This window comes from Crinia signifera, chromosome 4 (assembly GCF_055691185.1).
Source record: "Crinia signifera chromosome 4, ASM5569118v1, whole genome shotgun sequence".
Lineage (NCBI taxonomy): Eukaryota > Metazoa > Chordata > Amphibia > Anura > Myobatrachidae > Crinia > Crinia signifera.
Genome location: NC_139220.1, coordinates 304,984,709 through 305,128,887, shown reverse-complemented (window position 1 = coordinate 305,128,887; position 144,179 = coordinate 304,984,709). Strand labels below are relative to the sequence as shown.

The 144,179-nt window shown below is 44.4% G+C and overlaps 2 protein-coding genes across 4 annotated transcripts; one reads left to right on the top strand and one right to left on the bottom strand.

Annotated features, from left to right (window-relative positions):
- Nucleotides 1-46,587: 46,587 nt before the first annotated feature.
- Nucleotides 46,588-62,537, bottom strand: LOC146075780 (uncharacterized). Its single transcript, XM_083185368.1, has 2 exons — nt 62,156-62,537; nt 46,588-51,357 (listed from the first exon to the last, which is right to left on the bottom strand). Exon 2 carries the CDS (start codon nt 51,191-51,193, stop codon nt 50,408-50,410), a length of 786 nt encoding a protein of 261 aa, XP_083041494.1. The 5' UTR covers nt 51,194-51,357; nt 62,156-62,537; the 3' UTR covers nt 46,588-50,407.
- A 179-nt stretch (nt 62,538-62,716) lies between these two features.
- On the top strand, nt 62,717-125,803 carry LOC146075779 (uncharacterized). Of its 3 annotated transcripts, none has more exons than XM_083185366.1 (3): nt 62,717-63,016; nt 66,326-66,426; nt 122,301-125,803. In XM_083185366.1, exon 3 carries the CDS (start codon nt 122,474-122,476, stop codon nt 123,524-123,526), a length of 1,053 nt encoding a protein of 350 aa, XP_083041492.1. In that variant the 5' UTR covers nt 62,717-63,016; nt 66,326-66,426; nt 122,301-122,473; the 3' UTR covers nt 123,527-125,803. The 3 variants fall into 3 exon arrangements, 2 of the variants coding, with proteins under 2 accessions (XP_083041492.1, XP_083041493.1); XR_014473631.1 differs by lacking the exon at nt 122,301-125,803 and adding an exon at nt 107,536-110,016 and having other exon boundaries at nt 62,719-63,016; XM_083185367.1 differs by lacking the exon at nt 66,326-66,426.
- Nucleotides 125,804-144,179: the final 18,376 nt, after the last annotated feature.

Sequence of the window (144,179 nt, the reverse complement as noted above, 5' to 3'; positions counted from 1 at the left end):
TCTTCCCTTCCTCTACTTTATCTTCGGTCTCCTTGACTATTTTGACACCTACTTCTGAACTGATGCTGATTTTAGTTCTACCAGCTATACCCCTATTTATACTGTATCTTTCTACACACCCTGTACGTTACCTTGTAATTTTTTTTTTATTTTTTTTGCTATGTACGGCGCTGCGGACACTTTGTGGCGCCTTATAAATAAACGTACTACTACTACTACTACGAAGCTCATAAAGGTTTCTCATAAAGGGGTATCGGTCACAATTTTGGGTATTGTAAGAAAATACAGCACTTGGAATAAAATACAAAATTAAATTAGATAAATGGATAAATTGGCATTTCTTTGTGCAAACTTTCAGAATTGGATAATAACCCCGAAGGAAAAAAATTAATTAGCTCCTTTTCTTATAGTATTAGTAGCAAAGAAAATAATACTCAATCATTGGATATTTTCGACATCACCTACCGTATCAGAAGTACATAAATTACCTTTGAAAACAGTTTACTTTGATAGAGTCTCTTCGTTTCCAGTAACTGAAATAAGTGTTATCAAATTTTACAAGAAATGGGGGGTACATATTTATAGAATCGCTAACACAAACTCAATAATCAGACATTTTTAGAGTATTTGAAAAAACTGAGTGGTCTCTAGTGGGACAAATAGATACGACAGTAAATTGAATCAATTAGATAAGAGGTCTCGGAATATCGAAGTAAACTGAGATGCAGAAAATAACATGAAAAATTCCAATGGAAAATAAACCATGGTTAAGATAGAGTTTAGGAAAAAATGTAACAAATATACTACTACCCCCCTCCCCTCCCACATTGTTCACCACTATGTATGTTTAGTCTTAGTCATGTTTACGTTTGTTCATTCTGTGGTTAATGTAATGAATGTATAAAATGAAATAATTTTCTCTGTTATCAATATTTATATAATCCACAAATATATATTTTAAATGGAAAATAATAAAAAGGTACTTGTGTAGTTTCACGGCGCCACTGCGTGCACAGTCTGTTTCAGAAACTTGGCAGCCTGCCAGAGTCTCTGTTTAACTGTGCGCGTGCCGCTCTAGCTGTTATCCTAGCTGTTTCTCAGCGCTACGTTACCAGCGTAGCGTGTGCGCGTACCACTCTAGCTGTTCTCATTGCAGCGCTACGCTATCAGCGTAGCATAATGTACACGTTACAATTGAGATGCTTTAGTGTCTGAATCCCGAGTCCTTGCAACCCGCTAAGAAGGGGGTTATCTGGATTCAGATGGTAATGCGTCTGAATTTGGTAGGGTGTAGGGGTACATAGGGGTGCACTGTTCAAAACACTCCTATACCTGTTCACAATGACACTAGTCGACATAACAGCTGTCGACCTTGTTAATTCCACTATCCACGCCAACCCGAAGCGTGGCGAGGGGCAACGGTACGCGTCCTACGACCTTTTCATACCCCCACTATCTACGTCGGCGTGGAGTTGAGAATAGAAAATGTGGCGAGCGCAGCGAGCTTCCGAGCCCGAAGCGTGGCGAGCCCCGCGTGGGGACGCGGATACCTTCACAGGTATCCACGTCCCCTCGCGGGCTTCACAGGTGTCCGCGTCCGCTCGCCACGCTTCGGGCTCGGTGGCTCGCCACACTTTCTATTCTCAACTCCATGCCGACGTGGATAGTGGGGTTATGAAAAGGTCGTAGGACACGTACCGCCGCCGCTCGCCACGCTTCGGGTTGACATGGATAGTGTATTTAACAAGGTCGACAGCTGCTATGTCGACTAGTGTCAACTAGTGTCATTGTGAACAGGTTTAGGAGTGTTTTGCACAGTGCACCCCTAGGTACCCCTACACCCTACCAAATTCAGACGCATTACCGTCTGAATCCAGATAACCCCCTTCTTAGCGGCTTGCAAGGACTCGGGATTCAGATGCTAAAGCGTCTCAATTGTAGCGTGTACATTCCGCTATGCTGATAGCATAGCGATGCAATGAGAACAGCTAGAGTGGCACTCGCACACGCTACGCTGGTAACGTAGCGCTGAGAACAGCTAGGTTAACAGCTAGAGCGGCGGGTGCAGAGTCTGGCAAGCTGCCAAGTTTCTAACAGACTGTGCGCGCGGTGGCGCCGTGAAACTACACAAGTACCAATAAAAATACTTCTAAATACAGTGAAAACTGTTTATATGGACATTGTGGCTCAACAATTCCTAACTTTTTCTGTTTTTTTTTATGGTTCTGTGTATATGGAAGCCACCCCTTTCTCTGCCCATGAGGTTGCTACTGCCCTCGTGGAATGTGCTTTCAGATCTTCTGGAGGCACCTGATTGCTTGCTTTGTATGCTTCTGTAATGCAGCTTTTTATCCATCTTGCGATTGTTATTTTGGAAGCTGCCTCCCCCTTGTTCTTCCCCTCCGTTAGTACGAACAGATTTTTTGTCTTCCTAACCTTTTTTGACCTTTCTAAATAAACTTTTAATACTCTGACTACGTCTAGTTTGTTCAGCCTGTCTTCTTTCGCATTTGCGGGCTTCGCGCAAAACGATGGCAATATAATCTCTTGATTTACATGGAAATCTGAAACTACCTTAGGTAAGAACCTGGGGTTTGTCCTCATTACAACCTTGTCTTCGAACATATTCATGAATGGTTCTTCCGCCCAGAGGGCTTGTAACTCTGAAACCCTCCTGGCGGACGTTATGGCTACCAGGAATGCCACTTTCCACGACAGAATTCTCAATGAAATTTCTTGAATGGGCTCGAAAGGATCTTGTGTAAGAGCATTGAGAACTAGGTTTAGATCCCATGGAGCTATAGGTTGATGAAAACGTGGCCTTATTTTCTTGGCCGCTTGTATAAATCTTTAAATATATTTGTTGCTAGCGATATTGCTGTCCAACATGGCTGATAGTGCTGATATTTGCACTTTCAAAGTGCTAACTGCTAGTTGTTTTTCCAACCCTTTTTGTAAAAACTCAAGAATAGTCGGTATCTGCTCCGGTACCCTCTTATTTTCCTTACACCAGTGTGTATACTTCAGCCAGACTTTGTAATAAGATTTGGAGGTGGATGTCTTCTTGGCTTTCAGTAAGGAATTCACCACCTGCTCCGAAAACCCTTGGCCTAGCAGGGCCCTGGTTTCAGTAGCCACGCCATCAAGTTCCAATCCTCCGGTTGGTGTCTCTTTACTTTGCCTTGAACCAGCAGGTCTGGTCTTTTTGGGAGTTTCCACGGTCCGTCTACTGCCAGACGTAGAAGCTGCGCAAACCATGCCCTTCTGGGCCAGTACGGCAGGATCGCAATCACGGTTGCCCCTTCCTTTCGTACCTTCCTCAGAAACTTTGGTATTATCGGGAATGGAGGAAACGCATACCCCAGTTCCTTCGGCCAATCTGCCGTCAAAGCGTCCCACTGCTCCGCTTGTGGGTCCCGGAACCTGGAAATATATCTGCTGACCTTCCTGTTCTGGTATGTTGCCATGAGGTCTATCTTTGGATTGCCCCACATCCTCGTTAGTGTCCTGAACACCTCTGTGTTTAGGCCCCATTCGCCCGGTAGACACATTGTCCTGCTCAAGCCGTCTGCTACTACATTTTCCTCGCCTGCCAGATATACCGCCCGTATATCCTCCACGTTGCTTTCCGCCCAGGCAAACAGTTCTTCTGCTTCCATCATCATGTGCAGGCTGTGAGTGCCCCCTTGTTTGTTTATATAGGACACCACGACCTGGTTGTCTGACCTGACTACTACTTCTTTGCTGACCAGCTGGTTCTGAAAACTCTTGCATGCACATAGGACCGCTCTCATTTCTCTGAGGTTGGAGTGTTTCCTCTTTTCCTCGTGTGTCCATGCTCCTTGAGCTGTCTGGTCTTGACACACTGCTCCCCATCCTATCATACTCGCGTCCGTGGTAATCACCACCTGAGTCGTCTTGGCGAAGGACCTTCCTTTTTCTAGTCTGCGTCCGCATGACCACCACCTTATGTCCTCCTTCGCCCTTTTTGTTAATACTATCCTTTGTGTTAGGTTTTTGCTGATTCCATTCCACTGTGATAGGAAGCATCTTTGAAGCTTTCTGGTATGAAACCTCGCCCATTGTACCGTCTCCAGAGCCGACGCCATGAGCCCTAGCATTTTCATGCACCACTCCGCCGATACGACAGACTTCCCTAGTGTAGATCTCATTGTCTGCACCATGTTTCGCTGCCTTTCTGGGCTTAAACTCACTCTCATGTCTTGCGTATCCAGTATCACCCCCAGATATTTTATCTGGTTTGTAGGTTCCAGCTGGCTCTTTTTCTGATTTATCAACCAGCCGTGTTCTGTCAGGTACTGTATTGTCCTGCTGGTGTGTTTTATAACTAAGACCCTTGTTTCCGCCATTATCAATAGGTCGTCTAGATATGGCCAGACTACTATCCCCTCTCTTCTGAGGTTTGCAATTACCACAATCAGTACCTTGGTAAACGTCCTGGGGGATGTGGCTAACCCAAACGGAAGTGCCGTGAACTGGTAACTTACTCCTTCGATGTAAAACCTCAAATACTTCTGATGTCCCTTGAATATGGGTACATGCAGGTACGCATCTTTGAGGTCTATAGAGGTCATGTATGAACCTCTTTTTAAGTCTGGGAGTATACTCTTCACTGACTCCATTTTGAACGACCTCACTTTTAGAAATTGATTCAGTTTCCTTAAGTCCAGAATCGTCCTGTAACCTCCGGACGCTTTTTGGACCACAAAAAAGCGGGAATGCCAACCTATCCCCACTTGATCTCGGGGAGTTCTTATCACTACCCCTTGATCTATCATCTCCTTTAGACTTGACAACAAGGCTTCTTTTTCTGACGAGTCTTTTGGTATGGGGGATTCTGTAAAAAAATTTCCTGGAATCTTCCCGAACTCCAGTTTGTATCCTGTCCTTATTATTTCGAGGACCCATTTGTCCGTTGTGGACCTCTCCCAGGTGCTTATATATCTCAGCAGCCTGGCTCCTACCTCCTGAAACTTGGCGTCATTGTGAGCTTTGTCCTGAGGCAAATCTATTTTCTCTTCCCCTTTGGGAGCGAAAATTTGCCCTTGACGACCAATTACTCCTGCGAAATCCCCTACCTGGTCGGTAGCTTCTCGCCTCTTTATATTCTTGTGGTTGGTATTTAACCGACCTATTCACTGCCGTTCTCTTGATCACTTTCTCTTGCGGGAGCCAAACAGATTTCCCTCCGGATATCTTCGTTATGATTTGGTCTAGCTGTGCCCCAAATAAATAATCTCCTTGGAAAGGAAGTGACAATAACTTCATTTTGGATTGCACGTCTGCCGCCCACGGTTTGAGCCAGAGTGCTCTCCTAACTACTGTTGCTGTAGCATTTGCCCTTGCTGTCAGCCTCATTGTATCTAAAGATGCTTCACACAAAAATTCGACGGCAAGCTGTATATTTTGCACTGTTTTCAGCATGTCTGATCTTCTTAGACCGTCCATCATATCTGCTTCCAGTTGCTGGCACCATTCTCGTAATACCCTGGATGTGGTAGCCATAGAGGCCGCAGGCTTCATAGCCGCCCCTAAAGTCAGGTGCTGTTTCCTCAGCCCCAGCTCTACTCTCCTCTCCATAGGATCTTTAAATATGTTTGCGTCCTCGAGAGGCAAGGTCGTCTTTTTTGATATCCTTGCTATCGCTGCGTCGACTTTAGGAACTTCATCCCAAGTGGACGTCTGATCTTTAGGGAATGGATACATTTTCCCTATCTTTGCAGGCACAGTGATCTTTTTATCCGGATGCTTCCACCATATCCTTTAATGTCTGAGATAAAGGGAAAGTTTTCCCTTTCTTTCTCTTATCTCGGAACAGAAGCTCTTGGAGTTTCACCTCCTCCTGCGCGTCTTCTATATTCAGGGATTTGTGTATCAATGTTAGGAGGTTTTCCACCATATCAGCATTGAAGTCACTTTCCGATTTATCTACCACCGGATCTTCAGCCTCATCTGCTGCTGTATCTGCTATCTCATCTCCAGACTCTGCCGACGCTTCGCTCACTCTGGAGCGACTTCTCTTCCCTGTACTTTTTTCCATATCTTTCTTGGTCACAAAAGTGTCGGCAAGAGCCGTCTTCAACATGTCGACCAATCCAGACATCTGTGATAGGGGTAACAACTGTGGGGTTTTGCATTTCTCACATACACTCCCCATGTATTTATCCGGCAATGATAAGTTGCACATAAGGCATTTAGCCTTGTGCATTTTCTTGTGTCTGGATTTCTCCCCTTTATCCTTGCTGTTATCAGATCTGTATAACAAATATATAACCATCAGCAGGATTTGCACCTTCCTACCATGCTCCAAAAAATAGGAGTATTTGCGCAGTATAACCAAACAATCCCAAATTCAGTAGTGGAGTCAGATGGTACTCACCACCTCTTGAATAACACTGCTATGTATCCGTGGAGCTGCTGCCTTCGTTGGTGGTACAGCGATTCCCCCACGCTTCCTCCTTTTATAGGAAGCGCCTTCCGCGTGTCACAGGCAACTGCGTCATCCGAGGGCGCCGCGTCCTGACGTCACCGCGTCAGACGCCGACGCCAGCGATACCCGCGTCAGACGCCTACCGCGTCACACGCCGGCGCCAGTGCCTGCCGCGTCAGACGCCGCGTCACCTCCTGCGCCTATAAGGACGCGGTGTCCGGCCGCGCCGCGGCCTGTTTGTTCGCTTGTCACCCGCAGTCTGCCGCGGGTGACGACGTCCGCCCGGTCTCACCTGGATTCCGGGCAGGAGACCTCCACCTTGCCTCCTTGGACACCACCGCTTGTTAGCCGCCAAAACCTGAGGACGGCATGCGGCTTCCTGAGGATTTCACCAGCCGCCTGGTTACTTCGTTTCCACCTGAAAGCTCAAGGCGACGGTGGAAACCAGATCTACTTCACAGGGTAAGCCACTAGCTAAAAAACCACATGCTACCCTCCTGGGAAAGGAAAAAAAAAGACACAGAGAGAAGGAGGAGGAGCCTTTTATGGAGAAGGGGCGTCTTTTTTTCCTTTCCAAAAGCTACCCAATAGGGGAAGAACCCATAAGTGATGGCTGCCATGGGGGAGGTAGAGGAAAAATAGTTAAATAAAACACACTGACACCCTGAAAAATAAAAGTTTAATACATACATAACACACACATACTGATACTTACCTACCTTGAGCCCGTACGTCGGTCCCTGGATCCTGGGTCCGGGGCTCCAGGACAGAAGAGTCCGGTTCCGGGGCCTTGGTCCTGGTTCCGGGGCTGGTCCGGGGTCCTGGGCTCCAGGGCTGATGTCTCCAGGGTCCAGGATCCGAAGTAGTCCAAAAGGGGTTACTAAGGACGGAAATCCTACTCACCTGGTCCCCGGCGACGACCTCGGCATCCTCTCCGGCAGACGCGCTGCTCCCAGCTGGTACCCGCTCACGGACTGGAGAGGCGCGGAAGATGAAACATCTCTTTCCTCAGAATGATTCTATTGGCCGCCTAGCGGCCAATCAGGAGCCGGGAACCCCTTTTGGACTACTATATATATATATATATATATATATATATATATATATATATATATATATATAACAAACCAGGTTTTGTTCATGCTTTCCATGAGTTTAGTTATGAAGTTGCAGACAGAGTTTCTCATTCTGTAATGGTGTACACATGTCCTGTTGTAGTCATTGGGTCTACTGTTGTCAGTATATCACAAAGATGAACTAGAAGAATGTCAAGTTTCCCTGGGTATTTGTATGATGGGGATGGTCCTTGTGGGTGGAGAAAGACGATCTTTACTAATTTGTACATTTCATCTATGTCAAGAACATTGCTAACCACCACTCTGCATCATACACACAAGTGACAAATCCTTTAGGGTGAGATGTACTAAGCTTGAAAAGTGATAAAAAGGAGAGTGATAAACCACCAACCAATCAGCTCCTTCCTGTCATTTTTCAAACCCAGCCTGTATCATGACAGTTAGGAACAGATTGGCTGATGGTTTCTCACTTTCCATTTTAGCACTTTTGAAGCTTAGTACAAGTGGCCTATAATGTCTTTAAATTCTACTTCATCCTCCAGTAAACAAACTCATTCCACTGTCGAAGATGTAGATGTAATTTTCTTAAGAAAAAAAATTCCAATTCTTTTTGAAGATGTTCTCAATCTCTTTATGCTGATAATTAAATTTAGTAATGAAGGACCATTGATGGTTAAAATCATTATTTTTCGGTTCTTCGTTATCTCTTCATATTTGAAAGGAAGAGATCAGCATAATCTTATCAGCATAAAGAGATTGAGAACATCTTCAAAAAGAATTGGAAAATTCTAAGGAATGATCCTATTCTAAAGGCCCCCATACATTAGGCCGACTTGTCCTTGTCCCATACATTAGGTCGACTTGTCATTATCTCATCCTTATTTCAGAGCTCCTTAATTGCATTCCATTCATCTCCAGATAGATTGGAGGGTACTTGTGTATTTTAGCGGCGCCCCCGATGTTGGTCGCGCGATGTTTTAATCGCATTGCATCGCATGCCATGTACCAGATGGCATGCGATGCGACGCGATTTTGGCCCCCTATACGATTAAAAATTGTATAAGCACCCTAAAGGGTGCTTTTAAGCACCCAAATGGATGCTTAGGATTTTAAATGCAGCCCCACGCCAACCCCCCACTATAAACGTGAACCCGGATTTTGGCCCCCTATACGATTAAAAATTGTATAAGCACCCTAAAGGGTGCTTTTAAGCACCCAAATGGGTGCTTACTATGTTAAATGCAGCCCCACGCCAACCCCCCACTATAAACGTGAACCCGAAGCGTGGCAAGCGCAGCGAGCCCGCAAGGGGCGGTGGTACGCGTCCTACGACCTTTTCATACCCCCACTATCCACGTCGGCCCGGAGCTTAGAATATAAAGTGTGGCGAGCGTAGCGAGCCACCGAGCTAAAAGCGTGGCGAGCGCAGCGTGCCCCGCGAGGGGACGCGGATACCTTCACAGGTATCCGCGTCCCCTCGCGGGCTTCACAGGTATCCGCGTCCCCTCGCGGGCTCGCTGCGCTCGTCACGATTCGGGTTCACGTTTATAGTGGGGGGGTGGCGTGGGGGTGCATTTAACATTGTAAGCACCCATTTGGGTGCTTATACAATGTTTAATCGCATCGCATTGTATGGCATTGTATGCCATATACAATGTCATACAATTTTAAAATTGTATGACATTGTACAACATCGCGCGATATCGCATACCATCGCATGCCTTTTGCGATGCGATGGGCGCCGCTAAAATATACAAGTACCGATTGGAGAATTTGGAATTGGAGGCTTTCTGTTCACTTGGAATTCCAAGGTTTTTATGAAGCTTTGAATGGACATATTAGATGAGAAGGGTTCAAATTTAGATTTGTTTTTGAATTTGGAGTATTTTTTTTCAACCGTGGTTGTCTCTATGTGATCTTTAAAATAGTCATGTAATTTCAGTTGGCGTGTAGTCGTGAGTTCTCCAGTTTCCATTGAAACTCGTCAAAGCTGCAGGTGGGTATGAATGAAAGTACTCTGTTTAATACTTAGATTTTTGGGGACTGCACCGCTTGTATTGGCTGCCTCTTCTGGTGGGTCTGGATCTGCCCTGCGCTCTGTGCGGGTCTTCACCCCTAAAGGGGGCTTCTCTGTGGCTTTAGATTTATTCTTGCTCCTGCCTTTGTTGGTAGATACCAACACCTCCCCGCAGAGGAGACACTGGCAGAATCATACTCTCTAGGTTTGTGATTATAGAATCTCCTTGTGATTGGCTAAAATTGAAGCAGCGAGAACTTGATTTCCACCTACATGCGGTCACTTTGAGTGACTATTACAAACAAAAGATGATTCCCCGTGGGTTCCGGGTAAAAAACTGTCCAACCATCGGCTGTTTTAACACTAACTTCTGCAAAAAATGGATCGCCATGCTCAACAAATATAGCTATGACCTAATGCTGCTTGTGATCAAGGAGGCTACCAGGGAGCTGGTGGTCGTCCGTGAAAAGATTGCAGCGTTGGGGTCTGAGCACAAACCGGCATTCATACAGGATGAGACCGTTGATTGGCAAGCCCGGCTTAATAAGCAGGTCACCGCATATCGCCAAGAGCTCCTGGTATTTAAAAAGAAAAAAAATCTAAAGTGCACACGGACTATGAGCGTAACCAGGTGTATGTATGGATTAGAGGTAGTAAAAATTAATCTACAAGGGGATCATCACAGCGTACTGGCACACGTTCCCGAAGATATGACCGGGACAATTACAACTCTCGCTATGCAACTTCTATGAGTGACTCTGATTATAATAACTCTTCTTCAATACATGTCAGTGTGTCCAATACGTGTCAGTGTCTCGTCCCCGTACACGACGGTGCATCGCCATTGGCGACACACGCGAAGAGGTTGTCAGTGTTTGCAGTCGTGGCAGACGGGGGAGGCCACCCCTACCCAGGAACCGATAATTAATTTATCGTCTAGGGTTCTTACAACAGATGAATCCAAGGTTTTGGGTCATGGACTCTCGTTTGTACCAACCTGCTACTTTAAACCATTTGAGTGGGAAGTGGGAAAATATCGCCTCAACCGCCAACTACATCTATATGAACACTTCCATCGGACTCCTTCCAACAAACAGGACAGTGTTATTCCACAACAGCTGCATAAGTTGCAATGCCGTTCTACATTTGAACCGGTTTCGAATAATATTTCCATTAAGACCTTTTCACGTATGTTGGATAGTGAGGTCCGTAAAAAAGTCTAGTAAGTCTTACTCTAATATATCTAATAAAGAATTTGCAGCATTACGTTCTCTGTCCAAGAAAGAAAACCAACCTAGGTTGGTATGGAGCGCTTACCAAGGGTGGTTTTATCAAAACAGCAGCTGCTTAAGGGAGTAGTCAGCTCCCAATTGAAAAAAACAGATAAATAAAATAGTAAAGCAGCGCTGAAATTTACAATGTAACAAAATTTATTTTGTACAATAAAAATAACAATTTAAAAACACATTAAAAATGAACCAATTAATATGGATTAGAACTTGAATGGACCCAATGTTATAGTCACCAATATTGTATAGTAGTGGAACCTGCTCTGATCCAGTGCAATGTGAAGGAGTCTTTGTATGCCACTTGATGGTATCCTGAAGTTGTGATATAGGACTACAACCGATGGCAGAGGATGGAATTCGCCTGATCGGGAGTCCCACTGCTGTGAGTGGTCAGGTGTCCAAACAAGGAATCTTGGCTTGAGACTTCCAAAGTGATGGGTAATCGATCAGATGTTATTAGGCAGGTAGGACAGTCCTTGATGAAAAGGCAAACGTCCTGAAGACAATAAGGGGGAAATTTACTAAAGAAAATTTGTAAAAAATAGGTGTAAAAATAGGTGTATTTGTATCCAGAAATACACTTATATTTGACATTTACTATCCCGAAAATACGGCAATTTGTATTCGTATTGATGTGCTATCAATACGAATAGCCATATTTTCGGTATAGTAAATGTAAAAAATAAGTGTATTTCTGGATACAATTACACCTATTTTTTACACATTTCCTTTAGTAAATTTCCCCCTAAGGGTCCAAACAGTGGTGTCACCACTGTTTGGACCCTTATTGTCTTCAGGACGTTTGCCTTTTCATCAAGGACTGTCCTACCTGCCTAATAACATCTGATCGATTTCCACCTGATCACTCGCAGCAGTGGGACTCCCGATCAGGCTAATTCCATCCTCTGCCATCGGTTGTAGTCCTATATCACAACTTAAGGATACCATCAAGTGGCATACAAAGACTCCTCCACATTGCACTGGATCAGAGCAGGTTCCACTACTATACAATATTGGTGACTATAACATTGGGTCCATTCAAGTTCTAATCCATATTAATTGGTTCATTTTTAATGTGTTTTTAAATTGTTATTTTTATTGTACAAAATAAATTTTGTTACATTGTAAATTTCAGCGCTGCTTTACTTTTTTATTTACGTTCTCTGTCCACTTATGAAGATGTTGTTATTCGCCCCGCCGATAAAGGTGGGGCAATAGTCATTCAGGATGTGGGGGATTATAGGGCTGAGTTATTGCGCCAATTGTCCGATGTTTCTGTTTATTAAAAATTATGTCATGATTCTACTGCATCTTTTAGAAAAGCATTGGTACAGAGACTCACAGCAACAGTGATTGCGGGTCATATCCAACAAGACCTGGCTGATGCTCTGGCACCTGAGTGTCCGGTGGTGCCACTTATTTATATGCTACCTAAGGTTCACAAAAATTTGGAGCATCCACTTGGGTGCCCAGTTATTGCTGCTAGGGGGTCTCTGTTTCAAAATTGTGCCATTTATATCGACACATTGTTGCAACCATGTATAGTTGACCACCAGCATCACTTGATTGACACTACAACATTCCTTATTAAATTATCTGCATTTAGGGATGTACCATCGGATTGCTTGCCTTGTAGCGTTGATATTAGCAGTTTGTATACTGTGATACCAAATGATGATGGGATTAATGCTGTGGAGGACCTGATCTCATGGCACCCTGCATACTCAGGTCCTGATGTGTCCCTAATTAGTGATATATTGCGTATGATCCTTATGTGTAATTATTTTATTTTTGATAAGTGTTTTTACCTGCAGGTGTCTGGCTGTGGGATGGGGTCCAATGTGGCCCCATCATACGCCAATGCCTACATGATGCGCACTGAATATGAGATTTATTTCAAAAATCCATTAGCAGTTGGACATGTAAAATTTTTTGTTCGATACATCGATGATGTATTCCTGCTCTGGACTGGGGGCAGGGATTCATTTGAGAGGTTCATCGATGGTCACAATAATTTAAACAAAAATGAAAAACGGTTTTTAAGCAGCACTAGCAGTGAGAGACAGTCAGAAATGTCATAAAATAAAATAACAATTTATTACACAATTAAAAATTGTTTTGTAAATAGAAACAGATCAACTTGATTAAAGAGTATTGGGCGAATATATGGGCAAAGTGTTTGATTGGACCAAGCTGGTGGGGGTACCAAAAGTTATATAACCTGCAGTGATCCGTTGGAGTAAGTCCCGATGGATCTCCTTATCTTCTGGGGGATGTTGATACATCAGGATGTAATGGGTGCCCGCTTCTCCTCGCCCATTACTTTTAAACCGTTATGGCCGCAATAGTACATCTGACCCAGTGGGTGCCTATCTGAAGTATACAATGTCAATCATAGATAATGAATTCTACCAGGATCACATTTTCTCATTAGTAATAATATACTGTTTCAATGAAAATAATATATACAGCGTACTGTCATTATAAAGGGTTAAATGATGAATTTACTAGTTATAGTTTCACAGTAACATGTCTCCAATTAAACTTTGAGGACAGTAGTCATTAAGAAACATTAGAGCATAAGGGACCTGCACAAAGTACACTGCCGCCAGCCTGCTCTCCCCACACACTATACCTAACCAGCACCAGGTGCCCCGCACACACTATACTGCCCCAAGGCCTCCCTATGCAGCACCAGGTCCCCCGCACACACTATACGGCCCGAGGCTGCCACAGGTGCCCCACACACACTATACTGCCCCCAACACCTGGTACCCCGCACACAATACACTGCCCCTAGCCTGCCCTGCCCAGCACAAGGTACCCCGCACACAATACACTGCCGCCAGCCTGCCTTGCTAGGTACGGGGGACAGGGAGCACTCACCTAACTCCCTGCACTCACCGCGAGGAGTTTCTCTGTCTGTCTCCGTTTCCTGTGTACGGGGCGGGCACTGCAAGAAAGAATGTCAGTCAGTCAGAGCGAACATCCGGTGGAAAGCGAGCGGACGGATACAGTGAGGAGGAGTCTGAGAACAGAGAAGAGACTGGACGGGGACACGGAGGGAGGGGGAGGAGACTGGATGGGGACAACGGTAAAATAGATGGTTTCCGGCCGCAGTCATCGCGCACTTTTCCTGACGTCACCAGGCCAGGTCATGTGATAGCTCAGCGCGGTAATGGCAGTGGTGGTGATATTAATCCTCTAGTACTCTGCTCACACAGCGTCTACCTCAGGCTCAAAGCGCCGCCTTCTGCCGAACAGCTGCTTCTCCAGGGATGTACTAAAAGGATGATTGCAGAAAGGGATGATCGGGATGATTGAGTGCAGTTCACCTCCAATACACTAGATGTCACAATTTTTACTGATTTCAACCTTTACAAACTAAAAAAAAAAGTCTAAACATCAAATTATATGTCAGTCAGACCACCTAAGTGTCTTTTATCCTTATAATTTGCAGTAAAAAGTGCATTATCCCATTTTTATTGTATATTACAATACATGTACCTATATTGTTTATTTCCAGGGGGATGATGGCTATATATTTTCTATTTAAATGGGATGATCAAGTTTTTTTTGCAGATAACTATACCTGGGGCCGTTTTCTATGTGTTTGCAGTGGGATGATGGCTATATCTTTTTTATATACGTGGGATGATCACGTTTTAATCGCAGATAATTATACCTGGGACTGTTTTTCTCTGCGTTTCCAGGGAGATGATGGCTATATCTTTTATATTTACGTGGGATGATCACGTTTTTATCGCAGATAATTATACCGGGAACTGTTTTATATGCGTTTCCATGGGGATGATGGCTATATATTTTCTATTTTTATGGGATGATCACGTTTTTTTCGCAGATAATTATACCTGGGACCGTTTTCTATGTGTTTGCAGTGGGATGATGGCTATATCTTTTTTATTTACGTGGGATGATCACGTTTTTATCTCAGATAATTACACCTGGGGCAGTTTTCTATGCGTTTCAAGGGGGGTGATGGCTATATCTTTTCTATTTAAATGGGATGATCAAGTTTTTATCGCAGATAATTATACCGGGGACTGTTTTCCATGCATTTCCAGGGAGATGATGACTCTATCTTTTCTATTTACATGGGATGATCACGTTTTTATCGCAGATAATTATACCTCGGACTGTTTTATATGCGTTTCCAGGGGGATGATGGCTATATCTTTTATATTTACGTGGGATGATCAAGCTTTTATTGCAGATAATCACACCTGGGAACGTTTTATATGTGTTTCAAGGGAGATGATGGCTCTATCTTTTCTATTTAAATGGGATGATCAAGTTTTTATCGCAGATAATTATACCTGGGACCATTTTATATGCATATCAAGGGGAATGATGGCTATATCTTTTCTATTTACGTTGGATGATCACATTTTTCTCAGAGATACTGTATGTATACCTGGGACTGCTTTCTATGCATTTCCATGGGGATGATGGCTCTATCTTTTTTTTTATTAACGTGGGATGATCATGTTTTTAATGCAGATATGTATACCTGGGACTGTTTTTTGTGTGTTTCCAGGGGGATGATGGCTATAACTATTTTATTTACGTGGGATGATCACGTTTTCATCTCAGATAATTAAACCTGGGGCAGTTTTCTATGCGTTTCAAGGGGGGTGATGGCTATATCTTTTCTATTTAAATGGGATGATCAAGTTTTTATCGCAGATAATTATACCTGGGACTGTTTTTTTATGTGTTTCCAGGGGGATGATGGCGATAACTATTTTATTTACGTGGGATGATCACATTTTTATCTCAGATAATTATACCTGGGACCGTTTTATATGCGTTTCCAGGGGGATGGTGGCTCTATCTTTTCTATTTACATGGGATGAACACGTTTTTATCGCAGATAATTATACCTGGGACTGTTTTTCTCTGCGTTTCCAGGGGGATGATGGCTATATCTTTTATATTTACGTGGGATGATCAAGCTTTTATTGCAGATAATCACACCTGGGAACGTTTTACATGTGTTTCAAGGGAGATGATGGCTCTATCTTTTCTATTTAAATGGGATGATCAAGTTTTTATCGCAGATAATTATACCTGGGACCATTTTATATGCATATCAAGGGGAATGATGGCTATATCTTTTCTATTTACGTTGGATGATCACATATTTCTCAGAGATACTGTATGTATACCTGGGACTGCTTTCTATGCATTTCCATGGGGATGATGGCTATATCTTTTTTTATTAACGTGAGATGATCATGTTTTTAATGCAGATATGTATACCTGGGACTGTTTTTTGTGTGTTTCCAGGGGGATGATGGCTAAAACTATTTTATTTACTTGGGATGATCACGTTTTTATCTCAGATAATTACACCTGGGGCAGTTTTCTATGCGTTTCAAGGGGGGTGATGGCTCTATCTTTTCTATTTTTGTGGGATGATCACGTTTTTATCACAGATAATTATTCCTGGGACCATTTTATATGTGTTTCCAGGGGGATGATGGCTATAACTATTTTATTAACGTGGGATGATCACGTTTTTATCTCAGATAATTACACCTGGGGCAGTTTTATATTCGTTTCCAGGGGGATGATGGCTCTATCTTTTCTATATTTGTGGGATGATCACGTTTTTATCGTAGATAATTATACCTGGGACCGTTTTCTATGCCTTTCCGGGGATGATGGCTATATCTTTTATATTTACGTGGGATGATCACGTTTTTATCGCAGATAATTATACCTGGGATCGTTTTCTATGCGTTTCCAGGGAGATGATGGCTCTATCTTTTCTATTTTTGTGGGATGATCACGTTTTTATCGCAGATAATTATACCTGGGACCGTTTTCTATGCGTTTCCAGGGGGATGATGGCTATATCTTTTATATTTAAGTGGGATGATCACGTTTTTATCGCAGATAATTATACCTGGGACCGTTTTATATGCGTTTCCATGGGGATAATGGCTATATCTTTTCTATTTTTATGGGATGATCACGTTTTAATCGCAGATAATTATACCTGGGACTGTTTTATATGCATTTCCATGGGGATGATGGCTATATAATTTATATTTACGTGGGATGATCAAGCTTTTATCACAGATAATCACACCTGGGAACGTTTTATATGTGTTTCAAGGGAGATGATGGCTCTATCTTTTCTATTTAAATGGGATGATCAAGTTTTTATCGCAGATAATTATACCTGGGACTGTTTTTTATGTGTTTCCAGGGGGATGATGGCTATAACTATTTTATTTACGTGGGATGATCACGTTTTTATCTCAGATAATTACACCTGGGGCAGTTTTATATTCGTTTCCAGGGGGATGATGGCTCCAAAGGCGTAACTACCATTGGTGCAAGGGGTGCAACTGCTATGGGGCCCAGAGCTGAAGGGGGCCCATCTTTACAGTCTAAGGTATATGTGCTATATTCATTTATTACCAACAGTTGCTAAATAGGGGGCCCATACAAACTTTTGCTATGGGGCCCATGAATGTCTAGTTACGGCTCTGGATGGCTCTATCTTTTCTATTTTTGTGGGATGATCACGTTTTTATCGTAGATACCTGGGACCGTTTTCTATGCCTTTCCGGGGATGATGGCTATATCTTTTCTATTTTTGTGGAATGATCAGGTTTTTATCGCAGATAATTATACCTGGGACCGTTTTCTATGCGTTTCCAGGGGGATGATGGCTATATCTTTTATATTTACGTGGGATGATCACGTTTTTATCGCAGATAATTATACCTGGGATCGTTTTCTATGCGTTTCCAGGGAGATGATGGCTCTATCTTTTCTATTTTTGTGGGATGATCACGTTTTTATCGCAGATAATTATACCTGGGACCGTTTTCTATGCGTTTCCAGGGGGGTGATGGCTATATCTTTTATATTTAAGTGGGATGATCACGTTTTTATCACAGATAATTATTCCTGGGACCATTTTATATGCGTTTCCATGGGGATAATGGCTATATCTTTTCTATTTTTATGGGATGATCACGTTTTTATCGCAGATAATTATACCGGGGACTGTTTTATATGCATTTCCATGGGGATGATGGCTATATAATTTATATTTACGTGGGATGATCAAGCTTTTATCACAGATAATCACACCTGGGAACGTTTTATATGTGTTTCAAGGGAGATGATGGCTCTATCTTTTCTATTTAAATGGGATGATCAAGTTTTTATCGCAGATAATTATACCTGGGACCGTTTTTTATGTGTTTCCAGGGGGATGATGGCTATAACTATTTTATTTACGTGGGATGATCACGTTTTTATCTCAGATAATTACACCTGGGGCAGTTTTATATTCGTTTCCAGGGGGATGATGGCTCTATCTTTTCTATTTTTGTGGGATGATCACGTTTTTATCGTAGATAATTATACCTGGGACCCTTTTCTATGCCTTTCCGGGGATGATGGCTCTATCTTTTCTATTTTTGTGGGATGATCACGTTTTTATCGCAGATAATTATACCTGGGACCGTTTTCTATGCGTTTCCAGGGGGATGATGGCTATATCTTTTATATTTACGTGGGATGATCACGTTTTTATCGCAGATAATTATACCTGGGATCGTTTTCTATGCGTTTCCAGGGTGATGATGGCTCTATCTTTTCTATTTTTGTGGGATGATCACGTTTTTATCGCAGATAATTATACCTGGGACCGTTTTCTAAGCGTTTCCAGGGGGATGATGGCTATATCTTTTATATTTAAGTGGGATGATCACGTTTTTATCGCAGATAATTATACCTGGGACCGTTTTCTATGCGTTTCCAGGGAGATGATGGCTCTATCTTTTCTATTTACATGGGATGATCATGTTTTTATCGCAGATAATTATACCTGGGACCGTTTTATATGCGTTTCCATGGGGATAATGGCTATATCTTTTCTATTTTTATGGGATGATTACGTTTTTATCGTAGATAATTATACCTGGGACTGTTTTCTCTGCGTTTCCAGGGGAATGATGCTATATCTTTTTTATTTACGTGGAATGATCACGTTTTTAGCGCAGATAATTACACCTGGGACAGTTTTATATGCGTTTCAAGGGGGATGATGGCTCTATCTTTTCTATTTAAATGGGATGATCAAGTTTTTATTGCAGATAATTATACCTGGGACTGTTTTCTATGCGTTTCCAGGGGGATGATGGTGATATATTTTCTATTTATGTGGGATGATCACGTTTTTATTGCAGATAATTATACCTGGGAACGTTTTCTATGCGTTTCCATTGGGATGATGGCTATACAGTAGCTTTGGTACTTATGTAATATCTGGGCTCCCGTTTTTCTTATGATACCGCGTCCGCTCGCCACGCTTCGGGCACGGTGGCTCGCTGCGCTCGCTACACTATATAAAATCAACTCCATGCGCAGTTGCATAGTAGGGGTATGAAAAAATGGGGTGCATTTAACATGGGAGCCCAGATAATACATAAGTACCGTATCTTTTCTATTTAAATGGGATGATCAAGTTTTAATCGCAGATAATTATACCTGGGACCATTTTATATGCATTTCAAGGGGAATGATGGCTTTATCTTGCAATTTACGTTGGATGATCACGTTTTAATCGCAGATAATTATACCTGGGACTGTTTTATATGCATTTCCATTGGGATGATGGCTATATAATTTATATTTACGTGGAATGATCACGTTTTTATCGCAGATAATTATACCGGGGACTGTTTTCTATGCGTTTCCAGGGAGATGACGGTTTTATTTTTTTTATTTACATGGGATGATCACGTTTTTATCGCAGATAATTATACCTGGGACTGTTTTATATGCGTTTCCATGGGGATAATGCCTATATCTTTTTTATTTAGGTGGGATGATCAGTTTTTTCTTGCAGAGATGTATACCTGGGATTGTTTTCTATGCGTTTCAATGGGGAAGATGGCTATATCTTTTTTATTTAGGTGGGATGATCACGTTTTTAATGCAGATGGAAGCATGCAGTGAGTACAGCCCTGTGGCGCCCCATCCCCCACACGCACTGCCGCTCACAACAGCCAGGCCCCCCCGGCCCCACAAACACCATGACTGGGTAGAATCCTCAAGGGATGAGGCGACCAGTTCCCCTGCGCAGAGACCCCAGCAGCCATGGAAGGTGACAGCCGAGGCCTGCTTTCCGCAAATCATGGCACCAAGGCGCACAGGCACTCAGACTCAAACACTGCAACCCAGATGTCCAGGCCCCCAGCACGTCACTCCTCAGCCCAGATGCCCAGGCTCACAGCCCACCATGCAGCCCAGAAGCCCAGGCCCTCAGCACCTCACAAAACAGACCAGACCTTTAGACTCACAGCCACCCACCCAGCCCAGAGGTCCAGGCCTAAAGCCCCTCACTCTGCAGCCGAGACGTCCAGGCCCCCATCACCCCACACCACAGCCCGGTTGTCCAGGCTCACATCACAACACACCACAGCCCAGGTGCCCAAACTCACGGCACCCCCACACGCAGCTCAGATGTCCTGGCTCACAACACGCTGTGACGCAACAACAGCATCCTCAAGCGCCCCCAGCGGCCTGTCCATTGAAGCCCCCGATGCTGCCCTGGCAGGCCTGGCCTCTAGCATTGGCTGATCGCCCCTACTCGCAGGTCCCGGGCCTCACTAGCCCCCCACTGGAGCCGGCTCAGTCACGGCATACAGCTGACCCACCCAAGGTATCCAGCCTCAGTGAGTAAGATGCCTCCAAAACCAAACTCCCCAGCAGATTCAGACAGTGGCATGTCCACAAGTTCAACAGTAGTAGTAGTAGTAGTAGTAGTACGTTTATTTATAAGGCGCCGCAAAGTGTCCGCAGCGCCGTACATAGCAAACAAATGACAAGGTAACGTACAGGGTGTGTTGAAAAATACAGTATAAATAGGGGTATAGCTGGTAGAAATAAAATCAGCATCAGTTCAGAAGTAGGTGTCAAAATTGTCGAGGAGACTGAAGAAGAAGTAGAGGAAGGGAAGAACAGGACAGGAGGACAGGTGAGGTAAAGAGGTAGGGTGAGTACGTGAGGCAGGAGGGCCCTACTCATAAGAGTTAACATACTAAAAATAGGTGGGTGGACGAACGAAAAACAACAGGATAAGTAGGAACGGAGGGGAACAGAGGCAGGATAGGAGGATCAAAAGAGGTTAGGAGGAGGGATAGGCTAGTCAAAAAAAGTGGGTTTTGAGGGAGCGCTTGAAGGAGGTAAGGGAATCAGAAAGCCTGATGGGTGGCGGGAGGTTGTTCCAGTGCAGGGGGGCAGCGCGAGAGAAGTCTTGGACACGGGAGTGGGAGGAGGTGATTAGGTGAGAGGTCAGTTGGCGGTCAGCGATGGAGCGAAGAGGACGGGAGGGAGTGTGGATAGAGATCAGTGAAGAGAGGTAAGGAGCGGTGGAGGAGGAGAGAGCCTTGTAGGTGGTGGTGAGGAGTTTAAAGAGAACTCGTAAAGGAATGGGGAGCCAGTGAAGAGATAGACAGAGGGGGGCGGCGGAGGTAGAGCGGCGGGAGTGGAAGATGAGCCTAGCGGCAGCATTAAGAATGGTTTGGAGAGGTGCGAGGCGGGTGAGAGGTAGCCCAGAGAGAAGGATGTTGCAGTAGTCAAGACGGGAGATGACAAGAGAGTGAATGAGAATTTTGGTCACATCAGTGGAGAGGAATGGTCTGATGCGTGAGATGTTGCGTAGGTGAAAGCGGCAAGACTGTGAGAGAGCATGAATGTGGGGGGTGAAAGAGAGGGAGGAGTCAATGATGACACCGAGGCAGCGCGTTTGGTCGGTGGAGGTGATCTCGGTTTCACCAATGCTGATGGAGATAGTGGGAGAAAAGGGGATGTTCGGGGGATGGAAGATTAGAAGTTCAGTTTTAGCCATGTTTAGTTTCAGGAAGCGTTGGGTCATCCAGGCTGAGATGGCCGTGAGGCATTCGGAGACCTTGGACAGGAGTTATGGGGATAGGTGAGAGGTGAACAGGAGAGGGACGCAAAGGAGGGGTTGCCGTGCTGGAGTTCTAGCAAGGTGGAGACAGAGAGGCCACAGATAGGCACTCCCAGCTATCATACTGTCAAACACCAGATCGCTCGTCAACAAGATGGAAGAGCTGTCCTTGCTCACAAGCGACGCAAGGTCAGGCACTGTCGGGACTTCCATCCCATGCTTCACGGAAACGTGGCTGGACGACCATATCACGGACTCCTCAGTAACCCTGCCGGGCTACGGCCGACTCAGGGCGGACAGGGACAAGTAGCTCTCCGGCAAAACTAAAGGTGGAGGAATCTGCATCTACATAAACGAGAAGTGGTGCACCAACACAAAGACCTTAAGCAAATCATGCAGCCCCCTACTGGAGACTCTCATTATCGAATGCAGACCGTTCTACTCCCCTCGGGAATTTGCCTCAACTGTCCTGGTGGGAGAATATATCCCCTCCCTAGCCAGCAACAAGGAATCCCAACTCCAGCTAGCCACCCAGATAACCAACACAGAACTGAAGCACCCGACTCGCTGCTCATTGTGATGGGAGACTTCAACGGAGCCGACCTAAGCAAGGAACTCCCGAAGTATAGACAGCAGGTCAAATGCCACACAAGGGAAGGCCGAACACTAGACCTCTGCTACACCACCATAAAGTCTGCCTACCGGTTCACCCCGCGAGCAGCCCTGGGGCTCTCTGACCACTGCGTTGTCCACCTTCTGCCAACGTACACCCAGAAGCTTAAAACATCAAAACCAGTGAGCAGATCCATCAAAAGCTGGTCAGACGAGGCCAAACTGGAACTTCAGGCCTGCTTTGAATGTACAGACTGGGGAGTCTTCGAAGATTCCACTGCCGACCTCGACGAGCTGACTGATGTAGTTACATCCTACATAAAGTTCTGTGAGGACAAGTGTATACCAACCAAAACAGTCCGCACCTACAATAACAAAAAGCCTTGGTTCGATAACCATCTCAGGACACTCCGCAGGGCCAAGGAGGAAGCCTACAGCAGTGGGGACAGGGGCCACTACAAACAAGCCAGAAACTCCCTGACTCAGGAAATTAAGCAGGCGAAAAGAGATTCTCCGACAAGCTGATGAACAACCTTTCGGCCGGTGACCCTGCGTCAGTGTGGAAGGGGCTGCAGACCATACTGTAACTAGCTACAAGAAACCACAAAGTCAAACTGCCATGAACCAGGAACTAGCAGAAGAACTGAACACCTTCTACTGCAGGTTCGAAAAGGAATCCCCTTCCCAAGTCCAGAACAATGCAGGAACCACACACCTCTACCCTGGAAGCCACTCCCAGGCACTACAGGTCGACCAAGAAGCAGTCGAGGCCACGTTCAGAAGGGTTAAACACAGAAAAGCAGCAGGTACAGACGGAGTGTCACCATCCACCTTAAAGGCTTGCGCGACGCAGCTGATGCCAATATTCACCAAGATCTACAACACCTCCCTGAATACCTGCAAGGTCCCCTCCTGCTTTAAAAGCTCGACCATCATCCCAGTCCCCAAAAGCCCAACAGCAAAGGAACCAAATGACTACAGGTCAACCGCTCTCACATCTGTGGCCATGAAGTCATTTGAAAGGCTGGTGCTCAACCACCTGAGAAAAAATAACAAACAACAGCCTTGACCTCCAGCAGTTCGCATACAGAGCAAACAGGAGCATAGAGGATGCAGTCAACCTTAGGCTGCACTACATCTTGCAGCACCTGGACCGGCCAAGCACCTATGCAAGGGTCTTATTCGTGGACTTCAACTCGGCCTTTAATACGATCGTACCCCACATCCTGCAGCCTAAACTTCTATCCCTGGATAACCGACTTCCTAACAGACAGGAAGCAGGTGGTGAAAGCGGCCTCTTTCACATCTAGCATGCGCACGATCAGCACCGGTGCCCCGCAAGGATGTGTCCTCTCCCCCCTGCTCTTCTCCCTATACACCAATGATTGCACCTCAGCCGAGCACTCGGTAAAAACCATAAAATTTGCAGATGACACCACCATAATTGGCCTTATCAGGGATGGAGATGAGTCTGCGTACAGACGAGAAGTGGAACGGCTTACACAGTGGTGTGACACAAATAACCTCGACCTCAACCCCACCAAAACAGAAGAGATGATGGTAGACTTCAGGAGGAAAGAAAATGCCACCCTGCTGCTGGAAATAGCCAACAGAGCGTTGTCAATGGTCGACTCCTTTAAATTCCTGGGGACCAAAATCTCCCAAGACCTGAAATGGGGGCCCAACATAACTACAACCGTGAAAAAGGGCCAACAGCGGCTGTTCTTCTTAAAGGCAACTCAAGAAGTTCAACATCCCACCACAGCTACTGCGTATCTTCTACACGGCTATAGTGGAGTCTGTTCTCTTTACATCAATCATAGTCTGGTACGGAGGGGCGAGCGAAACCGACAGACTTAGACTACAGAGGGTGGTGAAGACCACGAAAAAGATCGTTGGGGCCAACCTCACCCCGGTCCAGGAACTGTACCTAGCCAGGACAAATAAACGCGCGTCAAAAATTGTAAAAGACATCCTTCACCCCGGCCACAAACGCTGTGAAATGCTCCCATCGGGCAAACGGTACAGGTCAATCCCGACCAAAGCAACCAGAACCACCAAGAGCTTCTTCCCGATAGCAGTCCAACAACTGAAGAAGCGCAGTACGCGCCCGGCCCCCCACCGAACGGAATACTCATGTATGTGATGCCATGAAATGTAAAGCTATGCAATGCAATGTAATAATATGAATGTAACGCCCCAATGTATTTAAATGCAATCACCTCTCCCATGACCCCCATGTGTAAGCTGCACTGTTACCAAAAGAAATTCCTAGTACACGTGTGTACATGGCCAATAAAGTCGATTCTGATTCTGATATACCTGGGACTGTTTTATATACATTTCCAGTGGGATGATGGCTATTTCTTTTTTATTTAGGTGGGATGATCAGGTTTTTCTCACAGATATGTATAACTGGGACTGTTTTCTATGTGTGTCCATGGGGAAGATGGCTATATCTTTTTTATTTACGTGGGATGATCATGTTTTTATCGCATATATGTATCCCTGGGACTGTTTTCTATGCGTTTCCAGGGGGATGATTAGTGTACCTTCAAGGAATTTGGGTGGGCAGTGCAAGGCGAGCAGACCGGGCCCGCCGACGTCACAGTTGTGGGTATTGCGGGGCATTGCTAGAGGGGCAGGGTGCATTTTGTCCTTTAAAAATCGGGCAGGGCGCAGTGCCCCGCTAAAACAGCCTAGCGGGAACACTAGATGATGGTTTTATCTTTTTTATTTACATCCCTACACTACATTTCCCTATGGGCTTCACTATATTCCCCAATACGCTGTGTACATCACTACAATACATTCTGCACTACCTCACCCAAAATAAGCTGCACTACATCAATATACTAAATCGCCCTAAACACTGCAGTACATCACTAACACCCTCCCCTCGAATACGCTGCACTATATCACTAAACACCCTCCTCCCAAATACGCAGCACTACATCACTAAGCTACATCCCTTTATAACCTGCACTACATCACTACGCTACATCCCCCAATAAACTGAATTACATCTGTACACTAAATGCCCACGGAATACACTGCACTAAATTCCACAATACGCTGCACTACATCATTACACTACATCCAATATGCTGCACTACATCACATATCCCCAAATACACTGCACTACATCACTACACTACACCCCCCAAATACACTGCACTAGAACACTACAATACATCACTACACTGTTCCCCAATATGCTGCATACATCATTACACTACACTGCGGTGGGGACACCATCGCTAGGACAAAGGGTAGAGAGGAAGGATGGGGCTGGTATAAGGGAAGATAGGGATGGGTCTAGTGCAGTGATCTCCAACCTGTTTTGGCTTGTGAGCTACTCAAGAAAAAAATAAACCACCTGAAGAGCTACTAAATAAAAAAAAAAAAGAAATGTGCATAATATCCGAAAAATTCCCTTTACACATTATGCCACATACAACAATGCCCCAGACACAATATGCCACACACTGCAATGTCGAATATGCCACATGCATACCTCCCAAGGTTGGAGGCAGAGGAGAAGGGACACCTCCTCTGCCTCCAGTGTTGGGAGGCATGTATGCGGCATATTGGCATTGTAGTGTTGCCCGAAATTAGGGGGCATGACATACTATCGTGGTACTCCAGCGAGGTCACGTCCCACGTTTTTTTCTGCTATGGGGCATGGCCAGCGCTCTGAGTGCTGCTGGCCATGCCCCCAGCCTCTCTGAATAGACGCTGTGTGCATGTGACACTGTCTATTCACTGTCTATTCACCGCAGGACACTGCCGGCCCCAGGTGGGCAGCCCCCCAAAAATGGGACTCGCCAGTGAAAATGAGGACAGTTGGGAGGTATTGCACACACTGTGTCCCATAACACTTCTAATTAATCTTAAAGTACCTGCTTGTTGCTGGGGTTAATGATTGTTACTGGGGGTTAATGCTTGTTGCCACGGGTTAATGATCTCCACCCGCCTTCCTGCCCGCTGCTGCAGAGCCACAGTGGCCTGCACTGTAACAGAGGGAATGCAGGTAGCAGGCCTGGTGCTGCAAAAACTTTGGTACTTGTGTAGTTTCACGGTGCCAGCATGGCGCCGTGCTACTTCCGGGTTCTACGCTCGCCACGAAATATGTCAAAAAAAGTTCATACCCCCACTATCCATGTTGGCATGGAGTTGACTTTAAATAGCGTGTCGAGCCACCGAGCCCGCAGCGCGGGCGAGCGAAGCGAGCCCCGCAAGGGGACTCAGACGCACGGTGCCATACTGGTGCCGTGAAACTACACAAGTACCAAAACTTTACCATAAGGGACAGCCTTAATTGCCCCCTCCTTAGTACAGGCCTGCGATGATGGGCAGGCTGCTGTACTCAAAGGAGTCAATCAGACTCATTATTTGTCCTCTCAGGGGCATAACCAGAACTTTGTTGGCCCAGCAGCAACATGGTGGTCCCCTCTTCTGCAAAGAGGGGATGTATAGTGTGACACAGACAGTAGTGTGGGGATAAATATAATATAATATGGGATGGGATCCCATATTATTGATTGGTCCTTACAAGAATGTATTTAAAAAACGGTAAATAAATTATATGAAAACACATTGGGACGTAGAGCACACTTTAGTAATTATTACTAATTTAGTGCTGCAGTGCATCATAGCAGACACTGATGCTGTGTGCTGCTGCAGTGTTGCTTACTGCCAAACTATAGGGCCATACTGACCCCAGGTACCGAGTCACAGCACCAACTTAAGCCTAGTACCGGGCATAAGGAGACCACATCTGGCCCTTCCTGAGGGCACCATATTCCCCTCGCCCCACATCTGACCTAGGTAGCCCCCCTGCACCTCCCCCCCCACTAATATCGACCATACTCATGGCCAAACTCCTGCAGAGACTCACGGGTATCACCAGCAAATCTCTACGGGGGCCAGAGCACAGTCCATTGCATCAGGGGACTGGGCAGGGGGTGACAATCAAGCTCCATTAAGCCCATCCGAGCAAGAAAAGATCAGCAGCAGATGTAGGAGGACCGACAGAGCTAGTCTGAGATTACTGAGGCAGCCCCGTGTGACGCATCTGCACTGAACATCGGGCGCCCCCCTAATCTGATCTGGAGACTTTTAGTCCCCCAGCAGAGGGGCTCCCGGGGACTCTGCAATGGTGGTCCTGGTGCCTGCTCTCTGTGCCCCCCTGAAGAGGTGAGCGGCCTGTCAGCATGACGGGAGGTTCCTGGAAGAGCTTACACACTGCTCCAAGTTTGGCAGCGTGTCAGCTCTTCCAGCCGCATCCCGCCCCCCAGCACGCTGACAGGCTGCTCAACGCTGATCTCCTTTAATGAGAGTGGCTGTCAGCACAGATCCCGCCCCTCCGCCACTTACACTCAGTGATGGCACAAGGGCACAGAGTAATGCATCTAAAGCAGAGCATGAGAATGATTAAAAAAATGGGCAGGGTGCAGCACCCTGCAAAATATACCTAGCAGGAACACTGACACTTATACCCCTTTTCTATCTGCAAGCCGGCACGCACCAGGGATTGCAAACCCGTTCAAACTAGAGTCCCCACCCGGCATAATGCTGGGCGAGTGACGTCACCGGGAGGCGCTGGGAGATGAAAGCATCTCCCAGCGCTGGCTTTTGAACTGTAGTGAACGGGACCCAGGTCGCATCTACCCCGGTCACCCATTTACACTACACAGTGATCAAGGTTGAATCAGTGTTCAACCCTGGTCGCTACCTGGGTAGAAATGCCGGGTCTCACAAACCGGGTTGATTCTGCAGGGAGCGTTTCCATCTACGTAAAATCCCTGGTTTTGCGCGCTCACGTGCAAAAAGCTTGGTTATTTAGGCTAGTGGAAAAGGGGTATTAGATATAGAAATCATCCCACTGGAATGCATAGAAAACAGTCCCAGGTGTACATATCTGTGATTAAAAACCTGATCATCCCACCCAAATACAAAAGATATAGCAATAATCCTACTGGAAACGCATAGAAAACAGTCCCAGGTGTACATATCTGTGATAAAAACCTGATCATCCCACCTAAATAAAAAAGGTATCGCCATCGTCCCACTGGAAACGCATAGAAAACAGTCCCAGGTATATATATCTGCGATAAAAACCTGATCATCCCACCTAAATATAAAAGATATAGCAATAATCCCACTGGAAATGCATAGAAAACAGTCCCAGGTATACAGATCTGTGATAAAAACCTGATCATCCCACGTAAATAAAAAAGATATCGCAATCGTTCCACTGGAAATTCATAGAAAACAGTCCCAGGTATACATATCTGCGATAAAAACCTGATCATCCCACCTAAATATAGAAGATATAGCAATAATCCCACTGGAAATGCATAGAAAACAGTCCCAGGTATACATATCTGCGATAAAAACCTGATCATCCCACCTAAATAAAAAAGATATCGCCATCATCCCACTGGAAACGCATAGAAAACAGTCCCAGGTATACAAATCTACGATAAAAAGCTGATCATCCCACCTAAATATAAAATATATAGCAATAATCCCACTGGAAATGCATAGAAAACAGTCCCAGGTGTACAAACCTGTGATAAAAACCTGATCATCCCACCTAAATAAAAAAGGTATCGCCATCGTACCACTGGAAACGCATAGAAAACCGTCCCAGGTATATATATCTGCGATAAAAACCTGATCATCCCACCTAAATATAAAAGATATAGCAATAATCCCACTGGAAATGCATAGAAAACAGTCCCAGGTATACATATCTGTGATAAAAACCTGATCATCCCACGTAAATAAAAAAGATATCGCAATCGTTCCACTGGAAATGCATAGAAAACAGTCCCAGGTATACATATCTGCGATAAAAACCTGATCATCCCACCTAAATATAGAAGATATAGCAATAATCCCACTGGAAATGCATAGAAAACAGTCCCAGGTATACATATCTGCGATAAAAACCTGATCATCCCACCTAAATATAAAAGATATAGCAATAATCCCACTGGAAATGCATAGAAAACAGTCCCAGGTATACATATCTGCGATAAAAACCTGATCATCCCACCTAAATAAAAAAGATATCGCCATCATCCCACTGGAAACGCATAGAAAACAGTCCCAGGTATACAAATCTACCAAAAAAAGCTGATCATCCCACCTAAATATAAAATATATAGCAATAATCCCACTGGAAATGCATAGAAAACAGTCCCAGGTGTACAAACCTGTGATAAAAACCTGATCATCCTACCTAAATAAAAAAGGTATCGCCATCGTACCACTGGAAACGCATAGAAAACAGTCCCAGGTATATATATCTGCGATAAAAACCTGATCATCCCACCTAAATAAAAAAGATATCGCAATCGTCCCACTGGAATGCATAGAAAACAGTCCCAGGTATACATATCTGCGATAAAAACCTGATCATCCCACGTAAATAAAAAAGATATCGCAATCGTTCCACTGGAAATGCATAGAAAACAGTCCCAGGTATACATATCTGCGATAAAAAGCTGATCATCCCACCTAAATATAAAATATATAGCAATAATCCCACTGGAAATGCATAGAAAACAGTCCCAGGTGTACAAACCTGTGATAAAAACCTGATCATCCCACCTAAATAAAAAAGGTATCGCCATCGTACCACTGGAAACACATAGAAAACAGTCCCAGGTATACATATCTGCGATAAAAACCTGATCATCCCACCTAAATAAAAAAGATATCGCCATCGTCCCACTGGAAACGCATAGAAAACAGTCCCAGGTATACATATCTGCGATAAAAACCTGATCATCCCACCTAAATATAAAAGATATAGCAATAATCCCACTGGAAATGCATAGAAAACAGTCCCAGGTATACATATCTGCAATAAAAACCTGATCATCCCACCTAAATAAAAAAGGTATCGCCATCGTGCCACTGGAAACGCATAGAAAACAGTCCCAGGTATATATATCTGCGATAAAAACCTGATCATCCCACCTAAATAAAAAAGATATCGCCATCGTCCCACTGGAAACGCATAGAAAACAGTCCCAGGTATGCATATCTGTGATAAAAACCTGATCATCCCACCTAAATAAAAAAGATATCGTAATTGTCCCACTGGAAATGCATAGAAAACAGTCCCAGGTATACATATCTGTGATAAAAACCTGGTCATCCCACGTAAATAAAAAAGATATCGCAATCGTTCCACTGGAAATGCATAGAAAACAGTCCCAGGCATACATATCTGCGATAAAAACCTGATCATCCCACCTAAATATAGAAGATATAGCAATTATCCCACTGGAAATGCAAAGAAAACAGTCCCAGGTATACATATCTGCGATAAAAACCTGATCATCCCACCTAAATAAAAAAAGATATCGCCATCGTCCCACTGGAAACGAATAGAAAACAGTCCCAAGTATATATATCTGAGATAAAAACCTGATCATCCCACCTAAATATAGAAGATATAGCAATAATCCCACTGGAAATGCAAAGAAAACAGTCCCAGGCATACATATCTGCGATAAAAACCTGATCATCCCACCTAAATATAGAAGATATAGCAATAATCCCACTGGAAATGCAAAGAAAACAGTCCCAGGTATACATATCTGCGATAAAAACCTGATCATCCCACCTAAATAAAAAAGATATCGCCATCGTCCCACTGGAAACGCATAGAAAACAGTCCCAAGTATATATATCTGAGATAAAAACCTGATCATCCCACCTAAATATAGAAGATATAGCAATAATCCCACTGGAAATGCATAGAAAACAGTCCCAGGTATACATATCTGTGATAAAAACCTGATCATCCCACCTAAATAAAAAAGATATCGCCATCATCCCACTGGAAACGGATAGAAAACAGTCCCAGGTGTACAAACCTGTGATAAAAACCTGATCATCCCACGTAAATAAAAAAGATATCGCCATCATCCCACTGGAAACGCATAGAAAACAGTCCCAGGTGTACAAACCTGTGATAAAAACCTGATCATCCCACCTAAATAAAAAAGGTATCGCCATCGTACCACTGGAAACACATAGAAAACAGTCCCAGGTATACATATCTGCGATAAAAACCTGATCATCCCACGTAAATATAAAAGATATAGCAATAATCCCACTGGAAATGCATAGAAAACAGTCCCAGGTGTACATTTCTGGGATAAAAACCTGATCATCCCACCTAAATAAAAAAGATATAGCAATAATCCCACTGGAAATGCATAGAAAACAGTCCCAGGTGTACATTTCTGGGATAAAAACCTGATCATCCCACCTAAATAAAAAAGATATAGCAATAATCCCACTGGAAATGCATAGAAAACAGTCCCAGGTATACATTTCTGGGATAAAAACCTGATCATCCCACGTCAATACGAAAGATATCGCTATAATCCCACTGAAAACATAACGAAAATAGTCCCAGGTATACATATCTGCGATAAAAAGCTGATCATCCCACCTAAATAACAAAGATATCGCTATCGCCCCACTGGAAACGTATAGAAAACGGGACCAGGACTCAATATTGATATTCAAATGCTAGTTTCCTTATTTAATTATATGGCCTTGTTGTTATAAACCAATGCATATGCTATATAAATGCTGTATCTTTTTTCTTTATATAAATATATAATTTAAAAGCTTAATGTGCTTGCTGTGTTTTGTAAATTCTCAGTTGAAGTAAAAAAAATTGTGACATCTAGAGGTGCGAATAGGAACTGATCATCCCTTTTTGTGATCATCCTTTTAGTACATCCCTGCTTCTCCATCCCCCCCTCCTGGTGCCCGTGCCCAGTTTAGCAGCAGAGTCTGTACTGCGCCATATACCCCCCCTGTGCAGCATCTACACCTATTAGCATACTTTCCAAAAATTGGACAATGCTCTACTCCTAGACTTCCCTCTCAATTTATGATTACCCTTACCTGTAGTGAAACTCCTTTCTTATTACTCAACCTGTTTAAAGCAGGTGATGACAATTGCACATTAAGAGGGAAGTCCAGAAACAGAACTGTGGGGCAGATTTATACCTTTTTACACCGCTGAAAAATCTGGGCCTGCAACGGGTCAGACCCGGATCTGCGGCAGTGTAAATTAGGTCAAGCCGTGTACTGACCTGGGTAGAACACGGTTAGGACCCATGTAGAGGCCAGTGTAAATGGTCCCATTGCAGGTTGAGGCAGCAGCGGGGTCCGTGCACTGCGTCCCCCCTCAGCAGCCGCAGACACCCCCTCTCCCCGCAGCAGCCAGGGACAGCTTTCCCCCTCTGCAGCAGGAGACTTCCGGGTCACATTAATTCCATGAAAAAAGCTATAAGATGGTAGTCTGGCGTCCACATATGATCTTTTTTTTCCCATCATGCTGAAATGGCGCACACTTAGGGTGTGCCATGTGAAAAATGACTGGTTTATATATACACTGTACAATGTTAAGTTTGCCGCCGTGGAACACATATTATACTTCCGGGCTGTGGAACGCACAACCGGAAGTAAGGTAATTGCTTCTTCCTAATGCATTTAAGCGCTTCTGCATGCTGTCACCTCCATGACACGCACCTAGAATGCCCCGCTTCCGGACTGTGGAACGCACAGCCGGAAGTCGGGTGACGGCAATAATAACACTAAGATGCATTGCAGTCACCCGACTTCCAGCTGTGCATTCCACAGTCCGGAAGCGGGGCATTCTAGGTGCGTGTCATGGAGGTGACAGCACGCCGCAGCGCCTGGACGCATTAGGAAGAAGCTATTACCTTACTTCCGGCTGTGCGTTCCACATTGTTTAACATTGTAAGCACCCATTAGGGTGCTTATACAATTAAAAATCATATAGGGGGGCTATTTACCATTGAAAAAACCCATTAGGGTGCTTATACAATTTAAAATCGCATCGTATACGGGTACATGGCATGCGATGCGATACAATGCATAAGATGCCATACGACTGAATATCGTGGGCGCCGTGCTAGGAAACAAGTACCACACCTCTTTATATGAGGTTGCGAGCTCCATTGGAGAAAGGGAGACCTGTTCTTTAAAGAAACCGATACGTGTTTATCCTACCTATACCTTCAGTGAGTACGGTAGGCATCAATATTTTGACTATTGGATACAGTTATTTCTGGGCAAAGATACCTTTACATGTGTTAAAGCTCCTGTCCATACAGTGAGTACGGTACGCATTCTGGATATTGCCTTCCATCATTGGTATTGTGCTTCTTGCTGTTTGCACAGGTGGACCCATTAAGATACCGTTACACACCTATAATACATCATTACGATTTAGTGAGTTTTGGTACGAGTCCTCCCATAGAGTGTCCTTTCCCTGAAAAGCACTCGTCTTTACACCAACTTACACTTTGTTTATTATTATTATTTTGCATATCTCCACATCACGAGAATCATATTCCGTGGACACACAAGTTCAGCGCTATCAGACCTTCATTTGTTCCGAAATGTATTACTTATAATTCGAATTATGTGATTTAAACTATCCGTTGCCTATGTAATAAACCATATGTTGGTAAGACAACTAGGAGCCTGAAAGTACGTCTTTTAGAGCACGTCAGAAACATAAAAAAGGGGTATACCGATCACCCTTTCTCTCTGCATTTTAGAGATCATCACAGTAGCTCTTGTAATCTTGTAAATATTTAACAGGTTTATGGGCATTGGAATGGATTGAAACTAACTGGAGGTGCAAAAATAAAGATGGATCTATGATCTGAACGCATTAACACCAAATTGACGCAATCATGAGTTCGAGCTCAAATGGTTTCTGATGTAAGATAATAAATGATCATTTCTGGTTTTAATTGCTGTAATAAAAATATTGTTTATGGAACTTTATACCCTGCTGGTTGGTATTTTATATATAATTTTAAGTTTTGCCCCTATAATATAAATACATTAGTATTGAATTCATTAGCTGTTGCGCTTTATATACTTAATAATCATGACCTTCATTTGGTTTTTATTATTCAAAGTAGTCAGACCCACTGTGCGTTCCACCCGTAGCGGACCCTCACTTCCGTGAGTCTCACGCACAGGAAGTGAGAAGTGATACAACGCTGCTCTTTCTGCGCCTTACCCTTTGGCTGGAAGTGGTCATCAATAGAGATGGCCAAACGAGCGTTGTGTTCCATAGTCAGAAGAAACGTCACTTCCGTGCGGCTCACATGCCGGAAGTCAACGGCTGGGACCACCGTTTATGTTACGGATCTGGGTGTGAACTCACCATTGGAGTACCTGGACAGACACGTGTGGACGATGGTGGTGGGCTGAGCCCTCAGCCGGGACCGCTGTTTAGAACGGCCATGGCAAAACCCTACTCTGACTCTATTGGCCTTCCCGGGCAGGTGACCTTAGGTTTCGAGGTGCTATGCTTCTTCCTTAGTCGCCGCGTTTGAAGGAGCGAGTTAAGCCCACTCCGACACCGATGCAGGGTTTAGGATGGTACAAACCTACGGCGACCATCAGCGACAGGACCAAGAGGGCGATCTAACTAGCAGGGCCTATCTGGACTAAACACCCTGGCTAACGGCACCAGGCCAAGGAGTGTGTGACAGAGTCACAAGAACCGGACCAAGTAATAACGGGGTGCCACCAAACATAAAATAGAACACTTAAAGTGACGTTACCCCAAAATAGCCATGGACCCACAGCCATGGGCCTCTCCAAATCACGGTGAGCTGAACCAGGACAATAATAATAATAATAACTTAAACGGTAGCTTGCCCACAGAAATAATGAATAAGGAACCAGGCTCCACTGGAGCACTTCCGTGACCGGACTGAACCCTCCGCCAGCACAGCATCGTAACGTGCACGCTGGGAGCGACTTGGCAGGACTGGATGGTGCCGCGCAGACCAAGACGGAACTGGATCAAGACTGGACCAAGACCGGACCAAGACGAGACCGTGACCGGACCAGGACTGGACGTAGACCACAGCAAGATGGCAACAGCTGAACCATGGCTGGACAATGACTGAACCACAACCGGACTGAGACGGGACCAAGACAGGACCGGATCAGGATTGAATAGGATGAGGACGGGGACAGGACAGAGACTGGACCAAGGCAGGACTGTGACTGGACGATAACTGGACCCAGACTGTAACAAGACGAGACTCCGACAGGACCAGGACTGACAGGACCGAGACAGACCAAGACAGCACTGGACAGATCATATGACACTCTGTACAAAGCAATATCACCGGCGGGGCTAAGCTGGGCCAGATCCCTTAAAAGGGACTGCTCAGCTATTTAGCCCCCACCGTGCGCCCAGCCCACTCGGCGTCGCCTGGTTGCTAGTCAACCGCCGGGCGACGCATCCTGTGTGCCCCTTATTGGTGTCCCCCGGCCAGGCAGTAAAACTGTGTCCCGGCCAGGTGGAAGTGACGCCGCGGGACCAGGCGCTGCTGAGCAGAAGTACCCAGGACGCCCTTCTCAGGGCACTTGAGAACCCTGCAGCATCCAACAAGTCAGCGCTGCTGACAGGCAGAGCCTGCGGGACCCACACATGTCAGGGCTGCTGACAGTTTAGCTACTTTCTATTTACTTTTTCAATAGCGCACATCCTTAGCATTCACTATCGGTTCCCAACACATTAATACAACTTAAAGGGACCACCACTATGATGTGGGTTGATAGATAACTCCACTCTTGTTACATAAACAGGAAGTGATTGTGTTAACCCGGAAATGATTCACCCAGCAGGGTATAAAGACAGCTACAGTGTCAATCACTGTAGACTTGAAAAAGACTGTAGCTGTCGAAAACACGTTGGCAGATAGAGTGACTGAAAATCCATTATAGGAGTCCCTCCACATATCATATTGTAAGTACGGTACACATCACTCCAGAATAGAATCTTTTCACGTATGGTGGCATCCCTAAAGACACCTTGAGAAACACAGCTATATACGTTTCCCTGTGAGTCGGCCACATGACAATGGAGTTATGAACAGGGGGAAGGGGGCATCTGTAAAGAAACTGTTACAGGAGTCTACACATGTTTTCTCCTGTGAGTACAGTGTCAACCTCAACAAGGGTTGAGCTTTAACACCCCTTGTTGAGGTTGACACTGAAGGCGTTCCCATATAAGAAACCTTTACAACAAGATTCCACCTTTTTTGGTGTGCGTTTGTTGCGAGTCCAATCATCTTCCTTCACTCCCCATCCTTTTCACATTTTTGTTAAATTGTGGAAACTTAGAGTATGTTAAAAAAAAAAAAATTCTCACATCGATTCAAGCGCCATCAATATTGTTCTTTCTTCCCGTTCTACATCGGGAGAGTGCCAGGCCACACAACCTCCTATACAAAGAACCTCCACAGGAGCCGTGGCACCCCGACATATCATTTTTGCTACAACCATCAAAGTAAGGTGAGTCATCCATCACAACCACTGCACGTGTAGGTTCCACTGCTGTCGCTACCAAGAGGTTACCCTGTTACCCTGTGACCCTGTGACCCGTGGACCACACACTATAATTAATGAGTAGGAAAGTGCTAGCTCCTCCCAGCATACAGCCATGCCAGGGTATCATGGCATCACAGTTGATAAGGGAGGAAGGAAGACACAGACAGAGTACTGTTCAAACAAAGTTTTTCCAGCATAGAGAACAAACCCAGCCTGGAGGTGTTATACAGACAGTTTTACAGGAAGAAGAAAAAGTATGTCTCTGTGTCATGCACAGATTATCAAAGGAGTAAAATGTAACTTTTATGGGATAGGTTTTAAAAGATTGTTGTGAAATATAGACAGACAGTGATAAATAAAGACACAGACAGTGTTTGTTTAAAAAGGATAAAAATCCTCACTGTGTGATCCAACTCAATATCCTCCTTAAGATTAGTTAGATTCTTTGTATTAGCAACACTTTCAATTATTTATTGTGCATATCTCATCATTAATTTCACAATAGAGGTTTGTGCATTGAGTCGCCTAATAATAAATGCCGGTGTAGGAGCATGGACTGATCTGCTGGTGACAGTAATCAGGGCCTATACTTCCCTGTAATATTATTGTCACCGATCAAAGTGCTTCAATTACCAGTTTAACAGGAAGTGTGGTGCCCCGCGGGTCACCCCTCAGACGGTGCGTGTCTGGTGAGATCTGCCACCTCTACACCAGCACTGCGCGCCGCAAGTATGAGGGAGAGCTATGTCAGTGAAGGTCTCATCCACCCTGCAAGGAAGCTCTGGTGTGTGTGAGTCAGCGCCGGAGACCTCCGTCTGCTAGGAGTCAGATGTGGGCGCTGCGGACGTCACCTCTGACTGAGAGGTCCAGTGAGGACTGGAGTACCGCTCAGACTCAGATATTTTTACGCTAATACAGATCAAAATGCATTCAATTGGGGAAGGGGAGAGGAGGAGAGCACACTGTGTTTGGGTCAGCGTACGCTTCGCATAGGAGCCTCGTCAGGACCAACCTGACAACCTACCAGAAGCTCCTTAAGTACCTGTCATCTCATCAATATTCATGAGGAGTTTCATACGTGGGTGTGTGTATTTTAATTCATCGGGTCATTCATTGGTTCTTCTATCAGACCCTGGGTGTGGTTTATTCTATGTTGGAATGTGGCTCACACACTGGGTGATTTGAGCTCCAATTTGAGCTCAGAGGCAAGTTAACCCTATGCGTGCAGACTTAAAACCCATTGTATCTTTTCCTGTACCTATCATATCACGTTACCAGTGTTTAGTTTGCGGATCACCACCTCAGGGAATATGTCACCACTTTGCCCTCCCATGTGCGAGATACCATGGATGTCTTGAACAAAATTCAGGGTATCATCCTCAACAAAGACTGGTTAATCACGTGTGACGTTGAAAGCCTGTACACCAGTATTATCCACCCTTACGGTATACAGGTTGCCAGGTATTTCCTTAGCATGGACAGAGACATACCCTTCCATGAGTTCCTCATCAAGCTACTTGGATTTGTCCTGTCAAAAAATTACTTCGTCTGTGAGGAACAATTCTACCTCCAGGTACAGGGGACCACTATGGGGAGCACTTGTGCTCCGACGTACGCAAACCTGTACCTGGGGTGGTGGGAACGCGAGTGCGTTTTTAATGAGGACAACGAGGTCTATACCGAACATTTATTGTTGTGGTTGTGATACATCGATGACCTGCTGATAGTGTGGGAAGGTGACATTGAGTTTCCCGATAAACTCAGTGAAAAGGTCAATGACAACCAAATGAACCTGAAACTCGCCTACCACACGAGTCAAAGAGAGGTTGAGTACCTAGACCTCCGTATTATCATTGAAGAGGATGGGACAGTAACCACTGACATATTTCGGAAAAGCACGGCAACCAATTCGTTACTTCACAGTAGCAGTGCGCATTTCCCACCGGTCATCAAGGGTCTCCCAAAGGGAGAATATTTAAGAACTAAACGCAATTGTTCCAGACAATCTGTATATGAGGAAAGGGCCAACCAGCTTGACAGGAGACTGACCCACAGAGGGTACAGCAAGAGAGCCATCCGTAGGGCAAGGAAGGAGGTCCAGGGTCTCAACAGGGATCAACTTCTTGTCCCAGGCAATAGAAAGAAAAAATCAGGCTGAAGAGAAAATACGTTTTATTGGAACGTACTGCCAGGAGTGGCGGGAAGTAACAAACGTGTTAAATCAACATCTTCACGTCTTAAAAACTGATAGAGACCTGGATAACATCCTGGGGAGTAAAGTGGACGTCAGCTGGAGACGTAGTGATAACCTCAAAGATGTACTGGTCCACAGCCATCTCGAAAAAGAAAACAAGACCATCATCCTAAAAAAAGGCTCCTTCAAGTGTGGTGCCTGCAAAAACTGCCTATTGATGATCCCACAAGACTCATATCATGACAAATATGGGAGAAAGTGGAGAATAGACCAATATATCACGTGTGATACCGCAGGGGTGATCTATAATCTGGAATGCCCCTGCGGGAAACACTACATTGGCAAAACACGTCGCCCATTGAAGAAAAGGCTTGCAGAACATCATCTCAGCATCCGCAATGCTAAAAGGGATCAGTCCCAGTTCAAAGCCCTAACACCCGTCGCAAGACACTTTTTCAAGTATCATGACAGCAATCCCAATGACCTCAAAGCATTTGGGATGATGAAAGTTGAAATGGGCATATGCAGAGGAGATTGGGACCGGAAACTCCTCCAGCAGGAAACCCGTCTAATTTTTCTGATGGGTACTATGTCACCAGGAGTTTTGAATGAGGAAAACAACTACATGGTGTTCCTCTAGTTGACATATCTTCCCTCCAGGGATTTAACTAAGTCCCAACTCTAGACAAACCAGGAGTAGCTCATAAGTTAGATATGATATGCTATTATTACATATGCCACACATTACTAACGTAGCAGCCTTTAGGACTCCAACAAATGGAAATATCACAACCATACATACAAGTTGCCCAACTAAGAATAGGGGTACCAAAGGGACCTAGCGATCACTAAATAGCATAACAACACGTACAAGCATGAAATCACCAATATATGGTCAGATCAAACAACCAAGACACAATATCACAACTCACCCAGGTGTCAACCAAGCCCTCACGTTATGGGCCTATCCTTTATTGTTCACCATACATTACTTCCCTCATGCACAGAGTTACATAACTCCCATCACGTGTAAGTAACCACGGAATATTGAGGGTTACATTTTCCTTTTTTACCCACTCACCTTTTTTCGAATAAACTAGCACATCCAACTGGCATCCTTAGGATCACCACTATAGTTTACGTTTTGGTTTTTCACGTTTTTTTGTAGTTCATCGCACCCTCTCTTTAACCTAACTGTCAGCACGCTGCACCAAGCACAAAACACACAATGGATCACTATAATAAATTGTCACCTCATATGTGTCCTAGCCTCTAACACCAAGAGGACATCCATTATATTCCTCCCTTCCAACCGAAATAACGATCATTCTAATACTGGGAAAAGATAGAGGACCTTCTGCGGCAATATGAATCGCACTGCATCACATGACACGGACAACTATCAGCGGATACCCTAATAAAAACTCTCGGGTGTATTGCTTATTTACAAACAAATCCAGCACTGGCAACTCGTTATCATGCTAACAACAAATAATGGATAAACTAGGAAAGATTGCCATCTGATAGGTGTCCCAATTCCTACACAAAGAGGATATTTCATTATATCCCTCTTCCCCTACCAAGTTACTGACCAGGTCAGATATGGGAAAGGGTAGGAGATGGCTGCTGTAAAACAAATCATATTGAACCACGTGATATAGATCTCAGTAAATGGAACTATGCCCTGAATCAAATGTACCACTTACGTAACAATAAGCCATAATAGGCTGAATACTGGCAACTTGGTATAATAAGTGCAGGAAAAGACACGATGTGTTTCAAGTTAAATCTACTTTTGAGCTCAAATCACCCAGTGTGTAAGCCACATCCCAACATCAACAAACCACGATGTGAAACAAATCATATTGAACTACATAACATAGATCTCAATGAATGGAACTATGCCCCAAATCAAGTGTACCGCTTACATAACAATAAGCCAAAGCAAACTAAACACTGGTAACGTGATATGATAGGTACAGGAAAAGATACGATGTGTTTTAAGTCTGCACGCATAGGGTTACCTTGCCTCTGAGCTCAAATTGGAGCTCAAATCACCCAGTGTGTGAGCCACATTCCAACATAGAATAAACCACACCCAGGGTCTGATAGAAGAACCAATGAATGACCCAATGAATTAAAATACACACACCCACGTATGAAACTCCTCATGAATATTGATGAGATGACAGGTACTTAAGGAGCTTCCGGTAGGTTGTCAGGTTGGTCCTGACGAAGCTCCTATGCGAAGCGTACGCTGACCCAAACAGTGTGCTCTCCCCTTCCCCAATTGAATGCATTTTGATCTGTATTAGCGTAAAAATATCCGTCGGAGCGGTACGCCAGTCCTCACTGGACCGCTCAGTCAGAGGCACGACGTCTGCAGCGCCCACATCTGAATCCTAGCAGACGGAGGTCTCCGGAGCTGACTCACACACGCCAGAGCTTCCTTGCAGGGTGGACGAGACCTTCACTGACGCGGCTCTCCCTCATACTTGCGGCGCGCAGTGCTGGTGTAGAGGTGGCAGATCTCACCAGACACGCACCGTCTGAGGGGCACCACACTGCCGGTAAACTGGTAATTGAAGCCCTTTGATCAGTGACAATAATATTACAGGGAAGTATAGGCCCTGATTACTGTCACCAGCAGATCAGTCCATGCTCCTACACCGGCATTTATTATTAGGCGACTCAATGCACAAACCTCTATTGTGAAATTAATGATGAGATATGCACAATAAATAATTGAAAGTGTTGCTAATACAAAGAATCTAACTAATCTTAAGGAGGATATTGAGTTGGATCACACAGTGAGGATTTTTATCCTTTTTAAACAAACACTGTCTGTGTCTTTATGTATCACTGTCTGTCTATATTTCACAAAAATCTTTTAAAACATATCCAATAAAAGTTACATTTTACTCCTTTGATAATCTGTGCACCACACAGAGACATACTTTTTCTTCTTCCTGTAAAATTGTCCAGTGGTAGCACACCCTCCCTATTTACGGTCAATCAACCAATGTATAAACATACTGAGGGTAAACTAAATAATAGTGCTTGGATAATCCTGTGCAACTGATCTTCCCACTTCCATTTTTCCCACAATTTCTTTGTTATACAGACAGTGGTATGAGCTACGCAAGTGCAAAGTGGATTTCCTGCTCCATGGGGAATCAATTTGTCTGATTACCACTGCAACAAGGGATACCCCAGGGGTTCAGGGTTAGAAACTTGCCCACAATAGGCCGCCATAACCCTGACTTCTGCTGGAAATGGCTGGGGGTCCTCAAAAAATGCAGCCACAATCTCATGCTGTTGGTCATAGAGGAGTCTGGCAGAGAATTAATAGTGTCAAAGGAGAATATAATCAAGTTCGAAAAAGCACACAAAAATGTATTTGTGCAGGATACTAGCCAGGATTGGCTGACCAAACTTCAACACCAGATAGATGCCTACCAGAAAGACTTACTAAAGCTCAAATGCAACAAATTCTATACTGTTAAAGAGGACTTCAACAATAACGTAGTGTATTGCTGGCTAGCAGGAGGGACGGACCAGGAAAGTTCACAGACAAGAGCACAACGATTTAGACCTTTTAGGAGGGCACGTAGTGCAACCCCAAGGAAACAGAATGAGTCATATGACAGTGACTTCTAAGTGGATTCAGAGGCCCCTGAAAGCAGCATTACTTTAGGACTCATGACAGGCAACACCAAAAAAGGGGGTTCCATAAAAGGAAGCAGCCATCCACCCGTAGGGGTGGCCAACACACACGGCTCAGTGAAATCCAAAACTGCGCAGAATCAATAGTATACAATTTGTCCACAAGGACTTTCAGTAAAAAGGAGCTGAAAATACTGGAGCACGGCTTGTCCTTCGTACACACTACTCGATTTTGGTGAACAACGTGCTCTAAAACAACTAGGCGGGTACAAAGCGGTGGTATTCAGAACAGTCGACAAATGAGGTGGAGTGGTCATTCAGAACCTAAGAGACTATGTGAATGAGATTGACCGGCAACCTTCAGATTGCACAGTATATGAACTCCTAAAATCGGATCCTACGATCCAGTACAAAAATGAGCTGGACAATCTACTGCAAAGAGCACACAATGATAAACTAATTTCTACCAAATTGATAATGGTATTAACATGTGACTATCTGATAGTACCAGTGTTCTTTGTGATATCGAAAATCTATAAGAGTCTGAGTTGCCCTCCTGGTCACCCAATTATCAGCGCCAGGGATTCTATTTATGAACTGGTCTACAGACTACTGGATAGTAACGTACAACCCTTGATCTCTGCACAGAAAAACTACACCAGAGACACAAGAGCATTCTGGAATACTCTGTCTAACTTTCAAAGTGTTCCGAAAGAAATGATGCTGGTGACCATGAATGTCACCAGCTTATATATATGTATACCCCAGAACATGGGCGTATTTAAGGGGGGGGGGGGACCGGGCACATGTCCCCCTGTCATTTCAACGTGCTTCAATATGATACTGGTCTCATGTAAAATGGGGCAGTTGGTTCCGAAGATATAGCCGGTTAATGGTCATTATGGTGTCAATTTTTAATGTGTGCCTTAGGAACGCAATGTCCCTCTTTATGAAGCATATTGTGAATTTTGGCTCAATCCGTGTGGCATTATGTGAATTTTGGCTCAATCCGTGTGGCATTCCGTTATGAATTTTGGCTCAATCCGTGTGGCATTATATGAATTTTGACTCTATCCGTATAGCATTGTGAATTTTGGCTCAATCTGTGTGGCATTATGTGAATTTTGGCTCATTCCATTTGGCATCATGTGTAAGGGGCAAGTATAATGGGGTCTAGTATTTTGTTGCATGTGTAGAAGTTGTATATGGTGTGGTACAATAACACTCAAGGACATGCCCTTTTGAGTGGCCACAGCACCTTTTCCGGAGCGCACAACTACATCCTTTACTTTTGTCGCCAAGGTGGGCCTTTTTTAAACTAGCTACGATGCAATCTAAATAAAAATGCACAGTATGCATCACAATGTGTATGGGCACCTTTAGTATGGTTGGCTCCTACACTTTCATCCTGGCTCCTAGATTAAAAAAAAAAAATTGTCAAACCCTGTACTATACCATGAACCACAGGTATTACAATTGAGCGAGTCCCCCCCCCCCCATGGTCTCTGTGTCAAGGGTGGAAGAGGAAGGTATAACTGCTGTCCCAAACCTCCGGGGCAGCTGTCCTGTTAGTTGTAACCAGTGCAGGGTGTCTTGCCAAGGGGTAGGACTGAGTGCCTACCTGTGTAGGTGTGAGTGAAGCCTATGAACAGTAGGCAATGCGCTGCTGCTCGCCACTTGCTGGAGGTAGAGGTGGGCAGTGAGCAGCATGTCGATGAAAACGGGAACCTCCAAGGGTGAGGAGGTATGAGACAAGGTGGGGGACAAGAATCTGCTAGATATGGTCCTGCAGCGCAGAGAACCCAGGAGAGGGAGGCGGCAATACAGGGAAAATACCTGACAGTGTCCAGTTGCACGATGTAATGTATAGCTATGCTCCGTGTGCCATAACCAGTGAAGTGTATGTGTACTTCTGCATGGAGATAGGTTCTCTGCCTGCTGTTGGAGAGTCAAGCTCAGCTGGGTAACAGTGCTGCAGTGAGGATCATGCTGTCAGCAGCAAGTAGTCTGAGCTCTGCCTGTGACAGTGGGGTAAAAGGTCAAACAGCCGTTTGGAAAATCTTGCTTGGTCAGTGCTCACTTCACCAAGTGACCGAACCCCGCATAGAACTTACAGAGTGACCTTAAGGGACCTACTGCTCTTTATAATTTGTGCACATTTAATGTATTGACATTTTTTTCCATGTGTTCCTCTTTTTACAGCACCTGATCACGTTACTTTCCCCCACACACATCAATAGGCAGTCTGGCTTCCGTTCCAAACATAAGAAAATTAGGGGAATATCCCCTAGCCTTATTCCTAGTACAATTATAAGCATGGACTAAATTAGATATATTTGCTCCATTGATTTTTCTGTTTGTGGTCTAACGGTCCTAATGTATTCAGTAATGTCCAAAAAAATAAAAATTAACAGGTTATCTTTTTTCTCTAAGGGATGACCAACCCTCTTTTGAAATAGACTTTAGTTGATTTGATTGATTCCTGATAGAGCACTCCCCCAAGTCTTTTGAAGGAGGCATCCGCATATACTTCATAAGGGAGTCCTGGGTTCGCATAAGCCAATACTGGTGAATTGGTCAAATGCTTCAATTTTTGGAAAGCCTTCTCACACTGATGATCTCATCTTTTCCCAAAAGGATCTTGAGGTCTGTAATAGATAACCTCTTCTTTCCTCCAGTGATTGCCCTTCAGATTGTGTGGTGGATACCCTTTAGTTAGATCAAACAAACATGACATTTTAGAGTACTGGGAGACACATTTTCAGGAAAAACCATAATTATGGGAACATAATTCCTTAAGGTTTTAAGGGTTGAGGCCAGTTCGTTACAGCTTCCAATTTATCAAGGTCTGTAGACATCCCTTCCTGACTGACAATACGCCCGAGGAATTTGACAACCGGCTGACAACTTATCTGTACACTTTTGTACAGATAATTTCAATCCTAGGGCCTGCAACCTATCAAGTACTTTAAGTAGCCGTACACTATGTTCCTCCCAAACACAATGATGTCAAGGAATACCAGTACCTCCCTATAGCACAGGGCTGGGCAACACCGGCCCTCCAGATGTTAATGTACTACACATCCCAGCATGCCTTGCATTAGTTTCAGCATGGCGACATAGCAAAACTAATGCAAAGCATCCTGGGATGTGTAGTTCATTAACATCTGGAGGGCCGGTTGTCCCAGCCCTGCTATAGCACATACCTCCCAGTCTTTTCCATAGGAAAGTAGCAGGGGCTCCTTTTATCCCTTGAGGCAGCTTAAGAAATTCATAGAAACCAATGGGGCAGATGAAAGCAGTTTTCTGCTGATCTTCAGCACTCTGGTAGTATTCAGTTCTTAAATCTAGAACAGAAAAACCACTGATTGTCATGAAGACAATCAAGTGCTTCGTCTATATTGATCTGGAATTGTAAGATTATTTCTCAATTTTTTTACAGAGAGCTACCACAATCAGTGAAGCATGGGGCTCTCTGAAATAGCAATCACATTATTTTTTAACAGATGGTGAAGAGGTTGTTTGACATCTTCAAAATCATCTGGTGATAATCGCCTTGATCTTTCCATAAATGGAGTGTCATTATTTAGTTTGATGTGAAGCTCAAAACGCTTAGCAGTTCCTAGATCCCAGTCTCCATGTGGAAAAAACTTCAGCTGCTATGTAATTGGTCCAGTAATTGTTCTTTCTGTTCAAAGTCAAAAACACTTCCTCTGAAACACAGCTTTAAATCATGGCTTCTGACTGAATTTCACTCAATGAATTGGAGCTGGAACCAACAGTGAGGCAGTCTACCCGAACACATGAATAGCCCCTTTTATTTATCTTTCTAGATGCTATATTTTTATATCTTTATCTAGTGTTTGACAACACTTCATCAAGGTTTTTTTTTTTGCATCGTTTTTATTGAAAATTGTGTTTCGTTAACCACGGAAGGGGAAAGGGTACAGAAAAGAAAATGGGAAACATGGGTGGAGAAGAGTTCAAGCATAATATATAAAATAACAGTATACAATTTAGTCAATCATACACAATACAGATAGTTGAACCTTGTATTACAACAGTAAAGATATATATGTACAGTCGATGAAACAAGCATCACTTCACAGTCAACATGGTTAGTCTGATCTAAGCATAATATAAAGGCCTTCCCCAGAAATTGAGTATTCCTGCCAGCTAATCAATTTAAATGTGGGTGACTTGGGCTTGGAAGGGTGTGGTAAACCTATAGATTCCATTTGGTATGCATAATGAATTTTTCAGATAATCTTTGCAAGGCGTGGGGAGGTCCGGGTTTTTCCAGCTTTGTGCTTATGCTGCTCTAGTAGCTATTAGTATATGTCCAAGGACATATCAGGCTGTGGTAGGCATAGCCTCCGGATAGGTGTAAAGTAGGGCTAGTGAAGGCGACGCTGGGATAGGTGTTCATAGGACCTTAGCGGCTAATGCAAATACGTCTCTCCACAACTGACAAATTTTGGGGCATGACCAGAATACATGAAAGCTATCCCCTACTTCCATGCAGTCTCGCCAGCAGTACTTGGAAACTGATGGCCATATCTTGTGCAGCTTGGCAGGAGTGAAGTAGAGACCATGTATCAGTTTAAAATGCATCTCTACATGGTTGCTACATTTAGACATAGAGTGAGACAACAGACAAATTAGTTCTGGGGTTTCTGAGGCCGCACTTATGGTGTAAAAGCAGCCCAAAGATGATGGCTCTCCTGTACGGGCCGTGTCTCCTTGAGTTGCTTCTGCCTCCTAACCATATATTTAATATAGGTGCTGTACTCCATCCTATGTTAAGGAGGTGGAGGACACGCTTTCTGTGGGTCTCTTTAGTACATATGAAGGAAACGTATGCTATTTTCAATAGTTTTTTTTTTTAAAACTTGGTTTGTACAGATAAATTACACTGGTCTACTACAAACATAGGAATACATAGGGTATCAATCTAAAGAATCAAACCATATATGATATATGGGGGTACTGTGGGCTTAAGTATTCGTCAGTAGTCCATAACTAATGAGTGTCTTCGTTAGTTTGTCCAGTAAGGGGGCCCTGGTTCACAGCCTGGGTAGCTGAAATGGAAAAAATGACTGCGGCGTCCCGGACATGCGAGAGTCTCTGGGTGTACTTTGAGAACTCCAATGAAAGTGTGGCAATAATTCCATCTAACCATTGTCATCATTAAGCCACTGAATCTGTGAAAGCTTGTATGGGAGTCAGATGCTGATACCCAACAGCCAGCCAGGAAATCAAACTATCCATCTATAGCACAGGTACCTCATGCTCAGCTACAGCTCCAAACAGCTGCAGTCGATGCCAATCGGTCTCCAAGATGTGATGTCCCTCAGGGGAACTGTAGTCTCTCCAAATGACACAGGGCAGTGCAACCCCCCCCCCCCCCATGTGCGTGAGGAAGCTATGAACCCTCACAGTCCTTTTAACTGCCAGACTGTACAATAAAAGGCAGATAAACTACTATTACATTAAAGTACTCCTTACACACTACCTTGTTACAGATTTATACAGTTGCATATGAATTTACTTTTCATTCAGATTATTGTACAATATATGCATTTATTTTTACATATCTTTTGCCAGCATAAATTGCGATACTTATATTTGGACCAATCTTGTTTATAATCATAGCCCTATTTACTAATGATGTATAGGGCCTTGCAGGCCAATTTAACCTTTTATTTATATAAATATGGCCATGGTTATACTATACACTGGTTTATACACATGCAGTACAGATAAAATGCAACACAAAACAACAGATAAACTACTTGTGGGTCATAACCTTAGAAATATATCACAACCTTGACTTACTATCAATTCATAATACGTAGCAACATCCATGATAAAAGTATAAAATGTATGATAGTAACTCACATGAAACTGGGTAACTTGGGCACTAGTAGTGTTTAAAAAGTCCTGAGCTCAGAAGAGCCACTTTAAAAGTCCAATGGTAGTGATGGATAAGAACCAATAGAAGCACTACACCAAGAAACTTGCTATACTATCTCATTCGTAGTGTATTAGGGGTCAGTACCAGCAGCTACTCTTATACCAGGAGAGCAACAAATTATATTTACAAATAATCATTTCAGGACTTTCCGAGGGTTTCACCACACATACACATGAAGTATTATGTTCCACTGGTGCAGAGGAATTATAGTGGGTTATCTTCTGTATTGTAATCAGACGGATTTACATTAAACAGGTCATTCAGAAAATAAATGTCCTCACTTGTAATTATATTGAAGTGATATAAGTTGGGATTCAGTTTATAGGTCAACAATGTGTAGGCATGAGAGACGCAAGCCTATGCAAGGTGACGCGTTACACTAATCGGGTGTCCATGTCGTTCTTATTCATATAGACTTTTTTTTGCTGTCAATCAAAAACGCTTATTAAAGTTAAAAACAATCTAAACACATTTAGGGGCATATCCTACAGCACTAGCAGCAGGCTTTACCCTAACACTAATTACCTCTGCTGGCTGAGACAAGTATCCAGATGGGCGACAGAAAACATCCAGGCTGACATTCAACAGGTCAACACCAAATGTTTGACATGAAAGTGTCAAAATGAGTCTTCACAATTTTATTCCTTTTTTTTTTTTACTTTTTAATACTTTACCATCCATGCGGGATACTTGCTTGTATCAACCTCTTGTCAATGTCAATCTTCCACATTTAGACTTTCTGCTATTAACCTTATTACTGTCGGCATAGACATTGTCTGTGAGCTATAACACATCCATTTTTTATATTTGTAAATAGTTTTTTTCCCCTGAACACCAGAAACCATTGAGAATTATCTGAAGGGGCTTGGGGGGGGGGGGGGGGGGGGGGGGGAGAGACCTCTCTTCTAGCAGTAATCGGCAGAACAGCAGGTTCCCCTGTGATTGGCAGCTGCTAGCTCAGGGAAGGGTAACCTTCGTCCATCCAGCTTTTGGAAGAACTTCACATCCCAGCATGCCCTGCTACAGTTTTGCTAAAAAGCCCATGCTAAATATGTTGCAGGGCATGCTGGTATGTGTAGTTCAACAACAGCTGGAGGGCCAAAGGTTCCCCTTCCCTGTGCTAGATTATCATTTGGTAGCTTTCCACTATAAGATTGGAATATATATCCTCTTTAGTAAGAGTACCGGCTGATAGGACATACCATATGACCTGGAAGGCAAGGGGAGCATGACAGCCAACACAAATGTACACTTGCCATGCTTCGGGCATCGCTCATCACCTGTTTACTAAAGTAAACTGGTTGCGGTGTGGATAGTAAAATTTGTGTTCCAGTTGACAGGCTGCTGCCACTGCCATTCTGGTCATATATGTTATGTTGCATGGGTCACTTACAGCCTAGGAACCAGCTGCTACCCACAAATTTTTCACGTTGTTTGCAAACATATCAGATAACTCTGGTGTGGTCATCAGTAATACAACCATGTCAGGTAAGTATAATGTGTAGGAAAACCCATACACTTTATGCAGATTGTATAGGTTATTGTGCTTTAATGACACGCAGGAAATATCACGCAGGAAATATCAATAAATAACCAAGTCATTCTGAGTGTTTGACCCAAAGCCTTAATCTAATTGGATATGCCCCTTATTAATAACGAGTTACGATGAGATCCTATGTGTGATCTTACTAGTATACCACTTGCAGCATTCAGGTATTTAAGTGAATAGTCTCTTGTGACTCATATGATGTCTATCAAGATGGCACTTTTTGGTGAAACACTTGCCACATTCCAAGCATTTATATGGTTTCTCTCCTGTGTGAGTCATCTGATGACAGGTAAGATGCGACTGTTGGGCGAAACACTTGCTGCATTCAGAACATTTATATGGTTTCTCTCCTGTGTGACTCCTCTGGTGATTGCCAAGTTGTTGCTTATTTTTAAAACATTTGTCACATTCAGAACATTTGAACGGCATCTCCCCGGTGTGGTCCCTATGATGTACAACAAGGTGGTGCTTGTGGGCATAACACTTGCTGCACTCAGAACATTTATATGGTCTCTCTCCTGTGTGGGTCCTCTGGTGTATAATAAGTGGTTTCTTCTTAGCAAAACGCTTGTTACATTCAGAGCATTCATATGGCTTCACGCCTGTGTGATACATCTCATGTCTAGCTAGTTGTTTTCTATCAGAAAAACATTTGTTGCATTCAGAGCATTTAAATGGTTTCTCTCCTGTGTGAACCCTCTGATGTGTAACAAGATATGACTTCTCCCGAAAACACTTACTGCACTCCGAACATATGAATGGTTTCTCCCCTGTGTGACTCCTCTGGTGTATAACAAGATAATTCTTATCACTAAACCACTTGCTACACTCAGGACACATGAATGGCTTCTCTCCTGTGTGACGCCTCATATGTGAGTCAAGATATGACTTACAATTAAAGTGTTGGTCACACTCAGAACACACATGATTTTTCTCCTTTGTCAGACTCATCATGTATTAAATGAGAGAAAAAAAAATCTGTAAAAGCTTTCGCCTATCCAGAAAAGAAAATAGTTTTTATGAATGTTTCAGAGGTGTAATAAAAAAAGATGTTTGTAGGTGGCTCAAAGAACTTTCCGCAGCGTCTTCTAATCTTTTTTGGAATCCTGATCCTTATTCTGCAAAAAACAAAGTTTATATTTAAATGCATAAAAGGTTATCAGGGTTAATCTACTTTTGCAAAAAAAAAAAAATATAATTTATAGGGAACATGAATATTCATATACACAATGACTCAGCCATTTAACGTGATTAGATTTGTGTATGTTGACAAATGACTATCCTATTTCCATTCAAACATGCAGCAGAGACCACTATCCTCCTGCGGCAAATACCATATTTAAAAGAATTTGATGGAGCTTTAAATATATTAACTTAACTCAGGGTATTGTGTTAGATTAGGTGGCCTGTGAGAAAATGTTTGTAGTAGGATGAAAGAACCGGTTCATTTGTAGCCATTTCAAGTAGCTGAGCAAAACTGATCTAATATTTAAAATAGTACATTTATGGTATGAACGGAGAAAAGGGAATTGTCTTTTTCACACGAGACACCTATTAAGTTTTATGGCTTTCTCCTCAAATTTCCTACATAGGTCAAGAATCTCTTCCCCTTATTATAGAAGAAGGATCCAGGTCTCTGGGTGACCTATCTGCAGAGACAGGGAAGGATATACCGTAGCCTGTGTATAGAGGCCTCTGCTGCAATCTCCACTACTGGCTGCATCGGAAGTCTGGAAGGTAAGCAGCCTTCGCACTGCCAATGTATGCCCTAACTCTTAAGGTGCCCATACACTCACCGATTTTGCTGTGCGTTTTTTGTGCTAAATCGCATAAATGGATGAAAAGACAGTACAAAAAGTATGTGCAGCAAATACTTTTTGTACTGTGCGATGAGATGCAGCGGGAGTGTGTGTGTGGGCACAAGCTGCTGCTTTGCAACCAGGGATTTGGTGCAGACAGTTCTCAAACTTTTACTGAGGTCTGCGTGCACTCATACTGCTGCAGATGCATTGAGCTCCACTGCCCGATGGGGCGCAATGTCAGCAGCCGGCCTCTGACTGGGGCCACGTGTCACACGTCCTATAGTGAGGCTGACCTGCAGGAGCTCTAAGTAGCTGAGCAGGTTCTGTTTTAATTGTAGCAAGATATAAGCGCTAGGGACAGATGTAGTGTGCTATGAACAAATGGCTGCCTTCTGGTAGAGGGATGCCGCCCTCAATTGGAAGAAATACAAGAGAAAAAAAACCAGTAGGCGCCTTCTGTACACTAAAAAACAATTAATAAATAAATAACATAAAACAGTAGATTGCATGCATGCCATAACACAATTAAATAAAGTTACAAAAACCACATCAATACAATTGTGTATTTGTGTAAATGGAACCTATAGTTACCAAGTCTTGATTGGACAATTGGATTGAGCAGATATTCCAGTCACACGATGAGGGATAAATTCCCAAAGCACAATATGGGGGATGGTGATGAATAATAAGTCCTCCCAAATGAAACAGATAGTGAGCGGGTGGGTTCCTTACTCACTCCTGGGTCTCAGATGTAAGATGACCAGTGATTGTTGGTAACATTTGGATGGTTAAAGAATAATTGGCACCGTTTCTGCGGCGTGTACCTGGTTGGTTGGTGTGTACACACTCCGCCAATCGCCTTGCGGCGTCAAGTGCTCATCCAGCTGCTGCACCGGCCAGCAAGCCAAATGCAGGCTTAAGTGCACTGTCTCCGGCAGGTGTAAACTCCGTTGATGTACGGGTACACGCTGCTCCTTGTTGAGATCAAGCTTATCACAGTCCTCCGTGTGTGTGTGGCGGCTGTCAGGGTCCTCCTGCAATCGGCACAGAGCGCTCCAGACCATGTGATAGTTCTTAAAATAAACCAGTTTGCGAGCCTGCAACATTGTCCCAACCACAACCTTTGAGAAACCGCTCTTCCTTAGCAAGGTTTAAAAAGACATGTCGTCAGAGCCAACCGAGCTAGGTCCTGATGGACCAATGAGACCTGTTGCAACAAGTCCAGACACCAACCGAGATCAAGTACCTGGCCCTCTGCATGTAATCCGGAGCAACTAGGATAACCATAACCTTCTGAGCCTTTACGCTCTTCAGCACTCACGCAAACATAGGAAATGAGTCATGCTGCCTCCACACCTCCACTTTACAGATCCTCAGAATAAAGACTGCAGATAGAGCTTGAACATAAGTTTCTGCCCAAACCAGGATCTCCGTCACCTCGAGCATAGCTGCCCAGCTGTAAGTGCCTCTCTGGCTGTTCACGTAAGACACTGATGTCAAACGGATTCTGAAATGGCAAGCTGTCCAAAACCACCTAAATTGCCTGGAGAGCCCAAGCTCCAGCACATTTATTGGGAGAATAGACTCCACAGAAGATCAGAGACCTTGTAAACCGAGGTGCAATATCACCACACCCCAACCCCTGAAGACTGGCATCTGTGGTCAGTCACCCATGACCAAGCCAACAGCGACTGCCCCTTCAAAAGGTTGTCTGAGACCAACCACCACTGAAAGGACAGACGAGTCTCCTGAGACAAAACCAGACACTCCTGTGTTAAGGACTTCGGATCGCCAAAGCAACTCCTGAGAATGTTGGATTGAAACCTCATGGGAGTGGAACGGAGCAAACTGCAAAGTCTTGAAAGTGGCCGCCATCTTCCCCAGTAACTGGAGGCACGACCAGATGGAAGGGTGACGGGACTGCAAGATGCAGTGAACCGAACCCTGAAGATCCCTGGCCTTCTCTTCCGGAAGAAACTCTTGAAGTGTCAAAAGGTACCCCCAGAAACTGTGACGGCAGTAACTGGGACATCCTCATGTTCAGGATCCAGCAAAAATGTAACCGCTACCCCCAGGTTCTCCTGAAGCATCTGTTCTGACTCTGCATTTATCAGCAAGTCATCCAAATATGGAATGATAACCATGCCCCAAACATGAAGCAGAGCCGTCATCACAGCCATAATCTTCATAAAGACCCTGGCAATACTAAAGGGAAGAGCCTGAAACTAAGGGCCTTATTCTGGTCTGTGCGGCCGGAGCCGAATATGCGGCCGGGACCGTGCGTCCTAAACCCTGCCTTCCGTACGGATCGCTCACTCCGTCCGAATGCAGTAAGCCGCTGACCGCACGGAGCACGAGTGGATTTCTCATGTATACACCTCCTCCATCTCTGGGGCGTATGCATATGTTAATGAGGCCAAACAGCCCTTCACGCCCCTCTCCTCCCCCTGTTCGTAGTGTAAACAATTCATGCGGAATTTGGACGTATGTCCCCTTCGCACATGCGCAGATATGCCTCTGCTCATGCGCAGACACAAAACATCGGCGGAACGAACGCACGCGGACATATCCGCACCAACCAGAATAAGGGCCTAAGTGCCTTAACCCTATGGAAAACCATAGCAAAGACTGATTCCCCTTTCAAAAGGGAATGTGAAAATAGGAATTTTAAAAGGCTACAGCAGTGGTCTCCAACCTTTTTGAGGGCGTGAGCTACTTGAGATGATAAAAAAAAAAAAAAAAAAAGCAGAATAACTGAAAAATGTCCATTACACATTATGCCACACTGCAATGTCCAATATGCCGCATCCATTACTCCCAACACTAAAAGTAGAGGAGGGACATCTGCGTGTGACCTACTATTGTGGCACTCCTGCGAGGCCACGTCCACCATTTTATTCGCTATGGGGCCATGCCCCCAGCCTCTCTGAATAGACGCAGTGTGTCATATCTTCCATCTTGCTTGTGTGAAAACTGTGTTGGCCAGGTCATGATCTCTCCTCCCATCTCCAACCAATCAGTCAATGGTAGCCACCCTCTAGCTATATAGGGGATCTGCCTAGGCTATTCTGGGTCAGTACTAAGTCTCATGAGCAGTGCACATCCTTGGGGAGATTCCTGACTAATACTAGTGCCTTGTGCTCACGCTACCCTGCCTGCCAGTGTATTCTAGCTGGACCCTGACCTCATCGCATTCTCTACAGGATGCCATTCCCGTTGGTCCACATCCAACCCCTGGGTATTTACAATATCCTCCGGTTCCAGTTCCCGGTCATGTCCGCATCCACCCTCTGGGCCTTTGCAGTATCATCCAGTTCCTGGTCCAGTTCCAAGTACTACCAGTTCCAGTATACCAAAGTCTTTCAGCTCTTCTCATTGGATCCAATAGTCTTTATCAGCTATCAGCTTCACTCTTCTTTCTGGATATAATCACAATCTCTGTTATCCTCTCAAATCATCATCCCCAGCTTCCAGCACAGTTCTTCTTAACTACCCTTGGAAAATCCAAGTTTCCCCACAAGGACTTGCTTATTTGTTTTGTCTTAGACTTCTTTTGTCAAAAGATGTATTTAAGGTTGTTATAGTTTTCCCCTATATGAAATCCTTCATTAATCCTGCCTGTTTCAACACGTTATCTTCTGGTTAGTCTCCAGTTCCTGAGCACCACATGATACCATCTAATCCCCTTGACAAAGCCCTACCTGGAGAAACTATCATTGGTTGTGGAACCCTTCAGACGCTGCTTCCCAGTGACTCCCGCAGCATCACCCGGCTATTACGTACAGGTACCTCCCGTCTCCTCCCCCGCACCCATTTCCTCTTGTCTCCGCTCAACCTCCTTCATAGTACAGACATATCCTGCACCCCTGTCCTAACCTCCTTCCTAACAGACTGAATGCCTAACAGGTGCCGCTCATCCCCCACCACTGTGACCATACACAAGTGGGAGAAAGCAGCACACCTTGGGAGGCCCTAAACTGATTACCTCTCCTTACTTTATCACATATTTAAGTGGACACTCTCATCCACTGACAGCATAGGAACTCACCCTGCAATGGAGTTATTCTAACCAGGGGGGTTTCTGGGCTACTCAGGGACAGCAGATGTCCACTCTTTATATACCCAATACTTTCCCTATACATGAGAGAGCATGCTCACCATATATACCTAACCAAAGCCCATCACAAATATCTTAATGGAAGCTGGGAAATTCTGGAGTATACATGCATAAGAGAAGGGAGACCTCTCTGATACTCATATATAATACCTCCATCTCCCACTACAGGTTTATACTTGGTCAGCAGCAGCCGTTAAAAGGACAGTACAGGAGATCCTGTTAAAGAGTGTGATTTCCCACAATACATAGGAGGACCACTGTTACCACCAAGTGGCAGCTGGCAGAACTCAGGGATCCTGACAAATGGGAAAGGAGACTTCCCCCTAATACATCAGGTATCCTGGTCCTGCTACAGGTATATAAAGTCGGTTTGGAATCACATTTCTGGGATCAAAAGGGAGACTTCAACCTATAATTTCTCTCTCTCCTACACCGTTCCTTCTTTCTCTTTTTCCTACCTACATTTCCCCCTTCTCTCCCTCTCCTTACTTCTCCCTGTTCCCTCTTCCTTCCTGCCCTTGACCACTTCTTCCTTCACCCTTTGTATACTAAAGTATTTTGAACCAAAATTAATATTCCTTTGTAGTGCATCCTGCTCCGACCTATTTACTGGCAATTACTTAAATTGCCATTTTTTTACATTTAGTCATCCATTATCATAACTTATATTTCACGGGTTACATCTTAATCATATATACTCGTTGTACACAACGCACATTGGCACTTAGGCCCTTATTCTAGTTCAATCGGTCGGATGCGTATTTTCGGACAGGAACCGAGTGTTCTTAGCCCCGCCTTCCATATGGACCGCTCACACCGTTCGAATGTGGTAAGATGCCGACCGAACGGTCCGCAAGTGGATTTTTCATGTGAACACCTCCCCCATCTACGGGAATCTCCCCTATCCTCCGATGTTCGCCGACCATCGAATGCTGGACCGAGTGGTCAGGTAGCACCGAGTGCTCCAGACCACTCGGGCATTTCTCTGTGCAAAAGCAGGGATATGCCCAGCCCCCACACGTACGACAAGGCTGCATTACCATACGTACGCCCAGCATTTTCATGGGAACGCCCATGAAAAGCAGAGCGTACGCATATGGTAATGAGCCTAAACACTCCTTCACGCCCCTCTCCGCCCCCTGTTCATATTATTCCAACCGATCATTTTCTGTAAAGAATTCACGCTGTATTCGGACATGCGCGGCATTCACACATGCGCAGATACGCCTCTGCACATGCGCAAACATCAACCATCGGCTGTCCGTCCGCATTCAAAGCCATCCGACTTAACAAGAATAAGGTCCTTAGTGACAAACTTTCTCAGTGATTGCTACTCCATATTCAGAGACCACATCTTTAGTATTAGGCAACTTTTTGCAGTCAGCTAATAAACATTGTTTATTTAAAACAAGGACCAACATATTGTCTCAAAAACCGGCTTCCACACTGTTTATACAAATGAAACAAATTTACTAACTTAGTCTTAGCTACACATTTATATCGGTTGCCTACAACTAGAGATTACATATTTGCATGTGTAAGGCATCTTCAGACCTTACAGCTGTCAAAAACAGTACATGTGCTGCACCGCTGCAACGAGTACTACCCATCATTGTTGGGTGTTGAATTTTTTCATGTATGTCTATATGTTTGTCTAGTGTATATTTTAAAATGTTTAATTAAAAGTTAAAGTTTTAACACATTTCATTTCTCACCAGGGCACTTACCTAGTCCCTACAGAACCGTAACACTAGCACTCCATTTACAGATGGAGTGGGAGACATCTTTGCAGGGGATGGCGGAAGAGTCGCCATTCGCCATCCCCGCCAGCCGCTGTAAGGGGACGCGCGCGCACGAGATGGACGCGCGTCGCCTTACAACAGGGCTCTCCCCCGGGTCCCTGCAGCCTCACAGACGGTCGCCCCGGGTCCTCGCCGCACCCCCCTTAACCCTGTCTGTCTCCCTGAAGACAGGGTTCCCGTCCCCCCGCTGACGGGAAACTGGGACGCACATGCGTCCCAGTCTCTATCGCCGGCGCTCGCCAGTGCAAGGGATCTGGCGGGCGCCAGCCAAAGAGGTCTCCCGCTCCATCTGTAACTCTGGAGAGGCCTTTATTAAGTTGTTTTTTTTGTGTTTTCTCTTATTCCATCTTCAAATTGCAACATACCCTACACACAATCAATTTTACATTCGTAAATTTCCATATAAGAGTGCCCCAACAAAGGAGTCTTCTTTCTCTTCAAATACCATCTAATCCCCTGCAAACTACAGCTGTTTATATGTGCTATTCACTGCTGCTCCACCGCACGTCGAGGCCGGACAACTCAGTCACCCCATCCCCCCTGCACCCCACTGTCACCTCTCTGTACTCCAATCACCCTTGCACATCTCTGTCCACCCTGCACTTCTCCAACCCCCATTCCTCTTAAACATCTCTTTCCACCCTAGCATCTGACAGGGAGCACAGTGCCGCAACGTTACCTGGAAGCGCTTAGCGATGTGCTCCGTCAGACGCAAGAGGTGAAATATGACCTCTAGCGTCTGTCTCGGGAAGGCAGCGGCAGGTGATGGAGGCAAGGGCGGGCGCACAGTGGTCAAGCCACCTGGATCACTACCGAGAGAGGGGTTGTCGACACCTGGTATAGAGAAACCACATACTCTCACTGTTCCATGCTCTGGATAACGGACCATAGAGACTCAATCCTGAAGTGATCCACCCAAAAATGCTTGTTGAGAGACTTCGGGTTTGAGGATGGGATGGAAGGACGCTTCCAGTTTAGGGACCAAAAAAAAAAGAGAAGTAGAACCCTCTTTTCCGTTCCTTTGCGGGAACCGGAACAATCACACTGTTGCGTAGTGTCTACTGCTCCATAAATGGCGCGCCTCTGCAGAGGATCTTATGGTAGAATAGTGGAGAGAAAATGACGCAGGACCAAGCCCCGCAGGTTTATCATGTAACCCTCAGACCAAACTCCAAATCCAAAGGTCCTGAGTACACAAAGACCATCTGGCCTGAAAACTCAAATGACAAACCTCCACTCTGATCCCAGAATTAGGGAGACCCACCCCATCATGCAGAGGAATTGTCTTTAGACTTAAAGGAGGGTTTCTAATCAAAGCCCCTGAATCTGGCCATAGAGGGCCGACTGTGAAATGCTGAGGATAAACGTCTGACTGACTTATGCCAGTGGGGGGGTGGGGGGTATGAAAAGGCCAAAACTTAGCAGACCCCTGTTTTGAAGTAGACTTGGAAAGAAACAAGCTCTTACCACATGTAGCCTGTTTAATCAGAGACTTAAGTTCTGAACCAAATAAGACCCAGCATTGGAAAGCCAGAGCCTCAAGTGACTTCTTAGATTCCATGTCTGCGTCCCAAGCCTCACAATGCCCTCCTAGCAGCAACAGTGGCAGCAGAAACAAGAGATACCTGCATGGCCTCACAAACATACTCAGACGCTCTCTGTAGCTGTTCAGCCAGCAAACGCAACTTGGCCTCAGACTGAAGAACCTCAATTAAAGCAGTTGTCCACATCCCCTTAACTGGAGACCCAGGCCGAAGCTAGTAAGAGCCAAAGGGATATGCCCAACCCCTCAAGGGTCGACTTAAAGCACCCTTCCAATCTCTTGTCTCCTTAAAGACAGCACCACTCTGTACCAGGAGGGCCATAGACAGACAAGTAAGCAACTGCGGCATCCACCACAGGAACTTTTTCCCAAATCTTAACATGTTCCTCAGGCAAGGGGTAAAGATTCTCATATCTCCTGGTAACAACAACCTTTTTATCAGGTGTCTTCCATGCCTCCACAATAAACTCTGACAACTCAGGGAAATGTAACCAAGGATTTACGCTTTTGCTTAAAATGACCATCTGTCTGTGAAAGACCCTCATCATCCGCAACAGTCAATGTATGGCGCCCAGTCAATCAAATCCTCCACTCCTGGAGCGGAGGTGTCAACCTCCTACTTTTGTACCTAGGAATCATCCTCAGGTAAAATCCCCTCCTCTTCATCCAAGTCAGGCCTCAGGAGGGAACCCTGGGATCCTTAAAAACTGTTAAATATAGGAACTGATCTTATGCTATAGGTGCCCTGGCTCCTCGGAACCCACTACATCATATGGTTAGCAGTTCCACTAGGATGGACTAAAAATAAATAATAAATCTATGATGGAGCTGCCACCTAGATCAGGGCTCGAGAAAGCTTGTGCTGCACTGTCCCTGATTCCACGTGTTATTGAGGGTCCTGCGGTTGCTTATCTGGTATTGTGCTTGGCATGCTGCATAATACCCGATAACAGCAGGAATCGTTGGAAAAGTATGCAGGCATTGGAGCTAATAGGATAGCACCTGGGAAACTTATTAGCAGCAATGTGTCGCTACTGCTAATAGGATAACCCCCACTAAGTCTGGTGACACTCAAAGATGAGGAAATACCAAAATATGAACCTTTCTTCAATTTCTAGGGCGAATGGGGATTCCTCCTCCATAATTGGGAGGGGGGCAATTTTTTGCCCAGATTGAACAATTCAGAAGTGCCATAAAACAACTGGATAGGACCGCTGATCCACGTTTTCGCCACTTTGCAGACATTTTCAACACTTTGAGGCATTTTTTCGCTTGAAAAGAAAGTGACAAAACATTGGCGAAAATGACTTCAATAGCGGCAAAAACAGCTGCAATTGACTAGTGAAGGATTTAATTACTTCCTAGTTTCCCAGAGCATAGATCTGAATTTGGGACACATACTCTGGGTACACATTAGGCCTACCCCCAGCATGCCTTGCCATATACACAGCATGCTGGATATATCTGCATAAACAGCGTCTGTACGATACGATGTGTTTGTGAATGACAGCATTCTCAGACATACCGCTGCTATGCGCAAGTCAACGCACCTACGATGTATCCGCTACTCCACTGTATCCAGCGTCATCTCCCCATATCTAACTGAAAGGACGATATATGGGACAGTGTGTTCCTAGCTTTAGTATAAGCTGTAAATCATTAAATGATGAGGTTTTAATTAATCTGCACATCACTATTTGCAATTTCAGTCTCAAAAGAAACCTTGATGACAGTTGTCTTTAATGCTGTGTACACACGGGGGCGATAGGGGCTATAATCACTGGAAATATGGTCGCAGGCGACCATATTGCCAGTGATTGGAGTGCGCACCAGCGATAAATCGCCGGGTGCGTGCTCCCGTTTTCTGCCCCATTGTAATCGCTGGTCGCAGGAGCTTGCTCCTGCGACCAGCTAATTACCTCTGCAGCTCCCCCAGCAGAGGTCCTTTTCATCAGCTACCATCTCTGGTCGCTGATGCAAAGGAGACACTGGGCAATATATCTCCCCCCGTGTGTACGGGGCTTAAGAAACAAGGGACCTGTACACACTATACTGCCCCAGGTGCCCAGCGCACACTATACTGCCCCCAGCCTGCCCTCTCTAAACACCACACACAATACACTGCCCCCAGCCGGTCCCGCTGAGCACCAGGTGCCCCTCCCACATTTTACTGCCCCCAGCCTGCCCCAGGTGCCACACACAATACACTGCCCACAGCCTGCCCCGCTGAGCACAGGTGCCCCACCCACACTATACTGCTCCCAGCCTGCCCTACCGAGCACCAGGTGCCCCACCCACACTATACTGCCCCCAGCCTGCCCCAGGTGCAACACACAATACACTGCCCGCAGCCTGCCCCGCTGAGCACAGGTGCCCCACCCACACTATACTGCCCCCAGCCTGCCCCAGGTGCAACACACAATACATTGCCCGCAGCCTGCCCCGCTGAGCACCAGGTGCCCCACCCACACTATACTGCCCCCAGCCTGCCCTACCCAGCACCAGGTGCTATGCCCACACTATATTGCCCTCTGCCAGGTGCCCCACACACACTATACTGCCCCCTGCCTGCCCTTGGTGCCCCGCACACACTATACTTCCCCAAGCATGCACAGCAGAGCACCAGGGGCCAGACACACACACTGCACTCACCTGAATCCCTGCAGGATACACACACTGACCGCGATGTTGCTCCCTCACTGCAGCAAGAACAGTCAGTCAGTCAGTCAAGGATATCATCCGGGGCAAGTCACCGGGCGGATACAGTGAGGAGGAGTCTGAGAATAAGGCGGACAGACCAGGAGCCTTGGCTGAGACACGGAGTAAGGGGGGAGGAGGGGGAGCGGCTGGGCGGTACGGAGGCGGGACGACGACTGGGCGGGGAAACGGTTGGTTTCTCCGCCTCAGTCCCCGCGCGCTTCTCGTGGTGTCACTCACTAGGTCATATGACTGTAAAGCCGTAATGGTGGCGGTGATGTCCCATAATCCTCTGCTCACGCACACAGCTTCTCCCTCACAGCGCAGGGATGGCCATCGTTGCCATTGCCATCGATGTTTGCCATCGATGGCAATTGTGCAACTGGCCATCGATAGTGCTAAACTATGCAATGGATAACCATCGATATTTTTACATATCGATGGTCATCCATTGGGTTTGATTGATTGGCCTGTGGTCCAATCAAAACACGGGGGCGAGGCTTTGCGGGTGTCGGGGGGGCGGAGCTATGCACCGTGTCCCGGCACTTAAGAAAAGAAAAAAAAGAAAACATCGTTTTACTGCTCCATCGATGGAGGGAAACCATCTGGTTCTCCCCTATCGATGCCAAAGTATTTGACATGATCGGCCATGAACCATCGATGGTTTTGAATCATCGATGGTCGATAGCCACCCCACCCTCCTGCCAACCACATGCTTCTCTCTCCGTCCTTCCTTCCTCCTGTTGCCGGATCCCTGTGCCCGGGATTCGGGACAAGTGCAGCAACAGCCCATATACCCTCCTGGTGCACTGTGTGGTGAGTGGTATATTTCTATAATTGTATGTTTATTGTACATGTCATTGATGTATGATTTATCCAATGGTCTCGAATTGTGGCGTTGTTGAATTGCATGCTGTTATTCATGAACATGGAATAGTGGGTGTCAGTATTTTTTTAAAATAGAATTCTCCTGCAAATAGTTTCTTCATTATCTCTCTACAAAGACAGAATAAATCTATAACCAAGGCGCACAAGGTAATCCTCTGGACCAACAAACTTACCTGAGGGGTGCACTACACAAGCGCTTATGTGGGTCTTCTGAATTGTTTTTGTATATTAGCAAATAATAACTATGGGTACATACTAATTGAGTGTTGTTTTGATGCACCTTTTGTATCAGGACCATATTATGAAGAAAAGGAAAGCACACCAATAAAAGGCTTTCAATCTCTGCCCCAATAATTCCCTCTGTGTACATTTTAAAAAGATGGAGATGGGACTTTATGTAGCTGGTGGGAGTTCATGCACTTTGTGGTGTCAAAAATGAATAATCACTAGTTAAGTTAGCCGCGTTCAATGCTGCTGGCAAGGGGGTTTGTACGGCGAGGATGGCTTTTTCTTGCTGAAAATAAGCCATCCTCGCCGTGACTTCCCCTCACCGTATTCAATGTTGGGGCCGGATCCCCTGGGACTATGTAAAAACCGGACCGGACTAGACTCCGGACCGCCGGACAGGACATCAAAATCTGGAGTCCGGAGCTTATAGGGTCCGGTCCGGGGGGGTGTCCTGTTGGGGGGTGTCTTGTCCAGGGGGGTCCCTGTGATAGCTATCATCAGGGACATGGGGAAGGGGAGATTACAGCATCCCCCTGTGGTCCGGACCGTCCGGTTTTTGCTACATGCCCGGACCATACAGGGAGACTTTATTCTACCCCTCCTCCTCTACCTGGTGACAGGTGTCACAGGCAGACCCCCGGACAGGACACCCCCCGGACCGGACGCTACAAGCTCCAAAATGCAGAGTTTGATGTCTGGTCCGGCGGTCAGGGGGTTTTGTCCTGGTCCGGTTTTTACCCATACCCCGGATCCCCTTACATGGTAAGGTTCGCCATTTTTAAGCAACGCTCAGGGACAGATTTATTAAGCTTTGTGAAGTGATAAATTGTTTGGCTTTTATCACTGACCAATCAGCTCCTAACTGTGAAGTTACAGGCTTGGTTTGAAAAATGACAGGTAGGAGCTGATTGGCTGGTGATAAAAACCAGACACTTTATCACTTCACCGAGCTTAATATATCTACCCTTCACTCCTGCCACCTTGCCTCAGGGAACAGGCTGAGGAAGCATTGAATACCCTGATGAGTTATCGGTACTCCTGTTTGCTGATAACTGCTAAGCTTCTTTTGCAGGGTGCCATGCCCTGCCCATTTTTTTGAACTTCTAAATGAGCCCTGCACCCTTCCGTGTTGACATGTCACTCTTTTAACTTCCCCCACCACTCTGGCTCACTGCTGAACAACTCTGCTCGGTGGAGGGTTGCTGGAAGAGCTGACATGCCGTTCTCAGCAGATGAGTTCAGCGGCGTGCCAGCTCTTTCATCTGCAACCCGCACTCCCTGTGCTGACATCCCACTGAAGTCCACTGCTGAGAACGGCATGTTAGCACGGCAGGGGAGACTACATGGTGGGCATTGCGGTGAGTCCCAGGTCGCGATGATGTACCGACTTCCTGGGCTTACTGTGTCAGTGGCTAGTGTTCATTCTAGCACCCACTATCTTTAAAAACCCATGCAGTTCCTCTTCCCTGCCTGGAGTGTCACTGTCTGCTGTAGTGCTTCTAGCACAGTGTGGAATGTATTTTAGCACTGATATGCAAACCAGAACTGTGCTAGAAACACCACAGCAGAAAGCGACTCCCCAGGCAGGGAAGAGGCACTGCATGGGTTTTTAAAGATAGCGGGTGCTAGAATGAACACTAAGGGCTATTTCACACGCTCCGGCTCCTGCCGGGTGGCGAAACCCAGCACAGGCAGGAAGCCGTGCCGCCCACAGCAGTTTACAATGGTGGGGATGGCCACAGCCCAGCAGCCGTCCCTTCCAGTGGTGGGGTCGAGCCGTGGCCCTCCCATGTGAATGGTCACATTTATGTCCATTATTACTTCTGTGTGCGGCGCGGCTTCCTGCCCATGCAGGGTTTCACTGCCCGGCAGGAGCCGGAGCGTGTGAATTAGCCCTAAGTGGCCACAACCTGATCGCTGAGGTCGGGTTGTCGCCGCACTGGGGCAGAGGCAGGCACTGGAAGTCAAGGTGTGTGCTGTTGGGGAGGTAGCACATTATTCCCTGCCAGACTGTAATTACCCTTCTGTGTTTCCCAACTGCCCTTAAGCAGTTGCAGAGGGGCCCAAGGATTCTAGGGGCCCACCCCAATGCAGAGGGGCCCAAGGATTCTAGGGGCCCACCCCAATGGGGAAGATGGCACTGCCCCGGGGTAATGCCGTGGTGGGTGGGAGGGTGGCAGGGTCCGGGCTGCAGTGGCTGGAGGCTTGTAGCGCAGCTCTTTTTGCCAGGTGCTGGCCGAACGCTGATTGGCTGAATTCTTTCAGCCAATCAGCGTCCCGCCAGTCTTTTCAAAATCAGCAGCGCTACCCCGCCGCCTGGCAAATATTGCAGCGCTGCAAGCTCCCAGGCTCTGCTGCCCAGACCCTGCCGCACATAGGTATGTGGGGGGCACGCTAATGGGGACTTGTGTATTATCACGGCGCCCACTACGCATAATGTGTAGAGGGCTATTCTGCGTAAAAAATTCACATCGCATGGGCGCATTGTAGGCCCATGCGATGCGTTTTTGTTTTTTTTTAGTTAATTTATTCACTGCTCATGTCCCCAGGCCATCTGATCGCATGGCATCGCACCTCCCAAAAAATCCCCATGGCAATGAACATTTACCCCTGGCAGTCCATGGTAACCCCATAGCAACAAGCATTTACCTCTAGCAGAGCATGTTAACCTCATTGCCAATGAGCATATTAACCCCTTTCAAGCATGAAACCCTTAGCAACGAGTATGTAGGTAAGCAGAACTTATGTGGCATAATATGTCATTACAGCATATGGTATATGTAATAGGCCTTACAGTGTGTGGCATAATGTGTAATGGACATTACGGCGTGTGGTATATGTATTGGCCAATATGGCGCGTGTACATTTTTGCACTGTCTCTATTATTAGTTTATCTGGCTCCTAGATTTTAAAGAAATTTGTCGAGCCCTGCTTTAGGTAATGAGATAAAAATACACAACAATCCAATAGATTTACTAAGAATAATATTTTTACCCTACCATTATTCAGAATAAAGAATTTACCTGTTCTGAAGTCTACAGACAGTTCCCCCTAACCCAACGTCTACATATCTGAATGTAAGGTTTTACTGGATGAGGCTCTACTTAAGGGTAAGTACAAGGACAAAGTTTGTTATTGGGTATAATGCACAGCCTGTTATTCTCACTTATTTTCAAATTCACAAGTCCCTAAAGGTGCGCACACACTGGGGAGATATATTGCTCAGTGTCTCCTGTTCATCAGCGACCAGAGACGGTCGCTGATTAACAGGAGACTCTGCCGGGGGGGAAGAGGCAGGGAAACAGCTGATTGCAGGAGCTGCACACGGGAGCGCGTACCTGGAGATTTATCACCGACAGCACAAACAAATCACTGGCAATATGGTCGCTCGGTGATATGTGCTGAAATCGCCCCCGTGTGTACGCACCATAACTGTCCACTCTATCATTTCTGGTGTAGGGTTCCTTACCACTAATTTCTCAGTGTTTCTTTTCCTCCTCCTGCCTCATCAGAGACACATCACATTTAAGTATGTACTGAAAGGAAAGTCATGTTCTATTAATGTGTAACGTGGAGTCACTTTATACTAATACTCCCCATGAGGATGGAGTGACCGCTCTAGGATACGTTTTACACTCTGATGCTGGTCCAGTATAAATACATGGGGGACTTTTTCTGGATTATTTAGAATGTATTCATTCTCATAATTTCCCCTTGGTCACATAGGGGGTCATTCTAGTTTGCTTGCATTTCTAAGAGTCCGTCCCCGTCCCCTTTGTGGCACTGTGCATGCACGTGGTCTATTATGTGCATGTGATGTTCCCCTTTGCGAAAGGCTTTTCAAGGGACAGGGTGGGCCTGGGGTGGTCGCCTATGGATACGCCCAGCATTTTATGCTTATCCCTATGAAAACGCTGGGCATTCCTATGGATACACGGGTGGGCCGATGTGTGCCACAGGACGTCAGCCACTTACCATGTCTTTGTCCAGGCACTCACAAATAAGTCAGTTCTCAATGACTTTTATTTGCAAAGCCTGGGGAAATCATTTGATGGTCTTCCAATGGAGGCATGTGAGGGGATGTGTCCTAGTTACACATCTCCTTGCATGGTAGTGAGGGGGGGGAACGTATTCGGTGGGGCGGTGTCTCTGGTGCTCAGTAAGCTGCGATCTTAACATGGGACAGCCATGGGCACAAAAGTTTGCTGCAAGGGGTGCAAATTTGTGTAGCGGTTTCTTTAAGGCAGGGGTGGGGAACCTTTTGTGTGGCAAGGGCCATTTCTATGGGGAAAAAAATCCTTCGGGGGCCATATGTAAAAATGTATCTTACAAATTGTCCTGCTGCAGCCGTGCCACGCTCTGGCGGCTGCCGCTGAATAGGACTGACAGTCTCCGGCTGCTGCTGCTTATGAGGAATCTCATGAGAACTACCGACCTCTCACGAGATTTCCCCTGTACTTGACTCCCGGCAAAGCCACCGGGCGGGTGGGAGGGCCACTCAGACCGGCTACGGAGGCCGTATCCGGCCCGCGGGCCTGAGGATCCCCTGCCCTGCTTTAAGGGCACCCAAGCTGCTTTATTGCAAGTTTGTTTTTGTTTATTTATTTATTTTTTCTTTCATTATTTGGGTTGCTAACTAGACATTATTAGCACTTTTTCTTGCATATCTTATTTCTTTTGGTTTACATTTCACAAGCACTGGTCACCTTACTCCTATTCCTTTCTGAGATATTACCTTCCAAATAAGAAAAGACAAAATCCTAACTACGACCATTGAAAAACAGGAAGGATGTAATGGTTTCGTAACAACTCAAGTTGTCATTGACCTTGGTTAGCAAATATCGCTTATGGGCAATGTTTAAGACTTATACACATGGGCTGCAGGTTGGGTGATGTTTGACTAAACGATTTTGCTTCGTCAAAATTGGCCAGTTTCTGCCGGAGATAAGTCCGTGGCCATCCCCACCAGCAGCCAAATAGAAACTGAAGGTCTAGACAAAATACTCTTGCCCGCAGTGTCTATTTGGCCAGGCGATAGCGTTGCTGCGTGGCCACTATCGCCCGCTGTGTACACACTGGGCGATTCATTCTAAGCAAAATTGCTTCGAATAATCGCCCCATGTGTACACGGCTTTAGGTGCAATTATACTGAAGATACTCAATTACTTTGACAGGCACAGGAATAAAATGACGCATACAGGACACAAGGTTATCATAATAGAATAATGAATGAGGAATTCAATGAAGCCTTCTACTGAGACAGAGGAACTCTATTAACTCCTTTAAAATCAGATGTAAACCAAGTTAAATTAAGAGTCTCTTCTCATTTCCACAAATTATACGTCTAAAGAAATAAATGTATCTTTTAGAATGTCCATATTTTAAAACTGGATAGAACCTTATCTGCATCCTTACTAATGAGACTAAGATGATTAAAAAAAAAGAATTAAGAACCTTCTATCTCAAAACTATTTTAAATTGAATAAGCAGCTATGTATATCCGAAGTAAAACAAATATATTATAGATCCACCGGCACTTCACATATAGGGGCAGATTTATTAAGCTTGGAGAAGAGAGAAAGCGGAGAAAACGTAAAAGGAGATAAAGCGCCAGCCAATCAGCTGTGTTTGAATAAGACAGTTGGGAGCTGATTGGCTGGTGCTTTATTTCCTTTTACCTTTTCTCAGCTTTATCTCCAGTTTCTCTCTTCTCCAAGCTTAATAAATCTGCCCCATAATGAGGCAGCAAACGTATACAGATATAAGTGACTATCACAACTTACCAAATGTATATGCAAAGAAAAAAATAGAAATAACTGCGCCAACATTTATCTCACAAAGAGACCATATGTATTGGACAAAGTCCTTTCAAACTTTTGTCCCTTGATCTCCTATATGAATAAAGGTCCATACACACTTAGTGTTCCCGCTAGGCTGTTTTAGCGGGGTGCTGCGCCCTGCCTGATTTTTAAAGGCCAAAATGCGCCCTGCCCGTCTCGCAGCGCCCCGCTAAAACAGCCTCACGGGGAAGCCCATCGTCGCCGTTGACGGCGATGCCTGGCGCTTCCCCGGCAGCACAGTGGATTCGGAGGGGCCGGGCCTTCCCCCTTTGATGACAATGGTGGCCCGGGCACGCCCCTTTCATGACGTCGGCGGCCCGGGCACGCCCCCAGCTGTGACGTCGGTGTGCCCGGTCCGCCCCCCAGCGCCTTGCCCGGTGTCACTCCTAGAGTGAACACTACACACTAGGCAACTTTTCCCAGCGTGTATGGACAGCAAAGAACGCTTTCACCACACGGGGGGGAAAGACGCTCATTGCATACACATTGAGCGGCTTTCCCCCTGCTCAGCGCTGTCAGCGGGGGGAGGACGGCTTTGCGTAGCACAGTGCTATGCAAAGCTGTCCTCAATGCTGCATATCTGCTGGTAATACCAGCAGATGAACGGCTTTCCTGGCAATGATGCAGGAGCGTGCAGCAGCGATCACCGCCAGGCCATACACACTGGGCGGCTTTGAGCTGAAAGCCGCTCAAACTTGCGACTTTAAGGTCAAAGTCGCCCCGAGTGTATGGGCCACTCTCCAAGTGGGTGTAGTGGTTCCCTTCTCCGTGTCAATATCTAAAATAACATATAAAAAAAATCAGGCACAGATTTTTATGAGTTGAAATTACATGTAGGGGATCCCCAAATATCCACAAAGGGCTTACACAAGCAGTTGTGAGTGAATTGTAACGGTATCTTTACTTGTCACCACAGTGATAAAAGACCATTTGGGAACAGTACTTTGCACTTTTCATGTCATTTAAATGCCTCAAGTATCCCCCCGCCCCCTCACAGCAAATATTCCCGCATGGGGACAAAATCATTCGATGGTCACGACCATGATTTTGCAAGCGCTCGCAGATCTCTCTGGTGTCTTAGATCTGTGGGCTACCTGTACGCAAAGTGGGTGGGTAGCTGACATCAGCTGCCCATCACCCACATCACGGGCACATTTACATTGTCACATGGGTGTGACACTTCGCCGCCAGCACTGCGAGGTGTGAACGGAACGGCGAACTAGCAATTTGCCATGACCGCTCGCAGCAAGCGGCTGCACATGCGCATAAATGTTTTATGTGCAGTCTCAAAACATCACTCACCACTGCGAATTTCACAACGGTGCATGATAACCAGAATGACCTCCCTTGTTAAATCTTTTAGAAAATGCACTGAAATCACCCCATGTGTAGGCTCCCGATTACAGCAATGGGGGAACCCAACATCCGGCCATCAGCATCCTGCAATCAGTATGGAAGTTGGGCGGGGGTCGCACACAGCCTCTGCTGCTGTCTGCTGTACTGTAGAAGTACCAATGGCTTTTAAATTCAGTACCACTGGACTTAAGCAGCAATATCACTGGATTGCACTTTAACGGCAGTATTACTGTACTTATACAGCAGTATCAATGGACTTCAATGTCACTGCCACTGGACTGGGCTGGCCTATAGAGCCCTGTCACTGGGCTGGCCTATAGAGCCCTGTCACTGGGCTGGCCTAACACAACAGCTGCAGAGAGTACTACTCTCTCTATTACTAGTATACTAGTATTGGCCTGGGACAGCTGGTGGGCGGGCAAGCAGGCGTGCATGCAGGCAGGCAGCCAGGACACACGCTGTCTTCACTCTCTTAGACTGGAGTGAAGATGGCTCCCAGCTGCAAAATCCCCATAGGGTCTTGACCTCACGATAACCGTTGGCAGGATCTTGCCAGCTCCAGAGACCCTCGTTCCGAGTCTGGGGCGAATACCGAACAGGCTCGGAGAGCGGGTTCAGATTGATGGTTTTCATTGGTGTCTGGATTTCCCCAATCTTAACCTCCACATCCCTAATATTAACATGTCAAAATGACACTGTAGCCAGGTGAGATGGGCAATCTGGAGGCATTGGCAGATAATTTAATCTCCTGATATAGATGGTATTTTAAAGCATTGCTTTTTAATCTCAAAGGTTAAATCAAGAGATTATTTATATTGCAGGGAAAAAGTTATTTAGCTACAATACCACTCTGTACTAACACTGCCAAGCGGTGCAAACACTAGTACAGCCGTTGCATTGCCCAGTGAATACATCCCCACTGGGTGTGCGGTGCCGACCACACTGGGGGCAAGCCCAGCACCAAGGTAAACTGCTGGGCTGCCCCCAGCCTCTGTGCACCCCCCAAGCCTCCATCCGCGATGAGAATGGATGCCGCACACAGGCATCCATTCCTCTCCTTCCCCAGCTCTGCTGCTGTCTGCAGAGTACAGTAGAGGAGACTGTGTGCTTCCCACCCAACCTCCATACTGAATGCAGGTCGCTGCCTTCTGGTGGTTGGGCTTCCCCATAGCTGTAAACGGGAGCCAGATCGGATGACCCGGCATACCCGTTTACACTGCCACCCACCATTTTATTCAGCTTCCTCATTTACACCGACGCTGACCCGGGTCCTCCAGGAAAAATCCCGGGGTTTTGCCTTGGTGTAAAAGGGGTATAAATTATATGCAACTGCCTCAATATTGCCCAGCTCACCTTGCTACAGTGTCATTAAGAAATTCACTGAACGCCATAGTGGAAATTTTTGATTACAGTTTCTTATAGAAGCTACCTAGGACCGAATGGGATTCTATAGAACACACGTACTGTGCATTACATTTTAATTACTTTTTTTTTCACTTTTTCTTAATACTTTTTTCACAATTTTTGATTTTGTTCAGATACTGTTTAAAACTCGCTGGATTTCAGAAACTTGAATAAAACACTAGTAAAAGTTACATTTTATATCTTTTTAGTCTGTGATTATTCCCTGTAAGTTAACCCTTTGAAATAATAATAGTTACATTCATCCAGTGAGTGCCCCAAGTAGGAATACTTTTCTCTTCTGTTTTTGCACCAATATCTAATATTCCTGGGAGCACCTCCAAAGATATCGATTGATATCGCTGTACAAATTTGATTTACATAAATAGGATACCAGTAGGAATGGACTAAAAAATATTAAATAATAACAGTGGTCGTCTATGTGGACACCCCTAAAACCCGCCTACAATATTTTAAAGGTTATAAATAAATACATTTGTCTTTGGAAGTGCAGCAGTAGAGAGACAATGATTTGCTGTCTTTTAGTTATTAGATTACATATATTACATCTGGCAGCACCTCTGCTTGGCTTATTGGACATGAGATTTGTTATTGGGGATCTTGTATATTAATTAGAATACCTGCTGGGGCAGAAGTGTTGTCCCATTTTCCCTCCAGTTATGTTCTCATGTTATTATACCCTCACTTACATGTCACCTCTCAGGGGGGGGGGGGTTATTTAATTTTTTTAATTTATATTTGTCTTCATAGCACATTCTGTTTTCAGATCATGATGCAATGATGTTTTGTTATTTACAGGGAATGTTTTAATGGTCTGCCCAGACAATAGGTGACACCTAAACAAAAGGTCCCATTGGTGACCTAACCGGAGGCGGAGGCTGCTGTGATCTAATTAGAATACCAGGTGTTACCCTGCCAGGGTGTAATTAGCATTTCCCATTGTAGTAAGTGGCTTTAGGAATATTTACACCTCATTTACAAGACAAGGAGCTGGGCAGGAGGAGCTGCTGTGGTGAATGGGTGTGGTACAGGGGTCCGACAGTCGGGATCCCAACAGTCATTAGCCCGACATTGGGATCCCGACTGGCCGGACCCAGACAGCATAACGAGGGCAACTAAGCCCCTTGTGGGCTCACTGCGGGCACGGTGGCTCGCTACACTACGGGAGTCACCTATTCTATTCTCCCTCAATGGGGGTCGTGGACCCCCACGAGGGAAAATAGCCGACGGCCGTCAGGAACCCGGCTGTAATCTTTATTTGGTAATTTTTCATATAAAAAAGAAAAAAAAAAAACATTGCATTTAACAACAAACAGGCATTGTACATACGACATACTTGCTTCATAATTAGCAATAAAACATCAATTGCTTACATTATTTGATGTGTCCCATTTTGCTTATAGCTTTCTAGATTAATAAACCTACCTTATACATGGAAGGAAATGGCTGGAGACAGGAATAAAAATACAGTATATACTCGAGTATAAGTCGACCCGAATATAAGCCGAGGCACCTAATTTTACCACAAAAAACTGGGAAAACTTATTGACTCGAGTATAAGCCTAGGGTGGGAAATGCCGCAGCTACTGGTAAATTTATTTGACACATCAGTAGGTTAAATGTTTCTGAATATTTATTTCACAGAAACACAGTAAACAAGCTAGCTCTTTCAGTGGAAAAGAGGGTCAACCAAAACAATTGGAGATTTATTAAGCTTGGTGTAGTGATAATGTGGCTGGTACTTTATCACCGACATCAGCTCCTAACGCTCATATTTCAAACCCAGCCTGTAACTTGGCAGTTAGTAGCTGATTGGCTGGTGAAAATTTACCAGCCACCTTTTCAGTTCACTGGGCTTTATAAATCTGCCCCTGTGGACAGTCTGCTATATTTTATTTTCTTGGACACAAATCTTTATTTAAAATAAACTTACTTTTTTAAATATACCCCTGCACTTCAGTTAAGGAAGGTGGCTGGCTGCACTGGCACACTTCACGGAGTCACGAGCAACAAATCTCAGACTCCTGATGTGATCAAGCCGTAGGAAGGCGAAACGCGCGTCATCCCCCACACTGCCCGTCGGCGCCGGCGGGACAGTGTACCTTAGACTGCCAGGCAAACAGCCGCACTACCAAGGACCTGAAATATAGCGGAGGACGTATTACACCGAGCCTGCATTATTCTGTGATTGAGACTCTACACTGAGCACGGAGAATTACCCTCCTCTCTCTCCACGTCAGGCACCCGTCCCTATACAGGTATTCCACCGCTCTCTCCCTGCTGATTTACACAGGCTGCCATGCTCTGTTGTCAAAACATCATGGCAGCAGTTATCTAACAGCACAAGTAAAGAGCGGTGTCTTTAACTTTTTTCACCACACTGTGAACCTGTGTCTATCCCCTCTCATTATCAAAGTCCGCTGCAGGAGCAAGACTTTTCTAAAAGCAGAAGGTGGCACCCGTTCCATGTGGGCTACTTTAAAATATCCTTTTCACATTTATACTGTCACTTGTCTGACACTTTAATTGTCATCATCTAATTTCTGACACTCTCTCATTGGAGATACTGCGTGGCTGATTGCATTGCAATGTCAGCATAACAAGGCAGTTCTCCCGCAGCTTCTCCAACAGCAGAAGTGCCATTACTCTATCTCTCCTGACCCTATAGCACAGAGACGGACTCTCTCATCCTGAGCCCTATGCACGTATGCAAGACTCAGAGATAACAGTAGGTCCAATCTGACTCGCTAGAAGGTCACTCTTGTGAGATCAGGATTATTTACTAATTGTGTGGTTACAACTGTTTGCAACAATCTATAAACATTGAGACCTTTTTGATACAAATTATTGCAACAATCTATCACACTAGTCTGTATAACCAATGTAAATCTTCTTGCTGGTTATTTTTCCTTTAGTACGCTGACCAATATATTTTTCTTGTGGCATAACAATAGACCAGACTTTTTTCCTCTGTGCAGTGGTGTGAGCCAGGTGCTCTGCGATACAGGAATTAATTACCCAGTGGTCTGCTGCATAGCAAGATTTTGGTCATTTGTTTGGTTTCGCAATAATCTAATTTTTTCACTGATAGTGGAAAACATTGATAAATGGAGACAGAGCATTTTTGTGTGATATACAATAATCTATGTGTACAGTAAATCAATTTGTATCAGTGTCTCTCAACCAAGAGTGCAGTAATCCCTCACTGTTACTACAACTATATATGTGGAAAGTGACCTTTGAGGCCAGGAGCATATACTGATGTGTTTTGGGACATTTCTGACATAAGAAACTCTTAGCAGGCACTGCCTGATAGAGTATATTTTCAGACAAATTATTCCAAAAATCTGACACATCATTATAAACGCTCAGTAGCAGTCATGATCAAATGTGCAGTCTAAGTTGGGAAATTTTCCCCGCTAAAATATTTTTCAAATAAAAACCTTCAGACGATCTCTAGCATAAACAGCAATTGGCTTTGCTAGATTCATCACAACAATCATATATTTTGTACTGACACAGAACCCAATCTCGTTGTTTGCATAGCATTTCTTACAAGCTCACTGCAATTTCCAGCACTAAACAGCAATTAGCTGCGCTGAAAAATCATATATATTCTGTTCAGATACAAGATTGATTCTCATTAAAATTCTTGCATAGCCTATATTTTAAAAGCTCACTGCAAAATCTAAGTGTTTCCTTACAGGCACAGACTCGGATTGTTTGTTTGTTTGTCTGTGTATGCATGTCTACTTTATCTTACTTGAACACATTAAAAGCTAAGTTTTAATAGAATCAGAAACAAAAGAGTGCCCCACAAAAAGAGTCTACTTTTCTCTCTCTCCAATTTTGCATATTTCGGACTCAGGGGAGCACCGCCAACATATAAAGACTCTCTACCCCATACAGGGACCTTACGGTCTATAAAAAGTTGGTATCAGGCAACCCAGGCCGAACCCCACCTAAAGGAGTGAAGGGGGTCTCTCTTGACCCAACTCACACTGGGTGGGTAAAACCTTGTGCGACTCCCAAAAACCTTTCCTTCCTAAAATCTCAGACTCCGCAAAGGCCCATGGGAAGAGCTGCTCTCTCTGGGCATGCTCAGCAGCACTCCTTAAGGACCGGCAGCCATCTTTGACAGTGGCAGCCAGCCTCCTCGAATCCACTGTAAGTACAGGCTGGACGCTGCACAGAATAAATATGATAGTGTGGTACTGTATTGCGCGGTCAGCTCAGTCATATGCTGAGCCTCTGCAGCGTGAGGGAGCGCTGGAGCGGGTACCTTCAGAGGGACAGGCGGCAGGACGCTGCACATAATAAATATGCTGGTGTAACGCTGGAGCGGGTACATGCAGAGGGACAGGCGGCAGGACGCTGCGCAGAATACATATGCTGGAATGACGATGCGGCCGACCGCTGGCAGAGCTCACATACTGTAGCTACGGCAAACCGGATTACAAGCACAGTGTAAAGACTGGCCGCGCGGCGCGTATATGAAGTCTGCACACTGTGCTTCTAATCCAGAATGCCGTAGCTACAGTATGTGAGCTCTGCCAGCGGTCGGCCGCATCGTCACTCCAGCAATATGTATTCTGCGCAGCGTCCAGCCGCCTGTCCCTCTGCATGTACCCGCTCCAGCGTTACACCAGCATATTTATTATGTGCAGCGTCCTGCCGCCTGTCCCTCTGAAGGTACCCGCTCCAGCGTTACACCAGCATATTTATTATGTGCAGCGTCCTGCCGCCTGTCCCTCTGCATGTACCCGCTCCAGCGTTACACCAGCATGTTTATTATGTGCAGCGTCCTGCCGCCTGTCCCTCTGCATGTACCCGCTCCAGCGTTACACCAGCATATTTATTATGTGCAGCGTCCTGCCGCCTGTCCCTCTGAAGGTACCCGCTCCCTCACACTGCAGAGGCTCAGCATATGTCTGAGCTGACCGCGCAATACCACAGCCTGTTTTCTGCCTTAACCCACCACTGTCTGTGACCCTCAGCCGGCCTCTAGGCATTCCAGATGCCCCAGGCAAATGCCTGCCCAGACCCACACTCGAGTATAAGCCGAGTAGGGCTTTTTCAGCCAAAAACAGGTGATGTCTCATTTACTAGTGCTCTCCATTGATAAATGGAGGGTGACTCCAGGAGCCAGCCATTTTCTTGCTATCAACACCTTTGCTAGGGTTGTAAGACATAGTACGTATCGGTAAAGTGATAGAGAATATGTTTCTCCTAGATCTAGTACGAACAAGCACAAATAAGGTGTCATTTTTGGAAGAGTAGGCTCTGTATACACTATGGGCGGTATTCAATGAGGCTGATTCACCAGGTTTTGTTTTTTACATTTGGTGTAAATAAATCAGGAATTTTATTCTGAGGCGGGCATGCTATTTTTTTTTTATTTTTTTTTACACAGACCTGCCAGCAGGGGGCCGGAGCCGAGCCGCTCATTAGATATTCATATATTCACTTCACCCGATCATTACATATGCATGATCGGGTGTAGTGAATATACCCAGGCCCCTGCTGGCACCCCCGGGGGGCAGCCTGTGCTGCCTGGCACCCGGGGAGCCCACCTCCCCCCACAAACATTCTGAGGCAGGCAGGGAGACTTCCATCTCCCTGCCTGCCACCGTCCTCAGGCTCCCTGCGGCATCTGCCGCAGGAGCTCAAATTCGCCGGTCAGGGGCAGCGAACCCCTGACTCATTGAATACTGGAGCCGGCGAGGCTCCGGAACGCGGCGGGCAGTGGCGAATGTGCAGCGAATCCTAAACAGGATTCGCTGCACGTCGTCAGTATTCTCATTGAATACTGCCCTATATCTTTCCATATATCCTCCCAGAATCTATATATTGGAGGGCATAGCCATAGCATATGAAAAAAGTCTGCGTTTTCTGCTCTGCACTTTGGGCACAGAGAATGGGTCCTTAAATTTGCTTTGTGCAGGAAAGCTGGAGTACGATACGTTCTATGTAAAACATAGAAATGTATTTGCTGAAATTTAATAGATGAGGTGGCATATTTAATGGAGCTTAGTATTTCATTCCATTGTTAATCAGTTATGTTTTTCGCAAATTTGATTCCCATTTTCCTTTCAGTTGGTCGAATATCTGCAAGTCTATTCTTGTATTGAGAATATTATATATTTTAGAAATTTGTCTGTTTTAGTCTTAGGAGAAGTTTTTAATCGGGGATGTCATAATGTACATCCGTTCTTTCCCAAACTGTGCCTGTGATGCGCATCTCAGCTGCAGATATCTGAAAAGTGCTGTATTTGGGAGATCAAACTCTATTTTTAACTGATCAAACGATTTAAATATGCCATCTACATATATCTGCTGTAAGCTGCATACTCCCTCTCTCGCCCAGAAGCCCTCCTGAGACATTGGCAAAAATTCTTTGAATGAGGGGTTATGCCATAGTGGGGCGTCTTCCTCAAGATTCTGCCATTCAATCAATTTATGTGTGGTGCGCCATATCATTATAGCCTGTTTAAGTAGAGGCGGAAGTCCACGAACTGCTACTCCTGACATTAGGAATTGTAATGGTGTATGTGCCCTGTTCTGCCATTTCTCAAAAAAGCCCTTAAAAGTGGGGGTGTCCCTTCCCCTTAGCCAATTGGAAATATGTACCAATTGAGCTGCAAAATAATATTGATAAAGATCCGAGAGGCCCAGTCCTCCATCCATCCTGGATTTTACCAAAGCCCTTATAGCCACTCTTGGAGTTCCACCCCCCCCCCCAAACAAAGGAGGATATAATACTGTTGATAGGTGAGAACACCTTTCTGGGTATGTATATATATATATATATGTGTGTGTGTGTGTGTGTGTGTGTGTGTGTGTGTGTGTATATATATATATGCCTTCAACAACGGTTGGCTAGATGAGGATGAGAAAGCATTTTTAACCGTTGATTTCCCAGTCTGTCCAGTGTTATATACACTGCCAAAAATACATAAGACCTTAACAGACCCACCGGGCCGTCCGATTATCTCGGCCAGGGGTTCAGTGCTTCAGCCCCTGGCGAGATATTTGGATTACCAATTACAGCCATTGGTACAAATGACCTCGACATATTTGAAAGACACTAACCATCTGTTAAAAGATCTTGACCAGATTGGTGTCTTAAGGGAGGATGATATCTTGGGCACACTGGATGTGTGCTCTTTGTACACAATCATTCCTCATTCAGCGGGGATTCAAGTGGTCAAGGAGGCCCTACAGAAAAGAACTGTGAAGGGACCACCAACGGAATTTCTAGTTTCTTTACTAGAACTTGTCCTCAACGAGAACCATTTTCTATATGAAGGGCACCATTACATGCAGCTAGCGGGCACCGCTATGGGGTCCAATGTGGCCCCATGCTACGCTAACTTGTACATGAATCACTACGAGCAATGCCATATCTTACCAAAGTTTGGTGATCACCTGATTTACTTCAAGCGTTACATAGACGACGTTGTGGTCGTTTGGAGGGGTGGCCTCAACTCCTTTAATGAAATGGTGGACTGCCTCAACAATCTGGACAGCCCTGTCAGATTTACAGCAACGGCGGACGCCAAGCAAGTGAATTTCTTGGATGTTACTATTTACAAGACCACCAATGGTCTTAACTACACACTCTTCAGAAAGGACACTGATAGAAATACTCTATTGTGGGCGACTAGCCATCATCCGCCCCAATTAAAATCAAACCTACCAGTGTCGCAATTCTTAAGGGTACTAAGAAATAACTCCGACCCTGAAAGAGCAGAGATACAGCTGAGAGAGTGCACTGACCGCTTCGTGACAAGAGGCTACAGAAGACAGGATGTGCTTAACTGTCTTACCAAAGCAAGAGCCACTCACCAGTCCTCTTTTCAAAAAACAAAAAGCAAGACTGAGGAGCGCATGATACTAAATGTCCATTGTGAAACCCACCTGGCGTCAACACAAAGGTCGATAAAAAACAACTGGCACATGGTGGCGACGGATCCAGCCTTCAATAAATTACGAAAAAGACCACCTCTGATCAGTGTCTCCCGTGGAAGAAATCTGAAAGATACACTGTACCGCACATCGGTTAAACATACTAACCCGGTAGAGACCCAATGGTTGTCAAAGAAAAATGGCTGCTTCCGATGTTTGGGCTGTACCACATGTCGAGCGCTTGTGGTCGGCCCCTACTTTTGTCATCCACACAGTGGAAAGAAAATCTTTCTAAAACATAGACTCCACTGTTTGTTGGACCACATTATTTACTATCTAAAATGCCCATGTGGCCTGCTGTATGTGGGCAAGACTGTACGCACATTACGCGAGAGGATGTGTCAACATCGTTCATCCATAAAGCTGGCGCTCGAAACAGGCTCTACAGATAAGCCCGTGGCAGCACACTTCTTGGCAGCAAAACATCAAGTATCGTGCCTAAGATACATGGTTATCGATTGGATAGCCCCACCTGCACGGGGGGGTGACAGAGCACGGACCCTGCTTAAGAAAGAAGCCTTTTGGATCCACCACTTGGATACAGTGGCCCCGAAGGGCTTAAATGAGAAGAATTCCTTGTCCATGTTTCTTTAAGGACTTTTTGAAAGATCTCAAGTCACTGCCCTTTCAGATTAAAGCTATAATATTTATGTCAGGTTAATAACCAATATGCGTCTGGGAGTGGGTGCGCTGTCGCCTATCTGGGAACCGTGACAGTGATTTCATTGCCCCTGGGCCAGGCTGGGCGTAAGCGTCTGTCCCACTTTATCCATTTAGGAATAATTTTTAATATTTTTTTTGTGTATTTGTATATAAATGTATACAGACTCCTGAAAACCATTATGAGGTACATGACATAATGCCCCTACACCTACTACAGGCAACTCATGATCATCGGTGTGACACTTGAGCTTTTTATTTTACTGCTAGTTTTATTTTTATGCAGTTGAGGCCCCCCCTATAGTGCTTATTTCCGTACCTGAAACGAGGCCCCCCCCTATAGTGCTTATTTCCGTACCTGAAACGAGATATTCTCAATAATATATCGTACTGAGTGAAACAAGATCTCTCTATTTTCTAAATAACTCCTCATTTGACAATTTAAAATATTCTAGCACTCTTAAATAAAACATAAAGGATTTCATTTGCCACTTGCTATTTCATTAAGCAAATGGTGTTGCCGCAAGTTCCGGGTCTGTGGAACGCGGAAGTGAGTAAGGCATGCGTTCCAGCACACTCGACACTTGCTATTTCAATAAGCAAATGGTGTTGCCGCAAGTCCCGGGTCTGAAGTGAGTAAGGCATGCGTTCCAGCACACTCGGCTGGACACTGCACTAACTCGAACGGAGGTCACGTGGGGTAACGCTGTGTCGTGTCTGCTGACACGCACGCACCCACAGGAAGCCAGCAGAGCAGGCAGCTTCCGGATCTTTGACCCGCACGCCGCAATGCAGGTGATCGGATTCTGCACTATGATACTGGCTGGGGTGAGTGTATGTGTTTATTTTACAACTACCACCTGTGTCATCACCTGAGTTGCTTTAATTATATATTCTTCTCACTATGATTGGTTGTCACTCCAGGAGAGGAGGGGTCTTATGGTACTTAACTGGTGAGTAGGGAGTCTGGTTTTAAGCTGTCTCTGGGATACCTGTGGTTGCTGTGTCTTGACAAAGGGTCAGATGTGGACCCGAAACGTCGACTAACCTTTTAAAGATGTGTCATTAAAGTCTTGCTTTTTAACAAAGGACTCTGAAAAAGTCTGGTGAGTGCGCTCCCTATTTCTTATTGGATATATATATATATATATATATATATATATATACACAATATGGACCTCGTCTTGCGCTAAAGAGTATAAATATTAGCTGCTACTCCGTTAAGACTCCCCTGTTAGTGGGAGTCTGGCAAAATTTACAAAAAAGGGGGTTTATCGGAGAGCGCTGAGTTTAGTACCACCTAGTAACTTCAGTACAAATTTCTTACTGCGTAAGACACTGGTAATATTTATAACAACAATTTATTGTCCCCTTCCCGAATGAAACGTGGAATCCGTTCACGGTAAAAAGTTCTTTATTGAAACCCAACGCGTTTCGTCAGAACGACTTCTTCAGGGGTAAGGCTGCAGCCTTCCTGTCAATCCTGACTTACCCCCCTTAATCACTGCTGCCCCTCCCGCTGCTCCGGGTCACCTGGCAGTGCAGCGCGATGTCCATTCCCCGTACCGCAGTTTCCTGTTTCTGGCGGAAACGTGTCATCCTCTCCCTGCCGGTTCCCATGGCAACGTTTGGGTTAACAATCTGCAATAAACACATTATAAACATTAAACCTGCAATATTGTACTGTGTCATAAATCATCTTTTAAAGGGCATAGTGCTAGTGATTTCCTACATCATTGCTCATGTTGCTTAAAAAAAGGCTGTTGTGCTTAAGCCTAGAAGACGGCTGTTGTAGCCGATGACGTGCTTAAATGACTTTACCTTACTTTACTTAGTGGGCTAAACAAAAAAAAGCCACTAAGTAAAGAAAGGTAAAGTCGACACAGTATGTCGACCACACCCTCAACACAACAGTTGTGGGGGGGACGCCAATATATTCCACCACATCCCAAACCGGGGCTGAATAGCCCAAAGCAGGTAGAAGGAGGGGATCATGAGGGCAGCAAAATGTAATTATGTATATTTTTATGCACTAACTGACAGTTTTTTTAAGCACGTCATCGGCTACAACAGCCGTCTTCTAGGCTTAAGCACAACAGCCTTTTTTTAAACAACATGAGCACTGATGTAGGAAATCACTAGCACTATGCACTTTAAAAGATGATTTGGTACTTGTTTCCTAGCACGGCCACAATCGCGGCCATCGGGTGTAATTTTTAGTGGCCTGCGACCGACGCGATGCCCCCGATTTTGCCATTGAAATGCATTGAAAACAGTGAAAATCGCGTCGGTCGCGTCGTGTGCGGCTAAAAATGCTTAAATGGTCCACACGCGATGGCCGCGATTTCCCCATAGGGAACAATGTTAAATGGGTAACTTTACCCGCGATTTCCCATAGGAAACAATGTTAAATGGGTCAATTTACCCAAATCATCATAGGGAACAATGGTAAATGGGCCAGAAACCCCCAAAAAAAACCCATACCAGTGAAATGTCCCCCCAAAAGTAGTTTACGCCACCCCGCGATCAACGTGAACCCCAAGCGTGGCGAGCGGCGGCGGTACACGTCCTCCGACCTTTTCATACCCCCACTATCCACGTCGGCGTGGAGTTGAGAATAGAGTAGTGTGGCGAGCGCAGCAAGCCACCGAGTCCGAAGCGTGGCGAGGGGACGCGGATACCTTCACAGGTAAACGCGTCCCTTCGCGGGCTTCACAGGTATCCGCGTCCCCTCGCGGGGCACGCTGCGCTCGCCACGCTTCGGGCTCGGTGGCTCGCTGCGCTCGCCACACTATTCTATTCTCAACTCCACGCCGACGTGGATAGTGGGGGTATGAAAAGGTCGGAGGACGCGTACCGCCGCCCCTCGCAGGCTCGCTGCGCTCGCCACGCTTTGGGTTCACGTTGATCGCGGGGTGGCGTATAATTTGGGTAAATTGAGCCATTTCACATTGTTTCCTATGGGAAATCGGGGTCATCGCGGGTAAATTGAGGCATTTAACATTGTTCTCTATGGGGAAATCGGTACTTGTTTCCTAGCACGGCCACAACGATCATGATCGCGGTCATCGGGTGTAAAATCACGGGCATCGCATGCACTAAAAAATCGGGTGCGATGGGCCAGACGCGATGCCCCCGATTTTACACCTGATGACCGCGATCATGATCGTTGTGGCCGTGCTAGGAAACAAGTACTGATGATTTATGACACAGTACAATATTGCAGGTTTAATGTTTATAATGTGTTTATTGCAGATTGTTAACCCAAACGTTGCCTTGGGAACCGGCAGGGAGAGGATGACCCGTTTCCGCCGGAAACTGCGGTACGGGGAATGGACATCACGCTGCACTGCCAGGTGACCCGGAGCAGCGGGAGGGGCAGCGGTGATTAAGGGGGGTAAGTCTTGTCTATATATTTCTTGTGTGTGACACTTTGTGTTTATCCTGACGAAGGGGACCAGCGCCCCGAAACGTTGAAGTTGCATTTGCAGTGTATCCTCGTATGTCAAGACTCTGAGTGCTGCTCGATATATCAGGGGTTTGTACTAGTGGACCCAAGTGGTCACACCTGAAGGCATCGGAGCAAGTGAGTCCTAGGGGACAGCACAGGATGGATATATATATATATATATATATGTGCCAGAGTGGAATCGATAAATGCCCTCAAACACATATCATTATTATTATAATTTTATTTATAAGGCACCACAAGTGTTTCGCAGCGCCATACAAAGAAACAATACAGGGAGACAAAACTTGGCATAACATTGAATAAATAACAAACTAAAACTTCCTAAGTAAGCTTATCTATAATCTTTAAAAAAATGTTCCCTGTAATGCTCATGACACAGAAAACATTTGTGTGAAAGTCAAGTCCTGATGATATCAAAGCGTGTACTTACACGATTAAGAAATCTCACACTACGAATCAACAAAATAGAGAACCAATGCTGCTGTGTCATGTTAACAAATGTTTATTAATGTTAAATGTTAATTGTTAATTACAAAAACTCCACTGGTATATGCATGCCCTTGGATCACAACCGGTTTATCATGCAAAAGACTGAGTACAAGAACTTTCTGTAGAATTTTCACTACAGGGATGAAACGAAGTTACCAAGAAACTGTAAAAGTGAAAAAGTAACCCTGTTATTTTACATGATGTATTATCTAACGTGTAATGTACTCTTACAACCTTTGCATCCAAAAAGTTTGTAAACAAATAAGAAGTTTTACCAAATAAAAATTCATGATTATAAAAAAAAAAAGAATAAATAACAAAAATACAGTACAAATAAAGAGCGCCACAGTTCAATACACATTACAGCTTAAATGTAAGTAGTGAGGACTCAATCAACATACAACTAGAGGCTAGATGCCAATGATGGAGATGAGTATGCGGACGAAGATGGTCACTGAGTGTTGGAGTATAGGAGAGCTGTGAGTGAAATGTGAAGAGAAGTGGGCTTTGACAACAGGAGGGAAGAGGGCCCTGCTCGGAGGAGCTTACAATCTAGTAGGAGGGGGAGACAGATTACAAGAGGTGCAAGCAAGTGGGTGGTGGTTAAGATGGCAGGATGTAAACAGGCAAGGGGTCGGAGAACCAGCTAGTTTATGCAGTATCTGCCATATTGGTCTATTTGGCTACAATCTAGGCTAAAGGAAACGGTCTTCTTAATCAAAACTGAAACCCCTCTTGAGTTCTGAGAGAATGTAGAGTGAAACTGCCATCCCACCTACGGGTTCTTTATGGCTAGTACTTTACTTCCAGTTAGATGGGTCTCAGATAAGCATGCAATATCTTCTTTGTGCAATGTGATTTGTGTGAGAACCATAGCTCTCTTAGGCTCTTATTCTGGTTGGTGCGGTAATGTCCGCGTGCGGTCGGTCCGCCGATGTTTTTTGTCTGCGCATGTGCAGAGGCGTCTCTGCGCATGTGCAAACGGGACGCACGTCCAAATTCCGCATGAAATGTGTACACTACGAACAGGGGTGGAGAGGGGCGTGAAGGGCTGTTTGGGCTCATTACCATATGTTTACACCCCGCGTTTCATGGGCGTTCCCATGAAAACGCTGGGCGTACGTGTGGTAATGCGGTCGTGACGCACGTGTAGGGGGCGGACATATGACATTGCCGGACGTCAGCTGCCCGCCCAGATCCCTGCTTTTGCACTGAGAAATACCCGTGTGGTCTGAGGTTGCGGGAGCTGCCTGACCACTCGGTCCTGCATTCGATGGTCTGCGACCATCAAATGATGGGGGAGGTTCCCTGAGATGGAGGAGGTGTATTCATGAGAAATACACTTGCGGTCCGTTCGGACAGCTTCTTACCGCATTCGGACGGAGTGAGCGATCCGTACGAAAGGCGGGGTTTAGGACGCACGTCCTGGCCGCATATTCGGCTCCGGTCCGCACAGACCAGAATAAGGCCCTTAATTTTGTTGTTTAACCCTCTTAAAGTGCCCATACACTAGTAAGATTTATCTTCAGATCTGGCTGGTTGGAACAAAAACATGGTTATGGATGAGTGACAGTTTGTCAGTTTTCCAGCATTTCCAAGCAAATGGTCAACTGTCATTTGCTCTCATTCATAACCATGTTTTTGTTCCAACCAGACAGATCTGAAGATAAAGCTGCGTGTGTATGGCCACCTTTACATTCCAACCCATCAGTTTAAGGCCCTTATATCTAGTCACCATCTATAGACCACAATTTATACAGTTTAAGGATAAGGGGGAAAAAAAAGAAAATCAGAAATAGGAAATCAAACCTATCAAGAAGACACAATATTATCATTCTTGCATGTCTGAATTGTAACACGTGGAATATCATGGAAAGATAAGCAATTATTATATCCCTTAATAGCATATACATCTTATTTGTACCTTGTTTATAAGCCAGAATACTTAACATCACGAAATAGACTAGCGCAAAACCATCCCTTCCTTTTGTAAAACTTAAGGATAGGGGTCGAAAGAATCAGAAATAAAGAATTAAACCTATCCGCGAGAAGCACATTTAACAATCCTGCATACTTAAATTGTATAGAATAGGACATCATAGAAAATATAAGCATCACGTAGTAATATATGGGGCGTATTTGCCCTTCACATGTAAGCAAAAAATACAAAACATCACATGACAGACTAACAAAAAACATCCCTTCCCTCCCTGTATGGGCAGTATTCAATGAGAAAAATTCTCTGTGTTTTATGGAGAATTTTTGCTTTTTTCGCCTTGGACGGAGCATTTTGCTCTCCAAAAGTGAACCACCCTATTCAATGTGAAATATTCACCGTCTTTCTAAGTGATTTTCGCCGTCTCTCTCCGTGTAGAAATTCTCCATCTTTTGATGGAGAGCTGGAATGTGAACTTTTAAACTAAAAGGTTTTTTTTTTTAAATTTTGGTGTAAAAAAATCAGTTTTTTTTTCTGTGAAGGGGCATGTTATTTTTATTCATGTGCTTATAGCACATGAATATATATTTAATAAAAAAAAATATTTTTTGTTAAATTTTTTTTTTCTTTTTTTACACAGTACAGCCAGCAGGGGGCCGGAGCGCTCGAGCCGCTCATTAGATATTCATATATTCACTGCACCCGATCGTTAATATGCACGATCGGGTGCAGTGAATACTGGGTCCCCCGCTGGCTATAGGGGGGGGGGGCAGCCTGTGCTGCCTGGGTCCCGGGGAGCCCCCTCCACTCCACATATGTTCTGGGGCATCCAGGGAGACTTTAATCTCCCTGGATGCCACCGTCCCACGGCTCCCTGTCAGCTCCCTGCCGCGGACGCTCGTCCGCTGCAGGGGTTAAGACTCGCCGCGAGTGGCGGCGAGTCTTAAATACATTGAATAGTGGGAGCAGGAGGCTCCGGAACACGGAGAGTGCATGGCGAGAGAAAAAATCTCTCGCCATGCACAGAGAACTTTTTTCATTGAATACTGCCCTATATCTCCATAAGACTAAGATATACCTTTATCCCAGACTAACAAAAGAAAGCGGAAAAGAGAAAAAAAGAACTTCACAGAAAAAAAACCCTAAACAAGTTGGGGAATATCAGGAAAGATCCCAAGCTAACCTGATAGCTATTTCTTAGTGCTAGCTCCCCTTATATCTCAGTTGCCTAAAATTGGACGAAAGAGAAAACTTCCCTGATTAAATTATCTATCATACTGTTCCTCAGACGCGAGAGAGAGAGAAAAAAAAATACATAAATAAACAAAGAGAATCCCAAAAAGGTGATTAGCCATAAAGGGAAAAAGGGAGAGGGAAAAAAAAAAATTGGGAGGGACAATGGGATAGTAATATACAACGCAGCTGAATAATTAATCATTACTTCTAAAATCATATAGCACCAACATATAGCACCAATATTCCAGTTACTATCTCCTATCCAGCCATTTTTCTGCCTCTCCAGGCAAATTAAAGAAATGGGTCATATCATGAATACCCCTAAGATGGGCTGGGAAAAGCATAGCATATTAAATCTGTTTCTCACGTAATTTCTTCTTAACAGATATAAACTGTGATCTTGATTTTTGTACATCCATGGCAAAATCTGGATACACTGCTACTTGGTGCCTTTCAAACATCAAGGGGCCTTGTGTGCGTGTCAGGCGTAGCAATGTGTCCCGGTCTTTATAATGAAGCATTCTGGCTATAATTGTACGAGCAGGCGCTCCTGGGGGCAATGCCCTAGAAGGTAGCCGATGTGCCCTCTCGACTGCAAATTGGGCAGAAAATTCCTCTCTGCGAAAAGATCTCAGCAGCCAATCCTCAAGGAATTTTTCCGGTTGCGAGCCTTCCGCTCGCTCGGCGATACGCACAAGTCTGATGTTATTTCTCCTTAAGCGCCCCTCGATATCTGATAGCTAAGATTTGATCAAAGTAATTTGAGAGGATCATTCTGCTATTGTGTTTTTTAATGGGGCTGTAGCGTCTTCGAGGTTACCGACCCTTTGTTCAGCTTCACCCTATCGCGCAATTTTTGCATGTCGTGTCGTATAAGAGACACATCGGCCTGGACATGGACTATTAACCCCGTGACCTTTTTTCTCGTATTTAGCAATCGCCTGGAGTATTTTCTGCGTTGATTGTGCGGTGCCCGCCTCATTAGGATCTCCAGCGTTAGTCGGCAGAGGGGGAGATAATGCTGACGTATCCTGCGGTGTTGGTGTATTTGACTGCAAGGTTCTGGCATATTTTGCCAGGCGTTGGGTTGTACTGGATGTTTGTCCTGATTTTCCCATTTTTATGGCGACTTGGGAGATATTGCAAAGATCAATACTTTATATAGGAGTCTGGTTATTTTTCAAAGAACCGCCTCTATAAGTATACATTTTTTCTGAGTGTCTTTAACAGTCAGGAGCGTGTAGTATTATATGTCAGTATATATGTGCTTAATACTGGTGCAGCTTATAGCGGCGTTCACTTTCAAGGCACATTTAAGTTATAAATCCCAAATATCAATTCAGTACTTTAGTAGCCTTGTACAGAAGCAGCAGTTAAAGAGCCCTTCAAATCAGTCTTACAGCAATGACTCCTTAGCTCCTTAACTTCTCCACCCCAGGCCTGGATTCAACCACAGTCAATAATAAATACTTATAATGTTCTGTACCTTTTGCAGTATTTTAGCTGCTGGTGCTATTTTTCTCTCAGCATACCGTTTTCATGGTCGCAGATCACATTTTCCTTCTCCCCTCTTACACGGCCAGACTTTTCTCCCTGGACTGTCTGGTCCTATTATTGCGGGTTCTGCTTCTTTTTTTATTTCTAGCTGGCCTCCATCTCTCTCTGCTCCCGGCTCTGGTAGTTCCGCTGCTGCTCGGCCGAGACCCTGCCGCCTCCTTCCAGCCGCCGCCTGCGCTCTCTGCTGCGAGTTTGGACAGGCACGAGCGCCCATTACTCTCCCTCTGCCGCGGGAGATTAGTGGACGCCGGCCGGCGAGGCAAGATCGAAGACGTCAGTAGACAGAGCCGCGGCGCAGTCAGCGTGTTCTCCGGCTGCAGCAGGATCAGCCGTCCAGCACCGACAGGGGACCCGCAACTTCCACAGACACCCGGTAACCTTCACTCTCCACTCCTCCGAGCGCCTCAGAAGCACTAGTCCCCGGGAGCCAGAGGGTAATATTTGGGGAAGGGTTTTCAGTGTTACGGCATAAGGATAATTAAGCCGGATAAGAGCGGGAGCTACCTGAGCACACTACCTACTCCATCCTACTCCAAGCCACTCCCCCATGCTCATATATTTTAGGTGAGTCACTGCTGCAATATTTTGGAAACTAATACTTTAAGTATTAGTAGTAAAGTAGTAAATAAAATTGTTTCTATCTATCTCCTATATATTCATAGGCTAGTGCTGCTCCTCAAACTATGGGGGATACTATTGTTTTGCACATCGGTGCGCACAGCCAACAATGCTGACATTACTGTTATGCTGTTGCATCAGTTTGATGGGCTTGTAACTATGACAGAGGATTAGTTAATGTTCATTATGAACCTTTCATAAGACAGACTCCCAAATACATTCAGCAATAAAAAACGTTTTTATCAGGTTTTGAATATATGTCTATTTATATTTTAGTTTAGCATTAAATCATTGTGAGGTTCCTGCGGATAATCAGGACGGGACTTTCTGCTGACTCTCTGTCTGGACAATAGGTTGCTCATGAACAAAAGTTCACTTTGGTGACATAACAGGAGGCCAGAGGCTGCTGTGATCGAAGTAGAATACAAGGTGTTACCCTGCCAGGGTGTAATTATCATTTCCCATTGTAGTAAGTGACTTTAGGAATATTTACACCTCATTTACAAGACAAGGAGCTGGGCAGGAGGAGCTGCTGTGGTGAATGACTGTATACTAATGTTATGTGACACTAATTTACATGTCACCTCTCAGTGTAAGAATTCCTGCAGAGCATCCTGGGAACTACTGGGGTGAGATGGGGAGGAGTGACTATAAATAGGCTGTATCAGGCCACTGGGAGCTGATGGAGGAGCTGCTGGATCAGTTACTGGTTGGAGAGCTGGGAGGAAGGAGGATTAAGAGAGAGACGGAGGAAGGATCTCCAGAGTAAGGTAATTATATTATACATAAGAATATACTGCTACATGAACAAACCTCTGTATATACTTAAAAAGGTTTACCTTATGAATGGTTACATAGTGTAACCATATAATTATATATGAAGGGATTTACTACTGTTGCCATTATTTTCTATATTTTGTATTACCTGTTAATTAATACTGTATTTAAAAATAACCAGATTTCTCTACCGTCCAATGGGATACTGGGTTGAATACTATGGGGATAGAGATCCTCCGCAGGAAAGACAGGCACAATAAAACTTTCAGTGTGGGTGCACTGGCTCCTCCTCTCCCTCCACTAGTCAGTTTAGAAAAATGTGCCTCAGGAGAGGCAGTGCTTCCTGGATGCTCCAGAGTTTTTTATCTTTTTCTTTTAGTTTGTTATTTTGGGGCGCTGCTTTGACCAAGCAGCTGTCCTGCTTCGTGGGAGTCAGGGGAAGGGTCAGTCCCCAGCCCCCCAGGTGCAGAGCTGACCCTGCTGCAGGACATTTGTCCTGTGTGGGACTTGTCACCGCACAGCATTGCGCTGTAGCGAGCAAGTCCCCCAGCTGCCGCACACCCCTGACAGGTCGTGGCGTGTTGGATTCTGATCCTTGCAGCGCGGCAGAGACCGCAAGTTATTTAAGCGTTTTAGCGCTGCTGCTCTATATTGCTTGTATATTGCACTGTGTTGTTATTTCACTGTGTTGTGCTACCAGCTCTCCCAGATCTATGAGGTAAGGTTTAGGGTGTACTGGTCCCCTATTTTGCTCTGATTCTACCCCACTGGTTAGTTAAGCATCACACACTGCAGTAGTCACTGACACATAGTGTACACTGACTCTGCTTACTGTGCAAATTACAGTCTGTTTGAGGTGTGAGTGTTACTGTGGGGTGTTTGGGTGCAGCCTCATCATGGTGAAGAAATTAACCTGCATGGTGTGCAGCACCAAATTCATACCTGCATCACAGTCACAGGTTACATGTGAGCCCTGTATGTCACCACAGCCTACTGGTGTGGCCACACAGGTCAGTGGGGTACCCCCACAGCTTGTGGGGGACCGCGAGCAGATAGTCAAGAGCCTGCTTGGGCCAGCAGCATGAAAACTCTGCTGGACTCTGTTACTTCCCAACTTTCCTCAAACACTCAGCAGACACAGAGGGTGAAGAGGGAACTGGCCATCTTATCTGCAAGGGTGGATATTCTCACCCCTAGTGAGGCCTGCTGCAGCAATGGCCCCTGATACTGACAATGATGACATCTTAGATGAAGGGGAGGATGAGTTGTAACAAGATACTGTTCCCGAACAGGCTCCAGCACATGGTACTGAGCCCCTAATTAGAGCCATCAGGGAAGTTTTAGAACTTCCTTTAGAGGAACCCATTGAATGGGATCCTTTCTTCATGACTCAGAAAAAACAGCCAATATATTTTCCTGAGCAAGCTGAGTTAGAGAATGCTTTTAAAGGTGCCTGGCAGAATCCTGAAAAGAGGTTCCAGATGTCTAAACGGTTTGCAAATGCTTACCCCTTTAATCCTGTGGGAAGAAAGAAGTGGGAGGAGCCACCTGTGGTGGACTCGTCAGTCTCCCGCCTTTCAAAGAAGGTACTGCTGCCAGTCCCGGGTGTATCCACTCTCAAGGACGGTGCAGATAGGCGGCTTGAGGCTACACTCAAGTCCGTGTACACGGCTAGTGGGGCTTCCCAGTGCTAGCCAGTTGTTGGATGGCTAAGGCCATTCATACTTGGTCCACACAAATCCAGGATGGTTTGTTGGGGGACATGACCATGGCGCAGATAGGTGACAATCTGCGTCACATTCAGGACACGACTAGGGTACTGTGTGAGACACAGAAGGAATTGGGCGCTATAAATGCGCGCAATTCAGCCATGGCTGTGTCAGCCAGGCGGGCACTGTGGTTGCATCAGTGGGTTGCTGATGTGGACTCTAAGAAGAGTGTGGAAAGTATTCCTTTCACAGGTGAACGGCTTTTTGGAAGTGAGCTGGATGACTGAATTTCCAAGGCCACGGCAGGTAAATCCACTTTCCTCCCGTCAGCACCCACGGTTGCTAAATGCACTTTCACAAGCCCTGCCCAGCAGGGCTTGTGAATTCATGGTCTAAATTTCACCCCAAGGCCAGGGGTGCCTCCAATGCCAATAGAGTCACAAGGGGCAAGTTTAGGAAACCTAATTCCTCAGGTAACCAGGACCGTGCATATACCGCAGCTTCTTCCAAGCCTGCTGCATGACGGGGTCCACCCACCACGAGAAATTCTCGAGGTGGGAGCTCATCTGTTGCACTTCAGCCATGTGTGGGATGCCTCGTGCCTAGATTCCTGGGCCAGGAATCTTATTTCGACAGTCTACAGGCTGGAGTTCGCCAAGCCCCCCCCCCCCCCGAAGATATTTCAAGTCGGCCCTCCATGGAGTATTGGAGTCTCCTTCAGGGTGCCATTCAGAAGCTCCTTCAGTCCCGGGTAATTGTGCAGGTTCCAAGGCTGGAACAGGGTCAGGGATTCTATTCCAACCTATTCCTGGTACCGAAGCCGGACGGCTCAGTAAGGCCCATTCTGAACCTAAAATCACTGAACCCCCCCCTTCCTTAAGGTGTTCAAATTCAGGATGGAGTCTCTATGCTCGGTAATTGCCAGCCTGGAACCAGGGGAGTTTCTAGCCTCCATAGACGTCAAGGACGCCTATTTGCACATCCCGATTTGGCCCCCACATCAAATCTTCCTCAGATTTGCTTTGGGAAACGACCATTATCAGTGTTGGGCGCTACCCTTCGGGTTGTCTACGGCCTCGCGTGTCTTTACGAAGGTAATGGCAGAAATTATGTCACTCCTCAGGCTTCAAAGGGTAAATGTGATACCTTACCTAGACGACCTGCTGATCAAGGCAGGTTCGGAAGAGGCCTTGTGGAGTGCCCTCAATCTGACCATGCAGCTTCTAAGAGGCCATGGATGGATTTTGAACATTCCATAGTCTTCATTGGTTCCGGCCCAAAGGATGGTGTTCCTGGGCATGATTATGGACACGACAGAACTAAAGGTTTTCCTGCCTGTGGAAAAAGCCAATGCATTACAGCAGCTCGTGAGAGACGTCCTTACGAGCCCTCTGGTTCAAGTTCATCTCTGCCTCAGGCTGTTGGGCAAGATACTGGATGATTAAGTAGTAAAAAACCAATTACTCTTGTACACGTATGTACTTAAATAGAACTGACTCAAAAGAGAGCGCCACACATCTGAAGAATTATTCAAAATTCATATAAAATTTATTAACTTTTAAAATATTTATAAAAAATAATAAAAACACATATAGAATAACAGTAATAAACAATGACCCAATATAAATTATTCTGAAAAAGAATGCAGTTAGGGCAATTTTCTTAGAGGATTTTACCTTAAAAAATTACTGGTATACATTAAATTGAACCCAGCTCAAGACCAAATTTTTCCTGCAGAATATAAAGAAAAAAAAACACTTGGTTTAAACCTAAATGTCAATCAATATTAACCCTGTATAAGCCAGGGTAGATGGATTATGTTTGATGGACAAAGAAATGATCCTTGTATCCCTTTAATTGGGAGTATAGATTTTTAGGATCCAATGTGTTGTAATGTTCCTTATATCATTAGTCACTCCAGAGGATTTTATTTATATTGTATTGGACCAGTGCCTCCTTGGTGATGAGATATTTGGTTGTATGAGATCCCTGCAGTAGCCTTAAGTGCAGGCTCACTTCAACCCGCTCGGCTCCAGCTGCAGTCAGCGAGCCTTTGATGTTTTGCGTGGCGGGGAGCAAGCCTCACTGACCTGTAGTTTGTAGACAGGTCCTCCGTGTCTGGCTCAGTTTCAGCAGCAGTGTAGCTTGTAGAGAGGAGGCCCCGGTCACTTATTTGCGATCTCTGGGTGACAGGTGATCACAGCAGGTGGGAGCGGGGGTTAGGGTGCCCCAATTGAAATCCTTGATGCATCATTTTCTATTCATAAAAAAAACCTTTTAAGAGTAATGAGTATCACATTGTTCTAGCCTTGTATATATGTAGAGCTGTGGCTCAGATGGTAAGGCGTCAGTGTCTGGGCTTTGTAAGTTAACAGCACCATGAGTTCCAGTCCAGAGGGGACACGGAAATAATTTATGTTTTAAAATTTATAAATTTGTTTCTTTTTTAGATGTTCATATATAGGATGTATAAATCCATATAGAAACCTTTGAATTTTAACTCATTCATCCTCTGGGTTTGAAAAATAGAGAATATATACATATACAATATACCATATATATTATACAATGAAAAATACATGCATACATAATAAAAAAAAAAAATCTTTTTCCATTTATGCATACATAGATATCATAGCAACTATAGAGAACCTTCTTATATACAATACATACAATGTTATTATTATTATTTCTCATGAAACACATGACACTTTATTAAAACACTGTTCAATGTAGAAACAGGGGACATTTTTTTTTTTTTTTTATTTAGGCAGATCCTCCTTTCTTAATCTTTACTTCTTTATATCTATTAATCCCCCCCCCTCCCTCCTCTTGATTGTATACCTTTCCCGCTGTTTTTCGCCACTATTTTCCCACCCTTTCTTTATATGCGGCATCTTACCTCTCCCCCCCCTCTTCTTCCCACCCCCTCTCTCTCATACAAAGACCCCCCCCCCCCCCCAAAAAAAAAGGAAAATTCAATGGACATTATTCAATTTAATGCTTTGTGCAGTGTATTTAAAGAAAAAATCCAATAGGCTTCTTTTTTGCAAAGATGGTTAAATCTATCTCCTCCTCTCGGAGTGGTTTCTATACCTTGTACCTTTAAACATTTAATATCTCCCTGATGTCTGGATTTAATGTGTCGGGACAAACTGTGTGTTAAAACTTCTTTTAACACGTTCCTCCTGTGTTCCAGGAATCTTGTGTTCAGGGAGCGGGTTGTCCGACCGACATATTGTGCTCCACATATGCAAGTAACCAAATATATGACATAGGTTGAAGAACAATCTATGTGACTTTTAATGCAATAGGATGTTTTTGTGGTTGTGGACATAAAATGAGTACCAGTCTTCCGAAATTTACAAGTAATGCATTTAGATCTCGAACACTGAAAACAGCCTTTGTTTTTGTTGGAGAGCTTTATATTTCCATTTACATTAGTTTTATTAGAAAAATGGCTCGGAGCAAGGGTGTTTTTCAGAGTGGTATTTTTCCTGAAAACTATTTTGGGATGATTTTGTAGTGTTTTTACCAAAAATTTATCATTTTTAAGGATTTCATGATTTCTAGTGATAAATGTTTCTAAGTTGTCTAGAATGGGTATTGTATTTTGAAACAAAAATAGGTGTAGAGTTTTCCGCAAAGACCAAATTCTTAAATTCATTTTTGTCCCTCGTTTTATTAAGAATAGAAGCCTGTGTGTAGGCCATAGCTTCTTTTTTGGCTTCCCATAGAAGCTGACTAGGATAACCTGACTCTAAAAAAGCTGTAGTCAGATCATCCGCTTGTTTGATAAAGTCGGATTCTTCAGAACAGTTGCGTCTAATCCTAATATACTGGCTTTTAGGAATATTAGTGATCCACGGACGATGATGGCCACTAGTAAAATTAAGAAAATTTTGACAATCTACTTCTTTTTTATATGATGGTTGTGCATATGGAGCTTCCTTCAGCCGAGAGTGCAACATCCAAGAAGGTAATCTCTTTAGAATGTATAGTGCTCTTGAATGTTAGACCGTAGTGATTCAAAATACAAAACCCATTCTACACAACTTAGAAACATTATCACTAGAAATCATGAAATCCTTAAAAATGATAAATTTTTTGGTAAAAACACTACAAAATCATCCCAAAATAGTTTTCAGGAAAAATACCACTCTGAAAAACACCCTTACTCCGAGCCATTTTTCTAATAAAACTAATGTAAATGGAAATATAAAGCTCTCCAACAAAAACAAAGACTGCTTTCAGTGTTCGAGATCTAAATGCATTACTTGTAAATTTCAGAAGACTGGTACTCATTTTATGTCCACAACCACAAAACCATCCTATTGCATTAAAAGTCACATAGATTGTTCTTCAACCTATGTCATATATTTGGTTAATATATATATATATATATTTTTTTTTTTTTTTTTTTTTTACCTGTATGTATGTATGCATGTATTTTTCATTATGGTCCCAAAATGCTCGGGACCAGGAGAATTTTGGATAACGGATTATTCTGTATTTCGGATATTTTAATATTTCAATTATGTATTTTAAAGTATCTTGCATGTATGCTGTATAAACACATAAAATACACACAAATATATTTTATTTGTTCAAAAAACAAGGTTTCAAAACATGAAACACAATTTGTGTACTATCTCAGATATTTAATTTGAATGCCAAGCAATCATTTTCTTGTACATATATACTAGCAGTTACATATCATGTCCTCAGTGATGCTGTTACAAATGTCCCCAGTGAGTTTTTAGCAAAAAAATTTTTTTTTTTTCACTTTCTGGAATGTATGGTTTTCGGAATAATTCGGATACGGGATACTCAACCTGTATATATTCTCTATTTTTCAAACCCAAAAGGATGAATGAGTTAAAATTCAAAGGTTTCTATATGGATTTATATACATCCTATATATGAACATCTAAAAAAGAAACGAATTTAGAAATTTTAAAACATAAATTAATTCTGTGTCCCCTCTGGACTGGAACTCATGGTGCTGTTAACTTACAAAGCCCAGACACTGACGCCTTACCATCTGAGCCACAGCTCTACATATATATACAAGGCTAGAACAATTTGTGATACTCATTACTCTTAAAAGGTTTTTTTTATGAATAGAAAATGATGCCATTCCTTGCTAGTTTTAACGTAAATCTTTTGCATTGATTTGTTTTTATTTATCTCTGTATGTCACACTGAATAGTTGAAGTTTAGTCTGTATATGTTGTTATTTGGTTATGTAGTACATGGTACAAAAATGATTTGCTCCACTTTGACCATCTACAGCTCTCCATGAGTTTAACGCGCATCTGAACTCACTAATCAGTTCTCATAATTAAGTTACCCGATTGGCTACTGAGCCTTTTAAATATTGGAGACTTCCCTCCATTATTTTACTCCTTCTGAAGAAACCGCCGTCCTTTCCTAGCGGAGAAACGCATCAAGGATTTCAATTGAGGCACCCTAACCCCCGCTCCCACCTGCTGTGATCACCTGTCACCCAGAGATCGCAAATAAGTGACCGGGGCCGTCTCTCTACAAGCTACACTGCTGCTGAAACGAGCGCCTGCCTAATCTTGTGAGCCAGACACGGAGGACCTGTCTACAAACTACAGGTCAGTGAGGCTTGCTCCCCGCCACGCAAAACATCAAAGGCTTCCTGACTGCAGCTGGAGCCGAGCGGCTTGAAGCGAGCCTGCACTTAAGGCTACTGCAGGGATCTCATACAACCAAATATCTTATCACCAAGGAGGCACTGGTCCAATACAATATAATAGTGCTTAAAATCCTCTGGAGTGACTAATGATATAAGGAACATTACAACACATTGGATCCTAAAAATCTATACTCCCAATTAAAGGGATACAAGGATCATTTCTTTGTCCATCAAACATAATCCATCTACCCTGGCTTATACAGGGTTAATATTGATTGACATTTATGTTTAAACCAAGTGTTTTTTTTTCCTTTATATTCTGCAGGAAAATTTTTGGCCTTGAGCTGGGTTCAATTTTATGTATACCAGTAATTTTTTAAGGTAAAATTCTCTAAGAAAATTGCCCTAACTGCATTCTTTTTCAGAATAATTTATATTGGGTCATTGTTTATTATTGTTATTCTATATGTGTTTTTGTAAATATTTTCAAAGTTTATACATTTTATATGAATTTTGAATAATTCTTCAGATGTGTGGTGCTCTCTTTTGAGTCAGTTATATTTACGTACATACGTGTACAAGAGTAATTGGTTTTTTACTACTTAATCATCCAGTATTTTCATTGGCAATTTCCAGAATTGCCTTTGGGAGCAGCCAATACATATTAACTAACAAATGTTGGTATAAAATATATATATATTGGTTAGTGGAGCAACCACGTGACTATTGCGCCCGATTGTTTTCTTTTATTTTTACTTTTATTTTTGTTGGGCAAGATGGTGGCTTCGTTCAAAGCCATCCAGTTCGGTCGATTCCATTCCAGAATCATCCAGCTGGATATTCTGACAAAATGGTCGGGTTCTCCCTTACAGATGCACAGGACGATTTGCCTGGCAGCGAGGACCAAGATCTCTCTACAGTGGTGGCTCAATTTGTCCAATCTATTGGCAGGTCAGTGTTTCCAGATCCAGGACTGGATTCTGTTAACCACGGATGCCAGTCTGAGAGGTTGGGGAGCTGTGACACAGGGAGTCCTTCTCCAGGGTCGGTGGTCTCCACTGGAATCCAAGTTGCACATAAACAAACTGGAGTTAAGGGCAGTTTTACTATGCTCTGTTACAGGCGGCCCCGATGCTACAGGGCAAGGCGGTGCAAGTCCAGTCGAACAACGCAACCACGGTTGCGTACATCAACCGTCAAGGCGGGACGAAGAGCATGCCTTGCATGAGAGAAACAACCAAGATCTTCTCCTGGGCAGACCACCATGTCAAAGCCCTGTCGGCAATCTTCATTCCGGGAGTCGACAACTGGGAGGCGGATTTCTTAAGTCGTCACGACCTCCATCCCCCGGAGAGTGGGGTCTTCACCCTCAAGTGTTCAACGCCATCACGGATCTTTGGGGGCTCCCTCAGATCGACCTTATGGCCTCGCGGTTCAATCACAAGGTGGACAGGTACTGTCAACGGACCAGGGATTCAGGGGCAGTAGCAGTGGATGCCCTGACTTGGTCGTGGGATTTCCAGCTGGTGTACCTGTTTCCACCACTTCCATTGCTGGCGCGGGTGCTGAAACGGATTTGTCATCAACGATCAGAAGCCACCCTGGTGGCTTCAGACTGGCCTTGAAGGGCCTGGTACGGGGACATTCAGGCCATGCTAGTGGAAGACCCGTGGCGTCTACCTCTAAGAAAAGACCTACTACTTCAGGGGCCATTTGTCTATCAGGACTTGCAGCGGCTACGTTTAACGGCCTGGAGGTTGAACGTCAGATCTTAGGCCTTAAGGGCCTAAATCCCTTGGTCATTGCCACCATGACAAAAGCAAGAAGCCAGTTACTTCTGCTCACTATCATGTGATATGGCGGAAATACGTGGCCTGGTGTGAAAAGAATACCTTATCACCAGTACTTCATCTGAACAATCTGTTAAGATTTCTTCAGGCTGGCTTGGAGCTGGGACTTCGATTGGGTTCCTTAAAGGTCCAGATCTTGGCTCTGTTTTTTTTTCAAAATAAACTGGCGGCCTTGCCGGAGGTTCGAACCTTTTTGCAAGGGGTCCTGAGGATTCAGCCCCCTTTTGTACCGCCTAGTGCGCCTTGGGACTTGGACGTGGTTCTAACATTCCTGAAGTCCTCTTGGACGTTGGAAGAATCTGAGTTGAAACACCTTACTTGGAAGACTGTTGTCTTGCTGGCCCTGGCTTCGGCCAGGAGGGTGTCCGAGTTGGGCGCGTTGTCGTGTAAGAGCCCTTACCTGGTGTTCCACGAGGATCGGGCAGAACTCAGGACAAGGCCGCACTTCCTACCAAAGGTTGTGTCATCATTCCATCTCAACCAACCAATTGTGGTTCCTTCCAGCGCGGCACATCCGGATATACCATCTTCCTTGGATGTGGTTCACACTTTAAGGGTGTATGTTAAGCGCACAGCCAGAATCTGTAAGACGGATAGTCTCTTTTTGCTTTATGATGCACAAAAGAAGGGTTCTCCTGCTTCTACAAGAACCATCGCACGTTGAATTTGTTGCACGATTCAACAGGCGTATGCAAAGGCTGGTTTGTCTCTTCCGCCATCGTTGAAGGCTCATTCCACCAGATCCATAGGGAATTCTTGGGCGGCTGCCCTGGGAGTCTTGGCCCTGCAACTTTGCAGGGCCGCAACTTGGTCAGGTCATCACACCTTTGTGAGATTTTACAGATTTTACACTTTGGCCGTGGATGATTCCCAGTTCGGACAAGCGGCTCTACAGCAGACTCCACAAGTTCCCGCCCGTTCTGGTAGCTTTGGGACATCCCCATAGTATTCAACCCAATATCCCATTGGACGGTAGAGAAAATAGGATTTTCTCGTAGTCCATATGGGATACTGGGAGCCCGCCTCTGTGCGGCAATTCTGCTGTAAGACACTGTTCCTTACAATGTTAGGGCTTGTTGTCATATATGACTTTAATCTACAGTTTGGTGACTTCAGAAGTTATGATTCACCTCTTTTATTATTTTGTTGGTTTGGGTTTGCTGTGAGAGTCTCACCACATTATATTGTTCACATACCTCCTCACATAGCTCTCCTTCGGCACAGTTTTTCATTAACTGACTAGTGGAGCGAGATAGAGGGGAGGAGCCAGTGCACCCACACTGAAAGTTTTAATGTGCCTGTCTCTCCTGCGGAGGATCTCTATCCCCATAGTATTCAACCCAGTAGCCCATATGGACTACGAGAAACGGATTTACCGGTAGGTACCCAAAATCCTATTTTTATACTGTACAACATATGATTCCACATTAACGTATAGTAGTAGATATTTACGAAGAATTAGGGAAATGAATGTAAGTATGAGCCAGATATGTAGCAGCTGGGATAATTTAGTTGTTGCATAACCTTAGTAAATAACCTTGCACCCCCTCCACACATGTATAACACTTACTTCTCCAACGTCCCATGTTACCGCTGCAGCACCGGATCACAGCACTTGGGGAATTGTGCAGCAGCTGTATACACAGATATATACACTATAGAGAAGTCTCCAGCTACAAGAAGCAGCAGCCATGTTCCTGGAGACTGGCACAATGTCAGGTTCTAATTCACTCAGGGCCGGGTTTACAATTAGGTAGCTGCCTAGGGCACCAGGATCTGGGGCAGCCACTAATTCTGCCTCTAACAAAATTTAATGCAGGGGGTGGCTGTGGAACTTATGAGATGCCACATATATACTTTCACTTCAGGGTCTGGGAAGTGGGTATTGTTGGCAGCCTGGGGCTGTGGGTGAGCATTAGATTGATGTGTTACCTAGGGTGCAGAGAAGACTTACACCAGCCTGACTATACTACAGGGGGGGGGGGGGGTGCATGTATTAACCTGCTCACAATCCTCTCCATAACCAGCCCCTGGCAGGAAATGAGTAATGTAGAGGATAATACAGTATAGTAATTTATACATGCATGGGATAGACCTATGGTTATCCTTACAGAGTTTGAGGTAATAATATACTAAAGATTGGTGGCAAGGTTCCAATCTTCCATCACATTCTATGCCTCTATATCAAGCATGCACAGAGTATTGGGTATATACAATTCTTTTTCTTTTTTCGGTACATTTTACAGGATTGACCATCCTGTCCTCAGCAGCAGCTGGGCAAGACCACACCTGGGAAGCGCCCCTGGCCCAGTCTCTCCTTGTGGGAACTGGTTCTACCATTTTTTTCCCTTGTTATACTTGGTATCAGTAACTGCTGAAGGATGATAGAGGTCTCCATGCTGCACATATGACTGGGGATTATACTCAGTATCAGTATCTGCTGAAGGATGATAGAGGTCTCCATGCTGCACATATGACTGGGGATTATACTCAGTATCAGTATCTGCTGCAGGATGATAGAGGTCTCCATGCTGCACATATGACTGGAAAAAGACACATAAACCACATCTAAGAGCAACAAGGATGTTTTTGAACTCAATTTCTACTTGCACTGTGGCGTACCGCTCAGATATACGGAAGGTGTCGGTGTGAAAACGGAGGAGATCCATCCGTGCACGGTGGCGTACGCTCTGATGTACGCCAGGTATCGGTGGCTAAGAGGGAGATCCGTCCGTGCACGGTGGCGTACGCTCAAGTGAACGCCACTCCCCATTGTCGGTGTTTGTGACCGTCCGTGTGCGGCTGTTCTGTGGGCGGACTTACACTCACCGCGAGCGTACAGGAAACGCACGGTGTGACAGACCGTGCGCACGTTTAACCGATCCGATCAGAATAAGGCCCTATGTCTCACCTGCACAAAGTATGGGATCATACAATTCCTATGGAAACATTCAAAGATTGTATTATACTCAGTATCTGCATCAGTATCTGCTGCAGGATGATAGAGGTCTCCATGCTGCATATATGACTGGGTATTATACTCAGTATCAGTATCTGCTGCAGGATGATAGAGGTCTCCATGCTGCACATATGACTGGGTATTATACTTAGTATCAGTATATGCTGCATGATGATAGAGGTCTCCATGCTGCACATATGACTGGGTATTATACTCGGTATCAGTAACTGCTGCAGGATGATAGAGGTCTCCATGCTGCACATATGACTGGGTATTATACTCAGTATCAGTATCTGCTGCAGGATGACAGAGGTCTCCATGCTGCACATATGAGTGGGTATTATACTCAGTATCAGTATTGCTGCAGGATGATAGAGGTCTCCATGCTGCACACATGACTGGGTATTATACTCAGTATCAGTAACTGCTGCAGGATGATAGAGGTCTCCATGCTGCACATATGACTAGGTATTATACTCGGTATCAGTATTTGCTGCAGGATGATAGAGGACTCCATGCTGCACATATGACCGGGTATTATACTTAGTATCAGTATATGCTGCAGGATGATAGAGGTCTCCATGCTGCACATATGACTGGGTATAATACTCGGTATCAGTATCTGCTGCAGGATGATAGAGGTCTCCATGCTGCACATCTGACCGGGTATTATACTTAGTATCAGTATATGCTGCAGGATGATAGAGGTCTCCATGCTGCACATATGACTGGGTATTATACTTAGTATCAGTATATGCTGCAGGATGATAGAGGTCTCCATGCTGCACACAGGACTGGGTATTATACTCGGTATCAGCATCTGCTGAAGGATGATAGTCTCCATGCTGCACGTGACTGGATATTATACCCGGCATCAGTATCTGCTGCAGGATGATAGAGGTCTCCATGCTGCACATATGACTGGGTATTATACTTAGCATCAGTAACTGCTGCAGGATGATAGAGGTCTCCATGCTGCACATATGACTGGGTATTATACTCCGTATCTGCTGCAGGATGATAGAGGTCTCCATGCTGCACATATGACTGGGTATTATACTCCGCATCAGTAACTGCTGCAGGATGATGGAGGTCTCCATGCTGCACATATGACTGGGTATTATACTCCGTATCTGCTGCAGGATGATAGAGATCTCCATGCTGCACATATGACTGGGTATTATACTCCGCATCAGTAACTGCTGCAGGATGATGGAGGTCTCCATGCTGCACATATGACTGGGTATTATACTCCGTATTTGCTGCAGGATGATAGAGGTCTCCATGCTGCACATATGACTGGGTATTATACTCAGTATCAGTATCTGCTGCAGGATGATAGAGGTCTCCATGCTGCACATATGACTGGGTATTATACTTAGTATCAGTATATGCTGCATGATGATAGAGGTCTCCATGCTGCACATATGACTGGGTATTATACTCGGTATCAGTAACTGCTGCAGGATGATAGAGGTCTCCATGCTGCACATATGACTGGGTATTATACTCAGTATCAGTATCTGCTGCAGGATGATAGAGGTCTCCATGCTGCACATATGAGTGGGTATTATACTCAGTATCAGTATTGCTGCAGGATGATAGAGGTCTCCATGCTGCACACATGACTGGGTATTATACTCAGTATCAGTAACTGCTGCAGGATGATAGAGGTCTCCATGCTGCACATATGACTAGGTATTATACTCGGTATCCGTATTTGCTGCAGGATGATAGAGGACTCCATGCTGCACATATGACCGGGTATTATACTTAGTATCAGTATATGCTGCAGGATGATAGAGGTCTCCATGCTGCACATATGACTGGGTATAATACTCGGTATCAGTATCTGCTGCAGGATGATAGAGGTCTCCATGCTGCACATCGGACCGGGTATTATACTTAGTATCAGTATATGCTGCAGGATGATAGAGGTCTCCATGCTGCACATATGACTGGGTATTATACTTAGTATCAGTATATGCTGCAGGATGATAGAGGTCTCCATGCTGCACACAGGACTGGGTATTATACTCGGTATCAGCATCTGCTGAAGGATGATAGTCTCCATGCTGCACGTGACTGGATATTATACCCGGCATCAGTATCTGCTGCAGGATGATAGAGGTCTCCATGCTGCACATATGACTGGGTATTATACTTAGCATCAGTAACTGCTGCAGGATGATAGAGGTCTCCATGCTGCACATATGACTGGGTATTATACTCCGTATCTGCTGCAGGATGATAGAGGTCTCCATGCTGCACATATGACTGGGTATTATACTCCGCATCAGTAACTGCTGCAGGATGATGGAGGTCTCCATGCTGCACATATGACTGGGTATTATACTCCGTATCTGCTGCAGGATGATAGAGATCTCCATGCTGCACATATGACTGGGTATTATACTCCGCATCAGTAACTGCTGCAGGATGATGGAGGTCTCCATGCTGCACATATGACTGGGTATTATACTCCGTATTTGCTGCAGGATGATAGAGGTCTCCATGCTGCACATATGACTGGGTATTATACTCAGCATCAGTAACTGCTGCAGGATGATAGAGGTCTCCATGCTGCACATATGACTGGGTATTATACTCAGTATCAGTATCTGCTGCAGGATGATATAGGTCTCCATGCTGCACGTATGACTGGATATTATACTCGACATCAGTATCTGCTGCAGGATGATAGAGGTCTCCATGCAGCATATATGACTGGGTATTATACTCAGTATATGCTGCATGATGATAGAGGTCTCCATGCTGCAAATATGACTGGGTATTATACTCGGTATCAGTATCTGCTGCAGGATGATAGAGGTTTCCATGCTGCACACATGACTGGGTATTATACTCAGTATCAGTAACTGCTGCAGGATGATAGAGGTCTCCATGCTGCACACAGGAATGGGTATTATACTCGGTATCAGCATCTGCTGAAGGATGATGGAGGTCTCCATGCTGCACATATGACCGGGCATTATACTCTGTATCAGTAACTGCTGCAGGGTGATATAGGTCTCCATGCTGCACATGTGACTGGGTATTACACTCGGTATCAGTATCTGCTGCAGGGTGATAGAGGTCTCCATGCTGCACATATGACTGGGTATTATACTCCGTATCTGCTGCAGGATGATAGAGGTCTCCATGCTGCACATATGACTGGGTATTATACTTCGCATCAGTAACTGCTGCAGGATGATAGAGGTCTCCATGCTGCACATATGACTGGGTATTATACTCAGCATCAGTAACTGCTGCAGGATGATAGAGGTCTCCATGCTGCACATATGACTGGGTATTATACTCCGTATCTGCTGCAGGATGATAGAGGTCTCCATGCTGCACATATGACTGGGTATTATACTCCGTATCTGCTGCAGGGTGATAGAGGTCTCCATGCTGCACATATGACTGGGTATTATACTCCGTATCTGCTGCAGGATGATAGAGGTCTCCATGCTGCACATATGACTGGGTATTATACTCAGCATCAGTAACTGCTGCAGGATGATATAGGTCTCCATGCTGCACATATGACTGGGTATTATACTCAGTATCAGTATCTGCTGCAGGATGATATAGGTCTCCATGCTGCACGTATGACTGGATATTATACTCGACATCAGTATCTGCTGCAGGATGATAGAGGTCTCCATGCTGCACATATGACTGGGTATTATACTCAGTATCAGTATCTGCTGCAGGATGATATAGGTCTCCATGCTGCACGTATGACTGGATATTATACTCGACATCAGTATCTGCTGCAGGATGATAGAGGTCTCCATGCTGCACATATGACTGTGTATTATACTCCGCATCAGTATCTGCTGCAGGATGATAGAGGTCTCCATGCTGCACATATGACTGGGTATTATACTCAGTATCAGTATCTGCTGCAGGATGATAGAGGTCTCCATGTTGCACATATGACTGGGTATTATACTCCGTATCAGTTACTGCCGCAGGATGACAGAGGTCTCCATGTTGCACATATGACTGGGTATTATACTCAGTATCAGTATCTGCTGCAGGATGATAGAGGTCTCCATGCTGCACATATGACTGGGTATTATACTCGGTATTAGTAACTGCTGCAGGATGATAGAAGTCTCCATGCTGCACATATGACTGGGTATTATACTCAGTATCAGTAACTGCTGCAGGATGATAGAGGTCTCCATGCTGCACATATGACTGGGTATTATACTCAGTATCAGTTACTGCCGCAGGATGACAGAGGTCTCCATGCTGCACATATGACTAGATATTATACTCAGTATCAGTTACTGCCGCAGGATGACAGAGGTCTCCATGCTGCCCATGTGACTGGAGTCAGGGATATAGCAATCATATTTTCAATTGAAATAATGCATGGAAACTTGAAAAACTCATCTATGGTTTTATCCTTTTAAGGAACATCCAACAACAGAAATAGTATAATGATGATTACACTGATTACAAAATACAATAATGACAATGACTGTGTCATCTGGGAGTCCGGAGTCTCAAAATCACTTCAGTAAAAAAACTAAACTAACCATACAAAATAATAGGGAGGTCACCAAGTAATCTCCTAATACCATACTGTATTGCTAAGTGTGGCTTCAATCCTTCTTCAAAACTTTATGTGCAGGGTGGCTATATAACTATCTTTATCTTTTTAAAAATGAACATTCTCTTGCAGGACAAATAATAACAGGACTTTCACTAACAAGACGCTGTGGAAAGGGACATTGTCCTCTGATCAAGCCACCTCCAGACGTCATTTCTTCTTACACCTCTGGAGGATTCACTAAGCTATTCTCATTTTCTGCATAGGAGAAACCTTCTGCAGCTAATTTGTTTCTCATCTAATACATGATGAGTCTGACAGGAAAGAGACATCTGTGCTCTGAGTGTGACAAACGCTTTAAATATAAATCAGAACTTCTCAGACATCAGACGAGTCACACAGGAGAGGGACCACATCCGTGCTCTGAGTGTGACAAACGCTATACATATAAATCAGAACTTCTCAGACATCAGATGAGTCACACAGGAGTAAGACCATATCTGTGCTCTGAGTGTGACAAATGCTTTACATGTAAATCAGAGCTTCACATCCATCAGAGGAGTCACACAGGAGAGGGGCTACATCTGTGCTCCGAGTGTGACAAATGCTTTACACGTAAATCACAGCTTCTCATCCATCAAAGGGGTCACACAGGAGAGCGACCATTTACATGCTCTGAATGTAGCAAGTGTTTTACCCAAAAGTCACATCTTATTATACATCAAAGGAGTCACACAGGAGTGAAACCATATCAATGCTCTGAATGCAGTAAGCGTTTTTCCCAGAAGATACATCTTCTTTTACATCAGAGGAGTCACACAGGAGACCACCCATATCAATGCTCTTGAGTGCAGCAAGTGTTTTACTAGAAATTCATCACTTATTAATCACATGAGGAGTCACAATGAGGGACAAAGTGTATCAGGGTTTCGTTAAGTTAGTTTACTTTTATCACGTCAATATTTTTACAAGTAAGGGCATTTTTACTTTCGGAATGCAGCAAATGTTTTAACCAGAAGTCCAACCTTGTTTTACATCAGAGGAGTCACACAGGAGAGAAACCATATCAATGCTCTGTGTGACAATCGCCTTACATATAAATTACAGCTTCTCATCCATCAGAGGAGTCACACGGGAGAGAGACAACATCTTTGCTCTGAGTGTGACAAATGCTTTACATGTAAATCACAGCTTCTCAGACATCAGAGGAGTCACACAGGAGAGAGACCGTTTACATGTTTTGAATGCAGCATATGTTTTCGCCATAAGTCATGTTATACATCAGAGGATTCACACAGGAGAGAGACCATTTAGTTGCTCAGAATGCAGCAAGTGTTTTACCAGGAAGGGGAATCTATTTATACACCATAAGAGTCACACTGGACAGATGTAATTTAATTGCTCTGTGGACCTAAATCCATCATGAGTTTCTCAAGTTCCCTTTGTATCACTGCAATGGAGATGATTCAAATTCTTGTGGTGGCCTCTTTTAGTGCTGGTCACCCGAGAGAGTAATTTAATTGTTGTTGCATTAGGGTACAAACAACTGCTGGCACCAGTACTTCCATTCACAGCCTCCTGAGGTGGTGAACAGAAATGTGTGATAAGTGACTCCTATGGGTGCTCAAATGGTACATTTCACATTGTGCCCAGAACTTTACATGGGTTTAGCTGCATTACACTGCTACACTGAGTCGGTTTGGGCACAATCCGTGCTAAAAAAAATAACCTTTAATTACGACTCCCGATCTCCTGTCACTTAAGATGGGAGATCGGCTGTGCAGGAAACAATTTAATCCCCCAATAAGATTACAATTGATAACCTTTTTATTTTATGAATTTACCAATTTTTATTTTTATTTTGTCTTATTAAAGATCAGAGAAGAGAAACCTGTACTTGATCCTCTGCCCTAGTGTAATGTAATAAACATTGCTTAGGTTGAACCCTCCCTTATAATAACTGTATTTTGATATTTATTTTTATACATATTTTGTCACTCTCCTGGCATAAGGGAAGCTGTTACTTCTGGCCGCTATTACACTAGTATACAAGACACAATAGAATAGCAGTTTCTTGGTGGAGGGCACTGGATCAAAACATAACTTTTATTGTATTTTTATGCAAAAGTTTATTCTTATTAAAATTTCAGTGAAATATAACAGAAAATATAGTAATTAAAGCGCCAAATACATATGATAAAGTGTTGAAGCATATTATAGCCTGTATTCTCTTTTTTTCTTCTTTTTCTTTATTGAATTGTACTGGACTTCCATGTGTGTATGCTATATCGACAAGTACTCCAATGCATATATAACTAACTGTTATAGGGACATTTACTTTGTCTCATTTTGGGGCTGTTTATACTCCAACTAAGACTTTATTCACAGGAGAAGAAAAGGTTTTTCTCTGTATAGAACATCAAATAAAGTTCAAGAATAAAATATAACTTTTATTAATCAACTAAAATGGCTAAATATAAAACACACAAAAAGTGAAGAACAAATACAGAGATAGAAGTGATTATAAAGCCTGTGCAGGTGTTCCATTATGCTTATGTGTATCTCCTCTGTATGTATCTTAATAAATAAAATACTATTTGTATGTAACCCAAATTTGTGGTTTACTCTATTATCTCAAAACCTGCTTCCATATATAATATATATGACTCAATTGCAATATATAGAATATGCCGGATATTCTAACCGTAACCATCTCTTCTTAGATATACAGATGTGTCCACATTTACCTTTGTGAAAACAGTGCTGTGGCCTGCCATTCATAGAATTACATAATATTTGCTGCCAAGACATACATGACACATCGTGTTTAAAGCTGCTGAAATATAGTGCAGTACCACTTTTCAGACAGCAAGTAGCATTTTTAGATACAGTATAAGCAGAGTCTGAGAGGAAGATCCTATACATTGATACTACAGAGAGCAGCTTTTATACTACAGGTATTGTGGTGTAGTGGTAAAGTGCATATCATAGAAGCTGCTTTGGGTTCAAATCCAAGTCGCTGGGCCGTATTCAATGAGAATATTCACAGCGTGCAGTGAATCCTGTTTAGGATTCGCTGCACAGTCGCCACTGGCCGCCGTGTTCCGGAGCCTCGCTGTCCCCCCTATTCAACGTCTCAGGGGCTCACTGCCCCTGATGGCGAGTGAACCCACCGCAGGGAGCCTGAGGACGGCGGCAGGCAGGGAGATAGAAGTCTCCCTGCCTGCCCCAGAACTATGTGGGGGGGAGGTTGGCAGCACAGGCTGCCCCCCGGGAGAGCCAGCAGGGGACCAGGTATTCACTGCACCCGATTGTGCATATGTAATGATCGGGTGCAGTGAATATATGAATATCTAATGAGTGTCTCTCAGCTCCCGGCCCCCTGCTGGCTGCTCTGTGTCAAAAAAATGTTGTTGTTGTTTTTTTAAATTAAATATATATTCATGAGCTATAAGTACATGAATAAAAATAGCATGCCCCTTCACAGAATAAAATTCCTGATTTTTTTTACACCAAATGTAAAACAACAACAACTTTATTTTAAAAGTTCACTTTCCACTTCTCCATGAAAAGATGGTGATTTGCTACACGGCGACACATGGCGAAAATCACTTAGAAAGACGGCGAGAAGTGCACGTTGAATATGGTGATTCGCTTTCTGACCCAAAAAAAAATCACCTTCCAACGCGAAAATATCACAAATTCACCGTGAAACAGGGTGAATTATCCTCATTGAATACTGCCCACTGTGTGTCATGTATTTGAAATTCAAGAATAGATTACTACAGTATATATTAATATCATAATTTTCTTATAAACCATTTATTTCATACACATATATAAATACTCGATCTGCACCCACTTTCAGGGAAGCACGACCCAAAAAGTTGGCATGGCTTCACAACTTCTTCACCCATTTTTCTCCCATTTACTATAGAGGTGCATTGCCCTGTGTTTTTGCGAAGTTTAATTTCATAAACAATAATTAAATGGGTTCCATTGCAGATGTGTGCTGTTTTGCTGCTCTGCCCTGTGTGTTCAGTATCTGCTGCAGGATGATAGAGGTCTCCATGCTGCACATATGACTGGATATTATACTCGGTAACAGTATCTGCTGCAGGATGATAGAGGTCCCCATGCTGCACATATCACTGGGTATTATACTCGGTATCAGTATCTGCTGCAGGATGATAGAGGTCTCCATGCTGCATATATGACTGGGTATTATACTCAGTATCAGTATCTGCTGCAGGATGATAGAGGTCTCCATGCTGCACATATGACTGGGTATTATACTTAGTATCAGTATATGCTGCATGATGATAGAGGTCTCCATGCTGCACATATGACTGGGTATTATACTCGGTATCAGTAACTGCTGCAGGATGATAGAGGTCTCCATGCTGCACATATGACTGGGTATTATACTCAGTATCAGTATCTGCTGCAGGATGACAGAGGTCTCCATGCTGCACATATGAGTGGGTATTATACTCAGTATCAGTATTGCTGCAGGATGATAGAGGTCTCCATGCTGCACACATGACTGGGTATTATACTCAGTATCAGTAACTGCTGCAGGATGATAGAGGTCTCCATGCTGCACATATGACTAGGTATTATACTCGGTATCAGTATTTGCTGCAGGATGATAGAGGACTCCATGCTGCACATATGACCGGGTATTATACTTAGTATCAGTATATGCTGCAGGATGATAGAGGTCTCCATGCTGCACATATGACTGGGTATAATACTCGGTATCAGTATCTGCTGCAGGATGATAGAGGTCTCCATGCTGCACATCTGACCGGGTATTATACTTAGTATCAGTATATGCTGCAGGATGATAGAGGTCTCCATGCTGCACATATGACTGGGTATTATACTTAGTATCAGTATATGCTGCAGGATGATAGAGGTCTCCATGCTGCACACAGGACTGGGTATTATACTCGGTATCAGCATCTGCTGAAGGATGATAGTCTCCATGCTGCACGTGACTGGATATTATACCCGGCATCAGTATCTGCTGCAGGATGATAGAGGTCTCCATGCTGCACATATGACTGGGTATTATACTTAGCATCAGTAACTGCTGCAGGATGATAGAGGTCTCCATGCTGCACATATGACTGGGTATTATACTCCGTATCTGCTGCAGGATGATAGAGGTCTCCATGCTGCACATATGACTGGGTATTATACTCCGCATCAGTAACTGCTGCAGGATGATGGAGGTCTCCATGCTGCACATATGACTGGGTATTATACTCCGTATCTGCTGCAGGATGATAGAGATCTCCATGCTGCACATATGACTGGGTATTATACTCCGCATCAGTAACTGCTGCAGGATGATGGAGGTCTCCATGCTGCACATATGACTGGGTATTATACTCCGTATTTGCTGCAGGATGATAGAGGTCTCCATGCTGCACATATGACTGGGTATTATACTCAGTATCAGTATCTGCTGCAGGATGATAGAGGTCTCCATGCTGCACATATGACTGGGTATTATACTTAGTATCAGTATATGCTGCATGATGATAGAGGTCTCCATGCTGCACATATGACTGGGTATTATACTCGGTATCAGTAACTGCTGCAGGATGATAGAGGTCTCCATGCTGCACATATGACTGGGTATTATACTCAGTATCAGTATCTGCTGCAGGATGATAGAGGTCTCCATGCTGCACATATGAGTGGGTATTATACTCAGTATCAGTATTGCTGCAGGATGATAGAGGTCTCCATGCTGCACACATGACTGGGTATTATACTCAGTATCAGTAACTGCTGCAGGATGATAGAGGTCTCCATGCTGCACATATGACTAGGTATTATACTCGGTATCCGTATTTGCTGCAGGATGATAGAGGACTCCATGCTGCACATATGACCGGGTATTATACTTAGTATCAGTATATGCTGCAGGATGATAGAGGTCTCCATGCTGCACATATGACTGGGTATAATACTCGGTATCAGTATCTGCTGCAGGATGATAGAGGTCTCCATGCTGCACATCGGACCGGGTATTATACTTAGTATCAGTATATGCTGCAGGATGATAGAGGTCTCCATGCTGCACATATGACTGGGTATTATACTTAGTATCAGTATATGCTGCAGGATGATAGAGGTCTCCATGCTGCACACAGGACTGGGTATTATACTCGGTATCAGCATCTGCTGAAGGATGATAGTCTCCATGCTGCACGTGACTGGATATTATACCCGGCATCAGTATCTGCTGCAGGATGATAGAGGTCTCCATGCTGCACATATGACTGGGTATTATACTTAGCATCAGTAACTGCTGCAGGATGATAGAGGTCTCCATGCTGCACATATGACTGGGTATTATACTCCGTATCTGCTGCAGGATGATAGAGGTCTCCATGCTGCACATATGACTGGGTATTATACTCCGCATCAGTAACTGCTGCAGGATGATGGAGGTCTCCATGCTGCACATATGACTGGGTATTATACTCCGTATCTGCTGCAGGATGATAGAGATCTCCATGCTGCACATATGACTGGGTATTATACTCCGCATCAGTAACTGCTGCAGGATGATGGAGGTCTCCATGCTGCACATATGACTGGGTATTATACTCCGTATTTGCTGCAGGATGATAGAGGTCTCCATGCTGCACATATGACTGGGTATTATACTCAGCATCAGTAACTGCTGCAGGATGATAGAGGTCTCCATGCTGCACATATGACTGGGTATTATACTCAGTATCAGTATCTGCTGCAGGATGATATAGGTCTCCATGCTGCACGTATGACTGGATATTATACTCGACATCAGTATCTGCTGCAGGATGATAGAGGTCTCCATGCAGCATATATGACTGGGTATTATACTCAGTATATGCTGCATGATGATAGAGGTCTCCATGCTGCAAATATGACTGGGTATTATACTCGGTATCAGTATCTGCTGCAGGATGATAGAGGTTTCCATGCTGCACACATGACTGGGTATTATACTCAGTATCAGTAACTGCTGCAGGATGATAGAGGTCTCCATGCTGCACACAGGAATGGGTATTATACTCGGTATCAGCATCTGCTGAAGGATGATGGAGGTCTCCATGCTGCACATATGACCGGGCATTATACTCTGTATCAGTAACTGCTGCAGGGTGATATAGGTCTCCATGCTGCACATGTGACTGGGTATTACACTCGGTATCAGTATCTGCTGCAGGGTGATAGAGGTCTCCATGCTGCACATATGACTGGGTATTATACTCCGTATCTGCTGCAGGATGATAGAGGTCTCCATGCTGCACATATGACTGGGTATTATACTTCGCATCAGTAACTGCTGCAGGATGATAGAGGTCTCCATGCTGCACATATGACTGGGTATTATACTCGGCATCAGTAACTGCTGCAGGATGATAGAGGTCTCCATGCTGCACATATGACTGGGTATTATACTCCGTATCTGCTGCAGGATGATAGAGGTCTCCATGCTGCACATATGACTGGGTATTATACTCCGTATCTGCTGCAGGGTGATAGAGGTCTCCATGCTGCACATATGACTGGGTATTATACTCCGTATCTGCTGCAGGATGATAGAGGTCTCCATGCTGCACATATGACTGGGTATTATACTCAGCATCAGTAACTGCTGCAGGATGATATAGGTCTCCATGCTGCACATATGACTGGGTATTATACTCAGTATCAGTATCTGCTGCAGGATGATATAGGTCTCCATGCTGCACGTATGACTGGATATTATACTCGACATCAGTATCTGCTGCAGGATGATAGAGGTCTCCATGCTGCACATATGACTGGGTATTATACTCAGTATCAGTATCTGCTGCAGGATGATATAGGTCTCCATGCTGCACGTATGACTGGATATTATACTCGACATCAGTATCTGCTGCAGGATGATAGAGGTCTCCATGCTGCACATATGACTGTGTATTATACTCCGCATCAGTATCTGCTGCAGGATGATAGAGGTCTCCATGCTGCACATATGACTGGGTATTATACTCAGTATCAGTATCTGCTGCAGGATGATAGAGGTCTCCATGTTGCACATATGACTGGGTATTATACTCCGTATCAGTTACTGCCGCAGGATGACAGAGGTCTCCATGTTGCACATATGACTGGGTATTATACTCAGTATCTGCTGCAGGATGATAGAGGTCTCCATGCTGCACATATGACTGGGTATTATACTCGGTATTAGTAACTGCTGCAGGATGATAGAAGTCTCCATGCTGCACATATGACTGGGTATTATACTCAGTATCAGTAACTGCTGCAGGATGATAGAGGTCTCCATGCTGCACATATGACTGGGTATTATACTCAGTATCAGTTACTGCCGCAGGATGACAGAGGTCTCCATGCTGCACATATGACTAGATATTATACTCAGTATCAGTTACTGCCGCAGGATGACAGAGGTCTCCATGCTGCCCATGTGACTGGAGTCAGGGATATAGCAATCATATTTTCAATTGAAATAATGCATGGAAACTTGAAAAACTCATCTATGGTTTTATCCTTTTAAGGAACATCCAACAACAGAAATAGTATAATGATGATTACACTGATTACAAAATACAATAATGACAATGACTGTGTCATCTGGGAGTCCGGAGTCTCAAAATCACTTCAGTAAAAAAACTAAACTAACCATACAAAATAATAGGGAGGTCACCAAGTAATCTCCTAATACCATACTGTATTGCTAAGTGTGGCTTCAATCCTTCTTCAAAACTTTATGTGCAGGGTGGCTATATAACTATCTTTATCTTTTTAAAAATGAACATTCTCTTGCAGGACAAATAATAACAGGACTTTCACTAACAAGACGCTGTGGAAAGGGACATTGTCCTCTGATCAAGCCACCTCCAGACGTCATTTCTTCTTACACCTCTGGAGGATTCACTAAGCTATTCTCATTTTCTGCATAGGAGAAACCTTCTGCAGCTAATTTGTTTCTCATCTAATACATGATGAGTCTGACAGGAAAGAGACATCTGTGCTCTGAGTGTGACAAACGCTTTAAATATAAATCAGAACTTCTCAGACATCAGACGAGTCACACAGGAGAGGGACCACATCCGTGCTCTGAGTGTGACAAACGCTATACATATAAATCAGAACTTCTCAGACATCAGATGAGTCACACAGGAGTAAGACCATATCTGTGCTCTGAGTGTGACAAATGCTTTACATGTAAATCAGAGCTTCACATCCATCAGAGGAGTCACACAGGAGAGGGGCTACATCTGTGCTCCGAGTGTGACAAATGCTTTACACGTAAATCACAGCTTCTCATCCATCAAAGGGGTCACACAGGAGAGCGACCATTTACATGCTCTGAATGTAGCAAGTGTTTTACCCAAAAGTCACATCTTATTATACATCAAAGGAGTCACACAGGAGTGAAACCATATCAATGCTCTGAATGCAGTAAGCGTTTTTCCCAGAAGATACATCTTCTTTTACATCAGAGGAGTCACACAGGAGACCACCCATATCAATGCTCTTGAGTGCAGCAAGTGTTTTACTAGAAATTCATCACTTATTAATCACATGAGGAGTCACAATGAGGGACAAAGTGTATCAGGGTTTCGTTAAGTTAGTTTACTTTTATCACGTCAATATTTTTACAAGTAAGGGCATTTTTACTTTCGGAATGCAGCAAATGTTTTAACCAGAAGTCCAACCTTGTTTTACATCAGAGGAGTCACACAGGAGAGAAACCATATCAATGCTCTGTGTGACAATCGCCTTACATATAAATTACAGCTTCTCATCCATCAGAGGAGTCACACGGGAGAGAGACAACATCTTTGCTCTGAGTGTGACAAATGCTTTACATGTAAATCACAGCTTCTCAGACATCAGAGGAGTCACACAGGAGAGAGACCGTTTACATGTTTTGAATGCAGCATATGTTTTCGCCATAAGTCATGTTATACATCAGAGGATTCACACAGGAGAGAGACCATTTAGTTGCTCAGAATGCAGCAAGTGTTTTACCAGGAAGGGGAATCTATTTATACACCATAAGAGTCACACTGGACAGATGTAATTTAATTGCTCTGTGGACCTAAATCCATCATGAGTTTCTCAAGTTCCCTTTGTATCACTGCAATGGAGATGATTCAAATTCTTGTGGTGGCCTCTTTTAGTGCTGGTCACCCGAGAGAGTAATTTAATTGTTGTTGCATTAGGGTACAAACAACTGCTGGCACCAGTACTTCCATTCACAGCCTCCTGAGGTGGTGAACAGAAATGTGTGATAAGTGACTCCTATGGGTGCTCAAATGGTACATTTCACATTGTGCCCAGAACTTTACATGGGTTTAGCTGCATTACACTGCTACACTGAGTCGGTTTGGGCACAATCCGTGCTAAAAAAAATAACCTTTAATTACGACTCCCGATCTCCTGTCACTTAAGATGGGAGATCGGCTGTGCAGGAAACAATTTAATCCCCCAATAAGATTACAATTGATAACCTTTTTATTTTATGAATTTACCAATTTTTATTTTTATTTTGTCTTATTAAAGATCAGAGAAGAGAAACCTGTACTTGATCCTCTGCCCTAGTGTAATGTAATAAACATTGCTTAGGTTGAACCCTCCCTTATAATAACTGTATTTTGATATTTATTTTTATACATATTTTGTCACTCTCCTGGCATAAGGGAAGCTGTTACTTCTGGCCGCTATTACACTAGTATACAAGACACAATAGAATAGCAGTTTCTTGGTGGAGGGCACTGGATCAAAACATAACTTTTATTGTATTTTTATGCAAAAGTTTATTCTTATTAAAATTTCAGTGAAATATAACAGAAAATATAGTAATTAAAGCGCCAAATACATATGATAAAGTGTTGAAGCATATTATAGCCTGTATTCTCTTTTTTTCTTCTTTTTCTTTATTGAATTGTACTGGACTTCCATGTGTGTATGCTATATCGACAAGTACTCCAATGCATATATAACTAACTGTTATAGGGACATTTACTTTGTCTCATTTTGGGGCTGTTTATACTCCAACTAAGACTTTATTCACAGGAGAAGAAAAGGTTTTTCTCTGTATAGAACATCAAATAAAGTTCAAGAATAAAATATAACTTTTATTAATCAACTAAAATGGCTAAATATAAAACACACAAAAAGTGAAGAACAAATACAGAGATAGAAGTGATTATAAAGCCTGTGCAGGTGTTCCATTATGCTTATGTGTATCTCCTCTGTATGTATCTTAATAAATAAAATACTATTTGTATGTAACCCAAATTTGTGGTTTACTCTATTATCTCAAAACCTGCTTCCATATATAATATATATGACTCAATTGCAATATATAGAATATGCCGGATATTCTAACCGTAACCATCTCTTCTTAGATATACAGATGTGTCCACATTTACCTTTGTGAAAACAGTGCTGTGGCCTGCCATTCATAGAATTACATAATATTTGCTGCCAAGACATACATGACACATCGTGTTTAAAGCTGCTGAAATATAGTGCAGTACCACTTTTCAGACAGCAAGTAGCATTTTTAGATACAGTATAAGCAGAGTCTGAGAGGAAGATCCTATACATTGATACTACAGAGAGCAGCTTTTATACTACAGGTATTGTGGTGTAGTGGTAAAGTGCATATCATAGAAGCTGCTTTGGGTTCAAATCCAAGTCGCTGGGCCGTATTCAATGAGAATATTCACAGCGTGCAGTGAATCCTGTTTAGGATTCGCTGCACAGTCGCCACTGGCCGCCGTGTTCCGGAGCCTCGCTGTCCCCCCTATTCAACGTCTCAGGGGCTCACTGCCCCTGATGGCGAGTGAACCCACCGCAGGGAGCCTGAGGACGGCGGCAGGCAGGGAGATAGAAGTCTCCCTGCCTGCCCCAGAACTATGTGGGGGGGAGGTTGGCAGCACAGGCTGCCCCCCGGGAGAGCCAGCAGGGGACCAGGTATTCACTGCACCCGATTGTGCATATGTAATGATCGGGTGCAGTGAATATATGAATATCTAATGAGTGTCTCTCAGCTCCCGGCCCCCTGCTGGCTGCTCTGTGTCAAAAAAATGTTGTTGTTGTTTTTTTAAATTAAATATATATTCATGAGCTATAAGTACATGAATAAAAATAGCATGCCCCTTCACAGAATAAAATTCCTGATTTTTTTTACACCAAATGTAAAACAACAACAACTTTATTTTAAAAGTTCACTTTCCACTTCTCCATGAAAAGATGGTGATTTGCTACACGGCGACACATGGCGAAAATCACTTAGAAAGACGGCGAGAAGTGCACGTTGAATATGGTGATTCGCTTTCTGACCCAAAAAAAAATCACCTTCCAACGCGAAAATATCACAAATTCACCGTGAAACAGGGTGAATTATCCTCATTGAATACTGCCCACTGTGTGTCATGTATTTGAAATTCAAGAATAGATTACTACAGTATATATTAATATCATAATTTTCTTATAAACCATTTATTTCATACACATATATAAATACTCGATCTGCACCCACTTTCAGGGAAGCACGACCCAAAAAGTTGGCATGGCTTCACAACTTCTTCACCCATTTTTCTCCCATTTACTATAGAGGTGCATTGCCCTGTGTTTTTGCGAAGTTTAATTTCATAAACAATAATTAAATGGGTTCCATTGCAGATGTGTGCTGTTTTGCTGCTCTGCCCTGTGTGTTCAGTATCTGCTGCAGGATGATAGAGGTCTCCATGCTGCACATATGACTGGATATTATACTCGGTAACAGTATCTGCTGCAGGATGATAGAGGTCCCCATGCTGCACATATCACTGGGTATTATACTCGGTATCAGTATCTGCTGCAGGATGATAGAGGTCTCCATGCTGCACATATGACTGGGTATTATACTCAGTATCAGTATCTGCTGCAGGATGATAGAGGTCTCCATGCTGCACATATGACTGGGTATTATACTCAGTATCAGTATATGCTGCAGGATGATAGAGGTCTCCATGCTGCACATATGACTGGGTATTATACTCAGTATCTGCTGCAGGATGATAGAGGTCTCCATGCTGCACATATGACTGGGTATTATACTCGGTATCAGTATCTGCTGCAGGATGATAGAGGTCCCCATGCTGCACATATCACTGGGTATTATACTCGGTATCAGTATCTGCTGCAGGATGATAGAGGTCTCCATGCTGCACATATGACTGGGTATTATACTTGGTATCAGTAACTGCTGCAGGATGATAGAGGTATCCATGCTGCACATATGACTGGGTATTATACTCAGTATCTGCTGCAGGATGATAGAGGTCTCCATGCTGCATACATGACCAGGTATAATACTCGGTATCAGTAACTGCTGCAGGATGATAGAGGTCTCCATGCTGCACATATGACTGGGTATTATACTCCATATCAGTATCTGCTGCAGGATGATAGGTCTCCATGCTGCACATATGACTGGGTATTATACTCAGTATCAGTAACTGCTTCAGGATGATAGAGGTCTCCATGCTGCACATATGACTGGGTATTATACTCAGTATCAGTAACTGCTGCAGGATGATAGAGGTCTCCATGCTGCACATATGACTGGGTATTATACTCAGTATCAGTATCTGCTGCAGGATGATAGAGGTCTCCATGCTGCACATATGACTAGGTATTATACTCAGTATCAGTATCTGCTGCATGATAGAGGTCTCCATGCTGCACATATGACTGGGTATTATACTCGGTATCAGTATCTGCTGCAGGATGATAGAGGTCTCCACGCTGCACATATGACTGGGTATTATACTGGGTATCAGTATCTGCTGCAGGATGATAGAGGTCTCCATGCTGCACATATGACTGGGTATTATACTCGGTATCAGTATCTGCTGCAGGATGATAGAGGTCTCCATGCTGCACATATGACTGGGTATTATACTCGGTATCAGTATCTGCTGCAGGATGATAGAGGTCTCCATGCTGCACATATGACTGGGTATTATACTCACTATCAGTATCTGCTGCAGGATGATAGAGGTCTCCATGCTGCACATATGACTGGGTATTATACTCAGTATCAGTAACTGCTGCAGGATGACAGAGGTCTCCATGCTGCACATATGACTGGGTATTATACTCAGTATCAGTATCTGCTGCAGGATGATAGAGGTCTCCATGCTGCACACATGACTGGGTATTATACTCAGTATCAGTATCTGCTGCAGGATGTTAGAGGTCTCCATGCTGCACATATGACTGGGTATTATACTCAGTATCAGTATCTGCTGCAGGATGACAGAGGTCTCCATGCTGTACATGTTACTGGAGTCAGAGATATAGCAATCATATTTTCAATTGAAATAATGCATGAAAACTTGAAAAACTCATCTATGGTTTGATCCTTATAAGCATGGGTCCTCAAACTGCGGCCCTCCAGATGTTGTGAAACAACAAATCCCAGCATGCCTTGCCACAGTTTTTCTATAAGGGAGTGTTAAAACTGTGGCAAGGCATGCTGGGATTTGTAGTTTCACAACATCTGGAGGGCCGCAGTTTGAGGGCCCATGCTTATAAGGAACTTCCAACAACAGAAATAGTATAATGATGATTACACTGATTACAAAATACAATAATGACAGTGACTGCGTCAGCTGGGAGTCCGGAGTCTCAAAATTCCTTCACTAAAAAAACTAAACTAACCATACAAAATAATAGGGAGGTCACCAAGTAATCTCCTCTCCTCATACCATACTGTATTGCTTAGTGTGGCTTCTATCCTTCTTCGAAACATTATGTGCAGGGTGGCTATATAACTATCTTTATCTTTTTTTAAAATGATCTTTCTCTTGCAGGACAAATAATAACAGGACTTTCACTAACAAGACGCTGTGGGAAGGGACATTGTTCTCTGATCAAGCCACCTCCAGACGTCATTTCTTCTTACACCTCTGGAGGATTCACTAAGCTATTCTCATTTTCTGCATAGGAGAAACCTTCTGAAGCTAATTTGTTTCTCATCTAATCCATGATGAGTCTGACAGGAAAGAGACCACATCTGTGCTCTGAGTGTGACAAACGCTTTAAATATAAATCACATCTTCTCAGGCATCAGAGGAGTCACACAGGAGAGAGATCACATCTGTGCCCTGAGTGTGACAAAGGCTTTACATCTAAATCACATCTTCTCAGGCATCAGAGGAGTCACACACGAGAGAGACCACATCTGTGCTCTGAGTGTGACAAACGCTTCACATGTAAATCACAGCTTCTCAGACATCAGAGGAGTCACACAGGAGAGAGACCATATCTGTGCTCTGAGTGTGACAAAGGCTTTACATATAAATCAAAGCTTCTCACCCATCAGAGGACTCACACAGGAGAGAGATCACATCTGTGCCCTGAGTGTGACAAAGGCTTTACATCTAAATCACATCTTCTCAGACATCAGAGGAGTCACACAGGAGAGAGACCATATCTGTGCTCTGAGTGTGACAGATGCTTTACATGTAAATCAGAGCTTCACACTCATCAAAGGAGTCACACAGGAGAGAGACTACATCTGTGCTCTGAGTGTGACAAATGCTTTATACGTAAATCACATCTTCTCATCCATCAGAGGAGTCACACAGGAGAGAGACCACATCCGTGCTCTGAGTGTGACAAACGCTTTACATCTAAATCAGAGCTTCAAATCCATCAGAGGAGTCACACAGGAGAGAGACTACATCTGTGCTCTGAGTGTGACAAATGCTTTACACGTAAATCACATCTTCTCATGCATCAGATGAGTCACACAGGAGAGAGACCATTTACATGCTCTGAATGTAGCAAGTGTTTTAACCAGAGGTCACATCTTGTTACACATCAAAGGAGTCACACAGGAGTGAAATCATATCAATGCTCTGAATGCAGCAAGTGTTTTTCCCAGAAGATACATCTTCTTGTACATCAGAGGATTCACACAGGAGAGAAACCATATCCATGCTCTGAATGCAGCAAGTGTTTTACTAGAAATTATTTACTTATTAATCACATGAGGAGTCACACTGAGGGACAAAGTGTATCAGGGTTTCGTTAAGTTAGTTTACTTTTATCATGTCAATATTTTTAAAAGTAAGGACATTTTTATTTTCTGAATGCAGCAAGTGTTTTAACCAGAAGTCCAACCTTGTTATACATCAGAGGTATCACACCGGAGATAAACCATATCAATGCTCTCAGTGTGACAAACGCTTTACATATAAATCACAGCTTCTCATCCATCAGAGGATTCATACAGGATAGAGATCACATCGGTGCTTTGAGTGTGACAAACGCTTTACATCTGAATCAGAGCCTCTCAGACATCAGGAGGCACACAGGAGAGAGATCATTTTAATTGCTTTGAATGTAGCAAGTGTTTTATCTAAATGCCTGACCTTGTTAAACATCAGAGGTTTCACACAGGAGAAAAAACATTTAGTTGCTTAGAATGCAGACCGTGTTTTCCCAGGAAGGATAATCTAGTTATACACCAGAAGAGTCACACTGGACAGATGTAATTTAATTGCTCTGTGGACCTGATTGTATCATGAGTTTCTCAAGCTCCCTTGTATCACTGCAATGGAGATGATTCAAATTCTTGTGGTGGCCTCTTTTAGTGCTGGGCAACTGAGAGAGTAAATTAATTGTTGTTGCATTAGGGTACAAACAACTGCTGGCACCAGTACTTCCATTCACAGCCTCCTGAGGTGGTGAACAGAAATGTGTGATAAGTGACTCCTATGGGTGCTCAAATGGGTTCTTGTGTATTATCACGGCGCCCAAGATTTCCATCGCAGGGCATCGTATCGATCGCATCGCATGTGATGCAATGCTATCCGATTTTTAATTGTATAGGCACCCTGATGGGTGATTACTATGTTAAATTCACCCTCATTGTTAACACCCCCAACTATCAACACCAACCCGAAGCGTGGGGAGCGCAGTGGTACGCATTCTCTGACCATTTCATACCCCCACTATCCACGTCGGCGTGGAGTTGATCTGAGCTGAGTGTGGTGAGCTCAGCGAGCCACAGAGACCGAAGCGTAGAGAGCTGACGCGGATTACTTCACATGTATTCCGCGCCCCCTCGCTGCGCTCGCCACACTATCTAATATCACGCCGACGTGGATAGTGGGGGTATGAAAAGGTCGGAGGACACGTACCGCCGCCCCGCTCAGGCTCGCAACGCTTCGGGTTGGCGTTGATAGTGGGGGTGGCGTTAACAATGGGGGTGTATTTAACATAGTAATCACCCATCAGAATGCTTGTACAATTAAAAATCGCATTGCATGCCAGTTTAATGGCATGTGATGCAATATTTTATTGTACAGTGCGGCTCTTTCTACCCGAAAATCGGATTGCATACATTAATTAGTGGTATGCGATGGGTGATATAATGCGATGCCGTGATAATACACAAGTACCAAAATAACCTTTTAATTACGACTCAGGATCTCCTGTCACTTTAGATGGGAGATCGGCTGTGCAGGAAACAATTTAATCCCCCCAATATGATTACAAGTGATAACATTTTTATTTTATGGATTTATCATATTTATTTTTTTATTTTGTCTTTATTAAAGATCAGAGAAGAGACACCTGTTCTTGATCCTCTGCCCTAGTGTAATGTAATAAACATTGCTTAGGTTGAACCCTCCCTTATAATAACTGTAATTGATATTTATTTGTATACATATTTTTGTCACTCTCCTGGCATAAGGGGAGCTGCTACTGGCAGCTAATACACTAGTATACAACACACAATAGAATAGCAGTTTCTTGGTGGAGGGCACTGGATCAAAACATAACTTTTATTGTATTTTTATGCAAAAGATTATTCTTATTTAAATTTCAGTGAAATATTATAACAGAAAATATAGTAATTAAAGTGCCAAATACATATGATGAAGTGTTGAAGCATATTATAGCCTGTACTCTTTTTTTTTTTCTTATTTTTCTTTATTAAATTGTACTGGACTTCCATGTGCGTATGCTATATCTTGATAAGTACTCCAATGCATATATAACTAACTGTTATAGGGACATTTACTTTGTCTCATTTTGGGGCTGTTTATACTCCAACTATATATGACTTTATTCACAGGAGAAGAAAAGGTTTTTTTCTGTATAGTACATCAAATAAAGTTCAAGAATAAAATATAACTTTTATTAATCAACTAAAATGGCTAAATATAAAACACACAAAAAGTGAAAAACAAATACAGAGATAGAAGTGATTATAAAGCCTGTGCAGGTGTTCCATTATGCTTATGTGTATCTCCTCTGTATGTATCTTAATAAATAAAATACTATTTGTATGTAACCCAAATTTGTGGTTTACTCTATTATCTCAAAACCTGCTTTAATATATAATATATATGACTCAATTGCAATATATAGAATATGCGGGATATTCTAACAGTAACCATCTCTTCTTGGATATACAGATGTGTCCTCATTTACCTTTGTGAAAACAGTGCTGTGGCCTGCCATTCATGGAACTAGATAATATTTGCTGCCAAGACATATATGACACATCGTGTTTAAAGCTGCTGAAATATAGTGCAGTACCACTTTTCAGACAGCAAGTAGCATTTTTAGACACTGTGTAAGCAGAGTCTGAGAGGAAGATCCTGTACATTGATACTGCAGTGTCCGTCTATTTTTACTATGTAGAAATCAAGAGAGAGCAGCTTTACTACTACAGGTATTGTGGTGTAGTGGTAAAGTGCATATCATAGAAGCTACTTAGGGTTCAAATCCAAGTCATTGTCATTTATTTGTAATTCAACAATAGATTTATACAGTATATATTAATATCATTTTCTTGTAAACCATTTATTTCATACACAAATATAAATAAGAAGAAAAAAAGTAATTGGAACAGCGCTGTGCTGAATAAGATACAATTTATTACAATGTAACACATTTATATGGCCATTATTAGACAGACGACACTCACAACTATTGAAGTTAATAACTCCCCCTCTTGTTAGAACTGGTTAGTTTTTAAGCATGAGTTTGTAGACTTATTTTGCTCATTTCTGAAACCAATTATTGGGGTTAGTATTCAGAGTTCAAGTCCCCACCAAATGTGCACATTTAGATAGTAGTATATACTTATTCCAGGGGCAATGTCAGTTGCGGCTTGTAGTCACCGGCGCATTTCTACGACCGTTGGCAGTGAGGTCATATCCGAGATGGAGTCCCTGGCTCTGTGTAGTGACAGCCCTTGCGTCCTCTCAGCGCATTTCTCCGCCTTGGGGTCCCTCAGCGGCTTACTCAGGAGATGTATAGGGCTGGTAGCTCATTTCCGCCTTTTATAGCGGAGATTCCTGCTCTGCGCATGCGCCCACGTCTAGCGGGTCAAGCCTTGTTTCCATGCAGCATTCATTGCTGGGCTCCGTAATCACGCCTCAGTTTGGCACGCGGCTGCATGCATTCCAGGCACAGGAAATAGTATTTATATGCGCCTGGTCGGTGTAAGAGGTGCACTGGGGGGCTATGCAGTCTGCAGTGATGGAAGATGCCTCTGTGTCAGGCTTGTGCAAAGAAACTTAATGGGCCTAGTGCATCTTCACAACTTACAGAGCTTATGGCTTGGATGAACAAAAACTTTGTTACCAATAATGAATTCTTAAGTAGTAAAAAGTCTAAGTCTCACAGTAGTCCAGACCCTGATGTGCATGTAGACTCTGTCGGTATGACGACTGATGATCCAGACACTAATGACTCTACTGCATAGTCTGGAGAGATTGTGGAAGATGATTGATTGTTTAACCTTGATTTAGTTCATGTGGTGTTGAAGGATCTTTATAAGACCTTGAATTATAAACAACCTGTTAAATCAGAATATGATACCTTGTTTGAAGACCGATCCAAGAAATGCAGATTTTTCCCAGTACACAAAGTGGTAAAAGATATTGTGTGAAAGGAATGGGTTAATCTGGATAAGAGAGTGGGGTCCTTTTAAAAGAGTGGACCGTATGTATCCCATTGCGGATGTGGAATTTTTAAAGTGGTGCGCTATACCAAAGATTGATGCAGCAGTTGCTGAGGTAACCACAAAAACAACCATCCCACTAGAGGACGGTGCATCATTGAAAGATTATCTGGAGAAAAAAATGGAGCGTGCTCTGAGAAAGCTACATATTTCTAGTTCTATCTCTATGAAATCAGGCATGGCGGTAGCATCTTTAGCTAGAGTGCTTAGAATATGGTGTGCCTCAATTCAAGAGGACCTGCAGGATATAGTGTCTCGTGACCAAATAAGTAAAAACTTAGCTCAAATACAATTGGCAATTGATTACATTTGTGAAGCATCTCTGGATGTACTTGATTTCTCTGCAAAATCAGTGTCTGGTGTGGTGGCCAGAAGGGCCTTATAACTTAGATCCTGGACGGCAGATTCCCATTCCAAGAGTAAGCTGGCCACTCTCCCTTATGAGGGGTCCTTTTTGTTCGGAAGCAAGTTGGACCAGATGATCCAAAGAATGACAGGTGGAAAGTCGGTTAGACTACCACAGGACAATTTATGGGTAGATTTATCAATTACCCATACAGACAAGCTTCAACTTATAGACCAGGCAGACCGTTCAGAGATAGATATGCGTCTGGTACCTCCAGGGCCTTTTTTCGCCAATCCCTCAGAAGTGGACAGAAGCAGTGACGGCATGCTTCCCGTGGTGAAGGTCCCAGTAGCAGGAAGGCTGCTAAAAATCTCTCAAATATGGGAAGCTTCTGTTCGAGACATATGGGTGCTAAATATAGTCACCGCGGGTTATCAGTTAGATTTTTTCGCAAAGCCAAGGTTGGCAAAATTTTTGGTTTCAAAGCTTCCTCCTTCAGGAGTAGAGAGAGAAGCTCTTTATCGAAGTTTGAAGGATCTCAACGGTTCAGGAGCGATCGAAGAGGTTCCATATGCAGAAAGGGAGTTGGGGTTCTATTCCTGCATATTCGTGATAAACAAAGCGTCTGGAGGATTCAGGACCATTCTAGATCTGAGGTTTCTGAACGACAGAATAAGGAAAAGGAAATTTCAGATGGAAATTACAAAATACATTCTAATGGGGATAAGAAGAGGAGACTATCTTATATCCATAGACCTAAGCGACGCCTACTTTCACATTCCTATCGTTGCTCAAGATAGAAAATTCTTAAGGTTTTGTGTCGGAAGAAAACACTTCCAGTTTACTTGCCTACCATTCGGGTAGTCACAAAAGTCCGGGTAGTCCTGATAGAAATCATCAAAATAAGAAAGATCCTGGTTTGTGCCTATCTGGATGATGTTCTAATTGCAGCCCGATCAAGGAAATAGGCTACAGAAGCGGCAGACTATGTCCTAGAATTTCTCCAAAGCTATGGATGGCTAGTTAACTGGGAAAAAAGTAATCCAGTCCCTGCTCAAGAGATCCAGTTCCTAGGCGTGCTTATAAATAGTCAAATTCGAAATATCGTTGGCGAAGAAAAGGTGCGACAAGATTCAACAATTGATAGTATAATTTCGGGAGAATCCCAAGGTGCCACTAAGATTAGCGATGAGTCTGTTAGGCATGATGGCCTCCACAGTAGACATCGTCCCATGGGCAAGATGGAGAATGAGGCCCTTACAGTGGGAGCTTCTGAAATATCCAGTAGATCAATTATCGCTGGAACTTTGCGTAAGAATTCCACCTCAGGTGATACAGTCACTAGAGTGGTGGGGAGGAGATCGGTTAGCTTCAAGAGTCCCTTCCTCCGTATATTCTCGGACAATGTCACAACAGTGTCTTATATAAATAAACACCCGAAGTCCATCTTTGTTGGAAGAGGTTCGAAACATCGTAGATTGGTCAGAAAGTCATCTTCGGTCCATATCAGCTCTTCACGTGACAGGGGAAGACAACCAAGTGGCAGACTTGCTGAGCCGAAGAAGTCCCATACCAAGAGAATGGGAATTAGAAGAAACGATCTTCCAACAAAAAGTCCAGAAGTTCAGTCAACCAAAGATAGACTTGATGGCCACGGCGATCAAGAAGAAGCTTCCTCGCTTCTTTTCCAGGTACCCGGCACAAGGATCATGCGGAGTGGATGCACTGTCCCAGAAATGACAATTTTCCCTCCTTTTTCCCTGATACAGCGTGTGTTATGGAAAATCAGAGTGGAACCAGGACAAGTTATAGCCATACTGCCTTATTGGCCCAGAAGACTATGGCTCCCGATGTTAGAGAGCATGGCGGTAGAGGTGGTTCCATGGTTTCTGCCAGAATCAACCAGTCTGATGAAGGTCCCATCCAGTGTCAGGACCCGTGGAGGCTACGCCTAGCGGCGTGGAAATTGAGAGGCAACCGCTGAAAGTAAAGGTATCTCTGATATGGTGGTCGAAATTCTCCTACAGGCGAGAAAGAAGGTGTCATCTGCCATTTATTACAGAATATGGAACATTTTTGCTGAATGGTCCAGGGGGGAATTTGAATTCCCAAAAGCACATATTTCACACGTACTACAGTTCCTTTGAGGGCTTTAACAAAGGTCTAGCTGTAGCCATGCTGAAAGTCCACATTTTGGCATTAAGTGTACTGTTAGATATAAGATTGGCCGGGGATGATCTGATTAAAAGATTTTGCCAGGCAATCAAGCGGATCAGACCAAAAAGTAGGTCTGTTGTTCCTCAATGGGACTTGAACTTAGGTTTGAATGGTTTGATGGCTTCACCATTCGAACCCCTTGACAGGGCGAGCTTAAAATTTTTAACTTGGAAGATATTATTCCTTGTGGCTATCACCTCGGCTGGAAGAGTGGGAGAACTTAGAGCACTGTGGATAAAAGACCCATATCTAAAACATTTTCATGACAGAGGGATCCTCAGGACTAACCCATCGGTAGTTTCAGAAATTATTTTACCTTCCTTCTTTCCAGATCCAGCTGGTCGTAAAGAAGAAAATTTACACACTCTGGATGTAGTGAGAGCCTGCAATATTTATTTGAATAGGACAATGAGTTTTAGGAAAACAAAGGCGTTATTTGTTATCCCTCAAGGGGCAAAGAAGGGATTTGCCCCCTCTAAATCAACAATTTCAAGGTGGTTGAAGGAGCTGATTTGCTTCACATATAAGAAAGTTGGGCGTCAGGCACCTGAAGGTATAAAAGCACACTCAACAAGGGCCATGGCAGCATCTTGGGCGAGAGGTGAGTGCTTCACCTAAGGAAATATGCCAGGCAGCTACATGGTCATAACTGCATACTTTCTCTAAGCACTACGCGTTGAATGTATCAGAAAGGAATTTCGTGGTGAAGTCCTATGGCAAGCTACAGTTTGAGGTATTGTATTCCCTCCCTAATGTCAGGAACCAGTCTGTTTTGTTTTCTGTCAGTTTCTGTTTGGCATTTTGACTCACTGGTGACCTCCAGTGGCAGGTCTGTTGCCATTACAGCTTTGTGTTCTGGGAGCTTAGTTTATTCACTAGGCTGTGAGATATTAAGCTAATCAATCACTAGTCTGGGAGCTCCCTGAATCTTCAGGTGCAATTAATCACCTGAGCCCTTTATAGGGCAGGCTCACCTGCAGTACTCTGCCAGTGATAGCTTTCTGTTAACCTATGTTTAGTTCCTGATTCCTTTGGAGAGAACTCTCTGTCAGCTCTCAGCTTCGCTACCTGGTTCCCTGTTCCGTCTGCTGTGTGAATCTCAGGATTTATCCTCTGCAGCTCATTGCTCACTGTAGCATCAGCCTGTATACCCGGACCACGGAGCTTTCTGGTTCCTGCTGTTCACCTTTGGAAATTCCAGGGCTCTCCTCCTGGTTTCCTGCTTCTAAGTCTGCTTGGTGTGTCATCCAGTCCTGGGCCTGAGCCTGCGCCTGATCCACTTCCCTCTTCTCCCTGTGGGTCACGTAAGTGCTCCTTTGGAGCCTGGTGGTTCTATCTTTTATTATTCATTTGCCCGCCGTGGCTGTTCCCCGCTGTGGGTCCGTCGTTATTCCTTTGTGTCATTTTTCCAGCTGTTCCTCCTGTTTTGTTATTGTCTGTCACCCTAGCTTCCATCAGGCAGGGGTGTTTCCCTTTCCATCTGCAACCGGTTTTGGGGAATCACTTGCCTTGGTGTGCCCCTGTTCCGAGATTCCCTATTGTATCTCTTGTGTCTGCGACTGGGTCGCAACTCCCGTCCTTGGCCTGGGGCCGTAGCCCCGAGTGGGGGCCCAAAGGCCGTAGCCCCGAGTGGGGGCCCAAAGGCCGTAGCCCCGAGTGGGGGCCCAAAGGCCGTAGCCCCGAGTGGGGGCCCAAAGGCCGTAGCTGGGGGCCCAAAGGCCGTAGCCCCGAGTGGGGGCCCAAAGGCCGTAGCCCCGAGTGGGGGCCCAAAGGCCGTAGCCCCGAGTGGGGGCCCAAAGGCCGTAGCCCCGAGTGGGGGCCCAAAAGTTTGTTTCACCCCGGAAGGGGGTCAAGTTTGTTTCACCCCGGAAGGGGGTCAAGTTTGTTTCACCCCGGAAGGGGGTCAAGTTTGTTTCGCCCCGGAAGGGGGTCAAGTTTGTTTCGCCCCGGAAGGGGGTCAAGTTTGTTTCGCCCCGGAAGGGGGTCAAGTTTGTTTCGCCCCGGAAGGGGGTCAAGTTTGTTTCGCCCCGGAAGGGGACTCTGTCTTGTTCAGTCCCAGAAGGGGACTCTGTCTGTTCAGTCCCAGAAGGGGACTCTGTCTGTTCAGTCCCAGAAGGGGACTCTGTCTGTTCAGTCCCAGAAGGGGACTCTGTCTGTTCAGTCCCAGAAGGGGACTCTGTCTGTTCAGTCCCAGAAGGGGACTCTGTCTGTTCAGTCCCAGAAGGGGACTCTGTCTGTTCAGTCCCAGAAGGGGACTCTGTCTGTTCAGTCCCAGAAGGGGACTCTGTCAGTCTGGTCCCTGATGGGGGCTCAGTCCATCTAGCCTCAAGTGATATTATTGAAGCTGTGTCCCCGGAAAGGGTGGCCATATCCCTGTCTGAGGTCCCAAAGACCACAGCCTTAGCAAAGGACTTGAGAGCCATAAACCAAGTTGGGGTCTCGGTCATGCCAGCTTCTAGGGAGACTTCTGGAGTTTTAACTTCTAGTGGGGTCGTTCCCATAGAGAATACCAGTTCTGAGGTCCCAGAGATGGATGTCCCTACGTCCATCGTATTTGATGGAGATCTTGCCCATTTTAGTGCCCTGGTTAAACACTATACTTCCCTTTTTGAATCAGGACCATCTTCAGGGGTCACTTGGACTAATATTATATACCTCCTCATTTCGGCCTTTAGGGGTAGACCTCAGACATGGGCCTACGAGCGGATCAATTCTGGTGACCCTTGTATTCGAGATCTATCTTCTTTCTGTGATGCAGTTATTAAGAAGTTCAGTCCCAAAAAGAAGGATAGGGTTCCACCAGCTCCTGGAAATGTGGTGCCCAGCATAAGCCAGGGGCTTAAGGACCTGGCTTCTGGAGACTCACAGTCTCTGTTTGTTCATTCTTCCGCCTCATTGCTTGGTCCGGAATCCAGGAGTTTAGCTTTTGGTTTTGTCTGACTCCTGACAAAAATTTTTTGGACACATCGGGTACCTGTAATTCTGGGTCTGGGGAATCCAATAAGAGTTCTGCCTATGGCCAATTAAGACATTCTTCCCTTTCTGAGATTCCATCTGTTAAAAAGACTCTCATGATCTCCTCAGATCGAGACTTCAACTCTGTTACTGATTTGGTAACCCATAGCTGTGATTTGATAGAAGGTACCATCAGATCTGATAATGTGTGGGGCCTTAAACTGCTGATTCCATCAAAATCTAGGAAAAAGAAAAAGAAGAAGCATTAATCTTTTTCCGCTTTCCTGGATCATCTTGTTTGTCTTTTTGGTTGTGCCCTGTGGTCACCCTCTAGGGGGGGCACTGAGACAAGCCGTGGTTTTAGCTTGTGTTCACCTTTCTGTTGCCTTTGCCCCGTTATCCAGAATCCAGATACATTTAATTTTTGGAGGTCTGGATTTTGGGGTCTGTTGACCCCTCCTCAAGGGGGGGGTACTGTCAGGAACCAGTCTGTTTTGTTTTCTGTCAGTTTCTGTTTGGCATTTTGACTCACTGGTGACCTCCAGTGGCAGGTCTGTTGCCATTACAGCTTTGTGTTCTGGGAGCTTAGTTTATTCACTAGGCTGTGAGATATTAAGCTAATCAAGCACTAGTCTGGGAGCTCCCTGAATCTTCAGGTGCAATTAATCACCTGAGCCCTTTATAGGGCAGGCTCACCTGCAGTACTCTGCCAGTGATAGCTTTCTGTTAACCTATGTTTAGTTCCTGATTCCTTTGGAGAGAACTCTCTGTCAGCTCTCAGCTTCGCTACCTGGTTCCCTGTTCCGTCTGCTGTGTGAATCTCAGGATTTATCCTCTGCAGCTCATTGCTCACTGTAGCATCAGCCTGTATACCCGGACCACGGAGCTTTCTGGTTCCTGCTGTTCACCTTTGGAAATTCCAGGGCTCTCCTCCTGGTTTCCTGCTTCTAAGTCTGCTTGGTGTGTCATCCAGTCCTGGGCCTGAGCCTGCGCCTGATCCACTTCCCTCTTCTCCCTGTGGGTCACGTAAGTGCTCCTTTGGAGCCTGGTGGTTCTATCTTTTATTATTCATTTGCCCGCCGTGGCTGTTCCCCGCTGTGGGTCCGTCGTTATTCCTTTGTGTCATTTTTCCAGCTGTTCCTCCTGTTTTGTTATTGTCTGTCACCCTAGCTTCCATCAGGCAGGGGTGTTTCCCTTTCCATCTGCAACCGGTTTTGGGGAATCACTTGCCTTGGTGTGCCCCTGTTCCGAGATTCCCTATTGTATCTCTTGTGTCTGCGACTGGGTCGCAACTCCCGTCCTTGGCCTGGTGCCGGTAGTCAGGGGTCTTTTTCCAGCTAGGTCCTTTAGCCAGATCATCCTTTTGAGCTACCCCCTGGCGATTGCTCACCCCTTGTCATTACCTAACACCTGGCTGCATCGGGGTCGGAGCAGGCTTAACCGGCTCCTTCGAACGCGGCGGCTACAGGCGAAGCCTAGCACTACCGCAGGGGTATTCCATCTGCCCGGGGGACTCAACAGAGTCAGTGTAGGTTTCGCTGTGGCCGTTCTAAACAGCGGTCCCAGCTGCGGGCTCACGTCTGACCTTTTTCCTCCTGCCAGCTGTCGTATCACCCAGAGCCCAGGCGAGAACCGTAACACCTAATGCTTTGGTACATCCCATTGAATACGGATGCCATGAAGTATGTAGAAGAAAGGTTTGGATTATACTCACGATAATTCCTTTTCTTCGGAATACTTCATGGCAGCCCATGATTGCCCTCCCTAAGTTTTTTTTTTCCTAGGATCCATTCGGAGACATTCAAAGACTAAGGCACATAGGGTGGAGTGAAGCTATATAGAGGAAGAGGAGGGGCGGATCCTAGGATGAAAAACTACCTGTCTAATTAAAGGGGAAGAGGGGATAAACCCATTGTATACGGCTGCCATGAAGTATTCCGAAGAAACGGAATTATCGTGAGTATAATCCGAATATATATATATATATATATATATATATATATATATATATATATACATACATATATACACGGTACAGGTGATCCGGCACAGCCTCTGTAAAATCTTGCTTGAGCGGGTGCCAGCACAGCGATATGCAATATACTCCAAACAGACGAGCAGCACTCCAGCTTCTTCAAGAAATATAAATTTTATTCTGCTTTACAGCTTCAGCAACGTTTCAATTTGGTAAGTATTATCATCAGGCTGTAGGTACATGCACATACTAGGTTTAAATAGCATAGTACACGTCACATGGCCGGCGTGCACACCCAGCCGGGTGACGCCTCCAGATGATGTCATGATTTCAACGTTACTACAAAAAGTGAAACAGAATACAAATACACACAAAGGAAAAACATACCACATATAACACAGTGCAAAAGGCTTAGTTCAATTATCAAATGGCTATTTATCAAGAAATATCAACACATTTATAACAATGAAAAAAGATCCTTAGAAGTACATACACATTAAGATACAAACGACCTCCCTGAAATGTTAAATATAAATATAGTAACAACATTCAATGTAGCAAGATGTTCAAGCTTACATTCTCATTTAATCCATTAGGTGTTACAGTACCTAATTTGATTATCCATTTCGCCTCACACTGTAGCAAGGCTAGACCACGATCAACCCCCCCCCCCCCCCCCCTGTAGAGAGGGGGCAATGTGGTCAATCATCCTATACCGCATAGTGGACAAATTATGTCTAGCAGATAAAAAATGACGGGCCACTTTCTGTTCAGACGATCCCTTCTCCCAAGCTTTTGTAACCGATGACCAATGTGCCGCCATTCTTTCTTTAAAAGCCCTTTCCATTTTCCCAATATAGCTAAGTCCACAAGGACATACTATTTGGTAAATAACATACCTTGAATTACATGTGAGAGTGTGTCTGATGGTAATTGGTCTACCTGTTTGCGGATGACAAAATGTAGATCCTGCGATCATATATCTACAGATAGCGCAGGCCTTATGCTTGCTGGCGAATCGCCAGCAGCACGGCGCGCCATCTGACTGAGACGCGCGTGCGTCCCCCACGCACGTGCGTCTCAGTATCCGGGCGGGCGAGGCGGACGCAATACTGTCCGCCTCCCGCTCGAGGGGGGCTGGGGGGACCCGAGGAGGCTGTGGGGGGGTGCGGGCGCCCGGTGTGGGCACCGGGCGACCGAGGGCAGCACCGTCGGAAGGGGACGCGCGCGCACCTCGTGCGCGCGCGTCCCCTTCCGACACACAGATGGCGCGGGAGCAGGGAATGGCGACGCCATCGCCATCCCCTGCAAAGATGAGCCCGGCCCCATCTGTACATGTAGTACAGGCACAACGTATACAACCCAATTTTCTCGATCTTTCAATGGGGGGTGTATAAGTTTTAACTAAGAAATCTCTCAAATTAGGAGGGCGTTTGTAGCATGACATCAGTGTAGTAGAACTTAACCCCAAATCAGGGTCTGTCTGCACCATCGGCCATAATTCTTTAGCTTAATTTTTTTATGGACGGACTTCTCTGATTGAATGCACTAACCCATGGAAAAACTGGTTGGTTATTGGTCTTTAAATTAGTACCTTTCAGTAATTGCTGTCTGTCTAATTTCAAGATTTTATCTTTTGTTTCAGAGAGTTGTACTTTGTCATATCCACGAGATAAAAACGTGGATAAAAATTTATCTATCATGGAGTTCATCTGTATTAACGCTGTATTACTATCAGAATTAATGCGGTACACCCGCAACAATTGTGAATAGGGCAATCCATGTATCAAGCCCTTGGGGTGACAACTAGATGGTAACAACAAATTGTTTCTATCAGTATCCTTAGAGAATAGACAGGTACTGATGACACACTCTTTCAAGTTGATACTCACATCTAGGAAATGTACACAGCTGTCACTGTACTCAAATGTCAGTTTGACAGGGCTAGCACTATCATTGTGAACCCTAATGATGTCAATAAGGTCATTAGGGTTACCCCTCCAAAAGACCAAGAGGTCATCTATGTAGCGGGTGTAAAGAGCAACCCTACCTGCCACACAGGGATCTGAAAATAACAGTTTTTCTTCAACCTTAAACATAAATATATTTGCGTAGGATGGCGATACGGCAGCCCCCATCGCACACCCTACGTTCTGTACATAGAACTTATCCAGGTACAGGAAAAAATTCTTAGTGAGAATCAACTTCAAAAGGCTGGTAAGTAGATTTACATCAGGGCCAATATACTCAACATTATTAGACAGGAAGTCACTTATCGCTGTTAAACCTTCATTGTGGGGTATTATTGTATAAAGGCTACTCACATCAATCGTGAATAGCCATACATCATCACCCCAATATGGTGTCAATTCCAATTTGCGAAGCAAAGATGTAGTATCAGGCAAGTAGTGTGGATGTACTCTTATACACGGCTGTAATACGCTATCTATGTACACCGACAGCAATTGGAAGGGCGATTTCCTGGCTGACACTATTGGTCTGCCGGGGGGATCTGACATGGATTTATGTAATTTAGGAATGCAATAGAAAACTGGTACAATAGGATGGGCCGATATCAAGCTAGTCATAAGTTTTTAGAAATAAGTCCAGTATCTACCCCATTCTGCAGTACCTCTTCAAGATCCTTAGTAAAAATATCAGTGGGGTCACTAGAGAGAAGGCTATAGGTGGACTCGTCATTCAGGTGTTTCATAACCTGTATGTGATATTTATCTGCATCCTGGATGACGAGTGCACCGCCCTTATCCGCAGACCTGAAAATCAAAGAGTTGTTATCACGTAATGCATTCAGAGCTAGTCTGTCAGATCTGCTAAAATTACTTTTAATGCTAGCATCACAATTAGAACTGTTATCAACAACATTTTCATGTAATAACCGCATAAATGTTTTAATCGTTGGGTTAAATGATTGGGGGTCAAAACTGTACTTGGGTAATAGTCTGGTAAGTTGTGTCGGTAACACTTCAGGTTGTATCAAAGGGGGGGACAGTCAGGTTTTTAGCAAAATGTTCTTTAAGTTTAAACCCACGATGTAATCTGTGTTGGTCGACAGTCCAGTTAACCTTAGAGATATTAGAGGAAGGACAGAATGATAAACCTTTTAACAACACATCATGTTCTGCAGGTGTCAGTTCATATGTTATATGTGGTATGTTTTTCCTTTGTGTGTATTTGTATTATGTTTCACTTTTTGTAGTAACGTTGAAATCATTTTAATGGGTAAATGGATAGCGCACTCTGTGGTTGTTTGTAGTGTGGGTCAGTGGGGGGGGGGAAGAGGTGGGAGAATGGGAGATGGGATGGGGGAAAGGGGGGGGGTGGGAGTAAGAGAGGTGTTGGAGGGGTCAGTTAAGTTTTCAAGTAATACCCCTTTTACATCAAAACGCCGGGTCGCACCCGGATTTTTTAGACCCAGGTTCAAGCCGGGTGCGACCCGGCGTTTAGTGCAATTTACACCGGGCGGACAGCCCGGCCCGCACCCGCCCCCACCCCCCTCCCAGTGCTTGGAGATGACAGGATGATGTCATCTCCAAGCGCCAATCACCGCCTCCGCCGGACCGGAACTCTGCTGGGGGCAGCCCAGCACTAAGGTAAGCTGCTGGGCTGCCCCCAGTCCCCGCGCGCACCCCCCCCCCCCCCCCCCCCGCCGTCGCACAGGAGGTGAATGGATGCCGCACACAGGCATCCGGTCACCTCCCTCCCCCGCCGCCGCTGCTGTCTTCAGGGTATAGCAGACAGCAGCGCCGGCTGTCAGTGTCAGGCTGACAACCCGTCCAACCTGCGGACGCTGCGGTCCGCATGTTGGACGATCCCCATTCATGTAAATGGGAGCCGGGTCATCCGACCCGGCGTTCCCATTTACACCGCCCTCTACCCAGGTCCTAGCCGTGTTCTACCCAGGTCAGGACCTGGGTAGAAGTCCCGTGTAAAGGGACACGGCATTAGGGATTTACACTGCCGAAGATCCGGGTCTGACCCGCCGCTGACCCGGATTTTTCGGCGGTGTAAAAGGGGTATTACAGTCAGGAATGGATGTATGGTAAAATTAAGATTTTTATTAATTAAAGATACAATCTTTTGTGGGTGCTCCACTGGGGCTAGTGGTGACACAGTCGATGGTGCAGGTGTCGATGGATGTTGGGGACACCTAACTGTCCCTTATAGGAGCCCTTGTGGGGATTGGGATACCAACAGGTTCCCTTATACCATACATCCTAAAGGGACCTATGTCTCCTAAAAGGGATACAGTTGGGTGTAAATGGTCTCTGTGGGCTTTGATGATCGTTAATGCTGACGGCGTGTTGTAGTGATCAGGAGCCCCGTGGGGATCAGGGTGCCAACAGGTACCTTTATACCATAAATCTCGCGGACTTATGTCTCCTGGAGTCTCTGGTGGCGCTGCTAAGCAGTGATGTCTATTATGGAAGTCCTGGATGGGAGAAATTAAAGCAAGCAGCGGCGTCCCGCACCTTGCTTCTTACCCCGTTCTTTGTAGGTATGCTGTGCCGTCCTGGGCTCTCTTGGAGTCCAGATGGGTCCCGTTTGGTGCTTGGACCGGTGTGGCGTCTGGTGTTGAATCCCCGCTGACAGCGTGTGTGCCGAGTCGCCGGTTGCCGGCCTTTGTCAAGATCCTTGACAAAGGCTTTTCACAGCCGAAACGCGTTGGACACAGAAACTACAGCACCCACAAGGCTTTTTCAAACAATACCATACTCCTCCGTGTGAGTAGAGCACGCTGACGTCACAAGCGGTGCGCTGAGACACGCCGGGTCCGGCAGACCGGCGACTCTGCACACACGCTGTCAGCGGGGATTCAACACCAGATGCCACACCGGTCCAAGCACCAAACGGGACCCATTTGGACTCCAAGAGAGCCCAGGACGGCACAGCATACCTACAAAGAACGGGTTAAGAAGCAAGGTGCGGGACGCCGCTACTTGCTTTCATTTCTCCAATCCAGGACTTCCATAATAGACATCGCTACTTAGCAGCGCCACCAGAGACTCCAGGAGACATAAGTCCGCGAGATTTATGGTATAAAGGTACCTGTTGGCACCCTGATCCCCACGGTGCTCCTGATCACTACAACACGCCGTCAGCATTAATGATCATCACAGCCCACAGAGACCATTTACACCCAACTGTATCCCTTTTAGGAGACATAGGTCCCTTTAGGACGTATGGTATAAGGGAACCTGTTGATATCCCAATCCCCACAAGGGCTCATATCAGGGACAGTTAGGTGTCCCCCAACATCCATCGACACCTGCACCATCGACTGTGTCGCCACTAGCCCCAGTGGAGCACTTTGATTTGTTCAAAGATCTGGTGAAACTACACAAACGACAAACGGACTACTACAATCACGGATTAACACTCAGTGAGTACCATAGATCTAAAAAGATCATTAGGGGTCTGAGAATGAAAAATGGGCCCACTATTGGTAGAAATGAGACCACATTCTGCCGTAGATGGGTGTCCATTATGAACAAATGTTCCTTTGACCTCATTTTATTAATTGTTGAACAATGTAAAAAGGAGATGGACATTTTGAGCGATAAAATTGCAACTTTTGAGTCTCTACATAAAGATGGTTTGAGATCGGATTAAAGCACTGACTGGTATGAGAAATTAAATGCCCAGATTCAAACATATAAGAGAGACCTTATTAAATTTAAAAAAGAAAAGAGGAATAAGGTGGACAATGATTATGAATCAAATACCGTCTACAGATGGACTGATACCGGTAGAACTACTGGCCCCAGAAAGCCCTTTTTTAGAAGGCAACGTAATAGAGGTGCTTTTGAATATACCTCCTCTACTGAATTTAACTCCTCAAATAGCGATTCAGACAACCACAGAGAGGGGTCAAAAAACTACAAATCAACCCACCCTGCGGGGGTACATACCGGGGCACGCATTGCAGGAGGTCCCGTAGGTACACCCGTAGAGGGGGCTACCGCCACCAAAAAAAGAGGCAGAGGACGGCCAGCAAAACCGCCACTGTAGAACATGATCTTATAGTAAACCTATCGTCCTATGAACTGACACCTGCAGAACATGATGTGTTGTTAAAAGGTTTATCATTCTGTCCTTTCTCTAATATCTCTAAGGTTAACTGGACTGTCGACCAACACAGATTACATCGTGGGCTCAAACTTAAAGAACATAAAAACCCGACTGTCCTCCCTTTGATACAACCTGAAGTGTTACCAACACAGCTTACCAGACTATTACCCAAATCCAGTTTTGACCCCCAATCATTTAACCCAACGATTAAAACATTTATGCGGTTATTACATGAAAATGTTGTTGATAACCGTTCTAATTGTGATACTAGCATTAAAAGTAATTTTAGCAGATCTGACAGACTAGCTCTGAATGCATTACGTGATAACAACTCTTTGATTTTCAGGTCTGCGGATAAGGGCGGTGCACTCGTCATCCAGGATGCAGATAAATATCACATACAGGTTATGAAACACCTGAATGACGAGTCCACCTATAGCCTTCTCTCTAGTGACCCCACTGATATTTTTACTAAGGATCTTGAAGAGGTTCTGCAGAATGGGGTAGATACTGGATTTATTTCTAAAAAACTTATGACTAGCTTGATACCGGCCCATCCTATTGTACCAGTTTTCTACTGCATTCCTAAATTACATAAATCCATGTCAGATTCCCCCGGCAGACCAATAGTGTCAGCCAGGAAATCGCCCTTCCAATTGCTGTCGGTGAACATAGATAGCGTATTACAGCCGTGTATAAGAGTACATCCACATTACTTGCTTGATACTACATCTTTTCTTCGCAAATTGGAATTGACACCATATTGGGGTGATGATGTATGGCTATTCACGATTGATGTGAGTAGCCTTTATACAATAATACCCCACAATGAAGGTTTAACAGCGATAAGTGACTTCCTGTCTAATAATGTTGAGTATATTGGCCCTGATGTAAATCTACTTACCAGCCTTTTGAAGTTGATTCTCACTAAGAATTTTTTCCTGTACCGGGATAAGTTCTATGTAAAGAATGTAGGTGCGATGGGGGCTGCTGTATCGCCATCCTACGCAAATATATTTGTGTTTAAGGTTGAAGAAAAACTGTTATTTTCAGATCCCTGTGTGGCAGGTAGGGTTGCTCTTTACACCCGCTACATAGATGACCTCTTGGTCTTTTGGAGGGGTAACCCTAATGACCTTATTGACATCATTAGGGTTCACAATGATAGTGCTAGCCCTGTCAAACTGACATTTGAGTACAGTGACAGCTGTGTATATTTCCTAGATGTGAGTATCAACTTGAAAGAGTGTGTCATCAGTACCTGTCTATTCTCTAAGGATACTGATAGAAACAATTTGTTGTTACCATCTAGTTGTCATGGATTTCCCTATTCACAATTGTTGCGGGTGTACCGCATTAATTCTGATAGTAATACAGCGTTAATACAGATGAACTCCATGATAGATAAACTTATATCTCGTGGATATGATAAAGTACAACTCTCTGAAACAAAAGATAAAATCTTGAAATTAGACAGACAGCAATTACTGTAAGGTACTAATTTAAAGACCAATAACCAACCAGTTTTTCCATGGGTTAGTGCATTCAATCAGAGAAGTCCGTCCATGAATAAATCAGCTAAAGAATTATGGCCGATGGTGCAGACAGACCCTGATTTGGGGTTAAGTTCTACTAGACTGATGTCATGCTACAAACGCCCTCCTAATTTGAGAGATTTCTTAGTTAAAACTTATACACTCCCCATTGATAGATCATGAAAATTGGGTTGTATACGTTGTGCCTGTACTACATGTAGATATATGATCGCAGGATCTACATTTTGTCATCCGCAAACAGGTAGACCAATTACCATCAGACACACTCTCACATGTAATTCAAGGTATGTTGTTTACCAAATAGTATGTCCTTGTGGACTTAGCTATATTGGGAAAACAGAAAGGGCTTTTAAAGAAAGAATGGCGGCACATCGGTCATCAGTTACAAAAGCTTGGGAGAAGGGATCGTCTGAACAGCCAGTGGCCCGTCATTTTTTTATCTGCTAGACATAATTTGTCCACTATGCGGTATAGGATGATTGACCACATTGCCCCCTCTCTACGGGGGGGTGATCGTGGTCTAGCCTTGCTACAGTGTGAGGCGAAATGGATAATCAAATTAGGTACTGTAACACCTAATGGCTTAAATGAGAATGTAAGCTTGAACATCTTGCTACATTGAATGTTGTTACTATATTTATATTTAACATTTCAGGGAGGTCGTTTGTATCTTAATGTGTATGTACTTCTAAGGATCTTTTTTCATTGTTATAAATGTGTTGATATTTCTTGATAAATAGCCATTTGATATTTGATAATTGAACTAAGCCATTTGCACGGTGTTATATGTGGTATGTTTTTCCTTTGTGTGTATTTGTATTATGTTTCACTTTTTGTAGTAACGTTGAAATCATGACATCATCTGGAGGCGTCGCCCGGCTGGGTGTGCACGCCGGCCATGTGACATGTACTATGCTATTTAAACCTAGTATGTGCATGTACCTACAGCCTGATGATAATACTTAACCGTATTGAAACGTTTCTGAAGCTGTAAAGCGGAATAAAATTTACATTTCTTGAAGAAGCTGGAGTGCTCCTCGTCTGGAGTATGTATGTGTGTGTGTGTGTATGTGTATATATATATATATAGAGAGAGAGAGAGAGAGAGAGAGAGAGAGAGAGAGAGAGAGAGAGAGAGAGAGAGAGAGAGAGAGAGAGAGTTGGAAAACTGTGCCTAACTGTCAGTCAAAAAATACCAGTTGGAGAGTCCACTGTTTCTCAAACCAGGGGGTAAAGGCACCAAAGTCCAATGAGACTTGCAGCTGCTTCTTTCTCTATTTGGAGGTCCCTGGAATCCACAGGGCGAGAGATCTAGAGAAGGGCAGAAAGAAGGCGCTTCATGGTGCAGTATTTTTTATATGAAATTTATTAAAAATAACGATCCATGCAACCCTGATTTCCCCCTGGGATGCTCCCCAACAACTTTTAAGTCCTGGAAGAGAGCAGGTATCAAATACATTACAGATCTACTGATTGAGGGGCAAATAGCTTCTCTTGACGGTATCAAAACTAAATTCCCCTCTCTAACCCCCCACTTCTTTGAATACTTCCAAATTCGCCACT

Bases quoted from the DNA above. Each gene is read 5' to 3' on its own strand.
- LOC146075780 (XM_083185368.1), bottom strand. From the start codon at position 51,193: ATGATGAGTCTGACAAAGGAGAAAAATCATGTGTGTTCTGAGTGTGAC.
- LOC146075779 (XM_083185367.1), top strand. From the start codon at position 122,474: ATGATGAGTCTGACAGGAAAGAGACCACATCTGTGCTCTGAGTGTGAC.